General features: G+C 44.5%; 2 protein-coding genes across 4 annotated transcripts; both read right to left on the bottom strand.

Moving 5' to 3' along the window:
- Window positions 1-10546: 10546 nt before the first annotated feature.
- Window positions 10547-15704, bottom strand: C3H1orf115 (chromosome 3 C1orf115 homolog). The gene is made up of 2 exons (XM_049769541.1): window positions 15377-15704; window positions 10547-10747 (listed from the first exon to the last, which is right to left on the bottom strand). The coding sequence occupies exons 1-2, from the start codon at window positions 15689-15691 to the stop codon at window positions 10628-10630; spliced, it is 435 nt and encodes a 144-aa protein (XP_049625498.1). The 5' UTR covers window positions 15692-15704; the 3' UTR covers window positions 10547-10627.
- Window positions 15705-29369: 13665 nt separating this feature from the next.
- Window positions 29370-116348, bottom strand: MARK1 (microtubule affinity regulating kinase 1). Of its 3 annotated transcripts, XM_049769509.1 has the most exons (18): window positions 116271-116348; window positions 88726-88929; window positions 86301-86354; window positions 74297-74345; window positions 72106-72171; window positions 67125-67195; window positions 61102-61158; window positions 56923-57159; window positions 56711-56830; window positions 51246-51345; window positions 50217-50329; window positions 48186-48339; window positions 47436-47629; window positions 45993-46093; window positions 36145-36309; window positions 35703-35954; window positions 32695-32739; window positions 29370-31410 (listed from the first exon to the last, which is right to left on the bottom strand). In XM_049769509.1, the coding sequence occupies exons 1-18, from the start codon at window positions 116319-116321 to the stop codon at window positions 31056-31058; spliced, it is 2388 nt and encodes a 795-aa protein (XP_049625466.1). In that variant the 5' UTR covers window positions 116322-116348; the 3' UTR covers window positions 29370-31055. The 3 variants fall into 3 exon arrangements, with proteins under 3 accessions (XP_049625466.1, XP_049625467.1, XP_049625468.1); XM_049769510.1 differs by lacking the exons at window positions 29370-31410; window positions 32695-32739; window positions 35703-35954; ... (5 more) ...; window positions 51246-51345; window positions 56711-56830 and having other exon boundaries at window positions 56998-57100; XM_049769511.1 differs by lacking the exons at window positions 29370-31410; window positions 32695-32739; window positions 35703-35954; ... (6 more) ...; window positions 56711-56830; window positions 67125-67195 and having other exon boundaries at window positions 57042-57159.
- Between the last annotated feature and the right edge of the window lie 27831 nt (window positions 116349-144179).

Below are 144179 nucleotides of genomic sequence, written 5' to 3'. Positions count from 1 at the left end.
CTAGGTCCAAGCCACACAGCCCACTGCTGTCCTGACTCCCTGCTCAGTGCTCTGATAGCTGAAGGCAGGAAGAATCAGTCCTGGGGAAGCAGAGCACTTTTTTCCATCCCCAGCTAGGCAGGACCACCTGGGTCTTGGATGAGGAAGGTTAAGGGGCCTCAGCAGGGCTCAGCCTGTTGGACCTTCAGAGATTACTGGGGTGCCTCTGTCAGCTTCCTGTTTGTGAGCAAAGGTTAAATTTGAGAGACTGAAGAGAAAGGTGGGATGGGAAGAGCATGGGACCCTGTTATAGGGACAAACCTTAAGTAAGTACCATTAAGTACACCTCCAGAGCACAGAGTATTTGGGCCTAGCAATAGTGCAGACCAAAACAAAATAAACAAACAAAAATGAGAGTTTAGCAGGGTTAGATCGGCCCAGATTGACACCAGACTGGAGAATGTCCTCACTTATTCTATAGGAATTCCTAGTTCTAAGAAAGAAATCTTGAGCATAAAGGGCAGATTTTTTTTTCTGTCTCAGTTTGTTTTGGGGCTATGCCCAGCAATGCTCAGGGGTACTCAGTGCCAGTGACTGAAGTGAAGAGGAGAGAGGCGGCAGCCCCAAGAAAAGAATCTGCCTTTTCTCACTATACTTCTGCCCCCCAAAGAACAACTGGGGAGATCCAGGACTGCGAGGGCCTTGCTCTTTGCAGGAGGAAAGTCAATTCTAGGCCTTACTCAGGCTTTCCAAGTCCGTCATCTCTCAGAAAAGAATTTCAGAAGGAGATGAAAGGAAGGAGAGACAGACAGACAGACAGACAGACAGACAGACAGACAGACAGACAGAGACAGACAGAATAATGTGTAACGCACTCATGAGAGTCTCCAAAGGTGCACTCAGAAATCGCTCCTGGTAGGCTCAGGGAGCCATATAGGATGCTGGTAATCAAACCCAGGTCAATAATGTGCAAGGTGAATGCCCTACCGGCTGTGCTATTGCTGTGGCCCCTTTAAGTTGACTTTTAAAGGTTTTCCCAACCTGCCCCATGTGAGGCTTTCCACTCTACAGGAGTCCTGTTCCTAGGGTGGTTGCCAGTGGGTAGGGTTGGGAGTATCTGAGGGTCTCTGATTTTCTTCCTGCTAGAGCCTCTCTCCTCCTGTCGGCAGGTCTGATCTTCTCTGGACCTGCCTGGCTGCCAGGTATACCTTATCCTCATAAAGTCACTCCTCCGAACTCTCTTGGTTTTATTACATCTTAAGAATTCATTGCATAGGGGCCTGATGGTTCTTCTCTACCTGCCTGTTCACTTCACTTTTTTGGTTCTGTGCTCAGGAATTGCTCTTGGTCAAGCCAGGGCTAGAACCCTAGTCAGCAGTATGCAAGGCAAGTGGCCTCCCGGCTGTACTATCTCTCCAGTCCCTGCTTCCCTTTTGTTGTGGTTATTTTGGGGTAACACTCAATGATGCTCAGGACTTACTCATGGGAGTGCTCAGGGGACCATAGAGGATGACAGGGATCAAACTCAGGTTGGCTGCATGCAAGGTAAATATTTGCCCTGTGCTGTACTGTGGTTTCAATTTCTTTTTTTTTTTTTTTTTGGTTTTTGGGCCACACCCGGTGGTGCTCAGGGGTTACTCCTGGCTATCTGCTCAGAAATAGCTCCTGGCAGGCACGGGGAACCATATGGGACACCGGGATTCGAACCAACCACCTTTGGTCCTGAATCGGCTGCTTGCAAAGGCAAACGCTGCTGTGCTATCTCTCCGGGCCCGGTGTGGTTTCAATTTCACCCCGTCTCATTTTCTTAACTTCCACCGACCTTGCTTCAATCCTGTTCACCAATGACTGGTCCTTGGCACCTAATCGGAAGAAAACCTAGAAGGTAGTGCCCAACTGGGAGACACCTCCTCCTTGAAGCCTCCTAGCTCACACCTTGCACCACCCCCCTGGGCCCCTGGTTTTCTCTTACCTCTGGGCTTTTTGCAAATATTTGCCCTTTCTTGCAAATATTTTGCAAGGCAGTTCCACTGCCAGAAATTTTCCCCACTACCCCCTGACCATTCAGCCTGAGAAGTTTCTGGGGCCCCACCTTGCTAATACTCCTTTTGGAACTCTTCCATGATATAATGGGTCCACTAGTACCCTTCCCCCCAGGTCCTTGAACCCCCAAATGCATTTGTTTATTATACCAGAGAATAATTGCCCAACACTGGATAACTATAACTCCACCCTGGATTTAGGTGTACCTATCTGAGACCTGCCCATTTATGGGAGGGGTCTTGGGAACTGAATATTAGGTGTGACCTTACTTGCAAGACCCCTCCCATTCCTGGGAGGGGTCTTGAAATAGGTAGATAAACCTTTGAGCGAGGGGATTAGGGGGCTCTGCCCTGCTGCGCTCGCTGGCTTTAGGTTCTTTACCTCTTTTGGTCTCTGACCAGGATGGAGGTCAAAGGAAGATGGCTGAAAGGAGTTAAGATGCAGGGCCAAGAATAACTAGTGCTTGAAAGGTTATAAGTAGGCCACACACATGTGGTGAATAGGGCATGAATAAAGCTGATGCTTCCTGATGCCTGCCTGTGAGTGAGTTCAATTCCCTCCGTTCACCTGGGCCTGAAACCCGCCGGCTGGATGGGGGTTGCGAAGCCACGTGGCCTGGGATGCCATTCACCTCCATCCAGCCCCATCGTTAATTATTTAATGCAACAGATAACTAACTAGCTCCTCAAGGTATTTTGGCTATTGGGCTGTGAGAGGAAGTTTGCTTTGCATGCAGCCAACACCGGACAGACCCCATTTCAATTCCCTGCATCGCATATGGTCCCTGAGCCTTCCAGGAGCAATTGCTAAAACCCCTGAGTGCCATCAGGTGTGACCCCCTCAAAAAAAAGATATTTTGGCTATTCCTGGAACTACACAGGCCATCCCTTGGGGTCACACAGAACAGCACTAGACCTTGCTCTCTTTTCTGGGGTCAAAGAGGTAGCAAGGGCTAGCCCAAGTTTTCCAGGGAAGAGAATGGCCAGGCCTTCTGAGAAGCCTACAACACCACAGAGCAAGCGGAAAGGATTCTTGGGGATGTTTGAGTTCCAAAACCTTGTGAAATTGGTCCTGGAACCTAAAAAGACAATTTACCCCTCAGCCCTGAGGGAATCCAACCTTCAAAGATGAAGAGTATGTTTGTGTGCGTGGGGGGTGGGGTGGGGAGAGGCAAGGTGAGAGGGCACCAATGGGCCATTCTGGCTCCTGACCCTACAGCAGAGCTGAGGAGACCTCTCCTCTGCCCAATCCTCCCTCTAGGCTGACAGGATTGCCTCCATCACCATCCCATATGCTGCCCTTTAACCTGCATTTGACCTGTGACCTGAATTGGGCTCCTAGACATGCCCATTCCTACTTCATACTGAGAGGCAACTACCCTCCCCACCCTCCCCCCATATAGTGAGGCACCAGCACATGCCTAGGAGGTGAGTTAAGTAAGACCTGAGCCTTGTTGAGGATCATTTTTCTTTGGGGAGTGTTCTTGCAGTGTTCTTGCTGGTGGGGACGGAGGGATAGCATAGAGGTAAGGCATTTGCCTTGCATGCAGAAGAATGGTGTTTCGAATCCCGGCATCCCACATGGTCTCCTGAGCCTGCTGGGAGCAATTTCTGAGCGTAGAGCCAGGAGTAATCCCTGAGCACTGCCGAATATGACCCCCCCCCAAAACAAACAAACAAACAAACAAAGAACTCTTGCTGGATCTGTGCTCAGAAGTGATCTCCATGATGCTTGGGGAAGGGGCTAATTTGCAGTGCCAGGGATGGAGACCAAATCACAGGGACTCTGTTCACCAGAAAGTGCCTTGCTGAGGTCATTTAACAAACAGGTGCAGCCTGAGAACTGCAGCCTCAGTGGATCCACTCCAGTGGGAATAGAACTTCACACCACCTCTATTCCAGGGTAATAGCTTATTGTTATGATTTTAGGGGCCATAACTGGCAATGCTCAGGTCTTGCTCCGGGCTCTGAGTTTAGGAATCAATCCTGGAGGTGTGAAAGGAGCCATATGGGATATTGAAGACCAAACTTGGGTTGGTTATATGTAAAAGTAAGTGTATTACCTGCCTGGCTCCTTGATATCATCATCGTCATCATCATTATCATCATCATTTTTAGTTTGGGGATATATCAGGTGGTGTTTTGGGCTTACTCCTGGCTCTTCACAGAGGAATCAGTCCTGGTGGGCTTGGGGGACCATATGGGGTGCCAAGGACAGAACCCGGGCCATTCATGTGCAAAGGAAATGCTCTCCTCACTGTACTCTTACATTAGTCCCCTGCTCTCTCCCCACCCATATAACAGTATTTTGTGATCACCTCTTGTGTATCTGTGGGCCCTGAGACTGCAGGGATTGGCATCACCGCACAGAAGGTAAATACACAAAGGAATGTCTCAGCCTGACTTAGAAGGAAATCCCGCCGTTGCGAGGAAACAAGAGGCCTCGAGGACCTTCTACTCAGGGAAATCAATCAGGAGGTAGAGAAAGACAAATGCTGTTTATTCTCACTTCAGCTAAAAATAAAAAGGCAAACTCAGAAAAAAGGGAAAACCAGGCCTAGAGCAGGTAAGGTACTTGCTTTGCACACAGCTGATCCAGGTTGATCCCTTGCATCCCTTAGGATCCTCCAAGCCCTACAGAAGTGATTTCTAAGCTCCGAGCCAGGAGAAAGCCCAGCACCACTAAGTGTGGCCCCAAGCAAAAACAAGCAAATCCAAAAAAGATAACATGGTGATGAGAAGTGGGTAGAAAATATGTCAGGGAACAAGCCAGTAGCAAGTCACGTACAGAGAAAGATTGTGTTGCAGTCACCTAATAGTTAAGGGCACAAAAAATAAGTTACTAAATAAAGAGCCAGAGAAATTGGCCATTGGGATCTGGGGTAAGCCTTGATTCCCCTCTTCTGTCACATGCTCCAAACTGTGAGAGGTTAACTCATGGCTTTCAACACTGCTGGGCACATTTCCTGAACTATCTGGCCTGTATGGCTGGGACTGGATCGCCAGACCACCTGAACGGTGTTTAGGAGTCACCCAAAACATACTTATATGATACCATATTGATACATGTCAATTCTATCCCACAACAATCAGCTGTTCAGAACATGAATATAAACACATGAGTCAGTGAACAAACAGATTCCTTGCTACCTTTCCAAAGGGTCTTCCCCATTGTCCAATGGGATTTGGCAGAACTACTTATAGGGGAGTACCAAAAGTCACCCCAAAGTCTGACTTTGGCAAATGAGTGATTTCAGGGCAGGAACATAAGGTATGAAGGTGGTTTTCTTGGGGGTAGGGATGTTTATAAGGTTGGAGCAATAGCACAGCAGGCAGAATGTTTGCCTTGCTTGTGGCTGATCCTCAGCATCCCATATGATCCCCCAAGCTCTGCCAGGAGTAATCTCTAAACACAGAGCCAGGAGAAATCCTGAAACCACCCGGTGTGACTCCAAAACCAAAATAAATAAATAAAATTTTGTCTGTGTAAGTGGAAATGTCTCTCTCATTGCACTGAAGACCCAGTCTTTGGAAAAGGTAAATCCCAGTGCTGCATGCCTCAGTTTCCCTCCCAGTCCTGGACCAATATAACTGGACTTTCCTGGAGCTGATTTATATATTATTGGGGGCAGGGTGATGTGTCACCCTCTGCAGTGCTCTGGGTGCTGGGAATGGAACCAGGAACCACACAAGATCCCCGGCTGCATCTATGTACAGGACCCTCAGTCTGAACACTGAGGGACTGAGTTTTTTTTTTTTTTTTTTTTTGGATCTCTCAGGTCCCTAGGGTGTGCTTAGGGATATTTATTTTTTTTTATTTTTATTTTTATTTTATCTTTTTTTTTTTTTTTTTTTGGTTTTTGGATTTTGGGTCACACCCAGCGGTGCTCAGGGGCTACTCCTGGCTGTCTGCTCAGAAATAGCTCCTGGCAGGCACGGGGGAACATATGGGACACTGAGATTTGAACCAATCACCTTTGGTCCTGGATCGGCTGCTTGCAAGGCAAACGCCACTGTGCTATCTCTCCGGGCCCAGGGATATTTATTAATAAACCTCTGGATTTCTGGAAAGAGTGTGTTGGGGTCAAGTCTCTGAAGAGGCCAGAGTCCTAGGACAATCTCCCTTATGTGTGGACACTATGAAAGGCCAGCCTGGGGCACCAGTAAGCTGCACCTTAAGTTCTACCATCTCAAGAAAGGCTAACAGAGACTCAATGTGAGGAGACAAATCTTTTCTTCTTGTCTCTGGAGCCCTTTTGGGGACAGACACTCAGGAACTAAACTCAGTGAGGTAAGCTGATGATGGTTCCAGAAAAAGAAGTCCAGCTCCTTTCTCTGCTCTCTTTCTCTAGCAGGAAGCAAAAACAGTCCTAAGCCCAGGCCAGTTCTGCCTCCAGGTTCTTTGAGGAGAAGGGTCTGGGCAGGTGTCCCATGCTCAGGGCCCTCAGGCCAGGGAGGGGAGTGTGCCTCCCTCCCTCTGGGTCCAGCCTCCCCAGCACCCATCTTCATCAGCTTCAAACAGAACCTTGTCAACAGGTAACAACAAGAATCACCTGAGAAACAAACTTAAAAAAAGCACCAGGTCTCTTAGGGGTTGAATATTTGGATTTTAATTTGCACTTCTCCCAGGAGAGATCCGGGTGACAGGGTGGCTGGCACTCATCTCTCTCTCTCTCTCTCTCTCTCTCTCTCTCTCTCTCTCTCTCTCTCTCTCTCTCTCTCTCTCTCTCTCTCTCTCTCTCTCTCTCTCACACACACACACACACACACATTTTGTAGTCTGTGCGCTCTCTTTCTCTCTCCTCTCTCTCCCCTTTCTCTTGCACTTCTTTCTCCCTTTCTCCCTCTCTCTTTTCTCCCTTTCTCTCTCAGGTTTTCAGCTAGAAGTCACGGCTCTCTATCATTCCCTTGCCTCTTTCCTCTCTCTCTCTCTCTCTCTTTCTCTCTCTCTCTCTGTCTTTCTCTCTCAGGTGTGCAGTCAGGAGTCTGATCTCTCTCTCTCTCTCTCTCTCTCTCTCTCTCTCTCTCTCTCTCTCTCTCCTTCCCTCCCTCCCTCTCTCTCTCATATGTTTGCAGCCAAGAGTCTGGGCTCTCTCTCCCCTGCCAACCCAGTTGCAGCTCTCAGCGTAGCCTTCTAGAAAGTAGAAACTCCCTGTACTCCTGGTGAACAACCATTGACTAATTTTTGTTTTGGGGTTGCACCTGGCAATGCTCAGGGATTACTCCTGACTCTGCACTCAGAAATCACTCCTGTCGGTGCTAGGAGACCATATGGAATGCCAGGGATTAAACCAGATTGACTGTGTGCAGGGCAAGAGCCCGATGCTGTGCTAGTACATGACATGAAAAGAACTCTTGGTCGTGGGGTGTGTTGTGTGTGTGGCCTCCCAATAAAAGCCAAACCTTTTTGCCTGACCCAAACCCCAGGAACTCAGTCTTTCAACCCTTTGTTCACTTCTGCCAGGGGCCTGGGCACAGGAGAGTCGAGTGTCTGTGCCTGGGCAAAACTTGATGGGGGCTGACAATTTTCAAGAGACAAGGAGAGACTTAGAGGACTGAAGTCACCACCACCACCACCACCCCACACACCTCCCTTTGATAGAAGCCTAAGAACAGGTTGACAGGCTTGGCCCCAACCCCACCTGGGCAGACAATGAAGCCCAGAATCATGTTCTTTTCTGCCTGCCTCACCCATGGCTCCTATGCCCTCAGCCAATGGGCATGTCACATGTGCCGGCTCAGGACTGTTTCTATCTGCCTTGGAGCCCCCGGCAGATGCAGCCTGCAGTGGACCCTGGTGTGATTGGCATGTCCTGGCCCAGGCAGAAAAACAGCAACTTTCGAACCATAGGCTGCTGGTAGGAAATGCTACTCCCCTAGGCTACTCTCAGAACCCACATTGGTGAATCTGGCAGTTGTCATTTATTTTTAATTTATCTATTTATTATTATTTGGGGGGGTTGGCCACACCCATTTGAACCACAGTCCATCGTAGGCTAGCACTTGCAAGGCAGAGGCCTTACCTCTAGCACCACTGCTCCAGCCCCCCCTATTTTTGGTTTTTGGGTTACACCCGGTGGTACTAAGGGGTTACTCCTGGCTCTGCACTCAGAAATTGCTCCTGGCAGGCATGGGGGGACTATGTAGGATGCTGGGATTCGAACCACCATCAGTCATGGATCAACTGCATGAAAGGCAAAATGCCCTACCACTGTGCTATCTCTCCAGCCCCTGGCAGTTGTCATTTAAAAAAAAATTTTTTTTTAGAGTTAGGCTACATCTAGCCATGCTCAAAGATTCCTCCTGTCTCAGTACTCAGGGATCATTCTTTGTGGAGCTGAGGGGCTGTAGGAGGTGCTAGGGAGGGTAATGTGCAAGACAAGTGCCCTACTGACTGTACTGTCTCTCTGACATCTGGAAACATGTGAGCTGAGAGATTTCTATACTCTGGTGCCTGCTCTGCTATGTTTCTGAGCACGGTGTTGTTAGATTATTTTTTACCCTGTTTTTTACCTAAAACAAAGATCCTTTGTATCTGTCTATAACTTGGTTTTACCCAAAAATAGAGATTATTTTATATGTAAACCTGGGTAGGACAGGCTCAGGATAGCCTGTTCTTACTCCCCCACCTGAGGGTGGTCTTTGTACTCAATAAAAAACATAGTTCTGGCAGGCAGCTGGCACTCTATATGAGGAAGAAGATTGCCAGACTACACATGTTTCACCCTCAGCCTGCTTTGGATCACTTTGTGCAGCAACTCTGCGTTAGACTCGTTCACCGGGGGTTGGAGATAGGACTCATGGGGTGATTTTCCACAGTACCACTTCTAAAAGCCCCAAATAAGTACAAGTGGACCAGATTCTGCCCACAGGCAGTAGAGGGGGCCCAGGGCAGGGCGTGTGAGGAAAGGGTTAGTTCCAGCAAGTTCTGAGGCCAGGTAAAGAAATGAAGAGGAACAAATCAGTCTCAAGGGAAGCCACTGAATAGTTTTTTATTTTTATTTTTTTATCTGAAAGCAAGAGAAAGTACAAAAACAGACAGGAAACTCTTCTGATTTTTGCAGGGTGGCCAGAGAAAAGTGGGAACAGCTGAGAAGGGAGCGTCTGGGCAGGAGAAGCAACATCTGAGGTGCCAGGCAAGGTCACTGGGTGTGTGATGGTGGTGCCCAAGTCTAGGCCAGGTCCAGTGGGTCACGCTGGCTCTGCTGAGGCTGCGATGTGTTTGCTGTGGCCATGTTTGGGGTGATTCTCATCTGATACCCGGAGCTTTGGGCCTACTGGGCAGGGACACCCCTGAGTTTTCATCACTCTTTGGGATTATACTGTTGTTTCCTAGTAGATGCCCAAGGTGGGTCATTGTGGCTCCAGGAAAATGTGACCTCCAAATTCATGGAGGCTCCTTGCTTTGCTGAGCATGCAGACCTAACCCAATCTCTTCCCCACTGACATGTAAGGCTTCTGGTTCTGCCTCTTTGCCCCCCACATACCCCACCCGGCTACCCTTGACAAGGATTCAACAGGCAGAAAAGTGACCCCCCCCCCACTCTCCTTTGATTTCAGACAGGAGCACCGTTTTTTTACTGTGAAGAAGTACACCTTGTTTCTGAGCCTCCACTAGCATCCAATCTTCCCTTCTCTTTCCTTCCATCTGTCTGTCCATCCACCTTCTCTACATCCCCTGACTAATTGGTGACACAGCACCAGAGGATTCCTTCAGTGGCACCCAGCTTGGAGACACAAGGGGTTGACCCTGGCCCTGTAAAAAAGGTTCTCTCTGTCTACGATAATTTGAATCTACGGAAGGTAAGACTGGCAGGCCACTCTGCACCCTGCGTTCCCAGAACCTCCCCAGAATGAGACAGCAAACCTGGGTCTGTACTTACATCTCTCTCCTCCCACTGTCTAGTCCCACTTCTCTCTCTCTCTCTCTCTCTCTCTCTCTCTCTCTCTCTCTCTCTCTCTCTCTCTCTCTCTCTCTCTCTCTCTCTCTCTCTCTCTTCCCCCCCTCCCATTGCACCCTCTGACCTCTGATACCAGGCAGTAAGCAAACTCATGGGTACCCAGCACTGAATACAAACACACTAGAAATTCTGGGTCATGAGGGCCCCCAGACCTGGGATGTGCCCCCCAGAGCTTGCACTCAGGGATGTGTCTGTCTCTTGCAACACTCAGAAAGACACCATCAAATGCTGCTGCTCCTGTTTGAAAGTTTGGGAGTTGGGTGGCAATGAATGTTCCAGAAGCCACCTTCAATATTGAGTGGGAGGGTCATGGCCCAAAGAAATGCCCATGACATGGACCCAAGTCCAGCTCTGTCCCCTCCCATCAACACAGTGCCCCTCACTGTCTAGGGTCCCAATTGTCCAGGGTTGATGTCCACAGCAGGCTGGACTTCTGACCAGAACCTGCAGGCCACAGTCCATCCTTGCTGCTTGGTCCACCATGCCCAGAGCTGGGAGACAGTCAGTAGGGCCGATCCCAGCACCCGGCCACCGACACAAAGGCAATTCTGGTTTCTTCCAAGGATAATGGGGTTCGAGGACATGAAGATAAAACATTCCCAGCTTGGCACCTTCTGGAGCTGAGACCCGGCTCCACCACAGCTGCTAGCGGACGAAGGTCACCACGCTGGTGGCCACTCCAAAGGGGGCCGAGTAGGCGGCGGCAAAGCCCTGCAGGCCCAGGACCACGTAGCGGCAGCCTTTGGAGATGGCTTTGCCCACATTCTGTCAGGGAGAAAAGAAAACTGGAGGTGAGACTGCGGTTATGGGCTATGCCACACACACACACACACACACACACACACACACACACACACACAAACTCACACAGTGCACATACTGATATATACACACACAGACACACTGATATACACACAGATGCACAGATACATGCGTGCAGAGACACATATAAAGACACCTGCAAACACACAGATACAGATACACTCATGCACAAACATACATGGAGAAACACATAGGCATATACATGTAAACAGATAGAAACAGACACACACACTCCAGCCATAAAGAGGGGTTGCAGGAACATTAAATTGGCCACAAAGTTTCGACAGGAGGATTCTTCTTCCCACAGGAAAAGGGTCTGCAAATGCCCATCTTGGTGTCACCCACCCCCATATTTTCTTTCTTTGCCCACAATCTCTTAGATAGTCTTGTTCATTCCAGTGACCTTGGAGGTGGGAGGAGGGAGGAGAGAGAGATATAAAAGAGTCTAAGAGACTCACAGAGAACCCCTTTACCCTTCGGAAATACCAACAATCTCACAGGAGAGAGCTCAGCACAGGCCTGGGACCCCTCCTGCCCACAGCACATGCCCCCATCCGAATAGCATTTTCTGCTGCTAATTCACAGCCATGCCTGCTCTGGAAAGAAATTGGAGAAAGTGGGACATGACAGGGAAGTATGTGGGCCACTAAGACCCTTCGCCAGCATGGGGTACACTGAACGCCCTGCTTTACACAAAAATGTCTTCCAGGGCCTAGAGCCATAGTATAGTATTGTCTTGCACATAGCCAACTCAGGTTCAATCCCTGGCATTCCAGAGAGTTCCGCTAGGAGTAATCCATGAGTGCAGAACCAGGAGTAACATGCTGGGTTCTGCCTGGTGTGACCCCAAATAAATTCAAGACAAAACAAAAAGGCCCCAATCCAAAGATGCCTTCAAGCTTGCTTAGGGGCCCAGAAGCTAGAGTCATCCCTGCTGCAGACACCTCATTCCTCATACATAAAAAGAATGCAGCTGGAGACCTAAGTACATGGTTATCTGGAAGCAATTCCTCTCGGAATCTCACTTCCCTCTTCCTATCTGTCCCCAAGAGGCTCCCCATTGCCTTGCCCCCTCCTCCAAAGGATTTTTACACCCTTTCTTCTCTTCTGCAAACTCTGGGCTCAGCACTATCCCATTCACTCTCTCTTGCATGCCAGTAAGTAAATGTCCCCTTTACTAGTCCAGCTGGAGATACTTGACTTTGGGAGCCCAAGGAGTGAAGATTTCCCCATTTCCCCTGCAAACCATCCCCCACCCCAACACACACCTTTTAGAATCACTGACAGGGGCAGATTTGCGTTATTTTGGAGCCAGCTCAAGTCTCCAAGGGAGAGGGACTGGAAAGAGGCCATGCAGTTTAACATGAACAGAGGGAATTTGCAGAGCAGAGGGTATGTGCATGTGGTGTGTGCATGTGGTATGTGTGTGTGTGGTGTATGTGTGTGTGTGTGTGTGTATGTGTGTGTGTGTGTTGGGGACCCTACTGGGGTCAACTCTCAAGCCAATCTCTCCACGTATGTCAAGTCTTCACTTGGCTGGATTTTACCCTACAAGGAGATTTTTCTCTCATTTTTGTGTTGGGCCACACCCAGCTGTGATTGGGGCTTCCTCCCAGTTTTGTGCTCAGAGATCACTGCCAGCAGAGCTCATGGGACAATATGGAGCATCAGGGATTGAAACAGTGTGCAAGGCAATGGTGGTACCCACTGTGCTACCCAGGTAGAGAATTTTCTAACCAGGGGAAGATCTAGGGTAACCCTGCACAGAACCTAGTCTGTATGGCCACTTTGTGACAATGTGACTGTGTGTGTGTGTGTGTGTGTGTGTGTGTGTATTTATTATGCATTGCACCCCTAACTCCCTATTGGACTACAGGACAGACAAGTGTGGAGACCATGTATGGCCCAATTCTCGCTTTTCTGCAGGGCTCTTGAACCCCAGGCTATGCCCCCCATTATAGTTCCCATGCAAGGACCCAGTAGTAATAGGCAGAAGAAACTGGTTCTAAGGGAAGCCTGTGGTGACAGAAAAAATGAGGCAGAGCAAAGGGGGCTCCCTGGAACTCCAGGGAGTTACATAAAGTGCAAGGGGTGGTTTAAATCTAGAAAATGCAGGGAATAGTTTGTTGTTTGTTTCAGTTCCAACACAGAAAATCCTAATTTGGGGCTGGTAGATAGGAAGCTGGATGGCCACAAGCTTTGGACACAGCTAGGATTCGACCCCTGGGCATCCTATATGGTCCCCAAAACTCACCAGAAGCAATTCCTGACTGCAGAGTCAGGAGTTACCCATGAGCACCGCTGACAAAACAAAATAAAACAAGACAAGTCCAAATAGGTCCTGTGAGGTTTGATCAAACCTGGGCAGCTGTGGATGAAGCACAAGACTGGGGGCAAGGAACAGAGGGGCTGGAGCACTGGCATAGCCACGGGAGCCCCTGGTTCGATCTCCAAGCACCACAAGTCCCCTGAGCCCCCCAGAAATAGCCCCTGGTGACCAAACAAAAACAAAAACACAGAAGAAATCTCCCTGCCTGGATCACCATTCCCAGGTACTCTCAACCTTGTAAGCTGGTATCAGCCCAGGCAACAGATAAAGAAACTGAGGCATGGAAGTGCCTGCAGCTTAAGTCACATCTCTGTGGCCCAGCAGGGCTTGTGCCTAGTGGTCTGGCTCCAATTCCACTCAGAATAGGGGTGTCTTTCTTTGTCTACAGCATTGCTTTCCCCTCTGGTGACCATGCGAGTCTCTCTCTGGGTGGCTAGGGCTACCCTAGCAGCCCCTCCTTCAGTTCATTTCCATCCAGTCACATGAAGGTTTCCTGGAAGTGTTGGGAGGGTGAGAGAAGCCATGGAAATTCAGCCAGCGGGGGGAATCACAGAAGGTGCCTCTCAATAGCGGTGACTCAAAGATGGTGACTCAAAGCTCATAGAGGTTCGAGAACAGCAGTCCGGGGTCTGCCTGGCCTCAGGAGAAGGCTGGAAGGGTGCTCAGAGTCTTCCGGGAGGGGTTAAGGACCGCTGAGCCCCACGGGGCATCTCTCTTTGCACGTTTTAGGGCTAAGCGCCCAGCAGTAGTGCTGGGAAGGAGTGAGATGTTCTGACCAGGGCATTGTGAAGGCTTGTTGGAGGCACAGACACCCAAAGAGAGGTGTGCCATATTTCAGAGTGGTGGGGTGCTGCCACCCCTTAACCAGGTACAGTTGCTCACCCAGGGTTCCTGTAGTCTACAAGTGGTTTGGGAGGCCAGGATACCCCATGTAAGATGGCTCGTGCTAGGAGCAGAAGCTGATCTAGCCCCTCTGCAAGTCACTCTGAGCCACTGGGCATGAGAGCACTAAGTGAGGAGTGAGATCAGTGGCTGCTCTATTGGTCTCCAAAAAAGTTAGAAGCTGCAGTTTTGAGGGGATTTGAATAGACGGTGTGTGCAAAACACAGCATCATTCATCTCCAAAGATACTTCTTCTTTCTCTTTCTTCCTCCCTCCTTCCTTCCCTTTTTTTCTTCCCTTTATTTCCTTCCTTCCTTCCTTCCCTCCTTCTTCCCTCCCTCCCTCCCTCCCTCCCTCCCTCCCAGGGTTTTCTGCAAAACGTGTGATCTGCCACCAACCTGTATCCCTACCACATGATGTTTCGGAAGAGCCTTCCGAGTATCTGCTAATCTTCATAGTGACATATCATTAGCTTGTGAGACTGTCTCCATGTCCCTCGTCCGTTCGTTTATTTATCTATTTATTTATTTATTTATTTATTTATTTCGGGGGCAGTTAGGGCCACACCGGGCAATGCTCAGAGATTACTCCCAGCTCTGCACTCAGGAATAATCCCTGGTGGTGCTCATGGGACTCCATAGGACTCTGGGGATCAAACCTGGGATTCAGAATGCAAGGGACCCCAAAGCTTTGAGCTTCTGCACGGGAACATCCCATTTCCAGTCCCCAGCCTAAAGACCCCTTTGTGCTCAGTATTGCAGGAGAGAGCAGGAGGCTGGGGGTGCTGAGCTCAAAATTAGTTTGTATCAATGCACGTTCCGCACCGAACTCCCCAAGCCCACACCTAGCCGAACTGCAGGGCGAGAAAGACCGCGGGGACTGTCACGGGGGTGAGGGTGGAGGGGTGGGAGGCTATGAAAGGCCTGTGAGGTTGCAGCTCACTGCGCCCCAGATTGAACAAGCGCCCGGGATGGCCTCCACCTAGGACGGATTCAGGGGAAAATGTTCCTCTCGGCGGTCCTGTCCATTCCCTGGGAACTCTGTCTTTTGGACTTTGCGCTCCTGATAGAGGAAAGTGTGAATACACCACCGAAGTGGATTCCTAGCCAGCAGCATCTCTCCAGGGCCTGGCGCTGCCACCTCTAAGACCGGCGTCTGCAGACCCTGAGACTTGCTAGGAGAAAGAGGCGCAACAGGTTTGAGGGATGTTTGAGGGGACTAGGATGGGATCTGAGCTCCCATGCTCCAGCCTCTCGGAGTCTGCAAAGGGCGAGAGGTCTGGGGCCTGTCCAGCCCAAGAGGGCAGCGCACCCCAAGTACGGTTCTGGACCACCATCGGGCGCGAGGTGCGGGGCGCCTACCTTGCCGTACTTCTTCAGCTTCTGCCGGTAGCGCTTCTTGGGCTTGTCGGCTGGAGCCACCTCCTCCAGCGGCTCGTAGCGCTCGGGCAGCACGGCCAGATGCACTCTCCGAGCGCTGCGGGCCCCCCCGCTCCGTGCCCCGGTCTCCGTCTCCGTCTCTGTCTCCGCCGCGGGCGCCGGCGCCTCATCCCAGCACTCGGGCGCCTCGAGGATCGCCGCTTCGTCCTCGGCAACCCTGCGCCCGCGCCCCCGGGACCTGCCACGGCGCTGGAGGCCGCGGGCCGCTTTGCTCCGGAGCCGACCAGCCACCGTCATGCTGCCGCCGCTGCTTCTGATGCGAAGGGGCCGCGTCCACACCGGGTAACCTTCGCACCCGCGCCCGCCCCGCCCCGCCCCGGCTCGCCCGGTGCCCGGCCTCGCGAGCGGCGCCTCCTAGCGATGGGGTTCGGCACCGCGCGCCCCCACCGCGCCCTGGAAGCGCGCAAAATTTTGCATGGTGAGCGCCCAAGAGGGAGGAAGGGGAGAAGGGAAGGGAGAAGGAACCCGGAGTAACTGGACTGAGATGATGGAGATGGTGGTGGTGATGGGAATGATGAAGGTGATGGGATGAGATTGGCCTGGATCCATAGCACAGCGGGTAGGGCATTTGCCTGGCACGTGCCCGACCTGGGTTTGATCCCTGGCATCCCATAGGGTCCCCTGAACCTGCCAGGAGTAGATTTCTGAGCGCAGACCTAGGAGTAACCCCTGAGCTTCGCCGGGTGTAGCCCAAAACAAAACATAAGTAAAAATAAGAGAGATGGTGGTGATGGGGATAATGTTGGAGATAACTGATCATTGTGATAATGATTACAGAGTTTTGTTTTGTTTTTATTCTTTGGGGCTTTTTTTTTGGGGGGGGTCACACCCAGCAGTGCTCAGGGGTTATTCCTGGCTCTTTGCTCAGAAATCGCTCCTGGCAGGCTCAGGGGACCCTATGGGATGCCGGGATTCGAACCACTGACCTTCTGCATGCAAGGCAAATGCCTTCCCTCCATGCTATCTCTCCAGCCCCTTATTTTTGAACTACACCCGGCAGTGCTCAGGGGTTACTCCTGATCCTGAACTCGGAAATTAATCCTTGCAGTCTTTTGTTGTTGTTTGTTATATTTTAGGGTTTTTTTGTTTGTTTGTTTGTTTTTTGGCCACACCCGGCTGCGCTTAGGGGTTATTCCTGCCACTGTGCTCAGAAATCTCTCCTGGAACCTCGGGAGACCATATGGGATGCCGGGGATTGGCCGCTTGCAATCAAACGCCCTACCGCTGTGCTATCGCTTCGGCCCCAATTCTGGCAATCTTGGGGGATCATAGGAGGTGCCGGAGATCAAACCTGGTTGGTCAGCGCAAGGCAAAATTCCTTCCTGCTGTAGTCCAACCCCAATCATGACTATGTTGACAGGGACATGATGATCATGGTGACGGTGATGTTCACACCTGTGGACCCTTTATTACCAGTTTGATTAGAAAACTCATAGAGCTAGCTGCCCAAGAGCAAAATACACACATGCACACACGCACGCAAGCATATACAGAAACGTATGCGCGTGATAATGGCAAGGAAAATCTAAGTGGTTTCCAGTTACATCTGCTTGCGTTTCACCTGCTGGTTCACCCAGTTGGTCCACGATGGTTTCCAGTGTTCCCCGCGTTCCCTGTGACCTGAGCCGGCTGTTGCCGTGGACATGTTTATTCTACATGCAGGCTGGGCTTCTGCAGTCAAACAAGGTGCAGACTGGGAGAAACAATGGAATCAAGACATCCCCTGGCTCCAGAATCCTATGCCACACAGTTTCTCCTAAAGGCCACTTAACCCCCGAGTTCTCTTCTGCAGCGAGTGCTCTGGCCGCTGGTCCCCCATCCTAGGCGCTGTATACACCCAGGGGACCAGGATGGCTCTAGGGCTGCCCTGCTGTTGGGCCCCACACCCCAAACTCCAGCCATCGCAGCCCAGGGTCAAAGTCTTCTCTCTGCAGTTGGTATCTGGGTCAGAGGCCAGGCTCGATTCACCTTTGACTTGAGTTTTACAAGGCACTTGGCATCCACCCTATGGAAAGTTCCAGAAAGGTGGGTACTTGAGGCTTTCGGCTGGCTTCAAGAGCTGATGGGTCGCTCGGCGCCGTCTGGAACTTGCTTTGCTTCTGTGGGCACTGAGATTGGAGGGCGAATTAAATGAATTGAATTAGGTCTTGCAGTGTAATAGCTCACTCACCCTGAAAATAAGTCTCCAGAAACACTCGGGAATTTTATTTTATTGGCTTCTATTTATTCAAAAGCCACAGAAGAGTATGAGAATGACTGAGCTATGGGCATTTAATACCAAGTACAGAGAGCGAAATGAGGTTTGAACTAGGAGTTTTAGGGGTTAAAATAATATTTCAGAAAAGAAACTCTAAAACACCCAGCACATTCGTGTGGCTTTCTCCTTGCTAATGGCCTGCCAATCCAGTGCATATCAATTTATGTGTTTGTCATTTGCTTTTCTCAAAGTAGATTAAGATCTCCTAATGACTAAAGAGCTTTTATTTTTTTTTTTTTTTTTGATTGGTTGGTTGGTTTTTGAGCTACACCCTGACCAGGTGCTACTCCCTAAATCTCTTCTGATTGTATTTGGGGACTTTACGGGATTGCATGAGAAGGGGGGGGGGGAACAGAACCTGGTCAGCCATGTGCAAGGCTGTACTATCTATCAGCAGGTGACCCCCAAGCTCCTGGGTCAGAATGGTTGCCAGACGGAGCTTTGTCCCTGGTGAACCCAAGGCCTGGGGACAATTGTATCACTAGGCCTGGGAGCCTCGGTGGGAAAAAATGGTCCACTGGGTGGTGGTCGGACATGCAGGGTGGCTTGAGGAGAGGCGATAGTGTCATCCAGGAGAGGTCATCCAGGGCCTAGGCCCGATACAGGCTCTTGAGAAGAGAGTGGCAGCCTGGGCTTCTGGGCAAGGTGGGAGTTGCTTGCTTCTTGTGGCGAGAGCTGGTGGCGGTTTCTCGTCTGCCCAGATTTCTGCAGAGGATACAGAGCACAAGTATGTATCAGAGGGAAGAGGAAAGGACCTTAGGGCCTGGCTAGGTTAGTAAACCCATAAATCCTACTGCTTCCTCTGCCAGCTTATGATCTATGACTACACAGTACACCAAATGCCCGTGTTCACCCCTTCAACATTATGTTGGCTCAGACCTTGAATTGATGAAGGAGGAGAATAGTTATCCAGTCATGCAGCTGTGCCCTGAGTTCTCCTTGCTCTTCTCTCAATGGAAATGATCCTCTCTGCAGGAAGGTGGGTGCACATCAGGGAGCAGCAGCAGAGATTCTCTTTAGGAGCCCATTGGAGACAATTGCCAGCACTGAGCCCCCAGTATCCCCCCAAAAAAAGTCACCTACAGAGGTGCCTGCTTGTGGTGAAGGCCAGTCCACCCATCTTCAGGGTCCTGAAACCTATCCAAGGAGCCCCAAGGACACAGTTTCTTAAGGGAACTCTTTATCCACTCTCAGGCTGTATGGCCAAGTCAAAGCACAAGTTTACTGCCTCCCCCCATGTCCCACTAAAGGGCAGCTACCACTGCACTGTCTGCTCTTCATGCCCAGTGATAGCCCAGTGGGAATCTCTAAAAACCCTCAGGATCTGCCTTTTCTCCCATTGGCTGTTTCTCCCTGGCCCAGGTTTCTCTGGGGGAAGGTGTCTACACTGCCATTCTCAGAGTTCATGGCCTGGGACTTGATGGCAGGAGAGGATGGTGTCCCTTGGAGGGCTCAGAAAGCAGCTCCTTACTCCTGGATGTGTGGTCTCTCCCCTTCAGCAATGAAGAGGCATTGATGAGAAGGAAAGGGAGAGTGAGGTGGGGACCCTGGGTTACTGAGAAAAGCCTCCTCTGAGCAGCCCAGGACCACTTCAGTGAAGTCAAGGTCAGTTCTCTTCTTGATTACTTACAAAGATACTAAAACCTTTAGACTCTCCTCAGAGTGGCCTAGACTCTTGGTGAGAGCAATACTCTGACAAGGAAACTCCAAGAATAAGGTCCTGATCCATTTACTACTCAGGGAGAACCCTAGTCCCCTCTGCTGAGAGTTCTCACAAACTCATCTCCACTGTCCTGAGCAGCTCAATAAAATTGACACCCCCCCCCCCACATATGCACCTGAGGTTTGTGTTCAACAGAGCTGAGAGTCCAAAGAAACATCCAGTTCTTTTGCAGCACCGCATGTGGGTTTTTTCTCTCAGACCCAGCCACAACACCCCAATATCTCTGTACTTGCTATGAAATTGGCTCTCTTTTAACCCATCATTCCTGCCCCTTGAGTAGTCATTGTGAGAAGTCATATTCTATCCTACTTTCAGGCCCCCAATCTTTGTGTTTCTCTTGTGTTTCCATCTTAGATATGGCCCGTTTCTAAATTCCAGTGACTCTCCCTGTTTCCTTACCTTATAGAGTGCAGTTAGCCAGAAAGCAAAGACAGAATCATCAATAAAACTTTTAATTTCCTAGACTACTGTATGTCCAATGGGATCATGGAACAAAGCATCTTCCAAGTTAGTATACTAATTGGAATTATATAAAAATACTGTGTTTTGGGCCTAAGCCTTGGCACAAGTGGTAAGGGGTCTTCCTTGCCTGTGCTAGCCTAGAATGGACTGAGGTACGATCCCCTGGTGTCCCATATGGTCCCTCAAGTCAGGAGTGATTTCTGAGCACATAGTAGGAGTAACCCCTGAGTGTCCCAGGAGATGGTCCAAAAAACTATATATGTATAGGTTTTTCTCTTGAACAAAGTTGGTGTTATTCCGTAAAGACATCTGTGGGGTCTGAGCGATAGCACAGCTGTAGGGTATATGCCTTTCAAGCTGCTGGTCCTGTATGGACCTCAGTTCAATTCCTGGTGTCCCATATTGCCCCTCATGCAGGATTTTTTTCTGAATGCATAGCCAGAAAATACCCCTGAGCATCCTCGGGTGTGGCTCAAAAACAAAACAAACAAACAAAAAAGCCAAAAAAACCCAAATACTTTCCAAAGAAAGACAGACAGTTGTGTTCAAGTTTTGGGGATCATGATTTTATTTTTCATCCCAGAAAAATCTATAAGATGGAAATTTAATGTGATAATATTGATATTCAGGATAATGTTGTTCTCTAAAATGAGGTTGTTCTCTAGAAGAGATTTGCTGATGGCGGGCAGCATGCGGAAATGTAGGTATATGATTTTATGATTACACTTCAGTTTTCCTAAATGTCTCCAATCTATATCCTGAATCATCAGAATGGATGGATCAGGGCCATATCTTAGGTCAAGGTCTCAAACACTGGTAGTAGGAGAGTGAGGAGTGCAGTGTCTGATGGTTTTTGCCTTACCCCTCTTTCTGGCAGCAGCAACAGCAGCAGCAGCAGCAACAAAGTCTGCGCATCTATTTTACAAGTCTGTGGTTGCCAGACCGAGATGGTGTGGAAAGTCTAGGGTCGGTCTGAGAGTCACTTCTATTGTTCTGCAGTGACCCCTGAAGTCCCGTGTCAGAAAAGTTGTCAGACTTAGCTCTGCCCCTGGCCAACCTGTGTTCAGGGAACAGTTGAATCACTAGGTCTGTGAGCTTCGGTGGTACAAAATGGTCCTCTGGGTGGTTGTCTGACATGCAGGGCAGCCTGAGGAGATGCAATGGTGTTATCCAGGAGAGGTTGTCCAGTGCCAAGGCCTGTTACGGGCCCTTGAGAGGAAAGCAACAACCTAGGCTTCTGGCAAGGTGGGAGTTGCCCATTGATCTTGGCGAGAGCTGGTGGTGGCTTCTCGCCTGCCAGATTTCTGCAGGACACAGAGCACAAGGATGTACCAGGAAGGGAGATTAAAGGACCCTGGGACCTGGCTGGGGGAATGGCTCCAGAAATCCTGCTGCTCCCCCAACACAGCATCCAAACCATAACGGCACAGTACCCCAAATGCCCCAATCTTCTACATCCTCATTTTATAGCGGCCCCAGACCCTGAATTACTGAAGGAGGAGGAGGAGGAGAATAGTTACTCAGTCATGCATCTGTGCCCAGAGTTCACCTTCTCTCCTCAGGCAAATGATCCTCTCTGCAGGGAGGAGGGTGCACATCAGAGGGTGACAGCAGAGCTTCTCTTCAGCGGCCCAGGTATGACCTTGACCAGCTCTGAGCCCTGAGTAATCCCCAAACAACACAGTAACCTTCAGTGGCACTTGCTTGTAGCAAAGGCCAGTCCACTCATCTTCAGGCTACCAAAACCCACCTGGGGCACCCCAAGGACACAGTTTCCTCAGGGAGTGTAGCCAAGTCAAGACATAAGTTTCCTGTTCCCCTCCCCCACACTCCACTAGAGGGCAGCAACCACTGTCCAGTCTGCCCTTCATGTCCAGGGATGGCTTAGCAGGACACCCCAAGCCCTTAGGGATCTTCCTTTTCTCCCATTGGCCGCTCCTCCCTGGCCCAAGGCTCTCTGAGGGAGAGACATCCTCAGAACTCTGACATCCTCAGAGTTTATGGCCTGGGACTTGATGACAGGAGAGGAGGATGCCCCTTGAGAGGGCTCAGAAAGCAGCTCCTTACCCTGGGATGTTCGGACTCTCCAGCTCAGTGCTGCCCTGAACTGCTGAGAAGAAAAGGCAGTGTGAGTTGGGTCCTCTGGGCTACTCACTCAGAGAAGCCACCTTGAGCAGCCCAGGACCACTTCAGTGAACTCAGGCTCAGTTCTCTTCCTTGGTTACTTACAAAGATACTAAAACCTTTGGATTCCCCTCAGAGTGAGGCCCAGACTCTTTGTGCCAGCAGAACTCTAACAAGGAAACTCTTAGAACAAGTACTCCTAGAACATGTACTTCCTCAGGGAGAACCCTGATCCCCTCTGCTTTAAGTTCTCAGAAACTCATCTCCACTGTCCTGAGCAGCTCAACAAAATTGACTTCCACTTGCTTGCGTTGCTTGTGTTTGGCAGATCTGAGACTCCAAAGACACAGCCAGTTCTCTAACAGCACCATATGTGAGGGTTTTCCTCTCACACCCAGCCACGACATCCCAATAGTCTCTGAACTTGCAGTGAAATTGTCTCTCCTTTAACTCCTCATCCCTGCTTTCTGAGTAGTCTTTGAGAGAAGACATATTCTACCCTATTTTCAGACTCCCAATCTTTGTGTTTCTCTGGTGTTTCCATCTTAGATCCTGGCCTGTTTCTAAACCCCTGCGACTCCCCTGTGTCCTTACCGTATAGACAGCAGTTACTCAGAAAGCGAAGAACAGAATCCCAATAAAACTTTTAATTCCCTAGACCACTCTGGGTCAATCAGGATAATGGAACAAAGCATATTCCAAAATATAATACTACTTGAAAGAACATAAAAATACAATGTTTTGGGTCCTGAGCCTTGGCACAAGTGGTAAGGTATCTGCCCTCCCTGCGCTAGCCTAGAATGGACTGGGGTTTGATCTCCTGGCATCCTTTATGGTCCCTCAAATCAGGAGTTATTTCTGAATGCATAGCTAGTAGTAACCTCTTGAGTGTCCCAGGAGGTGGCCCCAAAACTAAAACATAAACAAAACACAACAACCAAAAAAGAAGCCAAAAATAACCAAACACTCTCTTCAAAAAAGACAGTTGTGTTCAAGTTCTGGGGACCGAGATCTTATTTTTCACCCCAGAAAAATCTATAAGATGGAAATTTAATGTAATAATATTGAAATTCAGCATGGTATTGTTCTCTAGAACGGGGTTGTTCTCTAGAATGAACTTGCTGATGGAGGGAAGCATGCGGAAATGTAGGTACAGAATTTTATGATTACATTTCAGTTTCCCTAAATATCTCCATTCTATATCCTGAAACATCAGGAAAGGTTAGATGAGGGCCATATCTTGGGTCGAGTTCTCAAACTTGGTGGTAGGAGTGTCAGGAATTCAGTGTCTGATGGTTTTTTGCCTTCTCCCTCTTTCTGGCAGCAGCAGCAGCAGCAGCAGTAGCAACAAAGTCTAATCAGCAATCTGATGACTCTGTGGTTGCCAAACAGCGATGGTGTGGAAGGACTAGTGTCAGTCTTCGGGTCGCCTCTAGTGGTCTGCAGTGACCCTCGAGGTCCTGGGTCAGATAGTTTGCCTAAGGGAGCTCTGTCCCTGGCGGGCCTGAGGCCCGGGACCGTGGAATCACTGGGCCTGATAGCCTAGGTGGGACAAAATGGTCCATTGGGTGGTTTTCAAACATGCAGAGCGGCCTGAGAAAATGTGATGGTGTCATCCAGGAGAGGTCTTCCAGGGATTGGACCTGATACTGGCCCTGAGAGGAGGGTGGCAGCCTGGGCTTCTGAGCAAGGTAGGAGTTTTTCGCTTCTTGTGGCAAGAGCTGGTGGTGGTTTTTTACCTGCCTGGATTTCTGCAGAAGACACAGAGCACAAAGATTTATCAGGAGAGGAGAAAAAAGGACCATGGGGCCTGGCTGGGGGTGGGCCCCAGAAGTCCTGCTTCTCCCCACCAGTCTCCGATCCATGATGGCACAGTACCCCAAAAGTCCCAGTCTCCTAAAACCCATCATCTTTATGTTAGCTACAGACCCTGGATTGAAAAAAGTGGAAGGAAGAGAATAGCTACCCAGTCATGCAGTGGTACCCTGAGTTCTCCTCCCCTCTTCTATCAAGTAAAATGACCCTCTCTGCAGGAAGGAGGGTACACATCTGGGGACAGCAGCAGAGTTTCTCCTTGACCAGCTCCGAGCCCCCAGTAATCCCCAAAGAACAGTCACCCAAAGAGGTGCCTGCTTATGGCAAAGGCCAGTCTACCCATCTTCAGGGCCTCGAAACCCACCCAGGGAGCCCCAAGGACACAGTTTTCTCAGGGAACCCATCATCCACTCTCAGGGAGTGTGGTTAAGTCAAGGCACAAGTTTTCTGCCCCACACCACACCCCATTAGAGAGGAAGGAAATTCTGAGAAAGAATAACCAGTTGGTTGCAAATTGGGCTGAAAGAGAATTGTAGAGTGAATTTAGAGATATGTGCAGAAGGTGAAAGTATGGACTAAGGAAAGAAACTATAATTAGAAAGGAAAAAGGAAAGTAGGTGAATGCAGAAAGTTTAAGAATGTGCAAAAGGGATTGAGAATGTGTACTAGGAAAGAAACTGTATAATCAGACTGGATAATGATGATGATGATGATTATACCATGAATTTACACAGTATAGTGTTCTTACGCTATTGGGTGAAAAGTTTGCAGAAATATAAGTGTTTGCAATAAAAATTTTCGAAGGAAAGTTTTTCTGCAAGTGAATATATATAAAATTTCAAGTTTTGAAAGATCAATTGGAGTTTCTCGCCGAATTTCTCCTGAGATTTGCAATTTGGGATATTCTGAAATCTGGATCTGGAGAGTCTTTTGAGTATCATCAAGCCTGGAACCTCTATAAGTCACCAGTACATTAGGACCTTATTCTTTTGCCCAGCAATGATTTTTCTCTCTTTGCATATTGTGAAATTTGGCCTCTCTGAAGTATTTCTCCCTAATTTGGGGAGTTAAAACTTCCTTGCTTCAATTGATCTATTTGAAATAATTGTATTGATTATAATTGAACTTAATATAATGTGAAATTTTACATTGGTACTGGTAACCTTATTTATCTTGAAATGATGGCAGTAGTGTAATAAGTTGATGTCCTGTTTGAAGCTTCTATTTGGTGGGTGGTAACTCCCAAGTAATTCTCAGAAATCTGGGATAGATGTGGGCTCTTTGTAATTTTCTAATATATGAAGTTGGTGACAGTGGGCGAAAGCAGGCCATGTAAGATTCATATTAGCGGAGGATTGGGTCTGATAAAAATCTGAGGCATGAAATTGTACAGCTTAGAGTGAGCTATTCAATAGGACAAGTCAGAATGGGGTTGTTCAGGTTTGCCTGATTGAATATTGATTAGCCCCGTAATGTAATTGGACAAAGAATTGCTGAAGACGAGTCAGAGATGAGAGAAAATTTATGTTCAGTTCTTTCTGCTAACACTGAATAAAAACTCTTATTTTTGGTGGCTGTTTGGGGGCCACACCAGGCTGTGTTCAGGAGTTACTTCTGGCTCTGTGCTCAGAAATCTCTCCTTCGGTGCTCAAGGAGCCATATGGGGTGCTGGAGTTCAAATAAAGAGTCAGCTGAATGCAGGCAAGCTCCTATTCACTGTATACTTATCACCAGCCCAGGAAAAAAATCGAATTATTTTTAACCTTTTGGATTCTGGGCCACACCAGACAATGCTCAGAACCTTACTTGGCAAGGTTCTGCACTCAGGGGTCACTTCTGGTGAGACGCAGAGTACTCTATGTGGTGCTGGGGATCGAACCTGGGTCAACTGTGTGTGAGGCAAGTGCCCTTCCTGCTGAGCTCTCTCTATGCCCTCCCCGAAAGACTCTTGTATGTTTTCTTCTATTTTTTTAACCCCCTCTATTCTTATCCTCCTTCTCTCCCATCTCCCCTTAGATAACCCGAGTTCTACTGTCCTGTTCCTGGTTGACCCTCATTTGTTTTGTCTGTGCATGAGGCTATGACTTGCCTTTTTCCTTCTCACTTAATTGAGCTTCACATAAGTCCTCTAAAATCTTTCTGTTTTGCTGCAAATGACAAGTGTTGATCAGTGAGCAAGAACACATCTCTACTTTTTTTGGTTTGGGGCCACATTCAGAAGTGCTCAGAGTTACTTTGGTGTACTTCGCTTAGGAGTTACTTGACCCTCCCTACTGCACTATTGTTCCAGTCCCTCAAACTTCCATCTTCAAAATAAAATTTCTTTAAAATAAAATTGACTGGAAGTATAGTACAGTGAGGAGGGGCTTATCTTACACACGACTGATCTGGGTTTGATTCTCCACTTCCCATATGGTTTCCTGAGCTCCACCAGCTAGGAGTAACCCCTGAGCACAGTTGGGTGTGGTACAAAAATAAGTAAGGAAACAGTATTTTGATCAATGGTGTCTCTCTCTCTCTCTCTCTCTCTCTCTCTCTCTCTCTCTCTCTCTCTCTCTCTCTCTCTCTCGGTGCTCAAGACTTGTTCCTAACTATGGTTTCAAAGATCACTCATGGCTGGGCTTTGGGGAGCCATGTGGGATTCTGGGGTTCAAACCCAAGTCAGCAGACATGCTTATTCTGACTTTTATGTTAAGCTAATGTAAATGATACTGCAATAAACATCAGGGTGGACGAAACAGCTCATGTTAATGGTTTCTTATTCTTCAGATCAATTCCCAGAAGTGAACATGTGAGATTATGTGGTAATTCCTTCCTTCCTTCCTTCCTTCCTTCCTTCCTTCCTTCCTTCCTTCCTTCCTTCCTTCCTTCCTTTCCTTCCTTCTTTCCTTCCTTCCTCTCTTTCTTTTCCTTTCTTTTTTTTTTTTGGTTTTTGGGTCACACCCAGTGGCACTCAGGGATTACTTTTGGCTCTGCACTGAGAAATAGCTCCTGGAAGGCTCGGAACCATATGGAATGCTAGCGATCAAACCCGGATCGCAGAGTGCAAGACAAACAGTGATAGCTGTGCTATCGTTCCAACCCCCATCTTTTTTTTTTTTTTTTTTTTTTTTTTGCACATTTAGTGGTGCTCTGGGTTTGTCCTGGCTCTGCACTAAGGAATTACTCCTGGGGTGGGCTCAAGGAACCATATAAGTGCTGAGATGCTTAAGTTGGCCATGTGCCAGACAAGTGCTTCCCACTGCACTACTGCTCTAACCCTTCCAACTTTAACTTTTTTGAGGACGTTCCATCTTATTCCCCCCCGCAATGGGTTTGGGGTGGGGGTTTGGGCCACACCTGGTGACACTCCGGGGTCACTCCTGGCTATGTGCTCAGAAATGGCTCCCAGATTAGGGGACCATATGGGACGCTGGGAGATAGAACTGCCATCCATCCTAGGTTAGCGCGTGCAAGGCAAACGCCCTACCTCCTGCTCCACCGCTCTGGCCCTCCCCACGATCTTTATATCAATGAGCATACCCAGTTTCCACTACTTTGAAAACCGAAACAAATTCACAGAACTGAAAGCATTTTGCTAGAGACTGAATATAACCACAAAGTAGAAAGTAGGAGTAAAATCCTAGAATGTTGAAAGCCGACTTCTCCCACATGAACATCAACAGAAAGGGGCCAGAGAGATAGTAGAATGGGTAAAGCAGGATAGTGGGGAGGGTGCTTGCCTTACACACAGCCCATCTGGTTCACCCCAGCTTCCCAAATGATCTCCTAGCCCTACTAGGAGGGACCCCTAAGCACTGAGCCAGTCATAATCCCTGCGCACCAGCTGGGTGTGGCCCAAAAACAAACCACAACAATGTGTATGCTTTGGAAAAGTTCCCAAGACCACGTAATTGCTTAAGAAATCTGGGTCCATTTCCTCACCTAAACAAATGACAAAACGGAACCAAAGCAGAATGAAGCGGTTCATCCTGGGAAGGCGTCTCTGCCCTCTAGTGGCAATCCCTGGTAACAACAAAGACGACCATTCGGAGTAAGATAAGGCTTTGGCCCTTTGGCGGTGGCAGTGAAATGGTTTGTCCAGCAGAAGCTCAAACACGAATCCGTGTAACAGTGTCACCTCAATAATAACAAGAGGCTGAGGGTGAGGGGAAGGCGCCCTGAGACAATGCAGGAGATGCAGACATGCTGGTGCTGAGATTGAAGAACATCCCTGGGGAGGTTTATTTCTACCCAGCAGCTCAGTCACTGCCCTTGATTTCCATCCACTTAACTCAGAGCTGGGGATTCCTTTCATTTCTTGCCCAGGGCCACTTGTCTTTTTAGAGCATCATCTTCCGGTTGTAGCATGCTGGCAGATGGGCATGACAGTTCAGGAGGGGTGCTGTATGTGTGTATGTATCTGTCTGTCTGCACACGAGATCTTGTGGGCAGCTCACCGGAGTCTCTGCTCTTTCACCTTCTTCCTCTCTCCCCAAACCAACCCCATCCTGCGATGCCAGCACACACACTGCCCATACCTAACTGAGCTATATTTGAGGGTGATCTTTGGGTTGCCTATGTGTGTTTTGTCTTTTCCAAGAGGTACACTAAGAACTGGAGATGGTTTCCAAACACCAGGGTCTCCAGTCACACACACAAGTGGGAGGACTCACTTCAGTGTGAGTCCTGGACCTGCCTGGGGCAAGTTGTTTATGATGTCCACAATGTAGGATGGTACCCAGGAGGTGACCTGTAGGGGAGAATCAAATCCTTCCTTCAAGGACCTCATCCGGTCTTGGGTCTAGTGTGGATTTCATTTTTTTCACCAACACATATTTTAATTTCTCAGACTTGATGTTGCCATGGTTTCTGTAAAGATAAATTTGTATTTATGCTATGGCAAATTCTATTTAAATGGGAACCAAGGAAAGAAATCCTGGTATCACATAGCCAGGGAACAGAAACTGGGACTAATGGATACAAATATAGAAGATTCTTCTAAAACTTAAAAAAAAATTATTATGCTGCCATGAGCATATATAAAGTGAGAAACTCTAAAGTGATAACCAAGATTTCTAGAAAATATCCAAGTAAAATTCCTTGCCACAAACTCTGAAGAGTTAAGCGGTATAAGAAAATGTGAAAAACACCAGATTCTACCATGAAGGCAGGATCTATTTTCAGAAAAGAAAAAAAAAAAGATAAAAAGAATTTCAATGGTCGGAATTCCGATAAAAAAAGATACACCCCACCCCATAATCTTTCAAGGCCTCGGGCTCTATCTGTATTCTATTCACTATCTGTATTCTATTTTACTTTATTACTCTTTGTTTTGGGGCCACATCCGGCAGTGCTCAGGGCTCACTCCTGGTGAGCTGGGATAACTGTGTGGGATGCTGGAGATTGAACCTGGGTTTGTTGTGTGTAAAAGCGCCTCCCCACTGTCCTATCTCTAGGCCTGGTCCCCTCCCTGCAACTCCCTTTAGAACAGACAAACCCAACTCTCCAGACAGAAGCTCTTTGTGCCAGAAAACAGGTCATTCACATTCTGCAACAGAGCAAAAGACAAGTGCTTTATTCTGAGAACTGTTCAAGTAGAATTTCAGTGCGCACCAGAAAAAGTGAAGAAAGATTTGCATCAATTTTGTTTGGAATGAACACTAGGATAAAAAGGGGCTACACAAGGTTTTTTTTTTTTTTCTCCAAACACCATCCATTCATTGCTAAGGCAAAAACACTTTTTTTTTTTAAACAGAACTATTACAGAAGGAAGCTACAGCACAAAACAGTACAGAAAATAAAACTCATCCCGAGTAACTTTCTTTTTCTTTGAAACAGATAAAATGAGAAGACGTTTTTCTATTTCTCAAGTGTGTGCAGATGGGGCCGGTCTGCTGCCGGAACAGCAATTCCAGCATTAAATATTGCACAACCGACCTTCAAGGCTCCTTCTGGTCTTGACCTCACTCACAAACTAGGAAAAGAAACGTGGTGGGCAGATGCCCAATGCCAAAGCTGCATGGTGTAGGCAGGGTGATGTGGCATAAATACCAGGAACCCAGGAACAGACTGGAAAGAAGCAGGTTACATAGGAAAGCAATGGGCTGACTGGGAAGTGTGAAGCCACGGAGCACTGTCCTAAGGAGCATGTTTGGTTCCAAAGTCTCTTAAGTGCTTTTAGATATCGCTGTGTCAGGGTGGACGAGAAGGAGGTGAGGAGTTAATTCCCATGGCAGTTAATTCCTGAGGCGGCATTACTGAGCGACACTGTGCAGATGAAATTGTGCTATGAAACGGGTCCCAGATCTCAGGTTCACCCCCAAAACGTGCTGGTTATTGGCAGGACACCAGACCCTGTAGACAGATGAACAGCTTGACTCCTCCTTTCTCTGATGCCATGAGTAAGGGACCAGCAAACACTTGCAAAGTCCCAAAGAAACCAAATGGAGGTCCCCTAGTACTTCTTAGTTCAAGGCCAAGCTACAATTATTTCCAGGTACTTTATTTTCAAAAACCGTAAGTGCCAACTCTGTAAACATTTGGTATCTTTCCAACTAACCCTGGTCCAGTAACAAAGACAAGAATAACAATAAAGCAGGAAGAATTCGGCATCAAATGGGCCCATCCATTCACCAGCTTCCTCTTTCAATGGAAAGATGATTTGAGAATTGATTTTTAAAGTCCATGCTATACTGTAGAGACCATTTCTGTGAACTTTTAAAAAAAATTTTTCCCCAATTCTGGACACAATGTTCAAAATGGCAATGATAGAGGTAAGAATTTTTTCTGAACAAAAACCCACCAGAATGGAGATAACAGGGAAGAACAGTTTCAACTCCAAGCATCCAACAAACAAACAAACGTACAATAGAGGTGCAGGAATCTCAACAGCTATACAAGGTTTGAAGCCATCATCTGTTTTATTATACAACTCTATGAACAGAAAATGAACAAAAATACACAATATACTTACCTGTACATGTGAACCTACTTTTGTTTTGCTTGTTTCTGGTTTTGTGTTTTGTTTTAGCTACAGATATGTATGATAGTTCATAAGGACGTTGTCTCGGGCAGTTCATAACTAGGTATGACCTTATTGCATTAAAGGGCAGATTCGAGAGTGGGAGGGAGATTCACGGACCCATCGCGGTCGGCACGACCGACCAGTACATTCCGAGACCGAACCTCCACCTCCAGGGGGAAGCGTCCCTGATCCTGTGAACGCCAAGTTCCTGGGCTTAGAGTTTGAGCTCATTTGCTATCTTCGAGGCAATATTCTTAAAGGCAATGGACGTGCCGGAGATGCGCTTGAAGCGGACCCCGTTGAGGGACAGCCTTGGCAGCTTGCACACCTCCATTTCCCACTGCACCAGGCTGTCCTGTCTGGCGTCACCATGTACACAGAAGAGCAAGAACCTCTCCTTCTGCTCATAGTCGCAGTTATTGGCATCCAGCACTTTGCGGATCTCGCGCATCATGTCGTTGGGGTCCATGGAACTGGTGGTCTTCATGCTCCACGTAAAACGCAATGAGCGCGGCTTGGAGTCTTTGCTCTCTTCCTTGTCTCGGTCTTTTGGCTCCCCGGCTGTGCTTCTGGAGGGACAGAGAAAGAACCAAGCGCAATCAGCCCAGAGTAGAAACTCGGGCAAACATTCCACCGCAGCCACGTCAAAGCTGAGTCCTCAGTCTGGTGCTCTGTGTAGCTAGCTGCCTGGGTGGAGGGACAGTTTGTTTCTCTCACTTCTAAGAAGAGATAGCCGCTGGAGAGATAGTCCAGTGCATAGAGCACTTGCTTGCAGATGGCTGATCTGGGTTCAATCCCCAGTACCTTAGATGGTCCCATCTCCACCCACCCCCCAAGTGCTTCCAGGAGAAATTTCCTGAGCACACTAAGCCCTGAACACTATTGGGTGTGACTCCACACCCCCAAAACCAAAAAAGAAAAAAGTCCCAGATTCCAGGACACTGTCTGCTCTGGCCTTTCTATTGGCTGTGATCAAAAGCATTTACGTTTTCTAAAATGGATTTGATAGGGAAATAAGTTTGGGGATGAAAACCTTTGTCTTTTCTCAACTCCTCCCATATTTGTTTTACTCTGCAAGAAGAAAAATTGCCATTTGCTGTGCAGGTAACACAAAATAGGCATTTTTGCTTGAAAACATGCATAGGGTCGGGGGTTCCCCTTTGTGACTTGAGGCCCAAGGGCTAAAGCAAGGCCCACTTCTGTGGCTGGGATGTAGATTAAAGGGTCTACAGGCCTGTCCTGGGCTGGGGAATCTGGGAAATTACAGCACCCCACATTCATTGGAAAAAACAGAATCAACAGCTGGGAGAAGAAGGGATCAATGTGTTTCTCAGGTCACAGGGCTACTGCACTGAGGGGTGGGGACTGGGCATGTGAGCCCATGTTCGTGTCCTATTGAGGAAGGGTCTCAGGCCTCTGTGCCTGGAAGCTCCAGTACCTACGTCAGTAAGTGGCTCTTGGACCTCCCATTGCTCAGGAGAAGCCAGGATGAGAGATGAGGTACTATAGGTCTGGGGGCTTCTGGAAAGCCAGCAAGAGTTATCTGTGGTTATGTCAGGACCCCCAGGCATGGCTGTCCCCACCTCCTCATAGCCCCACCCCTAGAGTGAAATGGGAATCAGATGTCATGGAGTAAATGAAATGTCAGGTAAAAGAATGCAGCACCCTGTGACCCCCAACACTCACACAGACATAGACAGACACACAGACACACAGATAAATACACACATACATATATATGTATATAGACACTCATAGGCACGTACACACAGGCATGCACACACGGGCATGTGCAAACACACATGTACACACACAATCACACTGCTCTTGTGTAGATGGAAGTGTCTCCTCACCTGGAGACATCGGTTCTGCCACTGGCTTCGGCGTCACTTGGATCCCTCAAAACAAAGTGAAGGTGGAGATTTAATGACCAAAATGAAAAGATCCTGAGAAACACGCACCGCCCCATTTCCCCAGAACCTGCAGGCAAAGCTACTGCTTCCAGGGTCCACTTAGGGGTTTGACATCTTCCTCTGGCCCCATAATGCCCAGGGCCTACTAACCACCTGGCAATGGGAGGGGGTTATGGTCCCTTGGATTTTTTTTTTCCTAAAACATAATCTTCTAACCAATTTGCAGTCAGGATTTTCATGTAATAACCAATCTTTTGCTTCAGCCTTGTCCAACCAATCCCAAGTTCAGACTGTTTAAAAAGGGTAAGCAGCAAGACAGCCTCAGAAATGTTATACAAAATTGCTCAGTTTAGAGCATACAGAAACCAAGCTTGACGTTGGAGATAAAGTGCACATAAAAGTATTCAATGCATATAAGTTTTCTACAGATAAACAAATGTTTAAACAAAAGCCAGGGCCTCATTTCAGGATGTTAAGTTATTCATTTAGAATAACTTAAGCCACATCTAAAAGCTGAGTCTATAGCATGAATGAAGTCTCCAACATAACATGGCTCTTAACTGTGAAGTGCAACCAGCCAACTCAACTGACAGTTGAAAATAATGAACATCTAAAGGTAACTAAATAGTTCAGTTGGAGCAGAGGGGAAACCAATTTGAAAAGGGCGGGGGGAGCTCCTGACAGATAGCAAGATGCTAACAGATATTTTGGGAACAATCAGCAATTGGGGTCCTCAAGCCAAAGTTTTCTTTATTTTCCAACCAGTGCAGAGATATTCACATGACTTCTGGGAGAGGGACCCTAGAGGAGAAAACTCAGAGCATCTTCCTCACTTCTGACCTTTGGAAAACAGCTCCACGGTCTCAGGTGAGATGGGAACTGGCTGGGATTATATATATCCTGGGGTGCTCAGGCTTCTGGATTGAGGCCTTTCCTGAAAAATGCACTGTATAAAAGCCCATTTTCTCATCTGAATTACAGAGGATAATAAAAGGTGACCTTACATTTACTTTAGGTTTTATTTTTTCTGACTGTATTTTAGGCTTACTCCTGGCTGTGTGCTCAGGTATCACACCTGGTTCAGGGGGACCATATAGGGATGTTGGGCATTAAACCCAAGTTGACTATGTGCAAGACAAGTGCCCTCTCCACTATATGATCTCTCTAGCCCGTTTCACATATGAATAGAAATTCAGCAACTTTCTATTTTCTCAGAAAGTGGTACTTTGAATGGGAACCATAGAAGTTTAATCCTCTTAAACCAAGGGGTATAAATGTTGCTAGTGAGGTGGTTCCCAGTTGAGTAGAGCACTCAAAGGATCATACATTAGTCATTTCAGAGGAATAATTCAATTCATTACAATTCAATACTAAGGAAAAAAAGTAGGGTGTGAACTCTTTTAGCCAATCAAGTAGGATGTGAAGGTAGGATATGAGAGGGAATTAAAACAGGGTGTGTGCTCTTGTGTTTAAACTGGGAATATGCTTGATGTGATTAGTGTAATTCCCTCTTTTCTTGTTTGTTAAACAAGAATTGAGATGGTTTGTTAAGCACAAAAAATTGAAAAGGGCTAAATAAGTGGTGCTAGATTGTCTTCTGCAAGAGGCAGGAACCCCAGATCAGAGTTTATAGCAGATATTAAAGATGGCTGTTATACAGGTGCAGTAAAAGCTGGGATAAAAACTTTTAACCTAGATTAGATTTAGAGCAAGCTGGCCTTTCCCAGGAAACATTTGGTCATACATTTTAACTTCCGGCTTCAGGTCAGTCTTTAGTTTGCCAAACCCCAGAGGGTCCTTCTTCCAGGTCCTGGGGAAGTAAAAGGTTCTATCTCCTTCATCTTCTCGTTGGTGGCTGTCACTATCAGGCATTGCACTAGAGTCCTTTGAGCTCACACAAGCCCTAAGTTGCTGCCAGGGCATCATGAAGCATGTCCTGGTATTAAATCATTGCCATGGTGATGTGAAGCTTGTCCCTGGTTCTGTCTGCCTTCTAGCATACTATTTGGAGCAGGCTCCTAGGGAAATATTTTCCAACGCACAGGGACACTCCTTGGTGTGCCTTGTTACTGTGCTGCTCTGGTGGGTAGGGACAGGATCACTATAGCCCTTTCTGTCTACTTGCTGCTTTGCTAAGGTGGGCCAAAACATCAGGAATGGTGCATCCTTGAGCCTTGTTCCCTGTGTTTTTAGCTGGGAACATCCTACTGATGAGGGCTTCCTAACACTCTCATTCTGTCCAGGATACAGCCTGGATAATGTTGTTCTGGCCTATCAGTCTGCAGCAGAGCTGAGTGGGCTTTCAGCCCCTTCTGACATAAAAAAGGGTATAGGAACCCTGAGATGGCACTGCCCTCCTGGCATAAGGCCACAGCTTCCTGGAAGGACTTTGATGCATCTAGTCCACAAATCTTTATCAGCAGCAATTTTTTTTTCTTGTTTTGGTGGGTGGGGTGGGGGGATTAATCCTGGTTCTGCACTCAGGAGTTACATCTAGCAGTGCTTGGGGAACCCTCTGGGGTGCCAGGGATCAAACCTGAGTCAGCCTCATGCAGGGAAAACACCCTACCCACTGTACTATTGCTTCAGCCATTATTTTGCAGAATTTTTATTTTTGTTTGTTATTTTTGTTTTTAGGCCACATCTAGCAATACTCAGGCATTACTCCTGTCTCTGCATTCAAATCACTTATGGCAAGCTTGAGGAATCATATGGGATGCTGAGATCAAACCCAGTTTCGCCTCATGCAACATAAATGCCATTTCCTGTGGCTTATCATTTGCAGAATTTCTAAATGCCTATTTTGTCTACTTCACCCACAACTTTCCCACCCTCCTCTTGGTTCAGGAAAATGATGCTGGACTTATTTAAAATACATATTTTTTTCCTTTTTCTTTTGGAAAAAATCTTTTGCAAAAAGAAAAAAAAAGAGCGGGCAAGGTACCAACCTGCGGACGAACTTGGACGTGATCTTGCTAATGATGCCAGTGGAAGTGCCCCTTCGGGCATGTGCAAAGGCGCCTGGCTCGTGCGAGGGCGAGGCGGGAGGCCCATTGTAGGCAGCGCTGCGGCGCTCCCGGAGCTGCTCACCATGGAAGGTGCTTCGGCTGGAGCTACCTCGGGGAAAGCGTGTTCGGTCCGGGGTGCTGGCGCTAATACTGTGCGCGGATGGGGAGGCAGCAGGCGCCCGCTGCGTGGTGCTGTGGGACAGGTGAGAGAGGAGATCAGGCCTGGGTCCCTGACAGCTTCCCGCCTGCTAAACTCTGGGGTCCAAGCTCTCCCCCAGATTGCAAATTCAGCTCCAGCCAAGTGCCTGCTGGACACATGGCCAACAACAACAACAACAAAAATAACCACTTGGCAGTCCAGAGGGGAGCGGGCAGACCTTACCCGGGCCTGTAGGCCTCGGCACCATCCTTGATGGTTGATGGTGGCACTTTGATGGGGTGGCTGGAGGCAGACATGGACTTCTGGTGGCGGGGTCGTGCTGACGGGATGGCAGATGCCACTGAGGAGCCCGCAGAGGCAAGGCTGCTGGCCGACATCTCTGTGAGGCTTGGAGAGAAGTTGGGGAGACCGAGACGATGGAAGAGAGAAAAAAGACCTGTGGTTTACTACAAGTGGAGGAGATTTTTCAGACTCCAATGATTAACTGCTGAGGCCTGAAAACTTTGTAGGAGCAAACATAGGTAGGAGGCATGACTCGAAAGTGACTTACAATCCTCTGAGGGCTACACCCAGTGGTGCTTATAGGCTATTCCCACTTTGGTTATCAGGGTGTCAAGGAACCCAAGGCAGAGTTGAGGAAGGAATCTCAGACTCCTGCATGCAAATTTGTGCTAGAGCCCACCTGGCTCTCTCTCAGGTTCCAATGTTCTGGCTGAAAATGAATGTCCAAGATGAATTTTGATCACAGCCTGCCCTGGGAATATTTTTGCAGACCTTGCATGCATCTATGTGAACTGGGAGAAGATGGGAGTTTATTTTCGTGAATGAAAACAACCAGAACCAGAGACAATGCATTTTCCAACAGTCAGTCTGAGACACAGCACTGCTGTGAGGTGTGATATAGGATACAGTCAGAATTCCAAGCTCAAAGCAAGGTCCCTGGAAAAAATGACTGGAACCTCTTTTAGTTTCTATCAGTGAGCAACAGGATTAAGGAGTGCAGATGAGAAGTGGGCTAGAAAACAGGCAGTATAAAATCAATGCTCTAGCAGCTTCTGAATTCAACAGTACCTGTGTGTGTGTGTGTGTGTGTGTGTGTGTGTGTGTGTGTGTGTGTGCCTGTATGTGTGTGCATCTGTGTGTGTGGAGGGCATGCTGAGGAGTAGACACTTAGAACACATGTTGTTGTGTTGTTGACATAACTATTGGCTGAGAGGACAGAGAAGTAAGAGAGGCCTGTGGGGACCAGAGTGGCAGAAGAGGAGACAATAAGATCCAAATGACGAGGAATTCAGCTGAGGTGAGGTGTGTGAGACCAGCAGGAGAGTCATAGGTAGTGACCAGAGTTTGCATTTTAAAAGCATCATTTGGAATCAGAGAGATAACACAGTGATAAAGTGTTTGCCTCGTATGTGGCCAACCTAGGACAGACCCAGAGTTCAACCCCCATCATTCCATATGGTCACCCTGAGCCTGCCAGAAGCAATTTCTGAGTGCAGAGCCAGGAGTAACCCCTGAGCACTGCTGGATGTGGCCCCAAAAAACAAACAAAAAAAATGTTTTAATTGGAATTGAACCTGAGGTACATGAACCCAAACGCTATTGCCAATTGGTTGTGAGTAGAATTTTGGGGAAAAGAAAATCCCAGTTTGAATCTGGCTGAGTTATGAAAGACCAGCAAGAATGCAACCACTCTGCTTCACTCTGCAGCTGTTCATTTCTTCCAGTCAAGGAGCTGTACCACAACACATAGTAACAATCCCATACAACAAAGTTCACAATGGGAAAACAACACCACCACATCTTGTGACTGAAGATGATAGTTCTGAAGACCAAACCAACACCTGCCACCTATATAACATCTCTGATCAAGACTTCAGAGGAAGGGCCCAGAGAGATAGCACAGCGGCGTTTGCCTTGCAAGCAGCCGATACAGGACCAAAGGTGGTTGGTTCGAATCCCGGTGTCCCATATGGTCCCCTGTGCCTGCCAGGAGCTATTTCTGAGCAGACAGCCAGGAGTAAACCCCTGAGCACTGCCAGGTGTGGCCCAAAAACCAGAAAAAAAAAAAACCCAAAAACTTCAGAGGAAATGTTAAGGATGTTCAAAGAACTTAAAGAAACAATGAAGTGAATAGCCCATAAGACTCAAGAGGATATGAGAGTAAAAATGAGAAAACTTCATAAAAGTATCAGGACTGAAAAATATGGCAGGTGAAATGAAAACCTTGCTGGAAAGCCTCATCAAGCTTAGAAAGAGCTGCTGCAGACAGAATAAGTGAAATAGAAGATGAACTGCATAACAGCTCCAAACAACAGAAGAGGTGGAAAAAATCCTCAAAGAAAGTGAACAGATAACAATAAAACTCTGGTATAAACCCAATAGAAAGAACATAAGAATTATTGGGGTCCCAGAGATCCAGGGGAAAAAAAACCAGTTTTCTTCAACAGTCCAGGACATCATTGCTGAGAAATTCCCAGTACTAAAGTGTGCATACAACTACACCCTGGATACCTAGAAGTACCAGCTAAAAGAGATCCAGTGAAAAGCACCCCAAGGCACATACTAGTCACAATGATGAAAATCACAGATAGGGATAGACTACTTAAAGCAGCAAGATTAAAAAAAAGAAGGAAACCATATACATAGAGACATCCTTAAGATTTATAGCAGATTTATCACAAGCAACTCTCACGGCCCAAAAAGCAGTGGTGGAATATAGAGACAAAACTCAATGAAATGAATGTTTCGCCAAGGATACTTCACCCAGCCAGTTTTACATTCAGGTTTGAAGGAAGAATACTCAGCTTCATAAATAAACAACAGCTCAGAAACTTTACAGACTCAAAACCAACCTTAAAACAAGAGTTGAAGAGTCTACTTTAAAACAAAACAGACCCCAAAACACATCAAATTCCTACAAAAGATGACACTTAATCCATGACAATCATCTCTCTCAATTAAGAGAGTAGCAAATGGACCAAATGTTAAATGCAACATTTTTAGCCCACAAGAGACACATACAAATAGTTAGAGCAAATATAGATTAAAGTCAAAGGTTGGAGGACATTCATTCAAGAAAATAATTTCCTAAAAATGTTGGGTGGCCATAGAAATATCATACAACACAGACTTTAAGCTTAAAAAATTATGAGACAGAGATGGACTTTTTTTTTGGGGGGGGGGGAGGGCACAACTGGCAGTGCTCAGGGGTTACTCCTGGCTCTGCACTCAGACATCGCTGAGTACCAGGAATATGGATGCCAGGAATCGAACCTGTGTTGGTCCCATGTTGGCTGTGTACAAGGCAAAAGCCCTCTCACTGTGCTATCACTCTGGCCCTAAAATGGACATGTCTTAATAATCAAGGGATATGTACAACAGGAAATCATACTCCTAAACATATATGCACACAATGAGGGGCCAGAAGAATATTTAAAACAATTACTGACATTAATGGCATCAATAACAATACATAATGACATCAATAAAAATACAATAATATTGGGAGACTTCAATACTGCCCTGTTATACCTTGATAGGTCAAGCATGCTAAAACTCAACAAGGATATGTTGGCTCTGAAAGGAAGATATGGAAGAGTGGTTTAGTATAGTGTATATGTATATGTGTGGATATATATATATATATATATATATGGCTATATATGTGTATACACACACACACACACACACACACACACACACACACACACACACACACACACGGCTCTCCATCCCCAAAAAGCTGAATACGTATTCTTCTTCATTCTTCTTCATGGGTCATTTTCCAAGATAGACCACATGCTGGGCCACAAAACATACCTCCATAAAATTAAGAGAATAGAAATTGTATCAACTACCTTCACAGATGCACTGAAGTAAATTACAAATAGACAGAGATAAACCATTTAACACATGGAAATGAAAAAGCTCACTGAACAGCCAGTGGATTAGAGATGAAATCAGAGAGGAAATCAAAAGTTTCCTAGAAACAAATGAGAATGAACACATGAATTATCAAAATTTGTGGGATACCACAAAAGTGGTATTAAGAAGAAAATATAGTTTTGCAAGCATTCATCAGGAAGGAAGAGAGCCTACATAGATAACAATGGCATAGCTTAAAAATGGAAAATGATCAACAAATGAACCAAAAAAATAGGCAGACAGAAAGAAATGACAAAGCTCAACGAATAAATTAATGAACTAGGAACAAAATAAACCCCCAAAATCCAAAAGATCAATGAAATCAAGAGTTGGTTCTTTGAAAATATAAACAAGGGGCTGGAGAGATAGCATGGAGGTAAGGCAATTGCCTTACATTCAGAAAGACGGTGGTTCAAATCCCAGCATCCCATATGGTCCCCCGTGGCTGCCAGGGGCGATTTCTAAGCGCAGAGCCAGTTGTGACCCAAAAACCACCACCACCACCACCACCACCACCAACAACAACAACAACAACAACAACAACAAAAAGTAAACCAGTAGCAAGACTCACAAAGAAAAACAGAGATAGAAACTTAATAAAAAAACAAACTAGAAATGAAATGGGGAGGTTCCTTCAGATACTGCAGAAACTCAGAGGGTAATCAGAGATTACTTTGAGAAACTTTATGACACAAAACAAGAGAACCTGGAAGAAATTGATAAATTCTTAGGACTCTTATAAGCTTCCAAGGTTGAACCAAGCTGATCTGAAATATCTGAAGAGATGTATCACTATTGGAGAAATTGAAAGGGTAATCAAAAGGTTTCCTAAAAAAAAAAAAAAAAAGCCCAGGCCCTGATGAATTCACTAGTGAATTCTTTCAAACCTTTAAAGAGGACTTACTACCAACATTTTTCAGGATCTTCCAGAAAACTGAAGAAACAGAAAAAGTCCCAAATAGTTTCTATGAAGCTAACATAACCTCGATACCAAAAGCAGACAAAGATGTCACCAAAAAAGAGAACTAGAGAACTACAGGCCAATATCCTTGATGAATACAGACACAAAAATGTTCAACAAAATTCTAGCAAATAGGAACCAATGTCTCATCAGGACGATCATATACCATGACCAAGTAGGATTCATTCCAGAAATGCAAGGATGGTTTAACATATGTAAGTCAATCAATGAAAACATCATATCAACGAAAGGAAAAATAAAAACCATATAATCATATCAAAAGATGCAGAGAAAGCTTGATAGGGTCCAATACTCATTCATAATAAAAGCTCTCAAAAAGAAAGAAACTTTTCTAAATATGGTCAAGATCCATGGCAGATATTATACTCAATGAGGTAAAACAAAAAGCCTTTCCTTTAAGATCTGGCACAGGGGCTGGGCGGTGGTGCTAGAGGTAAGGTGCCTGCCTTGCCTGCGCTAGCCTTGGACAGACCGAGGTTCGATCCCCCGGCGTCCCATATGGTCCCCCAAGCCAGGAGCAACTTCTGAGTGCATAGCCAGGAGTAACCCCTGAGCATTACCAGGTGTGGCCCAAAAACCAAAAAAAAAAAAAAAAAAAAAAAAAAAATCTGGCACAAGGGGCCAGAGAGGTGGCGCTAGAGGTAAAGTGCCTGCCTTGCAAGCGCTAGCCAAGGAAGGACCGAAGTTCGATCCCCCGGCGTCCCATATGGTCCCCCCAAACCGGGGCAATTTCTGAGTACTTAGCCAGCAGTAACCCCTGAGCATCAAATGGGTGTGACCTGAAAAAACAAAAAACAAAAAACAAAAAGATCTGGCACAAGACAATGTTTACCTCTCTAGCCACTTCTATTCAACAAGTACTAGAAGTACCTGTCAAAGAAATTAGGCAAGAAAAAGATATCCAAGACATTCAGATAGGAAAGGAATAAGTCAAGCTCTCACTGTTTGTAGTTGACATACTATATTTAGAAAATCCTAAAGATGCCACCAAAAGCTTCTAGAAACAATACATTTATATAGTAAAGTGGCAAGCTACAAAATTAACATGCAAAAACCCATGGCATTTTTATACATAAATAATTAAAGAAAAGAAAGAGACATTTAAAAAAAAAATCCCATTCACAATTGTGCCTCAGGAAATCAAATACCTTGGAGTCAACTTAACTAAAGAGATGAAAGACCTTTGCAAAGAAAACTATAAAGCATTGTTTCAATAAGTAAAAAACAAGAAAATGAAAACATTCACCCTGCTCATGAATTGGGAGAATTAATATTATTAAGATGGCAATACTTTCCAAAGCATTGTACAGATTTAATGTGATTTCTCTAAGAATACCCATGAAATTCTTCAAAGAGTAGATAAAACACTCCTGAAATTCATTTGGAACAATAAACACCCATGGATAGCTAAAGCAATCCTTGGGAAAAAGAAAATGGGAGCATCACTTTCCCCAACTTTAAATTGTACTATAAATCAATAGTCAATAAAACAGCATGGTATTGAAATAAAGACAGACCCTCCGATCAGTGGAATAGACTTGAGTATTCTGAGACTGAATCTCAGGTATACAACCAATTAATCTTTGATAAAGCGGAAAGAAATATAAAGTAGAAAAAAAAGAAAGCCTCTTCAACAAGTGGTGTTGAAAAAACTGGTCAACCACATGCAAAAAAGTGAACTCAAACCTCCCTTTAACATCATACATAAAGGTCGAATCAAAACTAATTAGGGCCAGAGAGATAGCATGGAGGTAAGGCATTTGTCTTTCATGCAGAAGATTATTGGTTTTAATCCTGGCATCCCATATGGTCCTCCGAGCCTGCCAGGAGCTATTGCTGAGCGTGGAGCCAGGAGTAACCCCTGAGCACTGCAGGGTATGACCCAAAAACCAAAAATAAAAAATAAAAATAAATAAAGACCCTGATCTCAGAACTGAAACCATAAGGTTTCAGAGGAACATACAGGAAAAACACGCCATGACATTAAGACTAAAGGCAACTTCCAGGAGGAAACAACTGTACAAACAAATGGAGCATAGATAAACAAGTGGAACTACATTAAATTGAGAAGCTTCTGCACTTCAAAGGAAACAGTGCCTAAGATACAAAGGCTACCTATGGAATGGGAGAAACTATTCACCTAATACCCATTTGATAAGATGTTAATATCTAAGATGGATGTGGTACTGGGAGACTTAACAACAACAACAACGACATCTAACCCCATCAAAAAATGTGGAGAAGAAATGAATAGACATTTCCTCAAAGAAAATATACAGGTGGCCAAAAGGCACATGAAAAATATGCTCAACATCACTAATAATCAGGGAGATGCAAATCAAAACATGGAGGTATTATCTCACACCACAGAGAGTGACACACATCACAAAGAACAAGAAAACCAGTGCTGGCATGGATGTGGGTAAAAAGGAATTCTCATTCACTGCTGGTGGAAATGCCATGTAAGCCAGCCTTTCTGGAAAACAATATGGATATTTCTCAAAAAAGGGGGGGGGGGATTGAGCATCCTTACAATCCAGCAATACCACTCCTAGAGATATACCCTAATGTTGGAGCAACTGGTTTTTACCCTCTTCAGATAATTCTTCTTTGCTTGTGCTTATCACTCATGGACTCCATGGAAGTACCTTTGAATTGGTCCCATACCCCTACCTGTTCTCCACCCATAAGGATAATCCTAATAAAGACCATGGGTCAGAGAATTTGCTTGTGGTTTCAGTTCCACAGCTAACCTCTCTGCCTGCCAGTATCTTTGCCTGCTTGCAGAGAGCTTGTGGTGGAAGTTTCTTGAACCTGTTTTATTTCTTCATTTTGTGTGGATTATTTACTGTGTTGGCATTGCTTCTAGACCCATGTTCCCTAATCCCTCAGAATTGGGGCATGAGGTTTCCACTACACCAGGGGTCCTCAAACTTTTTAAATGGGAGGGGACAATTCACTGTCCCTCAGACTGCTGGAGGGCCAGACTATAGTTTGAAGAAAAAAAACTAAGAGCAATAGTGGCCCATGGGTTATAGTTTGAGGACCCTGCCCTAGACTGAGAGGAGCTGTCCAGAGACGAAAGGAGGACAGAGTCAGAGAGTGTGGATGCACAGCCCACACATGCACACTGCAGGCCAGGGTGAATTGAGTCTGTTACTTTAGTAGGACAGGCAGTGGAAGTACAAACACCTGGCAGGCCAGATAAATGTCCTCAGGACCCCTGTACTACACCCTAGGAACACAAAAACACACTATAAAAAGACCCTCTGCACCTCTATGTTCATCAGAGCACTATTTACAATAGCCAGAATCTAAAAGCAACCCAGGTACCTGACAACAGATGAGTAGCTAAAAAAAAAAAACTGTGGTACATCTACCAAATGCAGCTGTTGGGAAAAATGATTTTGATAATTGCTTATACATGGATGGACATGGAGATTATTATGCTGAGTAAAATAAGTCAGAGGGATAAACATAGAATAATCTCATTCATCTATAAAGCATAAGGAAAATAAGAGTATGGGGATGATATCCAGAGACAAGAGATGAGGATTAGGAGGACTAGTCCATAGCAGGAAGCTTGCCACAAAGAACAGAGAGTGCAATTAGAGTAAAGTCCACTATGAAAGGGATATGTGTGGCACCCCTTCATTAACAGTAGTGTAAACCACAGTGTGTGTGTGTGTGTGTGTGTGTGTGTGTGTGTGTGTGTGTGTGTGTGAGAGAGAGAGAGAGAGAGAGAGAGAGAGAGAGAGAGAGAGAGAGAGAGAGAGAGAGAGAGAGAGAGAGAGAGAGAGAGAGAGAAGTAAAACGCCTGTCCCAAAACCCAAAAGTAGACAGGGGAGGGTGAGTGGAAGGTAAGAGGGCATCAGGGAAGGTGAGAAGGAAACTGTTGACATTGGTGAAGAGAAATGTGAACTGGTGAAGGTTGTTGTACATCGTATGACTGTAACTCAATCATGATCAACTTTATCTGTGAAAAAACAAACTGTAGTATGAATAACTTAACGACCATGGTGTTTAAATTAAAAAAAAATATGTATATATATATATATATATATAGAGAGAGAGAGAGAGAGAGAGAGAGAGAGAGTCAGAGAGAGAGAGATAGAGATCTCCAAGTAACAAGGAGCCAGAACCACAGCATGGCAAGAAGGGCACCTGACTTATCACAACTGACTTGGGTTTGTTCCCAACATCTCATAGAGTTCCCAAGCCTCACCAGCAGTGATACCCGAGTACAGAGCCAGGAATAATTCCTGACTAAGCACTACTAGTAGCAGGTCCCCCAAGAAGAATAATAACCAAAGAAATAAAACCCAGGTTATGAGAATTGGGTGAGGCTCTGGTTTATTGTTTCAGCCAAGGATTTTCTGGACTAGTCTCAGGTGAAGCAATGCCTACAATTTCCCAAACTGTTTCTGACTTCCCATTAGGCCCAGGGGAAAGCCTCAACAAAGTATTATTATTGGCTTCCTCTTGGGAACTCTCCAACCTAGAGGTCCTCAAACTTTTTTTTTTTCCTTCAGAAGCCAGTCAAATTGAGCAGTGGGAGGTTATATACCAACTTTTGTGATCTAACATTAATAAGTTCTGATAAACCACTGCCATCGGACCAGCTGTCCTCAAACTTTTAAACAGGGGGCCAATTCATTGTCTCAGACTGTGGGAGGGCTGGACTATAGTTTAAGAAAAAAACTATAAACAAATTTCTATGCACACTGCACATATCTTATTTTGAATTTTAAAAAAAAAAACAACAAAATGAAAATAAATACAATGTTTAAAATGAAGAACAAGTAATGTTAAATCAAGCAAACTTACCAGTATTTCAATGGGAACTAAGGGCCTGCTTTTATGGGCCTTAGTTTCCTCAAACTAAGTTTCCTCCCTGCCCAAGACTGAGAAGAGGAGTCGAGAGAAAGAGAGGAGTCAGAGAGTGCAGCACACATAGCATACATCCCACACATGTGTACTGCAGGCCAGGAATTAGCTGCTAAGCAAGACAGGCAGCAGCAGAAAAAACACCTGGTGGGCTGGATAAATGTCCTTGATGGGCCAAATGTGGCCCCTGGGCCGTAGTTTAAGGACCCCTGATCTAGCCAGTCAAGGGTCCCTATCAGGGAGAGCAGAACATAAGGGCTCTGGCCTGACCTACCTGCTGTCCTTGCCGTTCTGCAGGCCTGTGTAGCGGTCAGTGGTCCGCTCACAGACATACGTGTTCCTTCGTGCCATGCTGCCCCCTGAATACACATTGTTCTGTAGAACGAACAGAGAAGAAGGCGGCAGTTGAAAACCCAAACAGTGATTTCTTCAAAACCCAAAATAGGACATGCTTCTGTTTTAGTTTGTTTGGTAGGGGAGGAAATGATGGACCAAACCTGGCAGTACTTAGGGCTCACTCCTCGAGTGCTTTATGGACCCTACAGGATCCTAAGGATTGGACCAGGTCACAGTGTGCAAGGCAAGTGCTCTACCCACTGTACCATCTCTCCAGCCCCTAATATCCAGATATGTCTAATGAAGAGTTGTAGTGGATTTGAGGTGCTAACAGCCTGGGCAGGTGGGTTAGAATCTAACTGTAGCAGAATTTAGGGCAACCAGTAGGAAGGCACTAAATTTGAAGTCAAAATAGCAAAGCCATCTAAGGGTCACAAACACAACCATTAACACAGAAGCTGCAGACTCGGATGACTTAATGACTCACCCTGTGAGATACATTTGACATATTTTCTTTTGCTAAAGTTTTTTGTTTTTTGTTTGTTTGTTTGTTTTTGGGCCACACCCAGCAGCAGTGGAGCTCAGGAGTTACTCCTGGCTGTGCTCAGAAATCGCTCTGGCAGGCTCAAGGGACCATATGGGATGCTGGGGATCGAAACTGGTCCTTCCAGGTATGCTGCGTGCAAGGCAAACATCCTACCGCTGTGCTATTACTCCAGCCATGAACTTTTTTTAAAAAATAATTCCATTACCACATAGTTGTAAACAAGCAATATTAAGTAAATTATGTCATGCCTGCCAATGAGGCAAGGTTGGGAATCTGGAGAGCAATGGAGGGAAGGTCACACTGGTGGTGGGATTGGTGTTGGAACATGGAATACTGAAAACAAATGTATTATGAGCAATTATGTAAACCATGGTGTTTAAATCAAGTAACGAAACGGTTAAAAAAAAAAAAGCATCTGGAGCAAATCAGTTGTCTTGCCCATTCCAACTGGGCTTCCAATTGAGGGAAGGGGCTCCCCACCACCCCCAGCAACAACAGCCACATTCTGGTAGGGAACAGGGGTGTTCAGGGCAGGACTATGGGACCAGGAGGGGAATGTGCCATGCTAATTGTCACCAGCAAGACACAAATATAACCCACTTCTCTTCCAGAGTGGAGCGTCCCAAGTCAACACCTGCACCACCATTGGGCACAGCACTCCCCAGCCCCAGGACTCTACCATCACGGTAGCCTATGAAGTGAGTGAAGCACCATGACCAACTGTCCATGTGAGCATCTCATAAAGGCTCTTGCCATGCAGGAGTCACTGGAGAGATGCTTTAGTATGCACAAAAGACCTGGGACCTTGAACTGTGCCACCCACAACACACTCACACTGGGGATCGTGGAGGACTTTTTCCTCTCGGGGCCCACGAGTGGGCTGGTGGCCATCTCGCTCCTGGAACCCACTGTGGTGCTGCCCAGCTTCCGGGCCAGGGTGCGGTCTGACTCCTCCTTCTGCTCACTCTCCACACTGGTGGCCTGTGGCCTTTTGGTGTAGGAGACAGCAGCAGGGATGGCGGGGCCAGCTGCAATGAAAAAAAAAAAAAACCAGAACCAAACCGGGATTAACTGAGAAGCAACGGACATGATTTCTTCAGGAAAAAATGCTTAAAAATATCTTTACATACTTTATATACTCTGCACTAAGATTATATGAGCGAGCGGGGGAGAAAGGGGGGAGAAAGGGGAGAGAGAGAGAGAGAGAGAGAGAGAGAGAGAGAGAGAGAGAGAGAGAGAGAGAGAGAGAATACATGATAGTACAGTAGGGAAGGGATGCTTGCCTTGTACCTGGCTGATCCAGGTTCAATCCCTGGCATCCCATAAGGTCCCCAGGACATTGCCAGGAGTGATTCTTGAGTGCAGAGCCAGGAGTAACCCCTGAGTACAGCAGGTGTGGCCCAAAAACAAAACAAGCAAAACTGAGCCTGTTCTGTGGAAAGGGGTTTTCTCTGAAATTCCAGACCAACACATCTTTAAGGTGGAGGAAGGCGCAGTATGGAAGCATTAAATACCAAATAGCTAAAAAATGTCAAATGGCTAAGAGACACACAAGTAAGGTCCATCCTAGTCACTGGCACCCACCATGGTCACTAAAGCGCCTCTGCTTCTGGTTGGCCGAAATGCTCCGCTGGACCTTCAGGTGGGCCGGAGACTGCAGGGAGCTATTGTTCAGGTCACTGCTAGGCCGCGACCGAGGGCACAGGCTCCCACCTGACAGTGACTCGCCACCTTCAAGCTGTTGGAAGAAGAGAGATTGTCAAGACTTGGCTACTTGGAGCCTGTGAGCACCAGGAAAGGACGAAGTCTAAGTGTAGGGGTGCAGGGTGCAGGGACTGAGGAGTCTCCAGGCCCAGGGCTCTACTGCCTTCATCCATCTAGGCATCACCCATAGCTGCCCAGACAGGATCCCATTACAGGTTACTTCACACAAAGTGATATGCTCTAAGTCCTGGGCCCCAATATCCCAGATGGGAAAACAGGGTTCATGGAGCTCAGGGATGTCTTTGGGACTCATAATTGTGATAGAATTTAAACTTTAATTTGTACATGTATGCATATGTGTGTGTAAAAATATACACGCATATGCACGCACTTTTTGTTTTGTTTCTCTTTTATCCTCCACATTCACAGAACAAAGTTTGGTGTTCCAGCCAGAATCAAGAAATGCATCCAGGGACCAGAAAGATAGCACAGCAGGAAGGGCATTTGTCTTATGTTCAGCCATCTCATCCCCCATAGGGTCCCCTGAGCACTGCCCAAAGTGATTCCTGAACGAAGAGCTAGGAGCAAGCCTTAAGCACCTCTGGGTATGACCCCCAAACAAACAAAACCCATCGTTCATTCTCCCTCTTGCTTGACTCAGCATGAGGTGCATCCCATTCTGAGAGCCCAATACCCCATAACCAATGATACACCAAAGTGTCGGGCTTTGTGGGGTTCCCAGTCCCACCCTCTCCCCAGTCTTGGCTCCTGGCTACCATTGCATCCTTCTGGCCTCAGGACTCAGCAAGGTTCCTGGAACTGTGGATGCTCAATGAGGTCAGCAGAATTTCCAGCTGCCCTGCACATTTCTCCCTGGTCATAAGGGATCCCAGCCTGTTATAACTGCCTTCCCACTGGCTTCTGATAGTCAACATACCAGTATTTGGGCCTGTTCTTTTTAAGGAGTTGGGGTAGACACACTCTGAGGTGCCTAGAGCCTATTCAGTGATACTCCAGGGACAAGATGAGGTGCCAGGAATTGAACCAGGATCCTGGCATTGGTCAACATGGTTACAAGCATAGCCAGGCCTTTCACTCCTGCTTTCTCTTCCCCTAGAACAGGTCTGGTTTAGACTCTCAAGATTTTCTTTTATATTTGCTGGGCCGGAGTGATAGCACAGCAGTAAGGCGTTTGCCTTGCATGCAACCAACACAGGATGGACAGCAGTTCGAATTCCGACATCCCATATGGTCCCCCAAGCCTGTCTGGGGTGATGTCTAAGCACAGAGCTATGAGTAACCACTGAGCTGAGCACCGCTGCCAGGTGTGACCCAGAAACAAACAAACAAACAAAAACAAACAAAAAAACCCTACAACAACAAAAAAAGATTTTTTTTTTTATATTTGCTGTTTCTAAAGGATTCATCATCTCATCACCATTCCAACAGATTTTTCTAGAATGCATCTCCTTATAGAGACCCTTTCTGGCCATGGAAAGTCACAACTGGATGTACCAAAGCCTTTGGAGAGGACTAGACAGAACCTAAGCCACTGTCCCCATTTCCCACCCAATGGCTTACAGAGGATACACCTTGCTGCAAATGCTCCCCAGCAACCCTGCAGTAACCGTTGATTCTGGGCAGGCTGAGGGCCTAAGGGTCACCGCTCAGGCTAGCCTGGGAGAGGTGACCCCAAGCCAAAGCCAGATCCTTGCCTACCTGTACCTAGTAGAAAGACTTGATGAGTCAAAAATGAAATCAGTTGGGAACTTAGCATCTTGAGTTTTGAATTATAATAAATAAGGATGTTGGAAGCTTTGTTTCTCACTACCCAGGAAATAAATATACCTGCCAACATGTCCCCCAGCCCACGAAGCAATTCATACCAATGAAATAGGGCGAGCAACTCACTTCCGGTGGCTTTCGACCAAGAAGAATGTAAGTAGCCATGACATCATCATACTTCTGATTTATTAAGGCATCATTGATCTCCTCTCGTACAAAGCCCATGGTGACCATGATATCTGGAGAATAATAATAATAATAATAATAAAAGGGCAAATGTTTCAAAGATGAATTTTATGTGAGTGAGCAAACCTGCAGGAAGAGGCAAGCTTGCCAAAAGATCTGAAAACCAAAGCATGCCAAGTTACCAATGCAGAGACTGTATGTCGAATCCCAGATAACATGGCTCACAATTTTCTGGGATATAAATAGCCCAAGTAGGAATTGGATATTCCTGAGTTCAATTTATTTTTCATCGCCTTCCATACTCATATGAGTATCTCATCCAGCCAGTCTCTCTCTATCAATGACCATCAGTGACACTGTACCTCATGCTTTTCCTCCTCTTTCTCATCCCGCCTCTCAACCGTTTCAGAGCTCAGGTCTAAAGTCAGGTTGATTCTTTGGGGGGCAGTTGAACTGCAGTTATTTGTTCCTCTGCCCAGGTTTCAAAAACTCTAGAATGCTCCATCCTTGATCCTCTGACCTCAGCCATCCAGGAGCACACTGGCTGGAGTTACTGATAATTTGGGAATTGTGGAAAAAGAGAAAACAGAAGATGGAGTGGGCGGGTGTCCTTGCAGGTGCCTAGGATGGGCAAGGTCATTCCTCTTAAACTAGAGCTCACTTTTCCATTGAGAGCATCTATAATTTGATCCAAGCCTGATAGTCAGATTTATAGGTGTCATTTTTTACTGTAGTCATTTCATGGAAACCGTGCAGAACTAACAATAGTAATTGAATTAGGTCACTAAGACGAAAGGACCTAAGCGATGCCATGTTTAGTAGGAACTGCTCAAAACGACATGATAGTGCCAGTATTTTTTTTTTTTTTTTGTGCCAGTATTTTTCAAGTGAAATTGGCTTCCTCATTAGGGACTTTCTCAGAAGAGCCAGGGATCCAGAACTTGAGGCCCTGCCTACAACGGCACTTACCGATCCTCTTTGTGTCATTGAAATCTGGTTCAGGCTCAGAATATGGCTTTAGTTCTTCTTCTTCATGACCAACATTCATCCACCGATCTTTCATGATTTGCTAGGAAGCAAAATGTCACATTATATTTGGCCAATCAGACCAGTTGAGCACTTATTTTATTTATTATTATTATTATTATTATTATTATATTTTGACCATACCCAAGAGTATTCAGAGGTTAGTCCTGGCTCTATGCTCAGAGATCACTCTTGACCAAGTTTGAGGGACCAAGTAGAATACTGGAGATATAAATTGGTTCAGTCAAGGTTTCTACATGCTGTGCTATTACTCTAGTTCCTTGAGCATTTATTTTAGTCCTATTTATTTTGTTTTCTGGGTCACACCTGGCAATGCTCAGGGGTTACTACTCTTGACTTTATTCTCAGGAATTGCCCCAGCTATGCTTAAGAAACCATATGGGATGCCAGGAATTGGACCCAGGTTGGCTGTGTGCAAGGCAAGCCCCCTACTCGCTCTACTATCTCTCCAGCCTTCAATTTTAGCTCTATTTTAAAAAACATTGGTTTGCTGGTTCATTCAGTAGGCAACAGGTTAGGCATCACACTGGACATAATACCCACACAAATAAAACAACAACAACAAAAATAATATACAAACACTTGTCATTTTTTTACCTCACTGTTATTTTACTGGAGACTTTTTTTTAAATGTTTCAGTTTGTTTTTGTTTTTTGTTTTTGTTTATTTTTTTGGTTTTTGGGTTTTTGGGTGTTTTTTTTTTTGAGGGGGCACATCCACTGACACTCAGGGGTTACTCTTGGCTATGTACTCAGAAATCGCTCCTGGCTAGGGGGACCATATAGGATGCCGAGGATCGAACCAGGTCCATCCTGGATCTGCCACATGAAAGGCAGATATTTTGGTTTTGGGCCAACACTTGGTGATGCTCAGGGGTAACTCCTGGTTATGCACTCAGAAATCACTCCTGGCTTTGGGGACCATATGGGACACCAGGGAATTGAACCGAGGTCTGTCCTAGGCTAGCACATGCAAGGCTACTGCTCCGGCCCCAGATGTTTTGGTTTTTAAAAAGATAGCATAAAGCATGATGCTCAGGGCATACTCCTGGCTCTGCACTCAAGGATCACTCCTGGCATAGTGGTCAGGAGACAATATGGGATGCCAGGGATCAAATCTGGGTCAGCCTCGTGCAAGGTAATAACTCTACCTGCTGTATTATTATCTCTCTAGCCCCAAGTTTGACTTTTATATTCAATTCAGAATTCTAATCTTTTAACCCTTTGCATTTTTAATGTCAAGGACAAAAGACTTCAGATATCTGGCTACCCTATACTAATCATCTTTAAGACACTAATTACATCTCACCAACTGTCAAAAGAAAAACTTGTAATGCTTCACCACAAAGAACTGTTACACGGGGCCTGAGAGATAGCACAGCAGTAGGGCATTTGCCTTGTACACAGCCGATCCAGGATGGACAGTGGTTCAAATCTCAGCATCCCATGTGGTCCGTCCAGGAGCAATTTCTGAGCACAGAGCCAAGAGTAACCCCTGAGCATTACCGGGTATGACCAAAAAAAACAAAACAAACAAACAAACAAACAAACGAAAGTTCAAGTTGCCATAGAGTTTCAGAAATGTCACGTGCATCGTTTAGTTTTTATTTGCATCAACCCAGGAATACAAGCCTGTGCTCCATGGCTCAGCTGGGCATGGCTGGACCCCTATAACCCATAAATTGATGGTGGGGCCTTCACTGGGCAACCCACCACTGCTTTGAGGATATCCCCAGCCCCAACAATTTAACCATTGAACTATTTTACACACTTAGGCAGGGCTAGTAGATGGAAGTCAGCTGAGCAAAGCAGAGATGTATTAAGAAAGTAAATTTTCCTGCTATCTCCATTACATTTCTATCACATATTTTTTCATTCCCCAATGGACCTAAAGTACAAAAATCAGAAGGAGCTGAATCATACTTAAACAAATGATTCATTGTGCAGAAATAAATCTGACAACCGATTCACTGATAGAAACCACTAAAATAGCTTCCCAGGGGAAGTAACCACACCCTAACTTTCATCAAAACATAGGGCAGCCACTGTGTGCAGAAGTGACAGGAGTCCAGGAACCCTCACTGCAGGGGACCCTCCCTCACTGCATGGGAAAGACAGTTCAGCCATGTCAGCATTGGTTTTTCTAGCAAGGCTTGCAAAAAAGTGCAGACAAGGGGCTAGAGAGATAGCACAGTGGGTAAAATGCTTGCCTTGCATGAGACCCACCTGGGTTCAATTCCTGGCATCCCATATGCCTTCCTGAACACTAGCAGGAGTGAACTCTGTGTGCAGAGCCAGGAGTAATTCCTCAGCATTGCAAGTGTGGCTCCCTCAAACATGACAAAATAAAATTTCTTGTCAGAAAAAAAAAAGAATTTAAATTTTAAAAAAAGTGCAGAGAATAAAGTTCTGGGGCATCTACAAATGACTTAACAGCACTAAAGTATCATTCTTTTTTAGGGAGAGGGGATGTGAAAGGTGAAGATCTGGGCCACACTCACTGGCTCTCTGCTCAGGGATATTTTTCTCATGGGAATTGAGGGACCAGGTGGGATGCTGGAGAAAGAAAGTTGGGGTGGACTATACTATTGTTCCATTCCTAAGGCATTATTTTTTTTCCTTTTTTTTTATCTTTATTTAAACACCATGATTACAAACATGACTGCAGTTGGGTTTTAGTCACAAAAAGAATACCCCCTTCACCAGTGCAACATTCTCACCACCAATGTACCCCCATATCCCTTCATCCTCAACCCTTGCCTGTATTCAAGACAGGCATTCTACTTCTCTCACTCATTAACATTGTCATGGTACTTATTAGTGTTCTAACTGCACTCATTCCTTCTTGAAGTGAGCTTCATATCATGAGCCGGTCCTTCTGGCCCTCATCTCTGGGCATTATTACAATAATGTCTTTTCTCTTAAAACCCATAGATAAGTGAGACTATTCTGTATCTCTCTTTCCCTCTGATTTATTTCGCTCAGCATAATAGTTTCCATGTCCATCCATGTATAGGAAAGATTTCATCTCTCCTGATGGTTGCATAATATTCAATTGTGTATACAGTTTCTTTAGTCTTTCATCTGTTGAAGGGCATCTTGGTTGTTTCCAGAGTCTGACTATTATAAATAGTGCTGCAATGAATATAGGCCTGAGAAAGGGATTTTTCTATTTCATTTTTGTGTTCCTAGGGTATATCCCTAGGAGTCATATAGCTGGATCATATGGGAGCTCAATTTCCAGTTTTTTTAAGGAATCTCCATATTTTTTTCCATAAGGGCTGAACTAGACAGCATTCCCATCAGCAGTGAATAAGAGTTCCTTTCTCCCCACATCCCCGCCAGCACTTATTGTTCCTGATCTTTGTGATGTGTGCCGGTCTCTGTGGTGTTTGTTTACTTTTGGGGTCATACCTGGCAATGCTCAGAAGTTACTCCTGGCTCTGCACTCAGAAATTACTCCTGGGCCTGAGCAATAGCATAGCATTAGGGCATTTGCCTTGCACGAGGCCAACGCAGAACAAACCTGGGTTGGATCCCTGGCATCCTATATGGTCCCCAAGCCTTCCAGGAGTGATTTCTGAGTGCAGAGCCAGGAGTAACCCCTGAGTGCAGCCAGGTGTAGGCAGAAAAAAAGAAAAAGAAGAAGAAAGTAAGGAAGGAAGGGAGGAAATGGGGGAGAAAGAGAGGGAGGGAGGGAAAGAGAGGGAGGGAAAGAGGGAAGGAGGGAAAGAGAGGGAGGGAGGGAAGGATAGAGAGGGAGGGAGGGAAGATAAAAAGGGAAGGAGGGAGGGAGGGCGGGAAGGGAGGGAGGAGGGAAGAAGGGAGGGAGGGAGATTGAACCTGGGTTGACTGCCTGCAAGGCAAATATCCTACCCACTGCACCATTGATCAGCCCCCAGCCCCAGGCATCATTTTTAGAGATGCATGGCCATGAGAAGAGCACTATCCAGAGTGGCACCTGGGCAGGACGATAATCTGGCCACCAGGGGAACAATCAGGAACCAAGTACCTGCTGTCTATCTGCTGCAACACATCACCACATTTTCTACACCAATACTATGATGCTTTGCCCATTTCTTCAGCTCGGAGACTCAAACCGTGGTTTCTATATAGCCGTCCACCACTTACAGGACTGATATTTTCTCTCCCTTTCTCCTACCCTAGAATTGTCTGCACTTTCTGCTATAGACAAGGTTTCTGGCCTGGACCCTGCAGCTTCTGGGGTCAGCAAAACTGCCCTCCTCCTTTAGTGACAAGTCAGTTTCATTTTCCTTTGGGGCTATAACAGTAGTTCTAAGTGTGTTTAGGGGATCACTCCACGTGGTGGGATGCTGAGAAACGAACAAAGCACCCAGTCAGGTTCATGGTGCTAAACCTCTTGCACCTGAGAATAAATTTTATACTGACTTGTATTTTTAATTTTTAATTAGTTTATTTAAACACTGTGGTTAAAGACTGTTCATAATATAGTCAAATATTTTTTTCAGTTACAAAGTTTTTTATGATTGGGTTTCAGTCATACAAAGTCCAACAGTCTTTACCAGTGTATATATACTGCCACTGCTGGTGGCAGGAATGTTGATGGTTCAGCCTTTTTTGGAAAACAATATGGATATTCCTCAAAAAAACTAGAAATAGAGCTTCCATATGATCCAGAAATATCACTCCTAGGAATATATCCTACGAGCCTAAAAACACCATGCAGAAAAGCCCCCTGCATGCCTATGTTCATCATAGCACTATTCACAATAGCCAGAATCTAGAAGCAACCCAAGTGCCTGAGAACAGAAGGGTGGATAAAGAAACTGATACATCTACACAATGAATTACAAATCTGTTAGGAAAATGAAGTCATGAAATGTTTATACATGGATAAATACAGAGAGTATTATGCTGAACAAAATGAGTCAGAGGGAGAGTGATAGACATAGAATAATATCCCTCATTTGTGGGGGTTTTAATTTGCAACTGCAGAACAGGGTAAAAAAAAAAGCTGTTAATTTGGTAGAAATCCTTGTGAGGCCGCAGAGGATGGAGCCTATGTCTTCAGCTCTCTCTCTCTCTCTCTCTCTCTCTCCTCTCTCTCAACAAATGAACAATTCTTATAATGAGGGGCTGGGTGATAGCACAATGGGTAGGGCATTTGGCTTGTATGTAGCCAACCCATGTTCAATCCCTGACATCTCACAGGATTCCCCAAGCAGCATCAGGAGTAATTGCACAGTGCAGAGCCAGGAAAAATAACCCCTGAGCATTTCCAGGTGTGACTCCAAAACAAAAACAAAACAACAAAAAAATTTAAAAAAGTTAGCAATCAAGTCAGGAGCCCTGGACTGTCCCCAACAGAGCTCATGGAAGCTTGGAGCACCTCCAAACAAGACTTACTTCCAGGCTGCCTCTCTTTATGGGATTCAATACTAAGAGTTTCTTGAGCAGGTTCTCACAGTCCGTGGACATATAAAAGGGGATCCGGTACTTCCCACGCAAGACCCGCTCCCGCAGCTCCTAGGGTGGGGGGAACAAGAGACAGCAGGTGAGGGGGACTGAGGTGAGGCAGCTTGCCGAGACCCATGTGGGGTAGAGCAGCATGGCCGTACCTTCAGGTTCTGGCCGTCGAAGGGCAGCGAGCCGCTGACAAGTGTGTAGAGAATGACCCCCAGGCTCCACACGTCCACCTCGGGCCCATCGTACTTCTTGCCTTGGAAAAGCTCAGGCGCAGCGTAGGGAGGGCTCCCGCAAAATGTGTCCAATTTGTTCCCAACTGTGAATTCATTACTAAAACCAAAGTCAGCAATTTTAATATTCATATCAGCATCAAGGAGAAGGTTTTCAGCCTGAGAGGAAAATAATAGAAAGGACAATGTGAAAAGCCCATGTAACAGAGAACACACATTACCCCTGTCTCAGACCCCAAACTATACATTTTCTGCCTCACGGTTTAAAAATGGTACACGGGGGTGAGGGGGGGATGTGGACAGAACCATATGACAGCTGGGAGGGTGCTGGCCTTGCACACACCCGACCCAGGAACCATTCCTGGCACCCCAAATGCCAAGATTTGCCTGGAGTCAGCCCTGACCACCACCAGTGTGTCCTCTCTACCAAATAAAAAAATTCAATAAAGAAAAGTAGAGGGGGCCGGGCGGTGGCGCTGGAGGTAAGGTTCCTGCCTTGCCTGCGCTAGCCTAGGACGGACCGCGGTTCGATCCCCCGGCGTCCCATATGGTCCCCCAAGAAGCCAGGAGCAACTTCTGAGTGCATAGCCAGGAGTAACCCCTGAGCGTCACAGGGTGTGGCCCAAAAACCAAAAAAAAAAAAAAAAAGAAAAGTAGAGTATCACATTGAGCAGCCTGACATGACACCTGACTGCGTAACAGCTCTATAAAGCACAGCTGAGAAAAATCCCATAAAAAGAAAACTCTCACACACCTATCTGTGATGGGTAAATATGGGTTATTTTTACTTAATTTATTGAATTTTTGTTTTGGGGCCACACCCAGTAATAGTCAGGGTGACTCCTAGCTCTGCACTCAGGAATTACTCCTGGCACTGCTTGGGACACCACCAGGTGGGATGCTGGGGATCAAGCCCAGCTTGGCCACATGCAGGGCAAGCAATCTCTCCACTGTGCTATCTCTCCTGCCCCAGGAAGGTTATTTTAAAACCCCTGTTCTTCCTAGAGTTAAGAAATCTCCTGAAATCACAGTACCCATCTATCTTACTGTTCTCCCATTTGGTGTAATGCCAGCCAAAACAGAGTTGAACCTACATGGGGATCCTAAGTCATTCAGCTTTGAGTATTACAAGGCTAAAAAGTTATGCATAGAACACTTCCAGCCATGTAATTCTGAGACTACTAGCTTCAACCTGTACTTCTTGACAAGATGTTTCTTCAGTATAGTCCTGTTCTTTCAGTGACCCAAACCCCCAAAAACACAGCCTTGGGGAGATCTTAATTTAGCTGAGCTTCCTTTAACCATTCTGACATGCACCTTCTTTAGGGGTACATACAATAGGGTAATGTTCGTTAGGTACATTGTGTCTTTGCCACATAACCCTCCCCAGGCTTCCATGTATGGATTTTACTAACCCCTGAATCAGCATCAGGCCACAGAAAACTTGGATCAAAAAAAAAAAATGTGTGTTAATGTATGTAGTCCAAGAGAAGCTTTGCTTCAGAAAATGTTTGATTTTAATGTTTTTTGTTTGTTTGTTTGTTTGTTTGTTTTGTTGGCTGGGATCCTAGATTAGGTTCCTCAGCAGATGTGTTTTATCAGGGCATCCACAGGAGTGAATTCCTGAGTGCTGGGAATCACTGCAAGTTACAGGGATCACCAGAACCGGCCATTCTGTTCATCACACAGCCGTCCTCTCCCCATATCTTCCTCCTTCCCTCTTCTGGTGTTAGCTTGGAAAGTGGAGATACACTCAGCACCCAAAGCAGGGGTTTAAGATGTGGTATCACTCATGATGTGAATGTTAAGACAGCACAGAAGCTGGGGTGCCTACTATCAGACCCAACACATATGGTCTCTGCACCACACCTGGCCAGGCTTATAATATAACATGAGGGCTGGTCCATGTGACTTTCCATGAGCAAGTCTGAATCCTTTGTGTCCCTAACTATGTGTAGATGGAGATCAAGTCTGCTGGGCCCTTCAGAAGGGACAGCAGAGAGGGCCCTGGGTACTGCAGGGCCTGGAGAAGAAAACGGGAACTGAACCTGAGTCTCTGCAGGTGTTTCCATGAGGAAATGAGACCAGGCAACCAGCAGGGCATCTCTCACAAGGACACAAGATTCTGTCCCTTCAGGAAAGCCATTTACCCTGAAAGGAGCTGAGGGAAAATATGAGATCTAGGAAAAGCTTGAGCAGGAGGAAATGAGGAAGCTCTGAAAACAGAGCCAAGATACAGAACTTGCTTTCTGACTGAAAATAGTCTCTTCAAATGGGTCACAAACAAGTGCTAGGCTTGGGCCATGGAGAGGTGGATGAAGGCAAAAACCAGACTCTATTCTTCCTTTCTAAGACAAGTCCAGCCTGAGGAGGAAGGAAGAAAGGGGAATGTCAAGTCCAATGGCTCAATCTTGAGATTTGGGGGAGATTTGGGGCCATACCTAGTGGTGCTCAGGGGCTACTCCTGGCTCTGTGTTCAGGGGATCATATGGGATGCAGGGGATCAAACTTGTGTTGGCCACATGCAAGGCAAATGCCCTATCCACTGTGTCATCACTCCAGCCCCATCCCTGAGACTTTCTAATTTCATCTGAAAGAGGAAAAAAATCTCCTGTGTAGCCACAACCACTCTTTCTGGTCCAATTTTAGCTCATGAATAGAAAAACTATCTATTTTTAAGGCCTATGACATGACGACTTCATGTACACATATGGGGAGATAAACTCTCTTCCTGTATGGTTACCATTTGTGCACAAGTAGCAAGAGCACCCCAAATCTGCTCTCTCCTGGGGAAGGTGCAGCATTTGCTATGGGGCTATTCGCTTCATAAGTGTGATACTGAAAGTCCAGGTGATGAACGCAGGAACTAAGAAAGGAGAATTCATCTGACTGAATAGTTTTTGTTTAGCAAAGGTAATTGCCAATAAAATGCAAAAGCAACCTCAAGCTAGAGAAAGTATTTTCATGACCAGGTATCTAATAAAGGGTCACTGCTCTCCAGAATAATGAAGAAACTCAGCCAAAACACAAAACAGAAAACAACAGCCCAGCTGAAAAATGATCGGAGCACAGACATCATTTATAAAGAAGGTGAGGCAGATGTCAACTGGGATCTGAACACGAGCTCAAGGTCTTTCTTGTTAAGCTGAAGTAAGACCATGCCTCAAGGGGTGGTCAACTCATCGCCCCCCACCCCCCAACTTAAATGGTTTTATCCAAAACATAAAAGTTATCAAAAATCTACAAGAGAAGTACTGGAGGAAAGGGATTCCTTTGACAGGGATGGGAATGCAAGTTAGTACTTCTAGTATGAAAAACCAGTGTGGAAGTTCCTAAATACAAAAACAAAAACACTGAAGCTAGACCTTCCATATGATCCAAAAACTCCATTTCTGGGCATAAATGCAAAAGAAATGAAATACTGGAGAGATACTAACATTCCCATTTTTGTTGCCACAAATAGTTTCTTCACTAAGGCACAGGTCTTATTCCAAAGTATATACGCTATTTTTATGCTACTCTCAGTGGTCTGATGTTTATGAAAATAAGAGAGAAGATGAACATGAGATGTTTTCACTATGTTTTTATTGTTTTTTTGAGCCATACCCTGAGGCACTTGGGTTACTCCTGGCTCTGTGCTCAGAAATCTCTCCTGGCAAATTTGAGAGATGAAACCCAGGTCAGCCATGTGCAAGGAAAATGCCCTACCCACTCCGGCCTGCTTTCACTAAGTTTTTAATACTTGGATATAAGGAATAAGCACTGTTTATTCTCAAACAGACATAGATTTGTACTCTGGCCTGGCTTATTCCAGAATGGAGCACCTCAGGGACTTTGAGTTGGGGACAAAAGTTCCACATCTGTCTATTGAAGCAAGACTATTAACAGAAATGAGTCAAATCTTCTCGTCTCCCTTGCTAACTAATTTCTCATTCATATTTTCATAGTGAAAATATTTGCCTTCTATGACACGGTTATTAGGATGAAATAAAAACGAGTTTCCTAGTGGAGTACCCGGTACAATGAGGTCATCAAAAAGAGAGGTCAGGTATCATTATTAACTATCTCTAATTCATCAAGAATGTTTTGTTTAAAACTTACCTTAAGATCACGATGAACGATGCACTTTTGATGACAATACTGTACAGCAGACACAATCTGAAAGAAATGTTTAGATAAAAGAATCCAGATTATTTTTACAGTAAAAACATCATGACTTCCCCCCAATCATCACCTCATAAAACTACTTACTGGCCTACCAAAGTTATATTTGATAATTTCAGACAGTGATATTAAAAGCCATAAAAATTTTAAACTCTAGATTAAGTGACGCAGCATTTTACTCTCAAATGTGGGGAAATTCTATGTGTTCTCTTGCTAAAATAAAGCAAAATATTTCTTTGTCAGAGTCATTGAAGACTTATATGGGTAATTAGATTTCTCTGTTTACATAATCAAATATGTACAATTTTAGAGGGTATGTCAAATGATTGATATCAGTGTTGGGGTGACAGTTTTGGCATACATGAATCAACATTCCAAGAGAAATGGTTCAAGTTTTAAAGATTTTGTCTTTTTATTAGGGATAATATCAAAAGTGTCCAAGGCAAGACTCTTCAATAAAACTAATCTACTAAGAACTTATAAGGAAAGTATTTACAAAATCTTATATTCATTTGTTCACATAAAAAAGAGACAAGACAATCCTTGAGACTTCAAGTAGAAACTCAATTATGAAGAGAAAAGAGGTAAAAATAAAATTTAATCTCAGATACTTCTCTAAGCTACTGGGGCCAAGTATTCAACAGCATACAAAGATTGTCCCTTTATATATATTCATAACTTTGTGGATCATTAAAAGGTGAAACCAGACAGAATCCACCAGTTTAGAGTCAAAAAGCAAATGAGAAATATGTTAGAAATAATTCTGCTATCATTAGTTATGACATGAAATACGGAAGTGAGGAGAATCTGATGGCAATCAAGTAAAAGCTTAATTAAAATATTGTTTTGTTTTGGGGTCACATCCTTTTATGTTCAGTAGTAGTTACTCCAGGCTCTACACTCAGGAATTACTCCAGGCAAGCTTGGGGAAGTCAGGGATAGAATCCAGGTCAGTCACATACAAGGCAAATACCCTACCTACTGTGCTATTGCTCCAGCTCCAAAAGAGCTATTTTGTAGAAAAACTACAATCTAATAGATAGAAGGAAATCCATCACCACAAAGCACTCAAATAATCTGGGATTTGCTTTGATGTAAGCACAGATTGAATGCTGAATATTGGAGAGGCATAGGCAAAGGGCAGTGGAGATGAGGATTTTTGAAAGGTTACATGACCATGCTAACAGAAATATATGGGCCCCCCAAAAAATAATAACCCACCAAATAATTAGTAGATGGTAAAACTGAGAGTTGAAAGTTGAATCCTATCAAATTGCCTGAATGATTATGAAAACAGTTTTGAAAGACAGAAAAAACTTATGAGTAGAAGCAAACAAAATCCACACACAATGGGTTGGAGAAAATTCCTTTTCCCATTCATCTAGGACTAGGTTCTACAGTAAGTTTATTGAATACCTATGTGCTGGCTGCCTGGGTGAGGTAACGTCACACACCAGGGGGAGCCTTTGCACCATGTGACAGGCAGAGAAAGACTCAGGCAGGCAACCCTGCAGAATTGAGAAATAATCTTTTTACTCAGAAAAGCTACCCTGGGTGGGCAATCTGGTCCCCACCAACCAGGAAGGATGAGGGTGTTTTGAAATGTGGGGTGTGAATTAGTTAGGCCAAGATAGGAAAAGCATCAATGTGGAGGTCATGCAATGTGCTTGAGAAATCAGTGGGAAAAGCATAACTCAGGAGCAAAGCCTTGATGGATGTACAAAATGGGAGAAGTCTCTGGATTCTGTGGGGCTAGAGCATTAGCACAGCAGAGAGGGAGCTTGCCTTGCAAACCTGGGCAACCCAGGTTTGATCCCAGTATTCCATCTGTCCCTTGAACACTGTCAGGAGTAATTCCTGAGTGCAGAGCTAAGAGGAGTTAGCCCTGAACTTCACTGGGTGTGACCCCAAACAAGCATGCAAAAAGTCATCTCTGGATTCCAACCCCAGCACAGACAACATGCCAAAACACTTGGCCTTTCTGGGCAGTGTGAAAGATTATGATCTTTCATAATCCAAGTCCTCAAAATTTAGCAGAATCTGCCAATTCAAGACATTGCAAAAATAAGCTTCAACATGCTAATCATTTATTTTCCATGAAGAACAAACCCAAGTGACCCTTGAATATTCCTAGGTGGGTGACATTATGTTTAGGAAACAGGCTATAAAGGCTTGGGAAAGTCCTTCTGAAAACTGTTAAGGATGTTTCCATTATGGATGACAGGAAATCACAGATAATAATAGTTCTGATGGTCTTTTTTCCCCCAAAACCACTTTTTTTTTTTTGGACAGTGAAGAAGGCATGTTATAGATCCAGACTGGGTCACTAGATGTAAACTTCATGTCACACAGAATGAAAGCAATTCTGACAGCAGCTCCAGAAATACTTCTGGAATCCCAACCTCCTGAGCTGCAGAAGTGGGAAGTGGGAAGGTAACCAGAAACGGCAGCTGTGGCTGTGTCTTCTTAAAGCTCAATGAGGTGGCCTGGAATATGCCCATGCTTGTGTGACGGGGTACAATTTTTGCTGTTTTCTGACCCACTGCCGGAGTCCCCAGTGACAAGTCCTAGTTTCATTCTTCTGTGGCCACATACTCCCAGTGGAAAACATATAGAAGCCCATAAATACGATGGGACTATGCAATACAATACTCCTTCTGCTCTGTATCTTTGAAAGCACAATTTCATTATCAGCCCTGTATGTATTCCAAGATCAGGCCTGGCTGTACACTATCAAAAAGGTGCAAAATCTGGGGTTGTCTTATAAATTCTTAGTATGAAGCAAAAATTCCCAGGCCTTAGGCAGTCTCTGTGACAGTGGAAGAGTTGGATTTATGCCAGGACTTGCCTACAGGCCCCCAAATCCTAAAGTACATAGAGGCACTGTCTGAGCAATGGATGCCTAAGTGTTTTTAGACTGTTGGATGGTTTCCATTGTATCAGTATCACAGAGAGGGGCATGGGAAGGCATAGCCTGGCTTAGCAACTTCAGCTGTCCCTACTAATAATGTGAAAAGTAGTATCATAAAATATAAAGAAAATATAGAAGGTACATTTATAAAATCTTTAAAAGTATAATAAAAAGAAGCTTCTCAAAAATATTTTTTTTGTTTTGGTTTTTGGGCAACACCAGGTGATGCTGAGGGGTACTCCTGGCTATGCGCTCAGAAATCGCTTCTGGCTTGGGGACCATTTAGGATGCTGGGGGATTGAACTGCATTCCGTCCTAGGCTAGCACGGGCAAGGCAGATGCCTTACCATTTGCACCACCACTCCGGCCCCTCAAAAAATAAATTTAAAAATAAACATATCTCTCAGATAACATTTTGTGTGTGTGTGGTATGACCCTGTTTTTTTTTAATGTGAGTTATCTTTTAAATTTAGGTGAACACATATGCATTATAAATATATTTAATGTTTGTAATAAATGAATAAAGAATGTTTCCTACTGTTTTAAATTTCAATAGCAGTCATTTAAACACAGCCTCTTTGAGGCAGAAAAAGTGAGTTTTAAAATTACCCAGGCTTTACTTTTTAAAAAAGTAATAAGTAAGCCAAAAGTGTGTGAGATCCTGGGTTTGAGCTGGCATGCCCACACACACATAAACACACACCCACCCCAATAATTATTGGCTTTTTATGAACATATTTGTCTCCCAACTTCCTAGTCTATTCCAACCCAACTGTAAAGATGAGCAAACTCTTTAAAATAGAATGTATTTTATCCTCTCTAATTCTATGTAGTTCCCGACAATGTTGTAGTCATAGCATGTTTTCTGTAAATAAAGAAAACCAGCTGACTGCCTCCCCTCCCCACCAAAAAAAAAAAGAATGACTAGTAATAAATGCATTTAAATATTTAAAACATATACTAAATGTATATTTGCCTCAATGCATGTTTGAAAAATATGCTTTAAATGACATTAAAGTTAATTTTCAAGTATTAAAAATCAAGTCCCAAGGGGATAGCTAATGCCATTGCACTTTTCTTGCTTGTGGGAGAACTTCAATGAATGAGTCCAAAAGTCAGTGACATTTAAGTTGGTGACTTCTAGTGTGGACGGGAGCTTGGGTAGCTTCCAGACCAAAACGGAGGCATCAGAGAGTGGATGAACTTTTTTTTTCTTCACGCTGCAACCCCTTTACTGTGGTGCTTAGATTCCTCAAGCTGAAGCAGTTTCTAGGAAGCTATCTTGATTCAAAAGGTTTCACTTGTCTTTGGTGTTGAATATTTCACGGGTATGTATGAAAGTCTGAATTCAATGGGATATTAACAAATGCAGCACAAACCAACTAACTCCCTGGAGTGAGGCCCACTGGGAGGAGGTGAGTGTCAAAACTGAGCCAACCCAGCTCTGCATGTTTCTCCTTTTGAGGTTCTTCAACTATCCTTGCATTCATATGTTGTGTATCTGCCGTGCACAGAAAAGTTGTGTATCAGTAATTTGTGTTGCCTAAGCATGTTTATTACAGAAATTCTTTCTTTGTAAAAACAAGGTTCATGCTTATAGGGCAGTTGTTTAGTATTATTATTTGTGGGGGAGCACATCAAGAGCTATTCGGGGCCCCTTTCTGGCTTTGCACTCAGGCAGACCAAATGGAATGCTTCGGATTGAACTTGGGTCAGTTGTATGCCAGTCAAGCACCCTTTCTACTTTACTACATTTCTAGCCCCAAGTTATTATTTTTAAATGAAGTTTTTGTGTGTCTGGTTTTCACTTTGGACCTCACCTCACTCCTGGCTTTACTCTCAGTTTACTCCCAGCAGGCTTGGGGGACCATATGGGTACCTGGGTTGGCTACCTGGAAGGTCAGGGCCCTAACCAGCTATACTATTTTGTTCCAGGCCCTGAAGGAAGTTTTTTGTTTGTTTGTTTGTCTTGGTTTTGGGGCCACAGGGGTTACTCCTGGCTATGTACTCAGAAATCACTCCTGGTTTGGGGGACCAGATGGGACGCCAGGGGATTGAATAATAGTCTGTCCAGAGTCAGCCGCGTGCAAGGCAAATGCCCTACCGATCCACCACTGTTCTGGCCCCTTAGGGAGTATTTTTAATTCATGATGGGAAAGTTTGGAATACCAGTATGCTGTCTGTTGAAAATATGCAAGTAAATTTCTCGAATGGAAAATTATTTAATTTATCAGTTCTATAATAATCTGTAAATGTAGATTGATCTGTTTAACTGGCAAAGATTAAAGAACCCTGAGAGCTGAGTTTGCTAAGAGTGTAGGACTGCAGTGGAACTGACGCATGGGTGAATGGATGCTGATACTCTGGTGGTATATGTGGTTGGTATTTGGGGCATTATATGCCTGAACCTCTTTACGGGCAGAGATCACAGTAGACAAATAAAAAATAGGTTTTAGAAATATGATCATTGTAGCTACTTCATTCCTAAAGGATAAAAATAACATTTTCAATAAACTTAAATCACTTTTCCTACTTGATCATTTCTGCAATAAGACCTATACGCAGTGACTTATTATTATTACCATACTCTTTTACTACATTTGCAAGTCACTTTGCTTACTTGACAAACTGACCACAGCCTTTAAGACTACAAATATACAAATTTTAACAGAAAGATACTTATAAAAGAATACAGTCATTTATTTTAAAGGCACATGTATTACTATATACATAAAGCTTACTAACAGTTAGTAGATGGAGGAATTTTTCTTTTCTCTCTTTATCTAGACTGTCTTTCCAAGACTATCAAAGAGTCATTGAGTTTCAGTGAGACTAGAAATATTTCACTATTTAGAAATAACCATTTGCAATTTGGTTACATTGAAATTTGCAGGATTTCTTTTTCAGTTATCTGGTCTTAAGAAGCATATTAAGAAAGCAAGAATTTCTCTTTGCAAATAACATGTTTTCCAAAGTCTAGTTTGCAATACTGTCCATTGAACAACACTAAAAATATTAGCAAAGCAAAGTTGAAAGCTACTTTCCATACCTGCCTAAATTTTGCACGGGCCTCTTTTTCTTTCATTCTTCCATGGGCAACTAAGTAATCAAATACTTCACCTGAATCAGAAAGGCAGAGCAGGCAGTAAAATATACATCGATTTTCAAAGAACAATAATGCAACGTCTAGCAATGGCCTTGCTTTTCAAGATGTTTTTGGCCCCATCATTATTTGACAGTTTTATGTAAATAACAAACTACTACATGAATAGAAAAAAAAGGGGGGGTGGAATACATCTAGAATTGAGTATCTGCAGCGTTTATAACCTGGCAAAAACTTCTTTAAAAGTCATAAAAAAGGTCACCAAGAAATTTTGCTTTCTGCTTTCAAGTATTATGTAAAAATACAGTCAACTCTTTAGTATTCATCCTAAGAAAGGGCAGCCATGGCAGGGACAATCTAAGGTGACCTGGGGCTTTGAAGCAGGACCTGCGTTTCCAACACAGTAATAAAGGTCCGATTATATTGCACCTCCTTTACATTGTATTTGTCAGGCTGTCTAGGCCCAATTCCATTTCATGACCCGATCCCACACTGATTTCTTCCTTTTCCTCCAGAAACTCTCACTAGACTTCCACCCACAATGCCCAGGATTAAAATTTTGGTCCCTGACCCTCTCCTGTAGAATTTATTCTCCATGGTGCTGCCATCTCCACTTCCCCATTTGAACTGCAAATTATTTGAGTATCAAATAATCATATCATATCATATCATATCATATCACAAGAATAGACCCAATACTATGATGGAACACACAGTGGAGAGACAAGACATATTTTTTGGAATAGGTGAAAGATAACATGAAACTAAGTTGCTCCCGTAATCATTACTGACATTTAAGTTTTCTGACTGTGGTCTAGTCCGAATGCAAAAGCAAAGTAAAATAATCTCAGGGAAAGTGAAACACTCACTGATTTCATCTTGAGAATTTGCACCATCTAAATAGACATGTACACACATGAGTGACTGAACACTTGGGCTTAACAATTGACCATTTTAAGTGTAAATCCAGGGTTAGCCCCAAATAGCTATTTTCAGACATGAGGATGATTTCTGAACTTCAGGAGGAGATATTTTCTATCTTCTGCCAACCTCATATAGGCATTGTAGAATAATATGTGTGCTTAAGAAAGTAACCAACATATATATATATACATCTATGTATATATAATATATATACATCTATGTATATATTATATATATATACATCTATGTATATATAATATATTATATATACATATATATACATCTATGTATATATAATATATATATTAAGCACTCAATAAATAATAGGTTTGAATCTAACATACAGATACAGGTGCATAGTCACAATCCTAAGAGAAGTAAAATATAAAAATCAAGTAGACAATGATGGCAGATGAAAGTAGTTCAGATGCCATGCCAAACAGAATATTGAATCAAACACATGTAAGGGATAAAAATGGGATGACGGAGACAAAAATGAATAGATGCTCTAGTTGGCCTCTTGATCATTCATCCTAGATATGTATGTTGAGAGTGGGAAAAGGGCATGCAAGATTTAAAATGGTAGACTACTCTCAAGTTCTGCCAGTAATTCTCAAAGACCAACTGTTATACCAATTGTTTCTTTACTTATGTAAGTTTGGTTAGGATTTGCTCCCCCAAGTAAAAGCTCATTTTCTTGTGGGCAGGGACCTGACCTTTGAAGACCACCCACTACACAGTGACTGTCCAGCAGTGTGCATGAATGAGGGAAGAAATGAGCACAGTCTTCATGCCGCTTTCTTTTTTTTTTTTTTTTTTTTTGGTGGTTTTTGGGTCACACCTGGCAGTGTTCAGGGGTTATTCCTGGCTCCAGGCTCAGAAATTGCTCCTGGCAGGCACGGGAGACCATAAGGGATGCCGGGATTCGAACCGATGACCTCCTGCATGAAAGGCAAATGCCTTACCTCCATGCTATCTCTCCAGCCCCCTCATGCCGCTTTATAATGGGCTCTTGGCACTAATTGTGGTTCTATAGCATAAAAGTTTTTCTTGCCTTCCTAATCATTAAACATCGTTTGCCCCATGAGTGAACCTGAATCAAGAGGTCGGTGATTAACTCTTGGCTACACTAGACTTCTAGGGAGTGTGTCAGACTTAAGCTTTAAAAAGCTAAGAAATCTCTGAGGGAATAAAAAAAGAATGTTGATTTCTGGCCATTTCTATATGAGGCAAGAAAATGATTCTAGGTCTACAGCCAGAGAACCAAGATAGTTCTGGTAGGGTATCATTGATGAGCAAAAGGGCACCAGAAAACCTCTCTCAGTGGGCATCAGGATGAAAGGACCATGTGGTCTGGACTGAACGCCAGGGAAAATCCCTTTAGAAAATGCCACCCTCCAGGCTCTGCTGAAAAGAGAATTTCCCGCCTGCCCAGCCGGCACTCCCTGCACTGCACCAATAGAGAGTTGACTGTACTTACCATTCATGGCTAAAACAGAGAGGACTAATGTCAACATAGCCTGTGGTGGACCTTCCTAAAAATAAATCCGAGTTCACAGTCTTCTAGCAGCTAAAAATTGTCATATCAAAGCATGTCTGAGCCCTTGCTCTAGACTTGAGTTCACCCAAAGGGGGAGGAAAAAAAGAGGAATCTCAGAGAACTAAAAATAAAATCTAGGGTTCCCACGCTGACAAACTGCTTCATAAACTCAAAGAAAGGATAAAGAATGGAGAAGTAAAAAAATTTAATAAATAAATAAAAAAGAATGTAGAAGTAGGTTGTGCCATGATATTTGTGTTCAGGAATGTTTTATCTACCTACTCTTAATGCAAATTTGCATGAACATATTAATATATTTTTAAAATCTTATAATAATAAACACTAATTATATAGGGAAATTTTAAGTTAGGTTAAATAAAAACTATATTGAAATATTTTTAGGATTAACCAGAGTTTTTCATGGCTTGAAAGACAGCACAAGAGTTAAGGTGCTTGCTCTGCTGACCTCAAATTTCAGTTCAATCCCCAGCACTGCATATTTTCCCCACAGCACCACCAAGAGTGGTCCCTGATCAATGCTAGGTATGGCCCAAAATACAAAAAAGAAAAAAAGGAGGGGCTTGCAAAATTTTAATTTATTAAAACTTTTAATCTGCATTAAAACTAAAAATGCAGGGACCAGAGTGGTGGCGCAGCAGTGGGGCATTTGCTTTGCATGCGCTGACCTAGGATGGATCATGTTTCAATCCCCCAGTGTCCCATATAGTCCCCCAAGCCAGGAACGATTTCTGAGCACAGAGTCAGGAGTAACACCTGAGTATCACCAGGTGTGGCCCAAAAACAAACAAACAAACAACAACAACAACAAAAAAAACCTAAAAATGCAGGGACTGGAAAGATAGCACATCGGTAAGGCATTGGCCTTGTACGAGGCCAACCCAAGATGGACCTGAGCTCAATTCCTGGCAGCCCATATGGTCCCCCCAGCCTGCCAGGAGTTTTTTCTTAGCGCAGAGCCAGGAGTAACCCCTGAGTAATGCCGGGTTTGGCCCAAACCACCCCCAAATTCTGAATATGCAAAGGAAATTTATATTGGCAGCAAAAAATTTAGAAAACTGAAAACAATATGAAATACACAGATGGAATGCTATAGACTGGATTAAATCTTCTATGTTCTATATAAAATTTTAGTCATAAAACTTTACTTAGATATTTTTTATTAGCTGAAGAACTCTACACTGTATTAAATAAAATTTTTTGAGGAGGGGCCGGGCGGTGGCGCTGGAGGTAAGGTGCCTGCCTTACCTGCGCTAGCCTAGGAGACGGACCGCGGTTCGATCCCCCGGCGTCCCATATGGTCCCCCAAGCCAGGAGCGACTTCTGAGCGCATAGCCAGGAGTAACCCCTGAGCGTTACCGGGTGTGGCCCAAAAAAAAAAAATTTTTTTGAGGAGAAAAACAACTAAATTAGGGCCAGAAAGATGGTACAATGAATAGGGTGCTTGTTCTGCATATGGCCAGAGCTGGTTTCAATCCCAGACCCCAAATATGATGCATCAAGCACCACTAGGAGAGGTCTCTAGGCACAAAGGTAGGAATAAGTCCTGAGCACCACTAAGAGAGGTCACTGAGCAAAGAGCCAGGAATAAGCCCTGAGTGCCTCTGGTGTGGCTTCAAAACAAAATATTGCCAGGTGTGGCCCCAAAACAGCAAAAACAAAATGAAACCAGTCAAAATGGTTTCAATTATTTAGCCTCCTTTAACTGTTTCATTTCTCTCAGTTCTGAAAACCTTCATATTTTTTTATAAAGGTCTACTAAGTTTAATTCATAAATTTAAAAACTATGCAACAAAGTCCTATCATTAACAAAACTGTAACTTTGGTTGAGAACTTTAGTTCTCAATCTGAGGACAAGTAAAGAAGAAACATATTTATTATCAGTGAGCAAAATTTTATATAAATAAAAATTTTAATGAATAAAAATCATTCCTATTATTGACACCATGTAATCAAAATATGTGTTCTAAAATGCTTCTACTGCCCTCTGAACTAAGTCTTCTAACTTGTAAAATATCTCTAAATATCTCTACTTGCTCAAGTGGGCAGGTTAGGGGTTATCTTGAATATATCTATAATGTACGCTGAGTATCTGCCATCTCTATGAACGATCAATGAAGCAAACATTTGCTCTAGAACACTTTTTTCCTATAGATTTAAAACACTAAGAAGTCCTGCTTGTACCCAAAAACTTCTAATCATAATGACATGGAATCTAAATGAAAATTTGAATGACACAGATATCAATGCAACCTAGAGTTTTGAAAACAACTCAAAGTATTTTTTTAAACAAATAAAGTAGACCAATGCAGGCTAAATGTCTTTTGAAAGCAAACAAGAATATCCCTTCCTATGTCCTTTAAAGGCACTCTAATAAAATAACAGCTTTCTTAGGATCAAGCCAGAATGTTAAAACAAGTTTTTGGTTGCATATCTCATTCTTACCCCCGCTCGCGTACTCCATGATTAAATAAAGGGTCTTCTCTGTTTCAATAACTTCAAATAATTTTACTAAAAAAGAAATTAGAGACAGAACACTGTAATTGTTTGTAGACAATGGATAGACTATATACAAAAATGTACTTTTGCTTAATATTCTTTTTTTGTTGTTGTTTGTTTGTTTGTTTTGTTTTTTGGGCCACACCCGGCAGTGCTCAGGGGTTACTTCTGGCTGTCTGCTCAGAAATAGCTCCTGGCAGGCACGGGGGACCATATGGGACACCGGGATTCGAACCAACCACCTTTGGTCCTGGATTGGCTGCTTGCAAGGCAAACGCCGCTGTGCTATCTCTCCGGGCCCTACTTTTGCTTAATATTCTTAATAGTAGAAATTGTCTTCATCATGGAAAACCTGAGTATTTCATAAAATTAATGACATATTTAAATTCAACAGTTCTCTGAAGGGTTATTACTACTACAGAAGAAAACTACTTACCACATAGCGATTAGAGCTAAGTTTCTGGAGCTGAAAATCCTTTACTACTTCTAATTAGAATAAAGTATTAAAAAGGAAAAATTTAAATCAGAATGAGACTTGAAAGAAGCTTTAAAGAGATACCAGATTGATTATAAGGAGTCTATGAATGAACAAGTGTTAAATAATCTTTTGCAGAAACGAAAAGGTCTAATTATGATATAAATTTTATACTTCTGGTGTATAATATGTATATTATACAGCAATATCACTAATAAGCATAATATTTTAAATGTGCAACAAACCAAGTGAGATTAAAAATTGAAATTAAAAGAAAAACATTTTATTCTCAGACTCCAATGACTGTGAAAATATGAGACCACTAAACTGATTTTAAACATGAGGGCAGGGAGAAGAACCAAACTTAGGAAAATAAATTCTCTCTCTCTCTTCTCTCTCTCTGTCTGTCTCTCTCTATCTCTGTCTCTATGTGTGTGTCTCTCATCCCCCTCTCTCTTTTGGTTTGTTCTTAGGTTCTCTTGTGCCTAGAGATCAGTGCTTAGAGATTACTTTTAGAGATTACTCCAGTGCTTAGAGATTACTCTTGGCTCTGCACTTAGAAATTACTCCTGGTTAGGATCGGAGTAGTAGTGCAATCGGTAGGGCGTTTGCCTTGCACACATTAACCTAGAGACAGACTGAGTTCGAGCCCCTGGCATCCTATATGGTCCTCCAAGCCGAGAATGATTTCTGAGTGCATAGCCAGGGGTAAACCCTGAGCATCACTGGGTGTGGCCCAAAAAGCACAAAAGAAAAAAAAAAAAGGAATTACTTCTGGCAGGCTCAGAGGACCATATGAGATGCAAAGGATTAAACTTGGATCAGTCACATGCAAGGCAAATGTCCTCCCTGCTGTACTATTGCTCTAGTGAAATAAATTCTTTTACTTTATTTTCATATAAACTCTGATCAAACCCAAGTGAGTATTATTATCTAATTTTTTTCTGAAATATACATAGAGGGTGATATCCCTTTATAGATATAAGAAAAGAAAGAACATTCAGCGCCCTTAGTGGAGGAGAGAGACAGCAAGAAATAGAAACTATGGCCTGCTGCCTCGATTAACTGTTTTTGTTTTGTTTTGTTTTGTTTTGCCACACCTAGCAGTGCTCAGGGGTTACTCCTTCCTGGTTCTGCACTCAATAACCACTCCCAGCAGTGCTTAGGAACCCAGTACAGGATGCTGGGGATCAAACCTAGGTCAGCTGTGTACACAAGACTAGCACATCTCCCTGCTGTACTATTATTGCTCCAGCTTTTTTGTTTGGTTTATTTGTTTTGTATTTTTGGGTCACATCTGGCAGTGCTCAGGGACCATTCTTGGCTCTATGCTTAGAAATCACTCCTGGCAGGCTCGGGGGATCTATGGGATAATGGGATTCAAGCCACTGTCCTTCTGTATGCAAGGTAAATGCCTTACCTCCATGCTATCTCTCCAGCCCCATGCCCCAGCCTTTTGACTAACTTCTTTATCATCTCTCTTCAGTCCAAGTATCATTCTCTCAGATCATCAATGCCCACCCCACCCACCCAACCTGCCCTTAAAAATGATATACAAATGCATGCCCTTAAAAATTATGTATTATGTCCTTAAAATGAAGTCTTTTCAAATACATTCAAGGGGAATATGTCATCGTCAACTGTATACCAAAAAATGCATACCTATATTAGGGTGATTCAGGATCTTCATTATTCGTACTTCTCGAAACAACTATTAAAGGAAACAGATATTTCCGTTATAAAAAGTTTAAAGCAGTGAAGTAGCCAGAACATGCAATTCAAAAAACCCATCTGCTTACAGGACACCCCACACATCCTGGGAATGAACTCGGGGGTCCTTGTCCCAGGACAGTCCAAACTAAACAGTCGAGAAGAGACCATGTACCATCAGTCTGCATGACCCAGTTCTCTCTTCCTTATTAAGAAATAAGAGGGCCGGGCGGTGGCGCAAGAGGTAAGGTGCCTGCCTTGCCTGCGCTAGCCTCGGACGGACCGCGGTTCGATCCCCCGGCGTCCCATATGGTCCCCCAAGCCAGGAGCAACTTCTGAGCGCATAGCCAGGAGTAACCCCTGAGCGTTACCGGGTGTGGCCCAAAAAAACCAAAAAAAAAAAAAAAAAAAAAAAAAAAAAAAAAAAAAAAAAAAAAAAAAAGAAATAAGAGACAAACCACGGTAGCAAATGAAGCAAAAGGCCCCATCATTTAATTTTTTAAAATACAAGATATATTTAAAAATACAACTTTAGGGAAAATGAGTGATATAAAACAGTATTTCAAGGCAATTTAAAATATTTTAATTCTATTTTTTAAAACTTTATTTTTTAAAAAACTTGATTGGTTGATTAGTTTTTGGGCCACACCCAGCAGTGGTCAGGGGTCACATTCCTGGCTCTGAACTCAGAAATTGGCCCTGGCAAGCTAGAGGACCACATGGGATGCCAGGAATCGAACAGGGTCCCCCCGGGTCAAATGCATACAAGCAAATGCCCTTCCACTGTGCTATCTTTCTGGCCCCTGAAATATGTTTTTAAATTGAAGGGGAGTTAGAAGATACAAAAGAACAAAAATATATTTGCACTTAACTTTACATAAAATAAAACCAAAATAATTATATCACTTAAGACAGAAAAAGTAAACATTTTCCTTCATTTCACTGACTTTTTTTTTAACACTTTGATATCCATTTTTCTTTTTGGTTTTTGGGTCAAATCTGGCAGTTCTCAGGGGTTACTCCTGGCTCTGTGCTCAGGAATCACTGCTAGAGGTACTCGGGGAACATATGAGATGCCAAGGATCAAATCAACTGTGTGCAAGGCAAATGCCCTCCCCGTTGTACTACTGCTACAGCAACTAAGATCCATTTTTCAAAACCATGATTTGGCCCCACACCCTCCCAACTAACTCCTCCCATTGCCTCTAAGCATGTACTGGAGTCAGAATCAAACAAGAGACTAGAAAAAGTAGTCATTGGTGCTACTCAAATCACATGAATGAATACACGTTTACACCAAATGGAAGCCAGTGCTTTCAGTGTGATATTTCTTCCTAGAAGATGGGCCAGTAACCACACACAATGAGAAGGGGTCAAAAGTCACAAATTATCTGGTAAATATAATCAAAATGAGAGTGATTTGTTTTGTTTGCTCCAGATAAATATCCAGAGCAGAACTGTTTGGTCATATAGCAGTTGTTTTAATTGAAGGGTTTTATTTCTGGGGAATACTGGACCTTACTCAGAGACTATTCCTGGTTGTGTCTGAGGGCACCAGGTAGTGGCAGAGATCTAAGGTCAGATCTAAGGTCAGTTGCTTGCCAGGCAAATGCCATTATCCTTGTTACTATCTGTCCAGCCATACTGATTTTTTTTTTTTTGGTTTTTGGTTTTTGGGTCACACCTAGCAGCGCTCAGGGGTTACTCCTGGCTCTATGCTCAGAAATTGCTCCTGGCAGGCTCGGGGGACCATATGGCATGCTGGGATTTGAACCACCATCTTTCTGGTCTAAGGCAAACACCTTACCGCTGTGCTATCTTTCCAGCCCCTGCTTTTCATTTTGGGGGAAGTCTCTACTATACCATTTTCCATAGCAGTGGCTCTAATTCACACAAGCCATACCACTGTATCATTGTCCTTTTTACTCTATGCCCTACAGTGTGTTAATCATGGTCATTCTCATAGGTGTGGTTTCAATTCTCATTTCCCTGATCATTAGGAATATGGAACATCCGTCTACAAGCTTGCTGCCTATGTCTCCTCTGTATACACGGGAAATGTCTAGTCAGATTTCCTGATGGTTCTGCAAATATTTGTGCTATGAGCTGCAATATTGATTTGGCTCATCTTCACTCTCTTTCATCAATATCTTACTGTTAACACTGTATGGGTTTTTTTTGTTGTTGTATTTTGCTCAGGTGTTACTCCTAGTTCAGTAATCACTTCTGGTAGGCTTGGAGGACTATGGAATGCCAGAGATCAATGTGGGTTGGCTGCATGCAAGGCAAATGCCCCCACAGTGTATTATCATTCCAGCTCCCAGAGACAGATTTCCTTCTCTCTCTCTCTCTCTCTCTTTTTTTTTTTTTTTTGGAGGGGGGACATGCTCCTAAATGGTGCTCAGGAGACTCATGGCTGCTTCTGGAGGAACTCTGCTCAGAACAGCAGGTTGGACAGTCTAGTGCTCAGGCTTGAAAAGGTGCTGCTGCTGGGGCCACCAGACTCACATCCAGTGTTACTTGGTTGTCCAAGCAGTATTGGGGATCAGACTTGGAGCCTCACAAATGTAACCCTCCCAAGCCCTGACAGTGTTTGGGCAACTTGACTCAAGGCACACAACTCCAGGAGCAGCTGCTGGGTGCTGAGTTTGAGTTTTCGTCCTTTTCCCAAGTTCCACCCTATAAGGTTGGTGTGTTCCTAGGAATGGTGCCATTTCCTCCAAGACTTTCTGCTTCTTATCAGGATATTGCTTACAGTCTTGCTCTGTTATTCAACCAGGTTAATATGTTGGGCCTGATAGTAAAACATTGGCTTGCAAGTGCTCACAAGTGGTTTTATATCAGTCTCTAGTTCACTGCCACATCACAATCCACTGCAAAATTCTTCAGACAACCCCATGCACAGAGGTCACGGTTTCTTCCATAGTTAGTGATGTTACTGAAGATATGGACTTGGGTGGTAGTTTCCTATGGCCAAGTAAGCGATGATTAGTCTATTAGATTTATAACGATGCAACTGACCACACAGTCAAGTTTTGAGGGGGGGGTCAAAGTTCTGAGCACAGCTTTGGGACTTGTACTCAGAATCTCTAAGGGCTGCAATCTAGTCTAGATGGCACTTCCAAGTAGCCTAGGGGCTGGCAAATTCACTCTCTTCCTTGAAGCAACAGGAGTGAAGACCATGGGTCCTTGGGAGGATCTCTATTACCAAACCCCAGGATGGGTTACACCAATTAGGGAGGACACACTGACCCTTGCCTGGCAGTCAAGAAGGCTTCTCCAGTGGTTTTTAAGCTGATCAATCCAGCAAGGCTCACTCCAGTGCAAAAGTCTCCCAGAGCACCATGGAATCAGTGATGTAAATGAATGAACTGCTATGCACCAGTTCCCCATCTTTCAGGGAGAAGCAAACCAGTCTTTCACATGATCCAGGGTAGGGAGAAGTATAGAGCTATTAACTGCATGAGCCAGGGTCAGGGGCAGCCAGGCTGGGGAGGCTCAGAATCTTTCCCCTGCAATTAAATCCCATACACTCTGAAGCATTGCAAGTTCACTGTTTGACCAAAGCAACTCAATGGAATACTTGGTAAAACCTCCATCAAAGGGGCTATAGAAAGCTCCGCCCTGCTAAGTTGGGACACAAAATAAATGTCAAAGGTGAAAGGAAAAAAATCTCAGATGGCTTTCTGAGCTGCTTTCAGTGAGCCTTCCATTAATTAAAACAACTAAAAATAGCAGTGTGGTTTATGGGCTTGTGACTGTGTTCCACACCAGATAAACAGCAGATACCAACCCACAGACCTAACTGGAAAGAAGAGGAAAGCTTGGCTCTGCATGAAAAGAGTGGCTGATGGATGGCCATGATAGCTTCAATTTAAATGTTAAATATTTACATGGCTTTGAATAATTTGGCCCCACTAGAGAGGAATCTGCATCCCAAACTGGCCTCTGTGTTTCCAGGGAGGGAGGCGGGATCCACTGAAGCAAAAATATGTCTCCTGCAGCCCGAGTTCTAAGGCCTCTTCTTCCTACAGCAGCACTTCATGTGCGGTTGATGCTGACAATGGGATGATGAAATGATGCAGACTGAGATGATGCTGACAATGAGATGATGGAACAATGCTGGCAATGGGGTGATGCAGACATGGGAGATGGGATAACATGATGCTGATGATGCAGACAGTGCTGACAATGGGATGATGCAGACTAACAGTGGAGACTTCACTCCCACTCAAGGCCAGTGCAAATTCACTGGGGTCCTGCTGCTGGGTTAATAAGCTCTCCCTCTGAACAATGCTGCAAGACTGCTGGGCTTTCTCTAGCAGCACCCTGTGTAGAGACTTGGTCCTTGACTGTGACCCCAGGAGCATGGTGACTCTGTTTGATGGAGAACAGAAAGGAGCTAAGACAGAGTTAAAAATCACCCTGTAAAAAGTGGAGTCCTTGGATGGGGGGTAATTCCACTTCCCCCTACAGATGAGGTCACAGAGCCAGCTCTGGGAAGAAATACAGTTCTTATCATAAGGCACTTCTCACAACCCAAGCAAATGAGAACAGGTGAGTTGATGAAGAAACTTTGGTATGTACACATGTGGAAGACTATGCAGCTGTTAGGAAGTATGAAGTCATGAAATCTGCTTATTCATGGGTGTTAATGGAGTATTATTCTGAATAAATTGAGTCAGAGGAGAGAGATAGATGGAGAATGATGACACTTAGCCGCAGGATATTTGAAAACAGGATGTATGGTAATAATACCCAAAGACAAGAAAGACAAGGACCAGGAACTGGTCCATGGTAGGAAGCTTGCCACAAAGAGGGGAAGAGGGTGTGTGTGTGTGTGTGTGTGTGTGTGTGTGTGTGTGTGTGTGTGTGTGTGTGTGTGTGTGTGTGTGTGTGTGTGTGTGTGTGTGTGTGTGTAATACAGTTAGGGTACAGAAGGTACCAGTATGATAATGTCAGTTGGAAATGGTTACTCTGGACAAGAACTGGGTGCTGAAAAATTATAAAATGATATGTATGATACCCCTTCAGTAACAATATTGCAAACTACAACATCTTTTGAGGGGTTTAGGCCATATCCGGTGATGCTGAGGGGTTACTCCTGGCTCTCAAGAAATCAGCCCTTGCAGGGTTTGGGGACCATATGGGATGCCAGGAATTAAACTTGCTGCATGCAAGGCAAACACCCTACCCACTCTGCCCCAAACTTCAGTATGTTAAAAGAAAAAAGAGGGAGAAAGAGAGAGAGAAGAAAGTGTCTACCATAGTGGTAGGCTGTGAGGAGAGGGCTGGAGGGAAACTGGAGACACTGGTGATGGGAAATGTGCACTGGAGAAGGGATGGATATTGGACATTATATGACTGAAAATTTTGAACAATTGTGTAACTGTATCTTGTGGTGATTCAATTTAAAACATCTATTAATTAAAAAAAAGAAAGGGAAAAACAATAAAAAAGAAAGTCACTTCTTCCAGTCAAAGCAGTGAAGCTCAGACACACCATATTCTCAGATGAACTCAACAATGTCTGAGAAGAGCATTTGCCAAGTTTCCTCCATTTAGAAGTCTTGGGTAGAGAGCAAAAAGACAAAAGCCAACAAGCAGTAAAAGCACTGGAAACACATGGACTAAAGGTATAAAACAGGAGACCACACTAAGTGAGAAAAGCAAGTCACAGAAAGGATCACTGATATATACACTCTACATACAGGCCCATAAAGAGAATTAAGAAAGACCAGACTTTGAAGAGTACACAAGCAGGTCAGTACGTTCAACAGTCAATAAAGATGAAGGCAGGAAGGGAGGGAGGGAAGGAGAAAAAGAGGGAAAGAAAGAAGAGGAGGAGGAAAGGAAGGAGGGAAGGTAGGATAGAGGGAAGCAAGAAAAGAGGGAGGGAGGGGTAAAGAAAGAAAGGAGGGACAGAGGAAAGGAGGGAAGGAGGCACCTAAAGGCTTCCCAGATGAGATCAGGTGCATTCAGGGTGATATGGCCATAGAGAAATAACTACACTGACAACTACCATGACAATGATAGTGAGTGAGAGAAATAGAATGCCTGTCTTGAATACAGGCAAGAGGTGGGGGAGGAGAGAAATGGAGAGCATTGGTGATGGAAACATTGTACTGGTGAAGTGGGGGGTGTTCTTTCTTTTTTTTTTTATAACTAAAACCCAACTACAAACTTGCTTATAATCATGGTGCTTAAATAAAGGTATGTATTTAAAAAAAAAAGGCTTCTTAGAGAGCAGAAAGATGTATTCAGCACCTGTACACATGTTTCCATCCCCTATGTCTGAGCACAGGAAGGATAAAAAGGGGCATATGCTGCAGAGACCAACTCTGGGGTGAGAGGAACTGTCCAGAGAGGGGGTGGTGGGAAGTGGTCACAGCATTTTCTCAAGATCCATAAGAAATTAGGTGAGTGTGGCACCAAGGTGAATTTGATGGTGAGAATGAGGGAGAAGCAGAGCGAAGGAAGGGCTAAAACCTGAGTTTGTATGACTCAAGAACAATATAAACTCCAAGACAAGGGGAAACTGGAGAGAGGAAACTGGGTCACACTGGGAGTGGTTGTGGGCAGCACACTGACTGGGTGGGTAGAGACATGACGTTCAGCTGTTTGAGAGACCATGAGCCAAATCTAGAGAGGGTTGGACCTGCAGACACAATCCTGAACATCTTCCTGCATGGAGAAAGGTTGGGGTGGGGGGGGGAGAAAGAGAGAAGAGATTCTCTGGGTCAAGCCCTATGGAATTTCAGTAGAGAGAAAAAAGAAAGAAAATATCAATGACCCCACTTAAAGAAAGAGAAGAGGAGCAAACAAGGCAGAGTGGAAACAAGGCTCTTTTCTCAATAATTTGCTAGACTGAGCACTAATTAGTGAGCACAGATCTCTGACTCAGTGGCCATTCCATTTCCTCTTTTTCCTGTTTTTAACGTCCTGTTTCCACCAAATTAAACACACACACACACACACAACACACTTACACACAGACTAACACACATTTTCTGAATCACAATCACAGATACAAAGAACGGGATAAGGTTCCAAGACATGGAGAAAGAACATGGTTCCCCAGAATCCCCCTAAGTTAGACCAGCTCCCCACTCGTACTGAGCATCTCACATGCATGAGGCAGGACACTAACATCACATCTGCGGGACAAAAGCAAATGAAAAATTCTTACTAAGGGGTGAATATGTTCATCCTGGGAAACATTTTCAGAACTATTTGAATCTAGTATGTTAAAAGTGCTCAATAATGAAACTCAATCATGAACAACCTTTTAACTGTGGGGGAAAAAAGACTATATGATGAACAGCCTTGTAACCACTGGTCTTTTAATAAAGTTAAAAAAAAAAAAGAAGTAAATTTTTTTGTTGGTTTTGGTTTGGGGCCACATCCAGAGATTCTCAGAGGTTACTCCTGGCTCTGCAGGAATCATTCCTGTTAGTACTCAATCCTGATAGTGTTCAAGTGACCATATGGGATTTCTAGATTAGAACCTGGGTCCATTGCATGCCAGGCAAACACTCTACCTGCTGTGCTATGACTTCCCATCTCAAGAAGTCACTTTTAAGCCCATTATCCAGTAACTAAACAAGATTTAGTATCAAAAAAGAACCAAGTTTTAGAAAATTCAGATTCGAGGTCTGGAACATAGTCTAGGCTGTTCTGAAAATCTGGGTGTCTCATCTTCAACCTTTCAATGGCCAGTACTTGAGCCAGAACATTGCTGGTAAATCTTTCATGTAGTTTTAAATTTGATTAAATTATTTAATTAATTATAGTTATTCATAGCTGGGCTTGAGACAAACTATGTGCCAGCACTAACTCTGCACCAGGGTCTTCTTCCTCCACCAGGTTCCAGGGTCTCTTTTACCCCAGGCCCCAGCCCAGCCTGCCACCTCAATAGGACATACTGACGTTTGGATCCTGTTTGCAGTGTTATTGACCCTGAAGTTTGGGTATTGAGGTTCCCTATACCTGTGAATCACCCAAGTCTTCAGATCTCCTTGAACCGTGCTCCCTGTGGCTTCCATTCTTCTCCCCACCTTGATTTCTCTCCTGTCCTCTTCCTCCAAATACTCTGAAGCCACAATGGTAAGGGCTTGTGGGAAAACACCCGTCTCCTCACAATTCATCCGAGTTCAGAGTGAAAGATATTATTTCTCACCAATTCTTCACACCTCCTGCTAAACAGACAACTCCCCAAAGCCATGATTTTTATGATAACCTGTTTTCAGTATGTGTTTTAAAACCAAAGCAAGATCAGGCAAGTTGGTGACCACTAATTTCATAGAGAATAAAGCAAAAGGCGACAGAGCAAGAGATAAAAATTTATTTATTCTCAGAACATTGTTCACACACATTCTGCAAATATCATTCCTTCAGACACAAAATAGGGGGGGACGTTGGGTGGGAAATGCCCCCTGGGGTTATCCCGAACCTGCTTCAGAGACATGCAACCCAGCTCACAAATGCAAACGTCCTCTCTCCTCAGAGGTTTCCCATTGATAAAGACATAACCACACATAAAAGCATCAAGATGTTTCCTGCAAATGTGCCATCCCATACAAAGAACTATTCTCAAAGAGGTGCTTGAGGGGTGGGGAAAAAAAGAGGTCCTTGAGGTGGAAGTGATTTTAATCATCAGTTCTGTAGAATACATTGCTCTTTGACAACAACTGGTCATTGTGACCTATGACCGCAGCTATATCTGCAAAGGACCATTGTCATAGAGCTTCAATTTGGGTATGAGGGGAATCTGGAGTCCTGGGGATGCCCCTAAGCAATTGTTTGTCAACCAGGCATGTGGTTCCATAAAAGGAACCCAGAGTATGGAGCCATGGGGTCCCTGCAGTTCTGGGGAAATCCAGGCTGGAAATGCAATGAACAATGTGTTTGGGGTGTGGTTTGTATGTGTGTGTGAAATGCAATGAACAATGTGTGTGGGGTGGTGTGTGTGTGTATGTGTGTGTGGTGGTGGTGCTGGTGGTGCTGGTGGTGGTGGTGGTGGTGGTGGTGGTGGTGGTGGTGGTGGTGGTGTGTGTGTGTGTGTGTGTGTGTGTGTGTGTGTGTGTGTGTGTGTGTGTGTGTGTGTGTGTTTTGCCGGTAGCTGCTACACTCGCCTCCAACCCCAACTCCCCCAAAGAAATGAGTTTCTGTTTTATCCTTGATCAAAATACTTCCCAATACTATGTGATTGGTTTCACAAGGCTGGTTTCTTTATAATGTTCAAGAAGAAATTTAATTCTGACTATTGCTGACACAGTCAAGGCCTCTGTGCTACCTTGAGTGATCGTGTTTGTCCACGTGACAGGGATTAGTCTGTGGGTTCTCTGGAAATTTCTATGCACTTAACCTTTCAAAAGGTCTCTAGGTTATATCTAAAAATTTACTAAAGTTTTTTGGGTTTGGGGTACTGGGGAGCTAAGAGAGCAGAGTGGGTGTGCTCTGGGCTTATTCCTGGCTCTGTGCTCAGAGATCACTCCTAGAGAGGTTTAGAGGACCATATGTGGTGATAGGAATTGAGCCCTTAGTTTGTTATATTCTCCAGGCTTCTGAATTCACTGAAATTTATCCAACTCGGGTCACCATTTGCAAGATTTCTGTTTAGTTGCTTTGCAAGATTTTTGTTTAGTTGCTTTGTCTTGGGCCATACCTGGTGGTACTCAGGGATTACTCCTGGCTCTGCATTCAGGAATTATTCCTGGTGGGCTGAGGGGACCATATAAGATGCTGGTGACTAAACCTGGGCTGGTCACATGCAAGGTAAATGCCCTACCCTCTATGTTATTGCTCTGGCCCCTAATTTCTTCAATTTATAAGTGCATTTTTTTGTTTGTTTGTTTTTGGGTCACACCCGGCAGCGCTCAAGTGTTATTCCTGGCTCTCTGCTCAAAAATCACTCCTGGCACATTCAGGGACCATATGGGATGCCGGGATTCGAACCAATGACTTTCTGCATGAAAGGCAAACGCCTTACCTCCATGCTATCTCTCCGACCCCTATAAGTGCATTTCTTAAAGTCACTAAAGAGATTTGTTTATAATCAATAAACTCTATGGATTCAGCAAAAAAGTACATTTATTAATATTATTTCTAAAATATCTCCCAAGTAGCCAATACTTGAAATCAAATCAACAGAGCATGTATAAATGTTTTCACATGAAACACAAACACATATGTAAATTTATATATTTAGGGATTGAAAAAAGTTCTAAATTGAACTCTTGTCCACTGGGTTCACAGATCAAAAGCAATTCCAGTCAAAATGGAGCCAGTTATTGGAAATGGACAACAATATACATACTGGCTACACTTAGTAAATTTCTTTCTTTTGATATATTTTCATTGATTAAAGAACATAATATTGTAGTTTATTACTTGCCTACCTGCAAAAGCCACACTTGATCAATAAGATCAGCAGAATCTCTTGTCAGACAGAAACTACTTGCCGACAATAAGTGTCATTTTCAGCAATCCACTAACATTCCATTACAGGTTTCCATCTTTTAACAAGTAAGGTGTTGGTCCTTACCCAACTAGCACACCTGGCCTGGATTACGTATAAACACCATTTCAAACCAAGGTCCCAGAGCAAGGCACAGCTTAATGCAAGAAAATTGGAGAAGCTGAGTTGGCTAGGCACCGGGGCACGGTTCATGCATTTTCAAAAATTCTCAGCAAAGAGGCAGGCAAAAATATGTCCCATGATGGAACCAACCCTGGATGAAAACTTAAACAAGCACAGCAGCATCTCTGGGTAGGCCTATCTGGGGAAAAATGTCCTGTCATGACTCATACTACTACAATATGATTGACTAAAAGTCTGGAGTTATGAACTTCTCCTAGAAGAAATTTCATAAATAATAATTACCACACCCCAAGTGAGGAAAAAAATAACCAACATTCTGAAGCTGTTTGTCAAATTTGAAAGAAATCACTAAGAATAAAGAGAGATCTCCAGGTAGAAATCTACCAAATAAACTAAGTTACTGGACAAGAAGCATTTCAAACAGAAAGTCCTGAATCCTAATTTTCTAATTTTAACCACAGAATTCAAAGCAGGTATAAACCCACTAGACTGAAAACTTCTTGTAGGAACCTCTTTTTTAGATGCACCAAAAAAAAAAAAAAAAAAAAGGGACTGAGGGCTTGGTTTCCAATAAGAAGCTTAGCATTCTGGTGAAGGGTGAGGTACTATAATATTTATGTATGAAATCTAAGCATTATAATTTTTATAAACCATACTGTTTAAAACAAAATATTAAAAAAAGATTCTGTTTTAGGAATCCCACATTATTTATATCACATTTACATATGGTAACTTTGATCCATGATAGTCTAACAAAATCACCTGTAATCTATTTTAAAACATACCTTAAACGTTAGAATATCTGCGACATTTCTAAGACACTCATATATGGAGTTGAGAAAGCTTCTCCACATAAGTGACTAATAGAGAAATTTGCAACAGCTTTGGTTTACCAGATAATTCCCAACCTAACAACCTTTCTTTTCTCCCCACTGACTAATATTTTCACCCTTTGAAAAAAAATATTTGCATCTTACACTTTTCTTGTGAAAGAAGAAAAGCAAGTGAAACAAAAAAGAAACAAAAAATTCACCTATGAACAAAATGAACTTAAAAGAAATTAGTAACTAAGCAAAATCCTGAATACATAAAAATATTTGATACAAGCTTTTATTTTACCAAATAGAGACATAAATTCTTCTAATATGGTGCATTTGTATGTGTACTGTTTTCTAAATATCTTATAAATATTTTACTATTAGCTCTAACAATAAATATTTTTACATCATCCTCCTTAATATGTTAATAATATAATATTGCAGCTATCAAGACATTTTTCATAACTGACTTCACAGTTTCATTTATTAAAAAATTAATTTACATTTTATTACTTACTATTAAAATAATTAAATACCTTTTGTAGACTGGTAGGATTTAGCTGAGTTTTGTCTATTATTTTCACAGCCACCTGAAAGAGAAAACCATAAAACTATATTTGAGACACTCTTTAGGAAATAGAAATTTAGAAAAACCCACTGTTGGTTTCATTTCTATCGATAATTAAACTATACTTTTTGCTAACACTGATGTGTGGCTGTTTGGATACTATGGCAGTCTTATACCATCTCCCACCGACCCAAGCTTTTTGGATCCCAAAGTAGTCAATGAAATAACCTTCTATGTTTCTGCTTTTACATTGAAAAAAAAAATCTGCATCTTAATCCTTTGCTCACAATCTTGATAAGCATTGGGTTTGAAGAGGGGATCTCAAAATCAAGGCTGGATCTCAAAATCAAACTGATGATGTGGGGAGCGAGACCTACACCCATCCCTTAACTCTAGCCTGAAAGAGAATCTGCAAATACCCTCAGTGTCTGCTTCCATCTGCTCCTGTGTAAAGTGTTCCTGTTCAGAAGGGACAAAAACTAAACTCAATTGTGACAAGGATATTTTCTATAAGACACATTGAAATATTTCTATAAATATTATTGGCTGGGATAATAATTATGGCTGGGATGTTTATCATAATGCCCCAGTATATATCATACACTATCTCCTAGCCAGAAATGATTGTGATTTCTTTTTTTTTTTTTTTTTTGGTGGTTTTTGGGTCACACCTGGCAGTGCTCAGGGGTTATTCCTGGCTCCATGCTCAGAAATTGCTCCTGGCAGGCAATGGGGACCATATTGGACGCTGGGATTTGAACCGATGACCTTCTGCATGAAAGGCAAATACCTTACCTCCATGCTATCTCTCCGGCCCTTGATTAAAAATTTTTTATTGATTACCAAACATGCACATTTCTATTGTACACGAACACACAATTGAAAATATCTGGGATTTGTGCAACTTCAACATGCCTGAGAAAAGCGTCTCAATAACAACCCCTGTTCAAATGCACTCAGCTGAAATTCTTGGGTGACTTCTTAAACCTTACGCTTCTTTTGCTTTGAGCCTAATTTAGCAGGATATGGTGGCCCTGTCCCTAAGGAATCAGTGTTTGTCACTGAAATGACAGCAGGCTCAGTAAATCTGTCCTGTTATGCTAGGGAAATGAGTCAGAGGGAGAGGGATAGACATAAAATGATGGCACTCATCTGCTATATATTAAAAAAAGATAGCATGGTAATAATATCCAGAGATAATAGAGACAAGGTCCAGAAGGACAGGTCCATAGTAGGAATTTCCCCACAAATAGAAGTTAGGGCAGAAAAGGGACTACTATGACAATGAGAATTGGAAATGATCCCTTTGGACAAGAACTAGTTGCGAAAGAGGTAAAATGATATACATGATACTCCTTCAGTGACAATATTGTAAACCACAGTGTCTAAAAGGAAAAGGGGAGAGAGGGAAAGAGAGAGACAGAAACAGAGACAGCGAGCGAGAGAGAGACAGAGAAAGAGAGAGAGACAGAGAGAGAGACAGAGAGAGAGAGACAGAGAGAGAGAAAAGAGGAGGAAAAATATTTGCCGCACAGGCAGACTGGGGTGAAGACAGGAGGGAAACTGGGGACATTGGTGGCAGGAAATGTACACTGGTGAAGAGTATTGGGCATTGTATGATTGAAACTCAATCATGAACAACTTTGTAACTGTGAAAAAAAAACTCAAATGCATTATAAATACAATCTTGTAAACCAGTGTTTAAATAAAGTAATTAAAAATTTGGCCAGAGAGATAGCATGAAGGTAAGGCATTTGCCTTGCATGCAGAAGGTCAGTGGTTCGAATCCCAGCATCCCATATGGTCCCCTGAGCCTGCCAGAAGCGATTTCTGAGCGTAGGGCCAGAGGTGTGACCCAAAAACCAAAAAAAAAAAGAAAAAATATTATAAATGGGGGGAAAAAAAGAAAGGCTGGCCTGGTATTTGGAGTATTTTGGAGAGACACTGGTATGATGACAATGTATATGAGTGAGAGAAGTAGAAAGAATGCCTGTCTCAAATAATACAGGCAGGGGGTGTTGGAGGAGGGATATGGGGGGCATTGGTGGTAGGAATGTTGCATTGTTGAAGGGGGGTGTTCTTTTTGAGATTAAACCCAACTAGTCATGTTTGTAAAAACGATGTTTAAATAAATATTAAAGATTTAAATATTTGTATTTAATATTTAAATTTAAATATTATTATTAAAAAAGAAAGAGAAACTGGTATTGAGAGATGCGCTTTTCCCACTGTGCCCAGTCATTCCTTGCTCTGTGTATGAGTGTTCTTTCATTCACACAGGTCCTAGCCTTCCTTACACTGTGACTGATACTTATTCCCATGCTTGGCTATTCGAGGGGACCAAAGCAAAGCAAACTGGTGCTGAAATGCTGAAAACTGTCAGGAAAACTCACCTCTCTACCAGTGAGGACATGCCTTGCCAACTTCACTTTGGCAAAATTGCCCTTCCCTATGGTTTTCTGTAAACGGTAATTGCCAATGTGGGGCTGCTCGTCTGTGGCCAACGTGATGGAGTTTCGGCACCGTGGGATGTTCTGTCTGCTGTTAGATTTGGATGGCTGGATGTGTGGCTCAGGATATCCGTCCACCGACGTATGCTGGGGAGAGCAGTCACAACATACAATCAGGAATTAGGCTATGCTGAAAGTGGATGCTTAAAAAAGATTAAAAATAATGTGTATGAATAAGCTATCAGACACAAAAACATAGACCATATAATTTTTGCTTGTTTTTGTTTTTGGATCACACCTGGCAGTGTTCAGGGATTACTCCTGTCTCTGTGCTCAGAAATCACTCCTGGCAGGCTCAGAGGACCATAAGGAATGCCAAGGATTGAATCAGGGTCTGTCCCAGGTCAGCCAAGTGCAAGGCAAACACCCTACTGCTGTGTTATACTCCAGCCCCAAGACCACATAATTTAAGGTTGGAGTATCTACTTATAATTGATACCTTCTTGACTTTAGCTTCTTTTTCTGGGGGGAGGGGTGGTGATGGAAAACAAAATGCTTGAGAATAAAATTTTCTACCCAGTTTTAGGTCCATGCTCTGGAGAAGCAGATGGAAACAGCAAAGGGCCAAGTGCCCTGCTGACATTACTTCTTTAAGGGCTTTCTGTTGTGGGCTGAAGAGATTGTATGAGGAACTGGAATGCAGGTTCAGCATGTAGGACTCTGGGGTTCCATTCCTAGCACTCCCCAGAGTGACCTTCAGGCATCAAAAGCATAGTGCCTCTGATGCCATGAAAAATACTCTGTACAGACAGACTTAAAAAAGTGGAAAGAAGGGGTGGGGGGAACAACTTAAGAATCACAACAGACCTCCATGCACTATCTAACAAGCCAGGAAAGAGTGAAATGGCATATTCAAAGTATTGAGAAAAAAAAACTTTCAACTAACAGTTCATTACCCAGCAAAACTTTTAGACTTGAGGACAAGAACCTTTTGAGATAAGAAACTTTTTTTAGACAAACAAGAACTGGCAATATTTGCGACAACTAAACCAATCTTCCAAAAGCTCTGGGGGAAAAAAGGCTCTTGTAAAAACAACTAAATTCCATATACACACAAAAATGGCAACACAGTCTATATATCATTAATCTCTTTTAATGTCACTGGACTAAAGCCCCTTCCCCCAAAAAGGGTAGCTAGATGGATAAGGAAAGAAAAATTCATCCATTTGCTGCCTATGGGCAACACCCCTAAACTCAAAGAATAAAAAGAGGTTCAGAGTGAAAAGATGAAAAACAATCCTATGAACCAATGAAAAAAAGCTGAGCTGGTCATACTTATTATATCAGATCAAATGACATTCAATATAAAGAGAGTAATTAGACAGTGATGGACATTACTTGCTGTGAAGGAAACAACAAATCCAGAAAAATTTTGACATTTAAGCACCAAAGAAAAACCCAGCAAAGTTCATAAAGCTCTGCACAAACATAAGGAATCATAATAGTAGTGGGAGATGTCAACACTTCCCTCTCACCACTAGACCAATCAGATGGAATATCAGTGAAGAGACCAGAGCCCTAAATGAGGAGCTAAAGAACTCAGTTTATTGGACATATTCGGGACTATTTAAACACACACACACATACACACACACACACACACACACACACACACACACACACACACACACACACACCAAAAAAGGCAGCTGTTTGGCTCCTTGATGTCTCCTCAGACTGCCTAAGGTCCCCAAAGACTCAAGAACTGTGACAGGCTGAGTGACTGAGCTGCTGCGGATATGAGAAGCTCAAGAGTCAACAGGCAAGAGATGTGTCACATTTTCAGGCACTATGAGCAAACAGTGGGGTAGCATAGACACGGAAGGGCCTGGGATGAGGAATCCAAAAGACGAGGCGTGAGAGGAGCAGAAAGGCTGCTTGGGACAGTGCCCCGAGAGCTTACAGTGACTGTGAACTAAAGCCCTGAGACAGGTGATGGGCTTGGATCTGACACACAACCACATATTTCAGCTCAATTCTTTCGATGCCATGGAGTTCTGACACTGTGGGTGAATAAAACCATCCAATACCCTGTTACCTGCCCTCTGTGGCTGGCAGATCCAGGCCAGAAGCAGGTTATTGGCCTTTGAAAAGTAGTGGTTTTTGTTTTTGCTTTGTTTTTATGCTACAACTATCAGTGCTCAGGGCTTACTCTTGGCTCTGCATTCAGAAGTCACTTCTAGCTGTACTCCAGGGACTATATGGGGTGCTGGGACTAAACCCCAATTGGCCATAAATAAGGCAAGAGCACTGTACTATCACTCCAACCCCATGAAATAGTACTTATCTGTAGCTCAATATTATACAACACATTACTTTAAAAAAAAGAAAAAAAGAGAAAAAACTAAGCCAAACAACCAAACAGTAACAAAAAACAAAATAACAAAAAAAGTCTACAGCCATAAGGGACCAATAATCAATGATAAAATTCTCACCAGACATGTTCAAATTCTAGCAGAAGGTGTAAATAAACAGAGCCAGGGACTGCAAGATCAACTCCCAACAGAGAAGGTCTCCCAGGCAGAATTCGTCTACTGTATCCCCAACAAGTATGGTCAGACAGAAGGACAGACACACTTTTATTTTGGTTTCTGGGTCACACCCAGCAGCACTCAGGAGTTACTCCTGGCTCTATGCTTCAGAAATCGCTCTTGGCAGGCTTGGGGACCATATGGAATGCCGGGATTCAAACCACCGTCCTTCTGCATGAAAGATTCAAACCACCGTCCTTCTGCATGAAAGGCAAATGCCTTACCTCTATGCTTTCTATCTCTCCGGCCCAATGACACACTTGTTATTGAGGGGGGGGACAGGAGGGGAGAGCCGGAAAGTAAATATTTTAGACTCTGTAGTCTGTGTACTGCCTTCAAAGCAAATTCATGTTATTCTTTAACTTTTAGAAAATGTAAGAAGCTGGGTATACCATTCCACTTATTCTGGGACATGTGGTCATAGTAACAGCAGAAAATTCTAGAGAAAGCCTGACTCTGACTATGCATACAGAGAATAGGAGATAGGACAAAACACTTGACTAAAAAACTTGTTCCTTCTCACCTCATCTCCTAAATGGGAAGAAAAATGTAATCTCCAAAAGCCTTGCTTTCCACACCAGGCAGGACCATTTTAAAAGCTACCTAATTTATACAGGATGCATTTATCTGAATCTTGGGTGAGATATTAAAACAGAATATGGTGCCATCCAAACATTTATCTCAACTTTATTTTTTTAAGCATTGCCACTGAGCCATGCAGCAGCACAAGATTTCCTTGTTTGTGTGTTTACTTTTAGTATTTAGGCCACATCCAGTGATGTTTAGGGGTTACTTCTAGTTTTGCACTCAGGAATTATTCCTGGCAGTGTTTAGGAAACCTTATGGGATATTGGGGGTTAAACTCAGGCCAGCTGCATGCAAGGCAAATGCTCTGTCCGATATACTATCTCTCTGACCTCCCCTGCCCTGAAAGTTAAGTTATGGCATAAATTTCAGTAGGAATCTTGGCAAGAATAGAACATTGGATTGGGTAAAATTGTGCCTTTATTTTAGAAAATTTAAACCCAATTGCTCCTAGGTCTAAGAAATTCCCATTATCCAAGCCTAGGATGTAAGTTTGAATCCTCATCTTTACCCAAAAGGTAAATATACATGTCATTTTCTGTGAGTTCCCACAGCCCAGCTGGTGTGCTGTCCTTCATTCTCTGTGGCATTGACAATGAGACCTGGAATTTGTCCTAGGATGAAAATCTATTGTAAGTGACTGCAGGTGACCAGTTCATCAGATTTCAAGCATGCTTCCCATCAATGATCAGGCTCCTATCCTTCAACAATACCAGAATTTACCCTGCCTTTATGACCAATTGCAATAAAATTCCTCTAGTCACTAACTATATAACCTCTACAAACTCTTGAAAATTACAGTGCCTGTTTTTCTATCTATAAAATGACCTCATGATGAAAGCTGCCTCCCAACTGTGCTCAGGATTAGGTAAAATAATGTATAAAAAGGTATACAAAGGGGCTTGGAGTATGATGCACTTTGTGGAAGTCATTGATTAAAAAACATCAGGCACAAACAAACAAAGCCACTTAGCATTCCCAATTTGTGGCCACTTCCTGGGTGTGAGTAACTTGCAAGCAAGCATTGTGGTAGCAATTTTTGCTGTCATTCAGGTTTCCTGATGAGAGCAAGAGAAACCCACTTGGGCTAACTCAAGAAGTGAAGGAATATTTGACATAGGTAGAGATCTGGAAAATATCCTTGAGAATGAAATTTGTACTCTAGAGAAAGGAGACAAGGACAGAGAGCCAAACAAAAAGAATTGTACTTGGTAATATGGGCTGAGGAGGAAGTTGAGAGATGAGAAAAGCCTGATCAGAGTCAGAACTGGTGAGAGCTGGTGAAAGTGGAACCCCAGAGAACAAATGCAACAGATGACAGCTGGGCTGGAAGGGGGACCAGGACCTAGAGAAATTACAGGACAGGATTCAGATGGAGACACTGACAAGATTAAAAGTATGCTCTAAAAAGACTTAAGAAATTGCAACTTGGGGCCGGTGAGATAGCATGGAGGGAAGGCGTTCGCCTTTCATGCAGGAGGTCATCGGTTCGAATCCCGGCGCCCCATATGGTCCCCCGTGCCTGCCAGGAGCAATTTCTGAGCCTGGAGCCAGGAATAACCTCTGAGCACTGCCGGGTGTGACCCAAAAACCACAAAAAAAAAAAAAAAAAAAGAAATTGCAACTTACACAGCTATAATCTTCAAACAACTACAACTTGAAAATTAAGCAGTTTTAAAGGAAAAACTACAACTTATACTACTGGCATTCACTCTAAGTTTGGTCGCAGACATTTTTATGCATCAGATGAACCAAGCCAAACTTAAAAGGTAAAGGAAACGCAGCTTGGCCAAGTAAGGCATTTTGCCCGACATGGAATGAAACAGCTAAGGAGAAAGGACCCTCTCACAGGGTACACACAAGGTGGCCGAGAAATCTTAAATGAGTGAGTCAAGTAACCCTCTTATGCCTCTTATGTCATATTTCTGAAATTCACCTTTCCTCACCTTTTATGGTGATTCATGTTTTCACTCTTAATCAATGAACATAACTCGGGAGCTGAACCAAGAGCTCCAGGGGCGAATTGAGAAGATGCTTTTGTATGTGGAAGGCCACAATTCAGTCCCTGGTTTCCTTGAGGACACAGTTCAATGTTCTCAGGGAAGAGTCAGGCAAGATGAGGTTGGAGAAATCACTGAAGGACAAGCAGGGTGTCTGGGGAGATGGGAAGCAAGACTCAGGGCTCAGGAGGAGCGCCTGCTCTTTAGAAGAAGAAAATGCATCTCTTGGGTCAAGGACAAAGGACAAGAAATGGAATCTTGCTGCATAAAGGGGCCCAGGATGGTCAGCAGGAGTGGGGAAGCTCTGACCTGATGATATTCTCACTTCCTCTTGGGGACTTCCAGGCCAACCCCTAAGAGTGGACACAGGCCACTAGGTTTATATGAAACTGGCTTGGCAGAGAGAAGAAAAGTGCAACCTGGCAGAGGCCTGGGGGGTAGGTACAGAGAACAAACAGGTTGGGGCACAGGAGAACAGGGTACCAGGCTGGCACCCATCTGTCTGTCCTGTTGTGTCATTTTTCTCTAGCAGCTCCCAGGAGCGCCCCTGCACAGGTGACTGAGAGAGTAGTGGGGGTCAGTTCAGCATAGTCTGTAGTTTGACAGAGAGCTGCAAGACCAGATGGTTCTGGGTGAGCTATTGAGACAAACAACAGCTCATCTTAGCTCAGCTGGAAAGTAACACAAGTGGGCACACACAGAAGTGTAGGACAAACACAGAGTAGAAGGGGTGACCCACGGCCAGAGGGGGCGCCTCAGGAGAGACCGGAGTGATGTGAGAGCAGAGATGAGAGCCATGGGCTGATTTACCCAGACTCAGGTGCATGACTGACTAGGATGCAGAATCAGAGGATTAGAGCTATCAGCATGGTTAAAAGCATGTTGTTTTGTTTTAGTTTGGTTTGGTTTGGTTTGATTTGTTTTGGGAGCCAATTCCAGCAATGCTCAGGGGTTATTCCTGGCTTTGCATACAGGAATCACTCCTGGTGGGAGTTGGGGACCAAATGAGATGCTGGGGATTAAACCTAGGTTGGTCATGTACAAGGCAAATGCCCTCCCTGATATTCTATGACTCTGGCCTCTGAAGGCAGGCTTTTTTTTTAATGGTAACATGATGCAAGTGACAAAATGACAGTGTTTTGGCATATTGGGTGTATTATACTCATAATACACTAAATAAATGAGTGGAGATGGGCATGCTGTGGTATAATACTAAAAGGCCCAACTTCGGAATTCGGAGAGATAGCATGGAGGTAGGGCATCTGCCTTGCATGCAGAAGGACAATAGTTCAAATCCCAGCACCCCATATGGTCCCTTGAACCTGGCAGGAGCAATTTCTGAGCACAGAGCCAGGAATAACTCCTGAAAACTGCCAGGTGTGACCCAAAAACAAAAACAAAACAAAACAAAAAGGCCCAACTTCATCAGATTTCATATTAATTTTTTTACAAAGTAAGCAGTGTATAAGGATCTTACTATACCCCTATTTTTGTTTGTTTTGGGTTTTTTTGTTCATTTTTGGGCCATACCTGGCAACATTCAGGGGTTACTCCTGGCTCTGCAGTCAGAAATCACTCCTAGTAGGCTTGGAAGACCTTAAAAGATACCGGGGATCAAAACCAGGTCGGTTGTAAGGAAAATGCTCTCCCCACTGTTCTATCACTGTGGTCCAACAACCCCAGTCTCTGAGAGATGATGTGTGCCTGGCAGAACACAGCCCATACTGTGGGTTCTGGGGAGCCCGAGTGAAGGGCCATGTGTTCAGAGCTTCACTTCAGCTCAGCTTCCCAGTGAGTACCAAGGGTGGCAAATCTCATTCTGATGAGTAAAGATGGAGCTCCAAGGAGCTAAGCACAACTTGGAACCCTCAGTGCAAATATTCTGGAATAAGTGTGCCTTCCCTGAGGACCCACCTTTCATGTCACCTCAATTCTGAACCCCCCTGATGTCTCACCATTTCACTCACTGGCTGAAGAACAGGAGGAAGACTGTGCCTCAGAACCCCTTTACCCAACTACCCCTAAAGCTCCATTTCTACTACATGGGAAAATGACAACAGAAATCCACCTACATTATGCTTGAGCCAAGGGCCCTTCTCCATCAAACATGCCAAGGATGACAAAGTGAAACAGAGTCTGACCCAATGCCCATGCATGGACACTGGAGTGTTGGTGGCAGTGGGTGTGAAGTGTAGAATTAAATAATTAATGATGGTTGCTGGATGGTGAAGAACAGAGGTGGATGGAGGCCTTTATTCTTAGGTCATAGCCACGTGGCTCCAAAATCCCCATTCAGAGAGCGGGTCCCAGGTTTAGGTGAACAGCGGAATCAGACTCATCCAGAGACAGGCATCAGGAAGCATCAACTTTATTTATGCCCTATCCACCACATGTGTGGCCTATATCATAACCTTTTAAGCATTCAGCCATTCTTAGCTAGCCCTGCTAGCTTAACTTAACTCCTTTCAGCCATCTTCCCTTTGACCTCCATGCTGGCAAAAGACCAAAAGAGCCTTAATCCCCTCTGGTCAAAGCCTTATCTACCTTTTCCAAGACCCCTCCCAGGAAATGGGCAGGGTCTTGCAGGTAAGGTCAAGTTACTTAGGAAGAATGGAGGGATGAGGCTTCAGTGGAGGAGTGTGTGTGTGAAGAAAGCCCTGTAGAAGAATAACTCCAGGAACAGGGAAGGAAAACCTGATTATTTCCCACAAATCTGCTTGACAACACACCTGCACATGGCTGTGAAGGAAAAGCACAGAGATGAAGTAAAGATTCTTGACACTGGTTCTGTAGGGGAGTTTAGTACAGCAGGTAGGGTGCTTGTCTCACATGCAGCTGACCTGGGTTCTATCCTTAGTACTCTATCCTGGAGCCTGCCCAAAGTAATCCCTGATCACAGAGCCAGGAATAAAATCTGAGTACAAGGTTTAGGAAACAAGCTGGGTATGCCCCTCCCCCCCAAAAAAAAGAAAGAAAAGAAAAAATAAAGGAAAAGAAATGGCTTCATGGAGGAGAGGGTGAGAAGCAGGTTTATTCAAATATGCCTTTATTATACATCTGGGATTTAAGGATCAAGCCAATATGAAAAAACAAACCCAAACTGAAAGTGCAACCTGGGGTAAATTTTCAAAATGGAGACAAAAGAACTTACGCACTTGTCCAACTGGTAACACCACCAAAAAGAAAGGAAAGAGAATCCAGAGCCATATTTCTACCAACTATCCCCAGTGATATTTCTTTTTAAGCCAAGTCCTTTTAAAATCACTCAGCAGTTTTTAAGTGTGGTGCCATCAGAGACTGTAATATATCCATGTATACACCATAAGATAAAGAAAGTCATTATATCTTGGATTGGTTTAACTTTTTTGATGTAAAAATCACATCATACCAACCTCAGAGTGACCTCAAGCTTTCCTGAGCAAAGTGCCCATTTCCTGACAGTCCCTAGACACTGCCCAGACGCAATTACCTGGCGCCTGTTCTCCAAAACTGGCTGATGCCAGGTCTGAGAGCAGGAGATTCCCAAGACGTGGCTGGGCGCCTTGTCCTAGCAGCAAGCAGAGAGCTGGAATGATTCATCCATCAGAGCTGGCCCCACTGAGCTGAGTCTGACACCTTGAGACCGAGCCCAGAACTCTTCCTCACTACCATCCCAGTCCAAATGGAATCCCAACTGGGAATCCAAGAGGGATTTATTGAGAGGGCAACTGGGAGAGCCAGGGGCAGGAGTAGCTTTTCAAAGAGCCAGGCCTGCTATTTCTCCAGGACCCTATTTCTTCCCTGGCTGCCAACACTCCTGCCTTGCAAGTGACCACTTCCTGTCCTTTAGAACAGCTTACACTAAAAAGACAAGCAGCAACAAGTACTGGTGAGGCTATGGAGAAACGGAAATCCTTGTGTGCTACTGGGGGTTGAGGTCAGGGCATGAAACAGGTGAGCCTCTAAGGAAAAGGGTGTGCAGCCACTTCAGAGTTTCAAGGGCACAATGTCCCAATGACCCAGAAATTCCACTTCGGGGCACAAAGTATAAGAAAACAAAAGAACTTATTCACAGACTGCATTAGTCACTCCTTCACAAAGACACCCAACACCCAAGTAATGTCCAGTAAGGAGAGGTGAGAGGAAGGAGACAGATTGATTCCCAAGGAAGCATGGCCTGGCCCAGCAAAGGAGGAAATTTTGGGGAATTTGATGATCTGCAACAATGTAGAGGGATCTTAAGGGCATTACAGGAAGTAAAATAAGTCAGAGAAAGACGACTCTGAATGAGAAGCACTGTGGCAATCAGCAATCATTTCACTCTGGAAACAAATACAAGATCAGCGTGACACCCCGGATGGTGACATGCAAGGCAAGTGACTTACCTGCTATACTATCGCTCCAGCAGCCCTCCCCCCAATTATTTATTTTCATATGACTTCCTTGTAGGTAACTCAAGACTCACTGACCTCCTTGGCCCAGAAGCAAAACCCAGGAAACATATCAAGCATCTATTGAAGAAGCAAGTGAACATTCCGCCCAATGGGAGGTATCTTGTAGGCACTCAACAAAGGTCAGTTATGGTAGATAACTCAGGATTTGGTGCCAACCAAATTTTCCTCTCTTTGCAGGTTTTATTAACCAAGCCACAAAACAAGAAGTGCATGTGACTACATAGCACACACAAATCTCAAACACTATGCTTGTATCCCTGCAACTAATAGAATGATTACGCCTCAATAAAACAAAAGGGGGAAGGATGGCATTGATTCGCTACTTCAATGAACTTTTTTCTTCCATTCAGAGTTGCCATTAAGGCTTTATGATTCCATCGCCAGTCATCACAGTCATGCCTGGGCACCATCTCTGACCCACAGACTGTAGGCACAGCTGCCAACGTCCTCAGGGACCCACGAGATTTGAGTCTTGGTTCAGTAACTGCCACTGAACGGACACCCACCACTTAAACAGTACGGGAGGACTCACTCCCCTCTCTCATGTGAGTAGGTTAGGGGCGAAGGTGTCTCAGATGAGCTGAATCTTCACTCATGACATAACTCCAAATTTCTTAACTCAATATGAGTAAAATGAGACCTTAACTACTATTTTTGTGGATCATTGCACCCAGAGACACAGCAGCCCAGGTTTTCAAATGAAGCAAATGAGTTATTTCTGGTGTATTCCAAGTTGATTTGGAGTGTATATATACTGTCAGCAAATGTAGGAAACGGGGTGTGTGCAAATATTAGGGCAAGACTACCAATGTCATCACAAAACTAGGCTACTAATTTGGGACTAACCTCTTCCACCATAAGTAATTACATCAGCAGCTGACAACAATTTCCCCCACTTAGCCTGATACACAAAATGCTGTAAAGTTCATTTCATTTCCAAATCTGTTTATTATTTTCTACCAGTGAAATTCTTTTTATTTCTATCAGTGAAATTCTGATAAATCTCTAGAATGTCCAGAAGAACAACAATCTCTAGAACCACCAAATGCACACCACCACAAAGAATGCTTGGTTGTTATGAATTCAGATTTTTTCTTCACCCAAGCTCAATTTTCATAACATTTCTCTAGAACCATAATCTATAGCAACCAGGCCCGAAGAGATAGCACAGCGGCGTTTGCCTTGCAAGCAGCCAATCCAGGACCAAAGGTGGTTGGTTCGAATCCCGGTGTCCCATATGGTCCCCCGTGCCTGCCAGGAGCTATTTCTGAGCAGACAGCCAGGAGTAACCCCTGAGCACCGCCGCGTGTGGCCCAAAAACCAAAAAAAAAAAAAATCTATAGCAACCACAGTTTATACCAATGGAGCATGGATCAGTATCCATATGGGTTAAGAACCAGGCCAGAGATATAGGACAGTCACTAACTCCAAGGGCCTGATTTGATTCCTGGCAACACAAAGGATCTGTTTAGCACAGCCAGGAGTGATCCTTGCATGCAAAGATGAGCCAAAAGTAAGCCCTAGCACTGTAAAATATTTCGACCATGTGTTTGAAATTGTTTAAATCTCGTCATGTATGGCTGATGGCTAAATATATAACTATTTAATAAACACTGTAAACTCTACATCATTCCATAATAAAACATTACTCTTGTCTTTGTTCTTTGTGACTTTCTTACTTTTTTTAACAGATTCTTTGGATGAGTTCATCTCATCAAGAATAATCTGAGGTGGGGCCAGAGCAATAGCACAGTGGGTAGGGTGCTTATCTTGCATGTGGCCAACTTGGGTCAATCCTAAATATCCCACATGGTCCCTCCCCTGAGCCCATCAGAAGTAATTCCTTAGTACAGAGCCAGGAGTAGTAATCCTTGAGTATAGCCAGGTGTGACCCAAAACCACAAATAAAAATAAATTAATCTAAGGACCATAAGAGTGTTGATTAGTGGCACTGGTCCACCTCCTTCTCTACATCATGTACCGGAAATATCAAAGGTTTCTGTAACCTCAAACCCCCCTCACCTTCCTCTTGTCACACCATTCACCCCATCACATCCTCACTTCGTTTCTGTATCCCCATGATGCCAACATCCTTTATCATTGTTCCCACTGCAAATGCCCTTCATCTCTCCCCTGCTGTCTCTGACTAAACCACTTGACAAACTCTCTGCCACGGGAAGCTAGCCATGCCCGCCACCATATCTGTTCCTCACCAACTCCTCAGTTAGACACTGTGCACAAAGGTTACTGTCCCTACTCCCATTTCCAGCCTTGATTCACACCTGAGGAGCCAGTCACAGCACCGAGAGACAACCCTTCACACTCACGTCCCCCACTCAAACTCCACAGCAATTTCTCTTTTCTGTCCCGCCACATACCCCACCTTGGCCTGACTTTTAAGCCTTGTGACTCTGGAATGTCTAAGACACATTGATCAGGGTTTTTGTGTATTCTTGTTTGTTTGTTTGTTTGGGAGTCATACCCGGTGGCACTTAGGCATTACTCCTGGCTCTGTGCTCAGAAATCGCTCCTGGCAGGCATGGGGGACCATATGAGATGCCGGAATTTGAATCATGGTCCATCCAGGATCAGCTGTGTGCAAGGCAAGCACCTTACTGCTGTGCTATCTCTCCAGACCCAGTTTTTGTGTATTCTGTTTGTATGTTTGGGGCAGGGTCCACAAGAAGAGTTCTATGGTGCAAGAACATATTTCTTTTTGGGGGGAGTATCACACCTGGCGGTGCTCAGGGGGTACTCCTGACTCTACATTCAGAAATCACTCCTGGCAAGCTCGGGGGACCATATGGGATGCCAGGATTAGAACTGCCATCCTTCTGCATGCAAGGCAAACGCCTTATCTTCATGCTATCTCTCCAGCCGCAAGAACAGACTTCTGCACCCAGATGTGCAGCAGGGGAGCCTTATCACAGATACGTTGAGGGGAGGGGAGGACACAATAATGCCCATGTCCTTCAGTAAAGTTCCAGGCCAGAAAAACCTGTTGGTAGTGATGGCAATGAGAGAGGTACCTAGTTAGCAGGTGGTGTCTGACCTAAAGCAATCATTCTCAAGCTGCCAACATGCCAGTCTGGAATGCAGAATTTCTCCTCTTCCTCTTCCTCTCTCTCTCTCTCTTTTTCTCTCTCTCCCTCCCTCTCTCTTCCTCTCTCTCTCCCCCCTTTCTTTCTCTTCACAGTCTCTGTCAAATTATGCTAGCTCAATTTCTACCTAATGATCAAGGAGAGTCAAAGCCACAGCACAAGGCTGATCCATTCGTGGAATATAAAGAAACTATAAATGATTCCTTTCCAGGAGGAGCCAAGGCTGCTTGGAGGCATGTCATTAGCCAAAGCTGCTGTTCTGAACTCCCTCAAATCAATGGTGAGCAACTCCTCCTATGTATTGACTGAACAAATCTCACAAATCTCACAATACCGCTTCCTGGTGGGAGTGAGAGGCTTTCTTTTTTTTTTAATTTTTTTATTTTTAATTATGAGAACAATGATGCAAAGAGGAGAAGGTAAAGTTACAGTGGAAGGAAATCACCCATAAACAGAGTTCTCAAAAGAAATCCCCTTGCTGATGCCTAAATATTGAACTTACAGTCAAAGAACATTAAGAAAAATAAGGCAGAATCCATGTACAATTACTTTGTCCACAAGTCCCCAGATTGTAGTAAATTATAACATTTCTTAGCAGTACACAAAGCAATCTAAAGCCATGAGATTTATGTGACTCCTTAAACATTGAAGGCATAGTATTTTTTTTATATTTTCATGCACATGCATATAAGTTTAAGTTAACATCAAAAGTTTAAGGGTTTTTTTTAAGGGTTAGTCAAAAGAACACAGTAAAAATGGTGTTAGAGTGGCAAATATTGTTTGCATAGGCCCACCAAAATATGGGGGACATGAAAAGGAAAAGCCTTGGTCTAAATACAAGGAGACCCTACCCCTAAAGTTTCCTGGCATAAGACCAATCCTAGGCTCCAGGCAAACTAGTTTATTCAAACCAAGTTATTGTCTGTAGTGCCAATACAGTTTAATTTTTCACGCAGTCTCTATTGTTGGCATCAGGTTTCTGTATTAAAGATCTTGGAATCTGCACATCCTACATTGAAGTCAGGCTGGTGTGGAGTATCCTCTAGTTTCATTCACCTCACAATTAAGGGGCAATACAGAAAGACCTGTCCCGTAAGCAGGTCATTGTTGTTGTTAAGTCTTCTCAGTGTTAAGGGAAGTCTCTTTTGAGTAGGTTGATGTCAGAGCAGCAGTAGGGTCTTCCCTGGGGAGTGAGAGGCTTTCAAGAGCACATCACCAACTCACAGAGATCAAAAGGCGCTCAGACAGCAGAAGCCTAGAACATCCTCCTCACCAGCTGGTCACACTGAAACAGAGAGCAGTATCCCTCAGCCAAGAGCTTTGCTAGTGACCTCAACAAGCTGCCTGTTCACCTTCCAACCCAAGTGTGTGGTGTCCCTGACATAAACACAGCCACATATACACATGAGCCCTGAACTCAGCTTCTTCTAGGTCCTTCAGGCTGTGACAGCAGCTAATATGACCATGAAACAGGCGGCCAATTGGCTGAGATGAAGTGAGTGCCAATGATCAGTGAGTAGGCAGTTGAAAGTGAGGGCGCACCACTCAGCTTCCAGGCTTTCTCTGAGCTTCCTTCTCTGGGGTTCTCAGAAGACTGGCCACGAGAAATTTGAGACTGACTGGGAAGGCAAAACACTGTGTCCCAGTGCTTTTACAGCTTCGAGTCACAGCCCCCCCACCCCCAATAACTCCCATACTTAAGTGAACGGGAGTCCAAGAATCCTAAAGTCCTTTGGATGAGTGAAGGGAGATCATGAAGAAAGCCAATGTCACTGTACTCAGAGGGTGCCAAGGAAATCCTTCTCCCTGACCCCTAAGGGAACTACAAGGATTTACTAGTAGTCCATACACTAAAGATGGGGTGCAAAGTGGTGTGACCCGACCTGCCTCCAAGCTAACCATCATTCTTCAACACCCAAAAGCCAAGTGTTCCATGAATTTCAGCTAGAGTTTAAGGAGATCAAATAGCTATGAACTTCACAGGCCCTTTTCCAAACACACTGAACCCGGAAGGCCCCAAATCTGTCCAGTATGGAAAATACATACTCAGCACAGGTCAGAACCTGTTACTGCTGCCCAGGCCTGAGTACTAGTTGTTATTCTAGCAAAGGATGATGGCAGAAAGGACAGAAACTGAAGAGAAGTCATTTACAAGAAGAGGGTCAATCCCCAGCACCCCATATAGTTCCCTGAGCCCAGCAGGAGTGATTTCTGAGTGCAGAACCAGGAGTAAATTCTGAGCACCTTTGGGTGTGACTCACCCCAAAAAGAACCTTTAAGGGAATTCAACACTGCCCTCTAAAGAGGCAGTGGAGAACCAGAAGTAAATTCTGAGCACCTCTGGGTGTGACTCACCCAAAAAAGAATGTTTAAGGGAATTCAACACTGCCCCCCTAAAGAGGCAATGGAAAAGTGCATTCTCGGGGCTGCCTACTCAATCCGCCTTGACCATAGGGGGTCTGTGAAAGCAACAGTAAATTAGCAAACTAGTTGCTTGTTTGATGTGGTTTCCCTGCTGGGTCAGACCAAACCCTCTGGTGGCCTGAGCTGTACAGCTCCTACTCTGGGAAAAGCTCTTTTGTAGAAATTTCGATGAAAAGAAGACAGAAAGCGGTAGGTTGCCTGGGATCTTCCAGTGGACTTCCCCACCTAGCACCATGATCACACCCTCCTCCACCCACCCAGTATGCCTCAGGTTGGTGTTTTGTTTTTTATTTTTATTATTCTTTATTATTTTGTCTGAGAAAGGACCTGAGAGACAGTCAGACAGACAGACAGACAGACAGACAGTTCACTGATCCCACCCAGTGACACTCAGGGGTTACTCCTGGCTCTGTGCTCAGAAGTTGCTCCTGGCAGGCTCAGGAGACCATATGGGATGCCGGGATTCAAACCACCACCCATCCTGGGTTGGCTGCTTACAAGGCTTACAAGGCTACCTCTCCGGCTCCACCTCTCAGGATGTTTAAGGGTATCTCTACAGCTTCATAAAGACAAAGTCTCCAGACAGTGCCCAGTACTGGAGGGATATCACGTAATGATGTTGTTCTTATGCTGATAATTACTTCAGCATAAGGGTGAGGAGTATCAGGTGCTCAACCATGCAGTGCAAAGAGATTACTCCTGGGTCTGTGCTTGGGAACCACAAGAGACCACATGCAGGGTCTGTGTTCAGTGTTCAGTGAGCACATTTCATCTAGTTTGGCTACATGAATGCAAGTGTCATGGCTCCTGTCCTTTGCTCGATCCACAGGTATTAACTGACTCCATGTGGGGGGCAAGAATCAATAGCTACTCTAGATATGAAGGGAACGATGAGAACAATCCTAAGGAACAGGGAGGCTCACCAGCCTGGTGTCATAGGAATTGTGATGTTCTTCTGGGTGGCAAAGCAAACAGCTGAATCTTGGGATACAGGAAGATACACACTGGGGGTGGCATGTGAAAGTGACACCGATCTCTAAATCAGTCCAGATCACCTGGAAGCTGCCAGTGTGAAATAGAGGTCAAAAAAGAACAAACTTCAGCTCTGAGGACTCACCCTGGTCATCTCTGCTGGCATGAAGACTGAACAGAGGTACAGGGGCCACCCCCTCTGCCCCAGTCCATGGAATCAGAGCAGACCCACCAGTCAGTCAGTTTGACTGGGGACACTTGATTTCTAAGGGGCTGCACAGTGGACCTGGCTGAATGGTGGTAACTGGAGACCACTAACCTGTCTGCAGTATTCAGTCTGGTAGGGTTGGGTGAGCCAGAAAGTTGGGAAAGGGCAGGCACATGCCAGAGAGAAAGGAAGTGGCACATTTAAAGGAAAGCGAGAGCAAGTCCCCAGGACACAAGCTAAAAGGCCCAAATTCCTGCCATGGGCTCCCATCTGCTAAAATCCACAATCCAAGCTCAGGAGGTGCTCCCAGCTGATGGAGAAATAAAGAATATTTGAGCCAAATCCTGAGCTGGTCCTCTTGGCTTTTGGTGGGGCTTGGCATACCCTATGTGGTGCTGGTGCAAGGTGGTGTCCTCCTTCCCTCCCATCCTCCCTCTCCTCCTCCTTCCCTTCTATTCTCCCACCTCATGCAGTAAGTGCTTGGACTCAGTGCTAAGCCATGAGTCTCTCTCCTCCACCCCCTAAGCCTCAGAGCTGGAGCTGGCATGGGGGGGGGGGGTGCCTCATGCATCACCCTACACTCGCCCACTGGGGCACATTCTACTGGGCCCACAGCACTGCAAGCTGAGCTGGCCCCATGGCAGGGAATCAATGGGTGAAGAAGGAACTGATTATTTGGGTGAGGTGGCTGTGGGGAATCTGGGTTACCCTGACATAACAGAGGTAGGGCGGGAGGTGGGGCTAAAGGCGGGAGATCTTCTGGGGCAACTCTTATTACTCCCATGTCAATGGAAAATTCCAGGAACCCCACAGAGGCCCAATGCTTGCCGGCTCAGGAGGGTCTCATAGGGGCCAGTAGAAAATGGTGCTGTCCCAGAATGTGACTCCCCTGTAAAAAGTGACCAGTTCTCTGCTGCTCTTCTTTGTTCCCTTTCTCCACTTCCCTGTGACCCATTGGCAAGTTAGGGTGTGGCTTCTCCCAAGCAATGCTCAGGAGGCTGAGAAAGAACCTGACAGTCAGACAGACAGACAGACAGACAGACAGACAGACAGACAGACAGAAAGATGGTTCACTGATCAGGCTTCACAGGGCCACGCAGATTATCCAAGTAACTCAGGTACTCAGGGGTTACATGTTCATGGACATCTAATCTATATCTAGGGCTGGAATATGACTCACCAGGTAAAGCGAGGCACTACATTTATTGCCTGTACAAGCCCTGGGCTCCATCTGGGTCAGAGGAAGGCTCCCTGTTCCCCAGTGCTACCAGAAGAGACTCTAGTACTCAGGGTACCAGGGATGCATGGGGTGTTGGAATTAAGTGCATGAGAAACCATCATTAGCAGTGAATCACAGTACCTCAGTCAACAAGGTTTCTAAGGCTTCTACCTTCACATATGAAGGTATATGATCTGCGAATAAAGTGATGCATGTGTAACATGTAAGCAGCATGTGTAACATATGTGAGTAGTGTGTGTAACGTACATGAGCAGTGTGTGTAATGCATGCGAGTAGTGTGTGTGATGCGTGTGAGCAGTGTGTAAGATATGTGAACAGCAGGCATAATGAATGTGACAGTGTGTAATGCATGTGAGCAGCATGTATAACATGTGAGCAGCGTGTGTAAAGCATGTGAGCAGTGGTGTGTAATGCAGGAGATGTGCGTAGTTCTGTACCATCCCTCTGGCCATAAACATGTTGAATTCACATTCCTGGATGACAATCTGCTGTGCTTGAAAACCAATCATTTTAACAGCTGCAAAATCTGGTTCCCAAAATTTATTTTTTATTTTGTTTTTATTTTGGGGCCACAACCAGCTGTGCCTAGAGTACTCTTGGCAGTGCTTGAGAACCATATGGGATGTTGGGGATTGAACCTAACTTGACTATGTGCAAGGCAAGTGTCCTTCCCTTTATACTTTTGTTCCAACCCCTCAACATTTTTGGTCCATAAGATTTAAAAGCAGGTCAGAACATTGTCTACATTATAAAATATATGGGTATTAAAAATTTCAGTAAATGAGTTCAAAAAGACAAAATCAGGGATGTTTGAAATTTTAACACCTTTTTTTTTCTTACAAAAACTTACTCCAGCCTTTCTAATGCATAGTAAGTAAGGCATTTTAAAGGCTCCTACCAGCAGAAATAGTCTCATTTGGTTTGGGGGTCATACTCGGCAATGCTAGGGTACTTTTCCTGGCTCTATGCTCAGGAGTGATGCTTGGCAGTGCTCCAGGGACCATATCCGGTGCTAGGAAGTCAAACGCAGGCTGTGGCCACAGCAGCTTCGTGCTAGGCAAGTGCTTTGCCTCCAGGCCTGTTTGCATTTTTAATGCATTGCAGAGCTTGAAGAAAATTCCCAAGGGAAAACCAAAATAAACAGACCTTTAAAAATGAAAAAACAACCAAAAAAAAAAACCTCTTTGGCTGAACGCTCCCCCCTCCCCCAAAAGTCAGCACTGCCCAGAAGCCCCAAAGCAAGGAAAGAGGTCTGAGCCTCCAACTCCCTCATGGGGCTACTCAAGTGTCACCCAGGTCACAGCCGTGCCCAGTGAGCGCGAAAATGATCCCTCTAGACAAAGTCATTCTTGACTCAAGAATCCCAGGTTTCTTACAGGCAAGGCCAAGCAAATCAAAACAAAACAAAAACAAAATATAAGCCACTAGAGGAGAGAACTCCGTAGACCCAGATATTACAGCTTAATTCCCAGGGGGGGTCCCAGCTAGTGCAAATCATGACATAGGAAGTGTGGAAAGGAGATTGAAATCCTGAAATCATGTCAAGACCAACAAACTGTTAAGCAGGCCAGCCTAGTGAAAGAGAAAACAGGAAGGTGAAGAAATGAAAAATCAAAAGAAAATAAAAACAGGGGCCCGGAGAGATAGAACAGTGGCATTTGCCTTGCAAGCAGCCGATCCAGGACCAAAGGTGGTTGGTTCGAATCCCGGTGTCCCATATGGTCCCCCGTGTCTGCCAGGAGCTATTTCTGAGCAGACAGCCAGGAGTGACCCCTGAGCACCGCCGGGTGTGGCCCAAAAACCTAAAAAAAAAAAAAATAGAAACAGAACTCTCAAAATCAACCAAAAGACAGAGAAAGTGAGAGTGGAATGAGGAGTCAGGAGTCTGGATTTTCAGGGCCCGGCCTGGTATCTGTCCAGCTGGACCCAAGAGCTAAGGGCTGAGCCTACAGGCCTGGTGCCTGGGCAGCAGCAGAGAATGAAAGATGTCCAGAGTGCTGGTGACAAGAAGGAGGGGGCAGGAGTCAGGAACGGCCCACAAAAAGCAAGTGTGAATCTCTTTGATGGGGGAATCCACTGAGCTGAGGTTCAAAGACTTCACAACTACAAAGGTGGTTTGAGAAGTCAGTCAGAATAGTGTCCACCGAACTGTGGTGTAGACAGATCTTTCCACTTCCAAAGGAGTGGGAGACATGGTCCTTTTAAATATCCACAGATAACGACCTCAAGTTACATGAAAAACAGGGCCCTGTGCCTGATTCCAGGGAGAAAAGCACATCTCCAAAAGCATCTGCCAAGGATGCTCAAAATTAAGTGACAAGGATTTCAAAGTAACTGACAGAAAAATGATCACTGGGTTCACAAAAATAGTGAAGAAGGCAGAAGAATTTCAACAAAGTGAATTTTAACCAAGTAATAGATGATATAAAAAGAGGGAGGTGAAAATGTAAAAGCTAAAGAAAGCAAGAAACTGGGAGCTGTAAAGAAAGTAGGGCGGTTAAGATGTTTGTCATGCTTGGGCAACCAGGATTCAGTCACTGGTACCACTCATGCTCTCCACACAAGCACTGCCAGGAGTGATCCCCAAGCAGAAAGCCAGGAGTAATCCCTGAACTACAGGATGTAGCAAAAGAAAGAAAGAGAGGGAAAGGAAAGAAAACAAAAAACAGAACCAAAAATTGTAGCTTGTGTGTGCTGAGGATTTGAAAAGACTTATAGGATATCACAAAGTGGGCCAGTGGGTACATCACAGAAGTTTTAAAAAGAGAAGCAAAACGGAAAAGTTTGATTTAAAATGGTTTTTAAAAAAGAACTTAATATGGAGAAAGAAATGTAAAAACTTAGAACTCCTTTTAAAAATTGCAATAGATTGGCTTCCAGAGAGGCTGTGGTTCACAAAGATGTAAACACTGAGGCACACTGTATCTAAACTAACCCCTCAAAAACTGGGGGAGATCTAGAGCAATATTATAGCAGTAGGGCATTTATACCTTGCAAGCAGTTGACCTATGTTCGATTCCTAACACCACACATGGCCCCTGGAGCACACCAGGAATAATTCCTGAGTGAAGAGTCAGGAATAACCCCTAAGCATCCCCAGGTGTGGTCCCAAAAGAACAAAAACAAAACAAACTGTCACCTGATAGATTTTCAAAGTGGAAACCTCACAGACCAGGCAAGAACATAAAAATATATTCAAATTGCTAAAAGAAACACAATAAAAAAAAATGGAATCTCCAGCAAGCACCCTTCCAAAAGGAGAGGACCTGGGAGACAGGTCAAAGGGCTGGAGCTCTGAGTTTAATCACTGGCATTGCACATTTCCCAAGAGCCACAGAAAGTGGTCCCTGAGCACTGCAATGGGAGTGTTTCAAGCACCAGGTGTTTTTCCCACTCCTACCCCAGAGAATTTCACATCAAGATTTCAAAGACATTTTAAACCCTGGTGTTCTCTGCTATGTCAGTCACCAGAAGTAGGGTAGAAAATGATTAAAATGTCCATCAACAGATGAATACATTAAGAAAATATGATATCCACTCAATGGGATATTTTTCTACCATTCCAAAAAAGAGAAAAGAAAATGATACCATATGCTGGAACATGGGTAAAACTTGGGGACATTTTCTTTTTGTTTGTTTGGTTTTTTTGGGGGGGGGCCACACCCGTTGCATGCTCAGGGGTTACTCCTGGCTAAGCGCTCAGAAATCGCCCCTGGCTTGGGGGGACCATATGGTACGCCAGGGGATCAAAACGTGATCCTTCCTTGGGTAGTGCTTGCAAGGCAGACACCTTACCTCTAGTGCCACCTCGCCAGCCCCTTGGGGACATTTTCTAAGTGAAACTGTCCAGCCATAAGATAATTAACACTGCATCATTTGACTTAAGCAAGGTCTCTAAAGTAGTCAAACCTAGAGAAGCAAAAAAGGCCTGTGTTTGCAGGGAAGGGAAGAGAGAAAAGTACAAGCCATCACTGAATGATGGGTCCAAGATTAAAATCAAGTGCTGGAGGTAGCTACACAACATTGGGCCATTAATGCTACATGATGCTACAAAGCCCACTTAGAAATTTGAGAAGAGGGTAGATCTCATTCTGTAGGGTTTTTCTCATTATTATTACAATAAAAATATTCAAGTGAGAGGCTAATAGTGATTTTTAAGCAACTAAAGAGATTATATTAACTAAAAGATATATTTCAATACATTACAAATAGTAATTGTACCACAACTTGCACCAAGATTTGAGCAGAAACAATGACACATGAATTAAATGAACAAAAGTTTAAGACATATACAGGAGGGGACAAGAAATTTTCACACATCACATCAGAACCCCAGGCATGCCAGAGAGAGAAGATAAGATGCAAAAAAGACCATGACTGTTACATTTCCAAAAGTGATGAGCGATATAAATCTATAAGGTTTTAATTTAAATAGTACATATAATTTAAAGTTCAGAGAAGCAACAAACTCATGGGGAAAATTAACAGACCACATGTATAGCTATGAATGAGTATCACAATCAACTTAAAGAGTCCCCAACTAAAATTAAAGATATAGAAAAAGAAAAGCAATATTAATAAAAGAGAAGATTAGGTAAATAATCAGAATACATGTAATGTATGAACTAACAGATCCCGGGAGCAAGTTCAAGGGAAAAAAATCTACAGGACGTACAGGAGAGTGAAGTTCAACACTTAAAGAAAAAAGGGAATCCTAGTGCCACTGACTTCTAAACAGGACCATGGAAGATTATTCTCTGGTTAGTAAAAGAGAAGAACAACCAACTTCTGTGCAGAGAGGATGAAGTGATCTTTCCAGAATAAGAGCAAAAAAGTCCATACCCAATATAGAAAAGGAATCTTGTCCTGACAGTCCTCATGACAAGATGCTCCCAAGGAGAGGAAAGGAGGCCCTAAGTCAGAGATAAGAGCAGGACAGGAAAAACAGTAATGTGGAAATCACAGGTTGGTTTGAAACAAGCTGGGCTTGTAGAGACAAGCAGACAAACAGCATGTAAATGTGTGTGTGTGTGTGTGTGTGTGTGTGCATGTGTGTGAAAAGCAGCCTTTAATCAGAGAGAAGTCATGGAGGTAAGGATGCTTCTCACAACAGCTTATTCTCCATACCAGTTTGGAGACCAACATGTGAACTATACATACACACACAGAGACTCACACATGTGCAGGCACACAATATGCATATACAAACACAGTCATACTCACCTGTATAGCCATATACTGACATATACAGACATACATAGACATGTATAGATACACATGCAGGAACACATATACAGGAAAATACAGCAAACATACATCAACAGACTCACACAGGCAGGCACAAAAACACACATGTACACACATATAGATAACACATATACAGACACACATGTAAACACACACATACACATGTAAACACAGACAGACACACACTCACTTGGCTTCAGTAAAGGGGCACTGACCACAGTTATTAATTATCAATTATCAATTAATCTTGAAAACATAAGACAAGCTTCAGAGGATTTGCCAACTTGATGGGGAGAGGCTGGGTTCCTCCTGTGAACATCCCAAGGTTCCCAAGCCATTAGGGGTTTGGCTCAAACTGCGCCTCCTTTGAGGAAGGATCTTCCGCTCTTTCCTGTCTGGAAATCTCCAGGGCAGAGACAAACCTGGACACTACCCCCTTACACACACACACACACACACACACACACACACACACACACACACACACACACACACACACACATCATAAGTGGGGGCGGGACATGAGCAAAGGCCATGACCTTGAGCAGGTCACCTGCATCCCCAAGCTCTGCCAGAGCACAGAGCACCAAATGACAAGACCTCCCAGGCTTACCATGGACTCAGGTGGTCCATAAGAACACCCAAGGTAAGGTGCTTCCTCCCTGCACTGGGAGCCGAGGTGGGCACAGAGATGGGAGGTGCATGGCATACAGCCGGCAGCGACGATGAATGTGACAGAGTGAGCACACCCAAGGGCAGCGGCACAGGCCTGCAGGGATCCCCCAGGCACAACGTCCTTAGTTACTCTGTGTACTCATTACAGTCAGCACATGCTTTCCCATCTAGCCGAGAATCCCTACTAGCCACGGGTGCTCTAGCCAGGGAGGTTTCAAAGAGAAACTGAAGCAAAGTTCATCTCAGACATCCCAGAACAGGCAAATCCTTTTTCTTCAGACTGGTCACTAGCTGGATATTCTGGAGCCCCACATCAGTGGGATCCAGTTTCCCCAAAGCTCACTTTGTTCCTACTCCACACCAGCATCTATTAAAAGAAGATAAAAAGTAATAGTAACACGAATGTTATCCATGCTGGAAGAATCCAATACAATGCAAGAGGCAAATTTCCAAACTCAGTGAATTTACAGCCCCCTTTCCAGAAAAAAGAAATCCCAGAGCCCCCCTAGAACTACCTTCTTTAAATATATCAAAGGTGCTACCAAATTGTGAGGGCACTGCCCTGCCCCTTCTCTGGAACAGTTGGTGAGACATGGGCCTAACAGGAGTGATTGAGCTGTGGTCTAGATACTCAATTTTTCCCTAAACTTAGGCATTTCACCCTAAAGTCACATATATTTTTCAAAAAAAAATTTATTTGAAGAACAATGGTTTTTAAAGTTATTGATAGTTGAGTTTTAAGCATATAGTATTTCAACACCAATCCTCCTACCACCAGTGCCAACTCTCATCACCAGTGCTTTCATATTCCCTCAGTCCCACCCCACCTCCCCTATTGCCACTTTGTCAGGGACATTAAAGTTCTGTGGTTTCAGCTTAGATCTCATATTTTCAGTGTTGACTGTGCTTTGCATGTATAGCTGTATCTCTCCCTCATATCACCAATACAACCAAAGTTCAGACCCCCTGGTCCCCCATTTCTTCCCTTTCTCATCTTCCTTCCTGCCTTGATTTCTTTCTTTTTCTGTCTTTCTCCTCCCTAGGATCTGAGGTCAAGGGTGATCTAGGCATCCCCCTTTACTACAAGACCTTTCCCAATACCATTATTTTATATACCACATATAAGTAAGATCATCTTGCGCTTGTCTTTCTTCTAGTTTACTTCACTCAACATGACAAGGTCACATATTTTGCTGCAACTCATTCTACTGCCCGCTAGCTACCTGCCTCTCTTCACTCCCTCTGAAACACAGCTGGCCATTGAGGTTAATGGTTATATTTTGCTCCTAGAGGCCTATTAGCTTTCACGCACACAAGCCCTTCATCCTTTATACTCCTGACACAGCAAATGCAGAAGATTCTAGGAGAGAGCAACTCAACAGGAGTGCCCATCCCAGAGCTACACCAGGCCTCACCTGCACTTTAAATGCACTATCAATATGAAGCAGTAATAAGAGGAAGGACAGACAGTGCCTAGTTCCAAGGATGCAAAATCCAGCTATGTTCTCTTGTGACTACATATATTTGATTTTGAATGCAAATGAACCAAATATCAGGAGTGTCTTTAGCAATAGAACCTATATCTCCGACAGTAATATGACTGGAGCTATGCTCATATTCCCCCAAAAAGAAAATAAGTTCAAAAGTCTTTTTTAAGCCATTTGAATATAAATTGTATAACCATTAAAAAAAAAAAAAAAAGCCATCCTGGTGGTATAAGGAATCAGACTCCAACGTGTGCTGAATCTGAGTTCTTTCCCCAGCCCAAGGATGCACGTTCTTAAGAACTATTTTTGTATTAAAATAAGTGCATTAAAAATGTAAAGCATCGCCTTAACTGAAAAGAACTACTACAATGGACACTTCAGCACTAATAGCCAGTGTGCTATTTCATTTCATTCATTTATTGATAAGGAGTAAGTGAGCAACAGGCCATGACATTGACTATCAACCAGAGAAGAAAGAGACCCCCTAGTGGGCATAGATTAGCCAGTCTGGGTGGTCTATTGGCTAAAACCCAATAGCGTTTATAAATCAATCAGGCCCTCCTGTGCACTGCCTTCTACTGTATAAATTATTGGGCCAGTTACCTATTTACCTTTCCTGTCAAGTCCTTGTGCGGAAAGGTCGTGTCTTAAAATTCGTCTTCTGGGTCCTTTCCAGCCAGAAACAGAGCTGAGTGTCAGTTTATTGACGAATTAACAGGCCTGCTAAATATCACGGCTATATTTCCCACTGCAATCGGGAGGAAATGGAGACAGTGGGGGAAATAAGCCACGCAGGCACAGCTCTGTGTAACACAATGGCAATGAGGGACGCGGCGATACAAATGAGCATGGAATCACATACACCCAGAGAGCCAGAGAGGGGTGCGCATCCCCGCCCCCTCTCCTGCAGGTACCACCACCACAGCCCGAACAGGGCCCAAACTGCTCAAAGGCTCGCCCAGCCACGTGATGCTGCATTCTGCCCTCTTCCCGGATGCATGCATCCAGAATGCCAGCTCACGGCTGCATAATGGACCTGATTCACGCAAGTGATAGCAAGAGCAAGCCACTTGGAAATCCCAAATAGTCCACAACCAGTGTGGCTCGGAACCCTTCGAGGGGGGTGCGGGTGGTGGTGAGCTGGAGTTTGCAAATCACAACAAAGGGTTTGCAAATCTGGAAGGCTTCTCATTCTCCCCGGAATGACAGAAACATTTTTTTTAAGAATTCCTCTTTAACCACCCCCCAAATCAGTACCCACTCGGCTTTAAAATCAACTTCTACCAAGATTTCCTCCCCTCACCCTTAGCCTTATTCTTCCATCTGGGCATCTACATCTCAGGTCGTGGATGCAAATGAAGTTCTCATTTATGAGCACAGCAGCGTGGCACTGTCTTTTGAAAACACACCATGGGAGAAGACAAAAGCGGTCGGAAGCATCTCCCGGCGGTTCTAACAATAGTCTCTTAAGAACGTTCCTTCTGCCTCCTGCGATTACAGGAAGTTCTAGGGCCCGGCTCCTTGGCCCAGATGAAAGAAGCCGTTTAGACCTCCCCGCACAAGGGAGGGGGACTTTGTTTCTCCCCCAGTCCCTGTTTTTGTCAGAGAACAGCCCGAAGCAGTTCAGGAAGGATTGGATTTTTTTACCAGCCCTCAAGCACCGGCACCCTGGAACTAGCTGGAATGAATGCCCATGACTGCTGGGCACAGCCAGTGCAAACTTAAGTCCTCTGAGCCGCAGAGACCAAGTCAGGTCACAACAAAAACAAAACAAAAACACCTTTTCCACAAAACACATACACACAGAAACACACACATGCATGGACCGTTTCGGAAGAAACACACAGTACGTCCTCTATGTCTGCAAGAGTTTCCATGCCAGGGACTTCTAAAGATGAGCAACTCCGGAGGGCCAAGGAATCCGGGACCCCCCAAAATTCAACCTTTTGAGCAAAGCACCTTGGGGACGTCCGGAGGAGTCGCAGAGATATATATATTTATTATTTTCCCAAGTCCTAAAGCTGTCCGGAATGACCCAGGGACGGTCTGGGGGGGGGGGGGGGACACTCAGAGACAGCAAAGCCTCGGGGCTTTGCTCCGGGTGGTGGGAAATATTTTTTGCAGTAACCCTCGCAGCAGGGAAAGCGGGATGGGGGGGGGGGGGCTGGAGGCTGCGGGTACAAAAAATAAAAAGAATCCTCCTGAGATGGCCAGCGGGCGACGCTACCAATTCACACCCCAGGACACCCGCCTTCCCCGGACCGCCCGGCCCCCACCTGCCGCGCCCCCCGGGGTGCACGCAAACACACACACACACACACACACACACACGCGCGTTCACAAAAAGCACAGTCACGGGGCGCTGCGGGGTGCAGGCTGCAGGGGGGGACAGGGGTTCGGGCGACGAGGGCGGCGGGAGCCCCGCAGTGCAGCGACCGGCGGCCCTCGGGGATGCGCCCTGGGACGGCTCCCGCACTGGCACGCAAGGGGCGCGGGCGCGGGGTGCGGGCGCGCGGGCCACTCACGTTCTCCGTGTCCCGCTCGTTGACCGTGGGCAATGGCGTCCGCGCCGACATCTTGGGCGCGGGTGCGGGCCGGGCGGGCGGGCGCGGGTGCGGGCCGGGAGGGCCGGGCGCGCCGGGCCGGACCGGGCCGGGCCGGGCGAGCGGCTCCCGCAGGCCGCGCGCGGGGCGGTGCAACAAGCGTCCGCGTTGGGGCGCGGGGGGCGGCGCGGCGGCGGCGGCGGCGGCGGCGCAGGAGGAGCGGCGGGAGGAGCGGCGGGAGGAGCGGGCGCGGGAGCGGCGGGCGAGGGCGGGCTCCGGGGCGAGGGCGAGGGCGGGTTGCCCGGCGCGGCCCGGCCGGCTGCGGCGCCGAGGGGCGGGGAGGGGAGTCGGGGGGCGGCGTCCGGGCCGCGCGGGCCGCGCGCGGGGAGGCCGGCGGCGCCTCCAATCACCGCGGGGCTCGTCGCGGCTCCGACAGCGCCCCGCAGCCTCGGTACCGCCTGGTCGGAGCCGGGCGGGAAGCCGGGGCTGAAGGAGGGTTTGTGGGGGGGACTTCGTTCATTCATTCATTCATTCATTTATTCCCGCGTGAGGTGCGTGGGGGACCCCGGTGCCCGTCCTTTTTATTCTTGGATACCCCAAGGTGCACCCACCTCCCACTGATTTAATTTTTCAATGTTGCGCTGTTCTAGGGAGCAAGCACCCTTGGTCCCATCTTGCTCAGCATCCTACAGCGCGCGCTGCGCCCTTGGGACTTTGGGGTAGGGGCGCGTGGATTTTCCTTCGCTCCCCCCGGTTATCAGCTTTCCTCCCGGGTAACGGCCCTTCCCGAAGCCTCCTCCCCCCACCCCCATGCGTCTGTGCCGAGGGAGTGCGGGAACGCCCTCATTGCGGGGTTCGGGGCGCCCACCGCTCCGAGCACTGAGGATGAGTTGAGGATGGTTGGGTGGCCTGGACAAAGCGGCCTCCTGGGCACCGCGGGAGACCGCCTCCGCCCGAGCGGCCTGGTGCACCCCCTGGGAATGGAGGGGACCCCGGAGTGACAAGGGCCTCTCTGGCTGATCGTCACTTCCTGGGACACAAGGAAGTGTCACCGCGGCGAGGCTGATGGAGGGAGGAAGGACAGGAGTCGAGCTGAGGAAGGGCAGGCCCTGAGTTACCGCCACCCTGGACGCCGCCGCACCGTACCGCACCTGCCACTCGTGTGCAATGCGGGGTTGGGCTCCCCAAACACACACAGGACTCCCTGAAAGCACAAAATTGCTGCTCTGCATCTTTTAGGACTAATTATATGTATATACATATATTGATTTGGGAACCACGCCCGTTGGCTAGGCTCCTAGCTCTGCGCTCAGAAATTACCCTGGAAGATTAGGGGACCCTATAGGTTGCGCGTGTCCGAACCTCGTTCGGACTCATACAAGGCAAACGCCTCCCCTCTGTGCTATCTTTCTGGTCCTTTTAATGACATCTTTGCATCGAGGACCCCCTCCCCGAAAAATATGGGCGCCTCCCATCCGTCTCTCTTCCTCCTCTTTCCAATATTTTTTTTCTTCATGCGTGGACAGGAAGATGGAAAGAGCAAGAAAGCGTCCAGCCTATTTTCAGCTTCTCCCCCAAGACTCCTGCAGGAATCTTGCAAAGACCAAGGATTCTCCCTTTGGACTTGGCCCTCTAGGAGGAAAAATGCGCCAGATGGTTTCTGTCCCGTCTCATTAAAGGTTGTTTCTGAGAAGTCAACACTTGACCCTTAAAACATGTTCCAAAGCCCTAAAAATAGCCAATACAAAGATCCTGGGGTGGGGGGAAGCCTCTCCCAGTATCCGTGTATACATTCCCTCCTCCGGGACCATCCACGTTTGTTTCTTTAGTGTTTTTTTTCCTTGTAAACACGTCCCCGCTTTGACAAAGCAACTGCAAATCGCAACATCCCTTTGGGACTCATCATTCGGCTGACAGATCTTGAGCTCTAGATCTGCAAGGCTGTGGGATATAAGTGGGAAGGCCATGGTTCTCACCAGATCCTGAACCCCCAGAATCAAAGAAGCTTGTATTTTTCTCATCAGTAGACCCTTAGCTGCTTATGGGAGCTGTGACCTATGTCAGTTGCATTTCTGGTGCTGCAAATACACCGAAGACTGTTACTGCCAAAAAAATGGCATGTTTTTTAAATTAAGTTTTAGAGGGGTTTGTTGTTGTTGTTGTTGTTGTTTTGAGGGAGGTCAATTGGGGGCCACTTTATGCTTTGCACTTTGGATACACTCCTGGAGGTTATTCTAGGAATCCCCGGACACCACAGATCAAATCTGGGCCTCTTGTGTGCAAAACATCTCAGTTTGTGATATCTCAGCTTCCTCTCCAGTTTCTGAACTCAGGATTGCATGGAAATGAGCGACTCTCCCCTAAAATGGGGTCTGCCTGTGGGGAGAAGCATTATTCTTTCAACTGGTAGCTTAGTTTTTACTTTTCTACTTCTCTTGTTTGTTTTTTGTTTGTTTGTTTTGGGGCCACACCTGGTGACACTCAGGAGTTACTCCTAGCTATGCGCTCAGAAATTGCTACTGGCTTTTTGGGACCATATGAGATGCAGGGGATCGAACCGAGGTCTGTCCTGGGTCAGCCACGTGCAAGGCAAACGCCCTATCGCTGCGCTATCACTCCAGCCCCTGCTTTACAACTTCTGGCTTGCCAATGACCCAGTGGATTTTCTTATGTCAACTTAGAGAGGTTACTTCTATTTTTCAGAAGTCCATTAGTCGACTTACTCGAGATCATAGTCAGGGTTCAGAAGCTCGCTGGAATATAGTTCATCACATACTGTAGGATTGTGAAATGATGGTTAGTCTTGCCCCAGTGAAAAGAGCCCCTTGAGGTCCATCAGCAGATTGGAGCTCTAAATAGAGCCCAAAAACTCAGCACAATAATTTCCAAGACTTGAAATTATATGTCACAGGTGCTGGGGCAAGACCTGAGCAATGTTTGCGTACTCTGGTCACATACTAAAAGGTGCTGGTTACTCCAGAGCATTGTGACAGATACATCTTTTTTGTTTGTTTGTTTGTTTTGTGGCTTTTGGGTCACACCCGGCAGTGCTCAGGGGTTACTCCTGGCTCCATGCTCAGAAATTGTTCCTGGCAGGCACGGGGGGACCATATGGGACGCCGGGATTCGAACCGATGACCTTCTGCATGAAAGGCAAACACCTTACCTCCATGCTATCTCTCTGGCCCAGATACTTATATCTTAAATCAAGAAATTTGGTTTCGTTTTTTGTTGTTAAGCCTCACTGGGGGGTGCTCAGGGCTTATTCCTGAGGGCTAGAATCTACACTCGGTGCTCACTTCTGGTAGAGCTTGGGACAATATGGGGTTCCAGGGACCTAACCCAGGTCCACTGTATAACAAGGCCAGCAATTGTCCCACTGTGATCTCATTCCAACTCCAAAAACAATTTTTTTAACAGTTGATCACATTCCATGGGAGATTTTTGGGGGTAAGTAATACAAATTTGTATTTTAACTAACAAAGGGTATCTAAAAGATAGCACTCAAGGGGCCAGAGAGATGGTTTAATGGTGGGTTGTGTGTGCCAGGCATGCTCAAGACTCTGGGTTCTGTTTCTTTCCTTCCCACCTGCAGCTTTGGTTCCAGTTGCCCCTAAGTACCACTAGGTACAGGCCCTGTATTGAAATAGAATTTGATTATTTTAAAAATATTTATATTTAGGAGCCGGAGCAGTGTTGCAAGTGATAAGGCGTTTGCCTTGCAGGCGGCTAACATTAGACAGACTGTGGTTCAGTACCCCAGCATCCCGTATGGTCCCTCAAGCCAGGCGTGATTTTTGAACACATAGCCAGGAGTAAATCCTGAGCATCACTGGGTGTAGCCCAAAAAAAAAAAAAAAATATATATATATATATATATATATATTTAGTTAAAGAACCATGGCTTACAAATTTATTGATAGTTAAGTTTTACATATATAATATTTCAACCCCAATCACACCACCAGTGCTAACTTCCATCACCAATGCTTCCATGTTTCTTCATCGCCCACTCCCCAGCCAAACTCCCCTACTCCCTGCCTGCCACCTTCTTTCAGAGTTGTTGAGTCTGTGCTTTGGTGTGTAGCTGTTCCACTCTCCCACATCACCAATATAACTGAAGCCCCAACCCCTGGTCCCTCATTACTTTTCTTTCTCACCTTTTTTCCTGCCTTGATTTCTTTTCTTCTCTGTCCTTCTAGGGAATTGGGATTAAGAATGATTTGGGCATCCCCCCTTTTACTACATTACAATTCCTCATCCAGTTATTCTGTAACTATAGATAAGTGAGATCATCCTATGTTTGTTTTTCTTTTCCTGGCTAACTTCACTACACATGAAATCTTCCAGGCCCAACCAGGTTGCAGGAAATTGCATGATTTCATTGTTCCTTGCAGCTGCATAGTATTCTATTGTGTGTATTTATACCACATCTTCATAATCCATTCATCTGTTGTTGGACACTTAGGTCAATTCCATGTATTAGTGACTGTGCTAAGCAACAATGAGTAATGGTGTGCATGTGTCCTTTTGAATGTTTTTTAGTTCTGGAGTTAATTTAATTCTTAAAATAGCATTCAAAAAATCCTTCTTTCCAGCCACAAATTTAAGCTTGGCATTGGTTAGAAAAAAAAAAAGTCATTGTGTTGTTTTTTGTTTGTTTTTAGTTTTGGTTTTTGGGTCACACCTGGCAGCGCTCAGGGGTCACTCCTGCCTCTACGCTCAGAAATTGCTTCTGGCAGGCTCAGGGGACCATATGGGATGCCAGGATTCAAACCACCATCCTTCTGCATGCAAGGCAAATGCCCTACCTCCATGCTATCTCTCAGGCCCCCCAAATTCATTGTGTTTTTTAAAAGTTGGTGGGGCCGGGGCTTACTAGAGATGTAGTTAACTAGACTGGCATATATGTGGGAGCTCAAGATTCAAACCCTACCTTTTGTGGTCCCCCAGTTACCATTGAGATTAACCCTTGACCACCACCAAATGGGGTCTGAACACAAAAGAGTTGTAAGTGTTCTTTACCCTAACTCTCCCCTCCAAAGGGGTATGTGGCAGCTTTCTGAAAGAATTAAACTAGAGGGGGCTGGAGCAGTGGCACAAAAGTACAGCGTCTGCCTTGTGTGCGCTAACCTAGGACGAACCTTGGTTCAATCCCCAGCATCCCATATGGTCCCCCAAACCAGGAGCGATTTCTGAGCACATGGCCAGGAGTAACCCCTGAGCGTCATCAGGTGTGGCCCAAAAACAAAATAAAAAATATATATTAAAATAAAAAAGAATTGAACTATAAACCTATCGTTTAGTTATAGGCCTTATGTGAAGATGCTCATAAGCAATAAAATCCTGAGTCTTTATATATAGTCTTGGACCTGTGACTGTGAAGAAATGACAAAAGAAATATTTTAAGTCTTTTGGCAATTTTATCTATAATTATTAACCAAATGAGGCATCTTTAATTTAGATGTTTCTATTTTAAGGTGTTAGAGGAATAATTAATTGTATAGGAAAGGATGAAGTACATAGAAAACAAAAAAAAATAAGGATCTATGAAATATGAAGCCTACCTGGAGCTATGTTAAAGAGCATGGCCTAGCAACAGCTCAATGGAATAGAATTTTCTAGAACTGCACTGTCCTATGTGGTAGATATAGTTACATGTGGGTGTTGAGTTCTTGACATTCTCAACTGCAAATGAGAAGTTTATTCTTTCATTTTAGTTTAGTAATCACATTTAAAAAAACTGATATTTGACTTTGTTCTCAGCAACGTTTTTATTAAGCCAAAGAAAACTGAACATACCTTAGCAACTTTAAATAATCTAAAAACAGATCCAATATTGCTGATGAAAAGTTGTCACCTGGGGCCAGAGAACTAATACTCTTTGTCCTCAGCACTGCTAGGAGTGAACCCTGAATCCAAAGCCAGGAGTTAGCCCTAAGCACCACCAAGGGTGGCCCCAATACAAATTATCATCTGATAGAGATATGCTCTATATAGCCCATCAGTCTTTTAATTATTCTTGTTTGTTTGAGGACCACACTCAGAATTATTCTTGAATTGGGGACCAGAAGGGATGCCCCAGATCAAACCTAGGTTAGCAGTGTATGAAGCAAATGCCCTACCTTCTGTACTATATCTCTTGCTTTCTTTATTTTTCTTTATTTTAATGATCTTCCATGGTTTGGTGGTCACACCTGGAGGTGCTCAGAGGTTAATTCTGGCTCTGTGATCAGTGACCATACAGGATGCCAGGAATTGAACCTGAATCAGCTGCATACATGGCAAATGCTCTCTGCAAGGCTGTGATGGTACCGGCACTCGTGAGATAAAAGAAGCCAAGTTCACAATCAGTACATGGGGTAACATTGGGAACTGAACTTTCTTTCTCACAGCCAAGGCATCCTTCCACTCCTCATATACTGAACTTTGAAAGATGGAGGGCAGCTAGATGGTGAGCTGTCTCTTTCATAACTAGTATATTGATTATATCCTGGAATGCTAATATTTTGACATGTTGCATTAAATAAGTTAACTGGTGAAAATTAAGCCCAGCTGCTTCTTTGAACATTTTCAAATGTTCAAATGGGGATAGTTAAAAATATAAAATCATGTATGTGACTTAATTCCTATTTTGTTTGAACAGCACTTCCCTATCAAGGAATAATGGAAACTAAAGAGGTTTAGTTGCCAAAGAATCAAAGGTTTTGATCAGAAGTTATTAACAATTCATTATCTGATACAACCACATTAAGTGCCCCTCTATCATCAGCCAAGCCTGATGCTATCTAAGGGGAAGATTCCTTTTTATTTTTATTTTTTTGGTTTTTAGTTTTTGGGTCATACCTGGCAGTGCTCAGGGGTCACTCCTGGCAGGCTCAGGGGATCATATGGGATGCCTGGATTCGAACCACCATCTTTCTGCATGCAAGGCAAATGCCCTACCTTCATAATATCTCTCCAGCCCCTCTTTTTATTTATTTTTATTTATTTACCTACTTATTTTGGTTTTTAGGTCACTCCTGGTGGTACTCAGAGGTTACTCCTGGCTCTGCATTCAGAAATCGCTCCTGGCCAGAGTGGTGGCACTAGTGATAAGACATCTGCCTTGCTAGTGCTAGCCTAGGACAGACTGCGGCTCAGTCCCCCAGCATCCCTTTTGGTGCCCTAACCCAGGAGCGATTTCTGAGCACATAACCAGGAGTAACCCTTGAGCGCCACTGGGTAAGGCCCAAAAATGAAAAGAAAAGAAAAAAAGGAAAGAAGGAAAGGAAAGAAAAGGGAAGGGGAGGGAAAGGAAGGGAAGGGAAAGGAAGGGGAGGGAAGGGAAGGGAAGGGAAGGGGAGGGAAGGGAAGGGAAGGGAAGGGAAGGGAAGGGGGGAAGGAGAAGGGGAGGGGAGGGAAGGGAAGGGAAGGGAAGGGAAGGGAAGGAAAGAAGGGAAGGGAAGGGAAGGGAAGGAAAGAAGGGAAGGGAAGGGAAGAAGGGAAGGGAAGGGAAGGGAATGGAATGGAAGGGAAGAAGGGAAGGGAAGGGAAGGGAAGAAGGGAAGGGAAGGGAAGGGAAGGGAAGAAGGGAAGGGAAGGGAAGGGAAAAAGGGAAGGGAAGGGAAGGGAAGGGAAGGGAAGGGAAGGGAAGGGAAGGGAAGGGAAGGGAAGGGGAGAAGGGGAGAGGAGGGAAGGGAAGGGAAGGGAAGGAAGAAAAAGGGAAAGGGAAGGGAAGGGAAGGGGAGAAGGGGAGGGAAGGGAAGGGAAGGGATGGTAAAGGGGAAGGGAAGGGAAGGGAAGGAAAAGGGAAAGGGAAGGGGAGGGGAGGGGAAGGGGAAGGAGAAGGGGAGGGGAGGGAAGGGGAGGAGAGGAAAGGGGAAGGGAAGGGAAAAAGGGAAAAAAGGAAAGGAAAGGGAAAAGGAAAGGAAAGGGAAAAAGGAAAGGAAAAGGAAAAAGGAAAGGGAAAAGGGGAAGGGAAGGGAAGGGAGGGAAGGAAAGGAAAAGGGAAAGCAAAGGAAAGGAAAAAGGAAAGGAGAGGAAAGGAAAAGGAAAGGAAAGGATAGGAAAAAGGAAAGGAAAAAGGAAAGGAAAGAAAGGGATAGAAAAAAGGAAAGGAAAAAGGAAAGGAAAGAAAAGGAATTGCTCTTGGCAGTTTCAGGGGACCATATGGGATGCCAGGATTCGAACCACCATTAGTCCTGAGTCAGCTGCGTGCAAGACAAATGCCCTACTGCTATGCTATCTCTTTGGCCCCTCTTTTTTTAATTTTTAATTGAATCACCATGAATTATAAAGTTAGAAAGATATTTATGTTTGAGTTTCAGGCATACATTGTTCCAATTCCTTTAGGTGTCCACTTTTCTCCACCAATGTCCCCAGTCTCCCCAACTTCAGCCTGCCTCAGCTTTCTATAGGGGGGCCATACCCAGCATTGTTTCAGGGTTACTCTTGACTCTGTACCACTCCTGGGCAGGTTTAGAGAACCATATGGAATGCTGAGGATCTAACCAAATCTGCCACATGCAAGGCAATCTCCTTCCCCACTGTGCTATCTCTCAGGCCTCCCAATCTGCCTCAATGACAGATATTTTTCTTCTTTCCCATTGTCCTCATGTTCCCCTCCCCAAATTAGCCCCTCAACCGTGCCCCAGTGATAAACTTCCTACTGAAGACAGGTTTGTTCTCCTGTATTTCATTTCTAGTGCCTTTGGGCATTTGACATTCCCTTAAAAATGTTTCTCTTTTGGTGGCAGGAAATGTGTATTGATGAAGGTTGCTATACATTGTATGACTGTAACTCAATCATGATCAAATTTATCTGTGAGGGGAAAAAACTGTATTATGAGCAACCTTGTAACCAGTGTTTAAATTTTAAAATAAAAGTTTTTCTTTATCCCACATATGAAAAAGATCATTCTGTGTCTGTTCCTGTCCCTCTGATTGATTAGACAATATTTACCTAAACAGTTACCATTAGCACAAAATATTTTTTTCTGTGCGTGGCCCACATCCAGAGGGGATCGAACCTGGGTTGGCTGTATGCAAGGCAAAAGCTTTACCTGTTATGCTATCACTCTAGCCCTTATCTTTTTGTTTTTTTTTTAACCAAGACAGATGAATAGCATAGCCAATTCAGACAAACAAGTGGTCAGATTTCAGTTGAATTTACAAAACGTGTAGGAAAATTTATAGTAAACTCATAAAACTGTCCATTTGTTATCTAGTATCCCTCATGTCTGCTAGACTCAAAGATTGAATAACTATTTATGAAGGGCCTACTCTGCTTTTATGCTATATAAGGCTTTTGTGCACTCTTTCACTAAACCTTCACAGGCCCACGACAAAAATTTACAGGTAACCACCAGGATGAAGCCACTGTCCTAGCTAAAACGAAGAAGCATAATCAAGTTCACTGAGAAGGAAACAATCGGTCTTTTCAGAAAAGAAACTAGATCGTCATTGTTCTCTCAGCTTTCCCACGTTAATTCTCTGTGCATGTCATCTTCCCCACCTCAACTCAGACTCACGCAAATGAGAAAGAACTTTAAAACAAAAGGTAGAATTTAGTCTTAAAAATTGCACTAGGGGCCAAAGCAATAGTACAGTGGGAAGGACATTTGCTTTGCACATGGCTGACCCAGGCTTGAACCCTAATATCCCATATGGAACCCCAAGTCTGTGGAAGTAATTTTTAAGTGCAGAGCCAGGAGTAACCCCTGAATGCCGCTGGCTATGACCCCAAAATAAGACAAAACTACTGTGCCTGGCTGCTGTGTGTTCCCAGAAGGTCCACATATCCTACTGGTTTGATTTACTACCCATGTCTTCATAGCCACAGGCTATAGAAAAATTCAAAAGCACTATGTAGGTTGGGCACTGTCTGTCCCCAGCACAATGACATTTCATTCCCAGCACCTAGATGCAACAACATGGCACTGTCTGGAACTCACCAAACTTGCAGAGTGGTTAACCAGCCCACACCTGCCAACAGCCTCCTCTTCCTGGGCTGTCCAGCCACCTTCCACATGATAAATTCAAGATCGAACACTGTAAACAACTGGAAGGCCATTGGATTTTGCTGCTCCTTCAAGGTACCCATCCATCAACTCTCTCTCTCTCTCTCTCTCTCTCTCTCTCTCTCTCTCTCTCTCTCTCTCTCTCTCTCTCTCTCTCTCTCTCTCTCTCTCTCTCTCTCTCTCTCTCTCTCCTTTGCTGTCCTTTAGACACAGGAATCTGGCTGTCTCCCATCCAGCTGTGATCTGGGGCAAGAAAGAGAATACCTTGTGTTAAAATTTTGTTTTGCCCGGGGCCTAACACTTTGCCTAGCAGTGAGCAGAGCCGTTATTTCCTACAAAATCTTGATGGACTTGACCCATGTTGTAAATTTTTTAGCATGTTCCCATCCTTGGGAATTTCACACATCCTCTGAGAATTAAAAATACATTATAGGGTAATCATTCACATTTACAACTGATGACTATAGATGTAGCTAAATATTCACACTGCAGGCAAATTGTCTCCTACTACTCGTTATTGCCTGAGTAGCAAAGTGGCTTATCATCTAGCAAAGTGCTGCTAATTTTATTTTATGATTTTCCTGTAGTCATTAGCATTTATACCTAAGAGTCACAGCTCATACATCAAAACAACAAGACTGTGTCTTTCAACAAGACAGTGGGCATCCACCCAAACCCAGGAGTACCAATAGCAAACACTTGGGAAGAGAGAGCAGGTCAAAGGTGAGTAGCACCATTGAAAGGGAGATTTTGAGCTGAAATCCTGACATGAGGCAAGCCAACCCCAGGAAAAAGTTGGGGGGGGCTTTTCTTAAGTCAAAGCTTGCAGCAGGCTGTTTGTCAAAGCATCACTGTGTAGTATAAGCAGAGAGTGTTAGACATTTAAGTGACTATTGGTAGAGAGTTACTGACTGATCTTAGTGCAGGTGGGAAAGAAACTTCATCTTTACATAAAGGAACTTGATTTCTTGTCCATTCCTCTAAGGTGTAGATGTACATTTTTGTACCTCCCAAACAGTAGTTTGTGATATCACACAGGAAGCACATTGTTCACAAGTTGAAAAGCCTGGTGGTAGCCACTCCAAAGTAGGAGTTGGATTATCATTCCCTGGGCATTTGCAACTACAAATTGAACATAAAGTGATTCAACACCCTTTCAAACAACCTTGTCATTCAATCAACCAATTTCATGGGCAATATCCCAGATGAATTGTCCTCTTATATTTTTATACTCATTTGATTAGTGCAAAAAATATTCAACTTGATAGTTCTTTTCCTAAACTCAAGTCCATTTCTTCAATCCCTTCACAGTGTTTAGTCTAGATTTGAAGTTGCATTACTAAGATACGGGTGGAAGAACATTATATGACTGAAGCTCAACTATCAACAACTTCTTTTTGAGGGGGTCAAACCCGGCAGCTCTCAGGGGTTACTCCTGGAACTATGCTCAGAAATCACCCCTGGCAGGTACAGGGGGCCATATGGGATGCTGGGATTTGAACCACCATCCTTCTGCATGAAAGACAAACACCTTACCTCCATGCTTTCTCTCCGGCCCCTATCAACAACTTTTTAACTCTGTATCTCACAGTAATTTAATGAAAAAGAATTAACATGTCAATAGTTTCTGTCCTACATGGAGAGTGATGTCATGTGTTGCTTTTCATTCATTTAAAAATCATTTAAAATCATTTTAAAATCATTTAAAAATCATTTAAAAATCTTGAACTCTAATTCCAAACTGTCTCAGCTCTTTATAGTTCTAGACAAAATAGGCCAAAATTACAATAAGTTTACATTGTGATAGGCCCTTGTATGTCTAGACAGTTCAGAATCGGACATTCCCATCATACAAGGACATTTTATGTATGCATGGTTATCTTTTCTTTTTTAATAAACACAAGCACCTAGTTTGAAGGTTTTTCTTTAAGCAATGAATTGCAGTAGCCAAATCTTCAATCTGTGGATAATTGCTTTTCTTTTAATAATTTGGCCTTGAGCCAATAAGCCTTTGTATAAACAGCTTCAACTGGTTCCACGAGTAGCTTTGGTGCTTTCAAACCATAATAAAGTTGTCTTTCTGATCAGGTGACTTTTATTGGATCTGCATGTGTAATATTATCCAGGTCTTATCCCACTGACCCCTAATTTACTCACATTTCATCATTAGGAACTACTGTATCTTTCTTTTATTATGAACAATTCTTTTTCTATTCCCATTTGCTCTTGATATCCTGTTAATATTTTAGAAATTCAGCAAGATTCATGTGTAGAACAGGAATCTGTTTAAAATGTTTCTAGAATGACTTTTTTTCTTCCAAGGAAAGTCAGTTTTGGAAAGTTCTTTCCTGTTTGCCCATCAAATATTGCTCCTGACGACTTGATTTGGTGAAATATTTCTTGATAAATTGATAAATCTCACGAGACAGCTCCTCTGGCCTTCAGGGAGATGCTCTGAACATGCTGTCCACTTTCCCACTTCAAAAACTGGGTGCCTCGGCCAGTGGGAGGATGGGAATTAAAATAGAGAGTTTGTGCGTAGAATAGTCATTTTTGTGAATATAAATGTATATAGATCCCATTTTTGCCCCTAAGTGACAAAAGTATTTTGCCCTGAATGACAGGCCCAGTATAAGTGTTTCTTCATCTTCCATGTTTGTTGGGCTACCACCGTCAGTGTGCTCCTGGACTTCATTCTTTTTGCTCTTTGCCACTATATCTCTTGTCAGGTTCTAAAGCAAGTATCCAAATTTTGAGTCAGAAACAGCCTGAAAGTCCTGAGATCTGCATCACATAAGACTCCCCAGGCTAGAATCCAGGTTTACATAAGGAAAAATTGTATTTTCTTTGTCAAGTTCACTTGGGGGCAAAAAATTTAGGCCACATCTGGTGTTGCTCAGGGGTCATTTGGCAAGTGACTTCTCCACTGTACATCTGTCCCTCTTTGTAATGTTTTTAACCAGTTTTTTTTTACTCTCTACTTGTTTCATAACAAATTTAACTGTACCTTTACAACCAGCCATGGGCCAATAGCACACTGGTGAACATGCCTATCATGGGTTCCATGCTATTTAAAAAATTGGTGCAGTGCCTGTTGCAAACAAGTTACAATGGCAAGACACCAAGACATATATAGCCAAGGTTAAGATGACCCTTCAAAGTGCTCATGATGATATAAAAAAAACTATTGTGATGGTAGCCCTAATAACTCTGTGATCACCTTTATGACCCAGAATTTCCATTTTCTAGGTGGTGGTAAGAATACATTTGAAAGTTTTTTTTTTTGTTTTTGTTTTTTGTTTTTTTGGGTCACACCCAGCGGTGCTCAGGGTTACTCCTGGCTGTCTGCTCAGAAATAGCTCCTGGCAGGCACTGGAGACCATATGGGACACCAGGATTCGAACCAACCACCTTTGGTCCTGGATCGGCTGCTTGCAAGGCAAACATCACTGTGCTATCTCTCCAGGCCCTTGAAGGTATTTTTTAACGTATTGTTAAAATTTATTTTTTTAAGTTTTATATTAATGTAACATTGCAATAAAATTCTATAAGTTTTCACTATTTTTATTGAAAGAATGCCATGCATATCACTTTATCTCCTTTAGCACCCACTTCTAGCCTAAAGTGATCAGTTTCAACTACACCCTTCTCTGCCCTGATTGCATTACCCTGCTATTTGTGACAAGCTTCCTACCATGGACTGATACTCCTGGCCCTCATTTCTATTGTCTCTGGATATTATTGCCTACTATCTTTTTTGTTTAAATAAAGTACTTATTTTTAAAATATATTCTATAAGTTCCAGGAATATATCATTAAAAATTAACTAGTTATACAAAAGGAAAAAATGCATTTAGACTTTGAGATTGTGGCCTGAGGTAGGAGCCATTCTAGGTGTTTGCCAGTTAAGAGAGAATAATTTGTCCACATTCATAGAGGCTGCTGCCTGCTTCAGCTTATTTATTTGGTCTCTACAAGGACCTGGAACTCATGGAGCCTAGCTGCCTCAGAGTTCACAGCTCAAAGGAAAATAAACTTAATTCCTCTTTAGAACAGACAAGAAAACACCTCTGCAATGCTCATATCTGTGTCCAAATGTTATCCCATGGATTCAATAACTTGTATTTGTCTGTAGGATCCCTCTTTCCTCACACAAACCCATGGACCTCCCATGACAAACTAATAATGCTGCCCATTGTTGCTGGGCTTTTGAAATTCCTTGATTCTCCTCATTCTCTCCATCTCTGATCTATTCTTAATTTGAACAACACTCACCCCCTTCAGTCTCTGGATCTCCCCTCCAAAGAGAAAAATCACCAAATTTTCAATTTCCTTGAGTGTGGAAGTCAGTTTTTTAATCTATAGTGGCAATATATTATTGGTTTTTGACATTCTTCCCTAAAAAAAGACCCACAGCTATTTGCACAGATGGAATATTTTCTGCCCCATATGTGGGAACTCATTTGAGGGAGATGCTTTAATTCATTACTGAAGAAACCTATTGGCTTTGCTGCCCGTTATTTTTATGGACACTTATATTTGTGGTAACAAGGACTTATTAAAAGGGTGGGAGTGGGTGATAGTTCACTAGGTAGGGTGTTTGCCTCGCACCCAGCAAACCTATTCACCATGAGCCTGCCAGGAATAACCTTAGAGCATTGTTAGGTGTGATCCAAAACCAAAACAAGACAAAAAAGAAAAGGAAGAAAAAATAAAATAATTTCTTAAAAGAACAAATAGTAGGGTGCTAGATCTGCACCCCAAGCAATGCCAGGAGTGATTTTTGAGTCGAACAAGTAGTAGTCCCTGAGCATTGGTAGTGTGGCCCAAAAAACAAAAGTGTCCTTCCAAACTCTCATTTCATCTTTTTCTTCTATGTTCTACTCAAGGCATTCTTTTATCTTTTCTCTCTTAACACTATTGGTGATATTGTGATTTGGGGCCACACCCGGTTGTGCTCAACGCTTACACCTGGTTCTGTGCTCAGGAATCACTCCTGGCAGAATTTGAGGGACTCTATAAAGTGCTGAGAATTGAACTCAGCAGTCAGGCGTGTACAAATCAAGTGGTTTCATTGTTATACTATTGCTCTAGCCCTTTAACATTACGTTCAAGAGGTACAAGTTTTATTTCATCAAATGCATGTTAGTATACCACACCCATTTCTCAAGTTCCCATCACTTTCCTTTACCATCTACTGGGCCTCTCCCTTCCCCCACCCCCCCCTCCCCACCCCGGTAATCTCTGCAGAACTATCAGAATCTTGTTTGCAAAATGGGTCTGCAGGCTGACTGTCTCAGAGGAATGCGTGGAGTGGGAGGTAGTATAGGGAAGCCCCACTTCAGCACCATCTCTCCCTGCTAAGTCTGAAGGCACAGAGCCATGTGTCTGAGTTAACTCCTTAGCATTGGGTCTAAAGAGATCCCACTGTTCTACACTGGCACAAACAACAGCAGTCTTGCACATCCAAGAAAGGGCCATCAAGCTGCGAACAGTTTAGTAAGAAGCTGAATGTTGTACAGTGATTGGAGGCTAGTGGTCCCAATTCCCACCCCTGAAACCGAAAGGCAGAACCCTGTGCCTCGGGGACCACCCAAGGGTATCTTGCTCCTTGCTGCCTCTGTTTTAGTGACCTCTGCCTCTTCCCAAAGGCTTCCAGGCAGCCTTGGACAGCATTTTTCTCTACTGACTCATTCTTGTGCTATCAGGGGAATAGAAAATAAAGAGCAGCCAATGGGCAGCAGTCTGGAGAACTTGAAGGGAAGCCACTTCTGGGAATGTCGAGCCCCTGCCTGTTATGTAATCTGGGTGCTTGTCTCCTCTTTACTCTTCCTTCTTTAGAGAGCTCCAACCCGGCTTAAGGATTGCTTGCCTGATATCTGAGAAAAAAGGGGGCCCAGAGGCTCCCTGAAAACAAACGAAAGCGTATGTAGAGAGGCAAATCCCTTTGTTAAATGGCATCTTTGTTGTAGTGAATTTGTAAAACAAAATCTTTCATGTTTTCAAAAAGTCTTAGTCTGGAGATATTAGTACAGGGGTTAGAGTATGTGCCTTGCATTCGGTTTTTCAGGTTTGATACCTAGTACCACCTCTAAGCCCCTGGGCACCACCAAGAACCTAGGGATGACCCCTGAGCTCAGAAGCTGGGAGTCAGCTCTGAACATTATTGGGTGTGACATCTCCCAAAAACAAACAAAAGAGTCAAAGATAGAGTTTAAGTAACCTTAAATGGGTAAGAAGCACATTCTCTCTCTCTCTCTTTTCTCTCTTTCTCCCTCTCTCTTTTATATCTCTCTTAGATTTGGGACCATACCCAGTAGTGTTCAGGCTTTACTCCTGGCTCTACACTCAGGCATCATTCCTGTTAGTGCTCAGGAAACCATAAGATATTCTAGGGGCTGGAGAGATAGCATGGAGATAAGGCGGTTGCCTTTCATGCAGAAGGTCATTGGTTCAAATCCCAGCATTCCATATGGTCCCCCGTCCCCCGAGCAATTTCTGAGCATGAAGCCAGGAGTATCCCCTGAGCACTACCGGGTGTGACCCAAAAACTAAAAAAAAAAAAAAAATTCTGAGGACCGAACTCAGGTTGGATGCATGCAAGTCAAGTGCTTTTCATGCTCTCTCTCCAGTCCTAAGGAGCTCTTTCTGCCTTGGCTCTCCACATTATCATGTACATTCTCCTCTCATCATCCACTGTGTTTTCCCAAAGCTACAAGCTGAGATCCCCTCATGACTCATGACAGGCTTTCAAAGACAAATGAAATGAGAACAAAGTCATGGTGGCGACCACTCCAGCAGACTGAGCAAGTGCCACGCATCACCGTTGGGTCTGACAGGGACTGTGTTGATGGAAGAGGGGTCAGAGGAATGAAAGAGCACTGAATCATACAATCATGGGCAGTGGTGAGTGAAAAAGCAAAGCTCAATGCCCTGTCTGCAGAGCCTGTTTTCAAGCTCAGTTGTTAGCACACTGAAACATAGAAGCTTCTGGAAGCACAAAACAAGATCTTGATTGAAAGCCCCAAAGACCAGAGCAGGCAAATAAACCCCAGCCTGTTGCAAACCTAGACAAGTGTCCCTGAACATGTCTCCTTAGCCCCAAAAGGGCCATAAGCACCTCTCAGGAGGAGGTTCTGGGAGCATCCTGGAAGCCACAGGGTGTGCAGGGCCTTGTACCAAAGGAAAAAGTTTGGCTTCATAGTCGCAAATTATTCAGAACATTGGGGTGGCAGTCTAAGAAGTTAAACTCAGAAAGTTTTGGATTCAGGCTCTATGCCTCCTTAGGAGTTGACTATGTGGGAGCAAAAATGTCTACAGAAAGTGTTCCCTGGGGGCAGCCTGCTCCAAGTAGAGGATACATAACTGTTACTATCAGGCACTTTGGATAAGAATATTTTTAATCAAAGCACACCACTGCAAATGTGCCAAGGAGTCAGGAACAGCCTCATGCTAGTCTGATGCTGATCAAAGTTGATTATAACTTCCTTAGTACAGCTCCAGGATGCTTCACTCTATACTGGGATTCTTGACAGGGACAACAACAGCCAACTATGGCTGGCCCTAGACATGGTTGTCCCAGTCAATGTACTTGTGGGGGTTCACAAGATAGGTGAGGCCATACCAGCCTCATCTGCAGCCTGTGAGTACAAGAAAAGTCACCTCTTCCCACTACCACAGTCTTCTGGAAACCTTTCAGCATCCAGATGAAAACCCACTCCCTTGCTCAGTGGGTACATGGGAAAGAAAGCACTTCTGAGACCAGAGAAAGGTTCTCCTAGCTCCATGAAAAGTGAAGTCAAATATGATAGAACCCAATTTAGAGGTGAAATAGAACATGTAGAAAAATTCCCTCAATCAAAGCACATCTTAATCTTATCTACTGGCTTTGATTGGCCATCCCCGTCCCCCTCACTCCTAGTATACCAATTCTCCAAAGCACATGCCCACTAGAGCACTCACTCCTGAGTTCCAAAAAAGTTGTGAGGTTCATTTATAGTTAGAAATCTTGGGCTTGAGTTGTGGGCCCTCCCTGACCTTGCTTTGCATTATCCCAGACCAAGACCTTGAGAGGTTGTGGAACTAATGTCCACACACCTAACACACACTGTGTGTGCATGAGAGTTCTGTGTGTGTTCCTCTGAACTTCAGTGACCCTAGTAGGTGGGGGAGACTCATTCTTTCTCTTGGGCATGTCCTGCATCGGAAAACATGTCTGCTCCCATTTCTCTGGTGATGAAGATTGGAGGGGGCATGCCTGAAACCTGACTGTCAACTGGTGCTTCTGCCTCCTGCAGGCTTGGGTTACCAAGATCAGGGGGTTCCAAAATCAAATACCTCGTAGCTGCCTTTGGGACTAAGGACCAATGTCACCACTGCAATTCTTGCCATCCTATTTTGAAACATTGCCTTGGGAATGAGTGATGGCCTGGGATTTTGGTGGTAATGCAGTGAAAATTATGCACTAAGAAATATGTAGCTGTGTTTCTGCATTTTATATGGTAAATCAATAAAGAGTAGGTCAATAACATTTTATTTAAAGGTGAAAGAAATAAAATGCAATAGAAGAACTTAAAATAAATTTTCTGAGGAATTGACATGTATGGACTTCTTATAGAGTCATGTGGGACTGGGTAACACTGGAAAGCTCTTAAATTGAAGTGACTTAAATCATTCTTGCATTAGTTTTTTGTAATCTTACTAGCCGGGATGGCTTCTCTAGTATATCAATCTGTCAATGAGCTTCATAACAGCATCTGGAGCTAATGGAGGGTTGGGAGGGTTTTTCCTGGCATCTGACCAACTTGAGTTCATTTTCCACACCAAATATGGTCTCTTGAGCACAACCAAAAAATGACCTTTGATCACTGAGCCAGAAGTAATCCTGAGTATAAGTTTTGCCCAAAATACAAAACAAACAAACAAACAAAAACCCAAAGCACCAGCATACTAATCTGTCTAGCACTCTAGATCTGGTTCTGATACACTCTTGTAAGACATCTGTCTTGACTTTAAATATTTGACAATTGAACTAATTGTCTTCGAAGTTCTAAGAAATTAAGAGTTCCCTAATGTTTTATAACTGGCTCTACCTTTCAAGATTTTATCAAGCTATATACCTTATGAATAGTTGAGAGAGGCTTTCCTTGGAGAAAACTTACTCTTGAGCTTTTAAGAATGAGAAGGGTGGGGCTGGAGAGATAGCATGGAGGTAAGGTGTTTGCCTTTCATGCAGGAGGTCATCGGTTCAAATCCCGGCGCCCCATATGGTCCCCCGTGCCTGCCAGGAGCAATTTCTGAGCCTGGAGCCAGGAATAACCCCTGAGCACTGCTGGGTGTGACCCAAAAACCACAAAAAAAAAAAAAAAAAAAAGAATGAGAAGGGTTGGGACAGATAAACTGGAGATCAGAGTAGAAAGATGTGGCAGGTGTCAGCATAGCCAGGGTGAGGCTGGTGGATGAAGCATGCATGAAGATGAGTGAGGAAATCAGCTGGGAACAGGAGTTTCTATTTGGAAATCGAAAGTCGCCTCCTTGGTGTAAAAAGATACACATGGAGGTACATCCAAATCACAGATAACAGACACACTTGCAACTTAATCCTATAGGAAATAAAAAACAACTCCTTTCAAGGGAGTGACAGGGTGAATTTGAGCATGGATGCTGTCATTGGGACATTGAATGATTAGGGAGGATGAGAATTAGTGTTGGGGATGGGGGGGTTGACTGTAATTTATGCATAGAATAAAGAGAGTTCTGCATTCAAAGTAGAGATGAGAAAAAGGAAAGTATCTGGCTTCTCATGATTGGGAGTGCTTCCAGCTCTTGCTGAAGCCTGAGAAAAGTAAGTGGTTGCTGTCTGCAGGTGTGTCTATCCACCCTTGAGAAGCTCCAGCCTCTGACCAGGACTTTAAATGTAAAAGCTGGGGGGGGGGCAGAGAGATAGCATGGAGGTAAGGCATTTGCCTTTCATGCAGAAGGTTTGAATCCCAGCATCCCATATGGTCCCCTGTGCCTGTCAGGGGCAATTTCTGAACCTAGAGCCAGGAGTAACCCCTGAGCACTGCCGGGTGTGACCCAAAAACCAAAAAAAAAAAAAGTAAAAAAAAATTCTTGTTACAAAGGCATTGTACTCTATGGCAGAGTTTTTACCACATGAACATGAGGCCCTGAGTTGAGTACCTGGCACCACCTCCCATGCCAGAGACAGTCCTGGCACTACTGTCATTTTGTGCCCAGTGATGTGGATCATCTAGGAAGTATCACAACCAGGTGTATGGAGCCCTTGGGCCATCACAACAACAAAGGTATAGAGAGATTTTGCAAAAGATCACATGTATGCAATGATTTCATCACCTCTACTTTGAAGGAAAATAGCAAAGACAGCAGAAGCACTGAGATCCAGGCCAGCCAGTCCTGTCACGCAGAGCTTGCTAATAGATTTGGATACCCTCCTCATTTCCTCCTCACCTTCATGCCTGTCTTGACATACTTATAGAAATAAGAACTCAAATAATGAACTCCATCAATATTAAAACATATGATATATATGTTGAAATTCTCCTTACTCTGGAATAGTGTGAAGACTCTACCTCTTCATTCCATTGGATGTCCATTTTGTCTTTAATTTTTCTAAGGGAGTCACACTTTGTAGTGCTCAGGGGTTACTCCTGTTTCTGTGCTCAGAGATCACTCCTGGAGGGATAGGGGGACCTTATGGGTTTCAAAGGTTGAACCTGGGTCAGTCCTTCAAGGCATACACTCCCATACTTGCCCAATTATCACTTCAGTCTTATCCTCAACTGATCTTTCTTAAGTTTCTAACCCTGGACTTAAAACCATTCTTCCCCTCCTAAAATCTTCTCTAGCTGCTTTATTTGCAATACCCTCATAGGTCACCATATCAGTTAAGCTTCCCAACAAAAGTTGCTGTAATGGCACTCTAACATGCTATGGTTGTTTCAGGTGAGACTTTAGCTTCCCTCCCAGGTCCTAGACAGTGAGGATCTATCTGGTTGTAATTAAATTGAAATGAACATCAGGCCTTTCTAACATGGATGTTGGAAATATAGAAAAGACAATATGCAGTAGTCGGCAAGAATGTGTGCTAGATTTCATGTAGGGACCAGGGAGGGACAACTGTTACACCTCCACCTGCATAGTCATAACAATCACAGTTACTCAGCAACTTGGAGTATCCACAGCATTTGTATCTAGGTCATTGAATCTTTGGATGGGACACGACTTGGGACACAAAAGGGTGGGCAGAATTCTCAGCCTGTAATTTACTCACAGGTCTGACATTCCCAGTATTACAACCCATTTCCCAAGAAGTACTTACTTCTCACACCATAAGTTGATGGGAAATATCTGAGTAATCATCTCTTTTCTATTTCCCCTTTCAGTAGGGGAGGTATTGGGGCCATACTTGGTGGTGCTTAGAGGTCATTCTTGGTGATGCTTGGTGATGCAGTGCTGGGGAATCTAAAAGGGGTTGGTAGCATGCAAGACAAATGCCTGTACACCTGTATTAATTTTCCAGTCCCATATATTTTTCTACATAAAGTATGTTTTTATGCTTACCCTGAAGATTTAGGACTTCAGTACAGAAAATGTGAATTAGAGTGTAAGCAAAGGAACTATATATTTAGGACATGTGAGAGAAAAGTTTTATAATTGACATGTAGATGGGATAGATAATTCATAAATAAATGGTATATAGATACATATAAGATAGATGATAAAGTGAATTTCTTGAGCATTCGCTCTGTACCAGATACTATATTAAATCTATATAAGAAGATTGTACTTGAAGAAGACATGCTCTTACTCTCTCTTTTATGAGGCAATGATTCTGAAAACAATAGAGGCTGAATAATTTGCTCAAGGTCAACATTTATCAAGTCCAGATTTGAGGGCAGGCAGTCTACTTCCAGAGTCTGTGCTTTAACCACAATACATCAATGTTTTTCTGGATAGAAAGAGGAAATTTGACTCTATCCACTTTTTCATTTTCTTTTCTTCTTTATCCCCATTTCTCTTCTTATCAGGAAGATACCCAAAAAACCTTTTAGCTAGGACATTTGGGCACTAGAAAGGACCAACTCAAGACCTCTTCCAACTCAAGAGCATTATAAAAATGAACCGATGTGTTGAGAGAAAAGTTCATTGGCAATAACTTTAAAACAGAAAAAAGGTAGTGATCATTCCCATGGGAATACACTTTTTTTAAAAAATTACTTTATTGAAACACTGTAGCTTAAAAGGTTGTTCATAATGCAGTTGTTTTGTTTTTTTCTTTCATAGTTACAAAGCTGTTCATGTTTGAGTTTTAATTATACAGTGTCCAAAACTCTACCAGGGCACATCTCCTGTCACTATTTGCCACGCCCCATTTTCTTTGCTCTCTTCGCTGTCTGCCTCAGTGGAAAGCAGGGAGTACATTGTGTGTGTGTGTGTGTGTGTGTGTGTGTGTGTGTGTGTGTGTGTGTGTGCATCTCCTGTCACTAGTTGCCACGCCCCATTTTCTCTGCTCTCTTCCCTGCCTGCCTCAGTGGAAAGCAGGGAGTACATTGTGTGTGTGTGTGTGTGTGTGTGTGTGTGTGTGTGTGTGTGTGTGTGTGTGTGTGTGTGTGTGTGTGTGTGTGTTTCGGGCCACACTCAGTGGAATCATTCCTGATAGGCTCAAGGGAACCTATGGGATGCTGGGGATCGACCCAGATAGGCTACATGCAAGACAAATAAATGTCCACCTCACTGTGCTATTGCTGTGGTCGCCAAACTAACATTTTTAAGGTGCTGGAGAGATAGCACAGCAGTAGGACTTTTGCCTTGCCTGCAGCAGACCCAGGACTGCCTGTTTGAGTCCTGGCATTCCATGTGGTTCCCAGAGCCTGCCTGGGGCGATTTCTGAGCAAAGAGCCAGGAGTGGCTCCTGAGCGCAGCGGGTGTGACCCAACCCCCATTCCCCCAAATTTTAAGAATCAAAACCGGGGCCGGAGAGATAGCATGGAGGTAAGGCGTTTGCCTTTCATGCAGGAGGTCATCGGTTCGAATCCCGGCGCCCCATATGGTCCCCCGTGCCTGCCAGGAGCAATTTCTGAGCCTGGAGCCAGGAATAATCCCTGAGCACTGCCGGGTGTGACCCAAAAACCACAAAAAAAAAAAAAAAAAAAAAAAAGAATCAAAACCGACATAGCAAGCTCCAGGCACTGAGGGAAGGTGCCAGAGCCTGCTAGAGAGCCTAGGGCTGATGTCTGCTCACAGGGCGAGCCTGTGCAGAACTCAGGGGGTTCAGGGACACCACCCCCAGCAGACTATGGAGAACAACCTCGCTCTGTCACCTCCATTACAAAGAAGGAAAAAGAATGAAACCACCCGATTCCCAGGTGGGTGGCTGATCTCCGGCACCCTGGGTGATTCCTCCAGGGTCTCCTAACATGCAAACGGGGACTGCACAGAGCCAATCTCTGCGTTCTCTCTAGCCACCTTTCCTGCAGCTCCAAGATCACATGAATGACACTGCAGAGGATCAATAGCCAAGGCCATGAGAGTTACTTTGCTGGGGCCAGAGCTCAGGCCTCCCAGGTCCTGTGGCACTGCTGGGGCAGAGGGAATTTAGGTTTTTCTGCCCACTGTCCCTTTCTTGCTTTATCTTTTTACCAGTCAAATGGAGTTCGTCCTTTAGCAAACCTTCAGCCTCCCTCTGAATCCACCATCCACCCTTCCCAACTCCTTCCCCTCCCAGGGTCTTGGTTCCTCCTGACATTGTCTCCCTTGTGGGGGAGGGCTCATTGCTTTGTTAGGGTCCACAGTAGAAGGACAAGACCAAATAATCGGAGTAAAAGTAAACAAAACTTTGTTCAGCCATAAGCTCCATACTGAATGGTCAGGGCTGCCCTCCAGAGGAGACGACCACACCCAAGATCACAAATCAGATTATATAAGAAGGGGATAGGGAGGCTTCTGATGATCTTTAAAATGAGTAGTGGTTGCCTGGGTACCTACCCACAGCTCCCAGTGTTCTTTCCAGATAGGCTACCTGGTATGGCCAAGTAGCTTGGGGCTATGTGAAGCAAACAGGCTTGAGAAAGAGAAGCCGAACTTGTGGTGCCTTACAAAATGGCTTCCCTCCCTGTTCAGAACCCAGAGCTCCACAGTCTCTTGCAATCTCTGCCAAGTTGCAGGCTGGGGAAGGCCACTCCATGCCCACCACCAGGGCCCAGGGCCGTGCCTGTAACACAAACCTCAACCTCTTTCTTTCTGGGGTGTCAGGATCTTACTTTTGTAGTACCTCCCAGTCCAAATGGCCTTTTGGAGCCCAGTGGGGCCTGAGTTTGCCATTTCCTTGAGATAGGTGTTGCCTCTGTGTAGACATCAGGATAGATGTCATGTAGGAAGCCCCTAACCAGTCTCTGAAAGCATTTTAGAATGTCAGTGAGAATGATGCTGTTAATGAGAGTGAAGTGTTACCAAGGAAGGACCCCCAATAATGGCCTCCTTTTTAGATCATTTCCAAATGAAGAAACAGGTACATGGCATTAGTGGCCATTTTTGGTCTCAAGCATGTTTCTTAGTGGATGGAAGGAGATAGAAATTCATTTTACCTTCCTGGCTCCAGCCACCTTAGAGGTACTGTTAAATTATAAATGTCCATTAACTAGTCTTATAATAATTGCATTTAAACCAATTTTATGATCATTCAGAACCACAGTTTATATCATAATGCAGTGTGATGAAAGAGTACTCTATTGATGAGATTAGCCAGAAATTCAAAGGTCTCGTAAGAAGGATTGACCTTGGGTTCAGCACAGATGACCCCAAATTCACGCATGACCAGTTTTCAGCCTCAATCTCCATCTAGAGGTGAGCAAGGAGACAGATCATAAAGGTGAAAAGCTGCCCAAATCATTGCTCCTGTTAGTTTTGGGGCCACATTCAGCAGTGCATAGGGACTATTTCTGGTTCTGTGCTCAGGAGACCCCTGGAATTGTATGGGGAATCACATGCAGTGCCTGGAGTTTGAACTGATCAGCCAGATGCTAGGAAAGTGCCTCAGCTCCTATACTAACTCTCTTTCCAAGCAAACATGATTAACATTGGCCACACATGCATCAACCCCAATAAAGTGATCATCACCTAACAAAGTTAAAAAGAAAAAAACCAAAAACCTGTCCTTTGAGCTTTGAAAAAGCAGTTGTGGAAGGACAGAGCATCTGTTTGAAAAACAGTAGATATAGAAACCCCCTCTCTCCACATACAACTTACCACTTTTGTATCCATCATTATAACCTAAGTTTTATATCAAAGTGTGAGATTTAAGAATGTACTCACCTTGCCTCTTTTCCTACAAGCATCTCCAGAGACAGAAGAAGGATGGCTGTGTTCTCAGAATAAAACATTCTAATTTAGGACCAGAAAGATAGTACTGGAAGTAAGGCACTTGCTTTGTATGCAGTTGACCCTGGTTCAATCCTTAGCACTGCATTGTCCCTTGACCTAGTCTTTGAGTACCATTAGATGTGCCCCCCAAACAGAAATAGCTGCAGTATTTCCCAAACTGGGTTTCCAGACACACCTTTGTTTCAAGGCATTAACTAATAACTCCAGGAAAACCAAGTAAATTGCTCAATGAAAATGATTGCTTTTCTTCTAGATGTTAGAATAAGAATTAAAACCTACTTCAAGTAAACATACATCAATAAATCTACTTTATATACTTATCTCTAAATACTGTATAACAACCTGATATTCCCATGAAATCTTCTCTTGAAAGATACAAAATGCAAAATGTTCACCCTCAATCTAGATGCATAAGCAGCATTGATTTCAAATTGATCCATGTCATTTACTCAATGACCACTGCCGTATGTTATGTATCTTGTCTTATAATTTCAACATAAATTAATATTTAATGTTTCTTTCATATGAAATATTTATGCTACATAAACTCATTTTCCACAGATGTGGCTAAAGCAAAGAGATCTTCAAACAAAAAGCAGTCTTGAGAGTCTCCAATGGTGCTCCAATCAGAGGATCAAAAATTAAAGCACACTGAAATGAAGGTTAAAGCTTTGCTTTCTAAAAATGCCAAGGAGCAAGCAAGGGAAAATGATGAGTTATTCTGGATTTATCTAAGTCAAAAGCATCACGATTTCACCATCTGGGCTTTTCCTTGCACTGTGTCACATCTACACAACATGAGATTTTTGCAATGAAAGGAAAATCTAAGATAGCTTTAATGTTATATTTCACCACTGGACTTTGATTAACAATATTATTCCTAAAATGAGCAATAAGGAAAAAAAAAACACACAAAAAGCTGCTTCCGGTGTTGAGTAGAAATGTCAAAAAAAATTATTCCAGGTGAGTTTTCTGTTGGAGTTGTGGATTGTGCTGGTTTCTTTGCTTGGCAGACACTTGGGGGCCTCCCCAGGCATCCCCTGACGGCTTGCCTCGGCTGAGGCGTGTCTCGCTGGGGCTGTGAGTTTTCTTGTGGATTGTGCTGGTTTCTTTGCTTGGCAGACACTTGGGGGCCTCCCCAGGCATCCCCTGACGGCTTGCCTCGGCTGAGGCGTGTCTCGCTGGGGCTGTGAGTTTTCTGTTGGAGTTGTGGATTGTGCTGGTTTCTTTGCTTGGCAGACACTTGGGGGCCTCCCCAGGCATCCCCTGACGGCTTGCCTCGGCTGAGGCGTGTCTCGCTGGGGCTGTGAGTTTTCTGTTGGAGTTGTGGATTGTGCTGGTTTCTTTGCTTGGCAGACACTTGGGGGCCTCCCCAGGCATCCCCTGACGGCTTGCCTCGGCTGAGGCGTGTCTCGCTGGGGCTGTGAGTTTTCTGTTGGAGTTGTGGATTGTGCTGGTTTCTTTGCTTGGCAGACACTTGGGGGCCTCCCCAGGCATCCCCTGACGGCTTGCCTCGGCTGAGGCGTGTCTCGCTGGGGCTGTGAGTTTTCTGTTGGAGTTGTGGATTGTGCTGGTTTCTTTGCTTGGCAGACACTTGGGGGCCTCCCCAGGCATCCCCTGACGGCTTGCCTCGGCTGAGGCGTGTCTCGCTGGGGCTGTGAGTTTTCTGTTGGAGTTGTGGATTGTGCTGGTTTCTTTGCTTGGCAGACACTTGGGGGCCTCCCCAGGCATCCCCTGACGGCTTGCCTCGGCTGAGGCGTGTCTCGCTGGGGCTGTGAGTTTTCTGTTGGAGTTGTGGATTGTGCTGGTTTCTTTGCTTGGCAGACACTTGGGGGCCTCCCCAGGCATCCCCTGACGGCTTGCCTCGGCTGAGGCGTGTCTCGCTGGGGCTGTGAGTTTTCTGTTGGAGTTGTGGATTGTGCTGGTTTCTTTGCTTGGCAGACACTTGGGGGCCTCCCCAGGCATCCCCTGACGGCTTGCCTCGGCTGAGGCGTGTCTCGCTGGGGCTGTGAGTTTTCTGTTGGAGTTGTGGATTGTGCTGGTTTCTTTGCTTGGCAGACACTTGGGGGCCTCCCCAGGCATCCCCTGACGGCTTGCCTCGGCTGAGGCGTGTCTCGCTGGGGCTGTGAGTTTTCTGTTGGAGTTGTGGATTGTGCTGGTTTCTTTGCTTGGCAGACACTTGGGGGCCTCCCCAGGCATCCCCTGACGGCTTGCCTCGGCTGAGGCGTGTCTCGCTGGGGCTGTGAGTTTTCTGTTGGAGTTGTGGATTGTGCTGGTTTCTTTGCTTGGCAGACACTTGGGGGCCTCCCCAGGCATCCCCTGACGGCTTGCCTCGGCTGAGGCGTGTCTCGCTGGGGCTGTGAGTTTTCTGTTGGAGTTGTGGATTGTGCTGGTTTCTTTGCTTGGCAGACACTTGGGGGCCTCCCCAGGCATCCCCTGACGGCTTGCCTCGGCTGAGGCGTGTCTCGCTGGGGCTGTGAGTTTTCTG

The sequence above is a fragment of the Suncus etruscus genome, chromosome 3 (genome assembly GCF_024139225.1).
Source record: "Suncus etruscus isolate mSunEtr1 chromosome 3, mSunEtr1.pri.cur, whole genome shotgun sequence".
NCBI lineage: Eukaryota > Metazoa > Chordata > Mammalia > Eulipotyphla > Soricidae > Suncus > Suncus etruscus.
Note: the sequence above shows the minus strand (reverse complement) of the source record. Positions and strands in the feature narration are given on the sequence as shown.

Coding starts and splice junctions, on each gene's coding strand:
- MARK1 (XM_049769509.1), bottom strand. CDS start 116,321: ATGTCGGCGCGGACGCCATTGCCCACGGTCAACGAGCGGGACACGGAG. Junction 86,355..88,725: donor ATGTCCTCACTGGTAGAGAG/GTGAGTTTTCCT, acceptor TTTCTCTTTCAG/GTGGCTGTGAAAATAATAGA. Junction 48,340..50,216: donor TTGGTCGAAAGCCACCGGAA/GTGAGTTGCTCG, acceptor TTCTTCCAACAG/CTTGAAGGTGGCGAGTCACT.
- C3H1orf115 (XM_049769541.1), bottom strand. CDS start 15,691: ATGACGGTGGCTGGTCGGCTCCGGAGCAAAGCGGCCCGCGGCCTCCAG. Junction 10,748..15,376: donor AGCTGAAGAAGTACGGCAAG/GTAGGCGCCCCG, acceptor TCTCCCTGACAG/AATGTGGGCAAAGCCATCTC.